We start from the raw sequence: 144,179 nt of genomic DNA on the forward strand, positions 1-144,179 counted from the left end.
ACATTTAATCTTCCTACAGATGAGTTTTGTTTAGTGTTATTTTATATAAGAGAATCATAGGAAGGAGAGGAATTTTTTTTGTTTTGTCAAGACTTTTAAAAGGCACTACAAAAAGTAACCAAAACACTATAAAAATGCGTTACCTACACAGAATTTCATGTGTACCGTTTTAATTAAAGTGTATTATTTCATTCATAACTTATCTTTGACGTATTATAGCTAGATGAGAAAAGAAAAATGTAATTTTAAATATTGAGTTGCACAACTTTTTCTAACTCTCCATATGTCTGAAACTTTATCATTATCAGTATGTAAACTACCTCACAAACAACAGTCAAAGCCTGCCTGACATGTAAACAGTTAACTATACATTATCACATAGATAATATCATGTTAGGATATGCAGGTTTGAGTGTTGTTCAAGGCGTAACATGGTCCCATTCTACAAGGTTTCTCTCAAAAATGAGAATGTACAGTGATACTAAAGTTATCTAAAGACTGAAGTCTCATGCAAGAGACTTTTGTTCTTTTGTTAGTTGTCACAAGAAAAATAAAGCCAAAAAAACCCCACTATCTTTCTGGTATCCCCTCTTTGTATTAGACACTAGAAGAAAAAAAAAAAAAAAGGTAGAACATCCAAATATTTCAATAAACACACTTCCGTCTTACAGAAGGCAACTGTGCACCTGCCTACGGGAACTACATGTGAAGTTTCCAGTCCTTATTGTTGAAGAACTGTGAAGATAGTTAATAGCAGTATTTTAATTAAATGATAAAAATGTAACAAATTCTTCATTTTTATTATTTACACTTGGTTTTGGCATAATATTAGCTAGAACACTGAAAGTGGCTTGTGCTGTTCCACTCAGCTTTTGCTTTGGTGATAAGAACAATGTCTAGGTTCATGACTCTACATACAATATGACATTTAAACTCTTAAGATTTTTTTTTAATCATATAGAAACTTTTTATGGGAATTATGTTTGGATAAATTGTAAATTGCTCCGAATTTTGAGTCTAGGCAAGTTGACAAGTTGTATTTTTTTCAGTCATTACTTTTCATATCGTTAAGTATATGTAGTGTAAATGTTTTTACAGACAAGAGAAAAATGATCTCAATTTCAATGTTATGTGGAAATTTTTAAAATGCACACTGGAGGACATGAAACAAAAACGCAAACTCATAAATGCAGCTAATTTGCATATATCATAGAGTAATCCTCTTGCTCTCAAACAGACTCACATGAGTAATTAACTTTTATGACAAAGCAGTGTAATAAAACTACTGAATGACACCAACATGTCTGAATTTCACTTTGTGTTTTTCAATACATGTGTTGTTACAGTTCGAAATAAAGAAAAATAGAGAATTTCAGTGCAAGGAGGAATTATTTTAGCATGTATCTTCATGCCTTTAGCATGTAATTGTCTGTTATAGGAGAGGTAACTTCTTTTATGTTCTGCTGGGTCTAAGGCAGAGCATAATACTTGATCATTTTGCCAAGTAAGTACAAACCAGAGAACACACACGATCAAACATCCATAAGATACAAGCCTGTTTCCACAAAAAACACACAAGTATTTCCAAAACAGTTGAGTCTCACTTTCTGTCAGAAAATCTCACATTGATGGAGTCTCCAGGTGTCAAAAGTCCATGGGTTTTGGCATGAACTGGTTCAGTTTTGGGAGAAATGTTGATTTCAAAATTCTGAAGCAACTATAAAGACAAATAAGACAAGTATTAGAAAACCTGAAAAAATACAGATGAAGATTAGATGAAGAATTCAGAAAAGAAAATACAAGAAACCGTCACAAACAAAATTTCTGTTACCAATTTATGTCTTCTGTTCCACTGAGTGCTGTGATTCCCACACAGAGAGAGAAAAAAAAAAAAAAAAGTTGAGCTATCAGTCTGAACTATCAAAGAAATGAAGGCCTATTTCAAACCTTGTGAGCTTTCAAACCTCTACGTGCTTTTTATTTTAAATCAATACGTACAATTATAAAACAAATAAGTAAGCCCCAATTTCATTGCATGCATTTATCGTCCTGGGCAGATGCAAAAACAAACATGAAACAGGACTATCCAGTGCACCAAGTGAAATGTTCATAATAAGGCAAGGAAACAGATACAAGATCCCTTCCTGAATAGAACCACTCTAATTTGTGGTTCAGTTGCAAACATAAATCATAGAAATGGTGGGCTAAAACAAACCTCAAGAGGTTCTAGCCCACCACTGTTTGAAGCTGAAGACAGAATACTTCAGGTACCTTTTTTTTTTTTTTTTTTAAACAGCTCTGCATGCATTTTATAGGTACTTTCATCTGGAACAAGTTTTATTAATTGTTAGAATAGGACATGTGAAAAATACTTCCTGAAGTCAGAAGACATGATTCCTTCTATATCCGTGACATTAGATAAGTAATCAAGTCAAAGAAAGAAATGAGACTGGTCTGACAACTTCTCGTCAATCAGCTCCATGCTTTGTGTACTACTATTTTTAAAATGCTTAAATATCTTGGTGCTTGTAAATGAGCTGTATAGTATTTTGTTTCAATTTCTTCCCAGAAAACAAAAGCAGGATCTCTATTACTTCCTTCATCCTCCTCTTCAAAAGGAGGCAACTATGTTTGCTTTATTCAGTCCCCTGAGAGCTATCTCACTCTGAGTTCTGAAAGACAGTTGCTAATTGTTTAAAGATTGCTTTAGGTGCTTACTTAAGGAAATTTAAAGGCAAATTTAATCAAGTTTTGCTTTAAATAGATAAAATGTGGATAAATACAGTTATAGTTAAGTAACTATATATAGTTTCCAAATCCTTGAGTTTTGACAGCACAATCCCATTTCAGTATTTGAGTTAAAGGGAGCCTTGTAAATGACAAAAACTGGAGCAGCTGTTGGGAAACTTTAGGTCATGGAACAACGGAAAACAATATACATTAATATGTACTATTTACTTATGGAAATATATGTGTAGCTATATATAAAATGATAATAAAGTAAAATTAGAAGAAGGAAAAAGAAGGGACAGAATAACCACAGAAAATAGAAAAAAAAACACAAGAATTTAATCTCACTATTTATCATAACACAATGGTCAGAACAAGGATATAAAAAACATTTCACCTCTTCTTATGTATTGAGTTCTTTGTAAATAAAATACTGTAACTGAGCAGGTAACCATCCTAATATACGTTAAAGAAGGCTTATAAAAACCTTCTGTACTAAATCCATACATTTCCTTAATAATATTACCTTTAGTTTTACTTCATTTGGATTATGAAGATTTTTTCTTCTGCCATGTAGTTTAACTAGTATGCTACTCTTTAAGCATGATTATTTTCAATTTTAAGCCTTTGCAGAACAAGCATGCTAGACAACACTACAAAACAATGTTTTTGTGCACAATAAGATATCCAGAAACGGTATACATAGAAAAAAATCATACCAAAACATTTTTCTTCTTCTAATGCTCTCATACATTTCTAACCTGAATCAGTGCAAGATGAATTTCCAGTTCTGCAATTCTTTTTCCAATACAACTTCGAATGCCATAACCAAAGGGGATGGAACCAAAATTGTCTACTCTGTCCAAATTATCTTTCCTCAGCCAGCGCTCAGGTCGAAACTCATTTGCCATTGGGAAATTCTCTTCACTGTATGAAGTCGCATAATGACAGAGTGCCAGCTGTGTCTAAAGAAATAAATGTTATTTATACTTATCTAACTCCAATACACACACACACAAAACAGTGCTTTTATCACTTTAAGGTTATAAAAATTAAGTATCTTTGAGTAATTCCAGGAAAACAAACAAACAAACAAACAAACAAAAACAATTAGAGAAGATCAATGAGGAAGGAGATCGGAGCAAAAGTCCCGGGAGCTGGGAATTGTCTCAAAAAGGTATTATGAGAGAAAGGGAAAAGAGACAGGATAATGGAAAGAGAAATAATGGAAGAGCAATAAAAAAACATCTCAGGGGAAAAAAAAAGAAGCTATAATAAATGTGATGATTCCAAATAAGTTCTAAGGGAAAAAAAAAAAAAGGGATATTTAATTATATTAAGAATCCTGAATGTTTCGAAGCAGTGTTGCTCCAACACAGAAGTAAAAAGGGACTGTGTAGTCAGCTGGAAGAGTTACACAGTTTTACCTGGTTCTGTGTGTAATATTTGAACAATAGAAGGAAATATCCATAATTTTAAAAGGAAATCAAGGTTTCTAAAAAGGGAATTAATAGGCAAAGAACTAGAAAAACTGGCAAAAATAATGAAATTCATACTTTTTTTTTTTTTAAATAAAATTCTAACATTGCACAGAGATGTTTTCAACAGATTCCACCCTCAAGAATATCAAGAACAAGCCACAAGGTTAAACTTGATTAGCAGGTGAGGAACCAAACCTATTAAAACAACAACAACAAACAAACAGCAACAAGTCAATTATAAAATCAATTTTTGTCATATACGTGGGTATTGTTATAACATTTTTGTCCTAATGCTCTAGGTCAGTGAAATCTTTTGAAATCAGTGAAGTGTAAATATGCTGCAACAGATTACATCTCAGATACAAAAAATAAACCCTGTTCTCTCCAGAAAACTGCAACAGAACCTACCCCTTTAGGTATCAAGTATCCTCCAACAATCAAATCTTTCTGGGTCACTCTTCCATTTCCTGGCAACACTGGGTATAACCTAGAGACAAATATTTAAGAGAATTTCAAGAGTAATAACTAATACAACGTAAAAAGTTTAGTTTCCAATCTAACATGCATTCAGAGCGCAAAGGTTCTTTGAAAGTACAGATCAGTTGGGAGATAAAAAGACCTTGAAGCATCTGTGAGAATATCACTAACACCTGAGAGAAGTATATGAACTAGTAATTGGAGGTTGAGCTATTTGATCTATACGTTTATTTGCTTTATACATGTACAAACGTGCAATCAGTTGGTCAAGCTGGAGATTTTTTTTTACTTTTTTTTTTTTTTTACACTACAACGAGATGAAAAACACTTGTTGATGCCTTCTTTAACACCCTCTTACTCCTCTCACCTCACTATGAACATTTGGTATAAACATAAAAAAAAAAAGCACGTCACATGCCTTCAATTTAAGAAGCTTAAAATGAAGAAGCAAAGTACCACTTTGTAGTGTGGGGGGTGGAGGAGAGTAGGTTATTACAGTCCTTTCTACAGACTAATACTTAAAAGGCCAAAATCAAACTTTCAATTACCCGCCTTAACAGACATGTCCTAAATATGTGATACTAATTTTACCATACTTAAAAAGCATTAAACATTATATAAACTATCATATTTCATTCCCTGGATATCCTTGGACGCAATACTGCTACAGTAAGTAAAAGCAGAAGGAGCAAATAATAAATATCAAATACAAACATTAGCATTGACTCAAAATTCATTACAACCAAATGGAATTATTTTTTTTAATTAACAATTACAAAAACCCTTACCTCAGGGTTTCTTTCAGCACAGCTCTAATCAAGGGCAATTTGGGAACATCAAGAGCAACAGGAACTTGGTCTTTCCCCAGGTTATTGAGTATTTCTTCATAAACACGTTGTTGAACCTCAGGGTGCTTTGCCAACAAGTATGTTGCCCAGGACAAAGTAAAAGAAGTCTGAGGAAGAAACCACTACCATCATCATTAAGTCCAACAAGAGTAGATTAAAAACAATTTCAAGCCAAGAAAAGCAAAGTTTTCCCCTATGTGTTTTATGTTTATGGTTATAAAACTGACTGGTAATGATTAACATCTGGATTCAATGGGATGTTGTCAGACTCCACTATCTCCTCCTTCACCCCTTTTCTGCCCAAATATCCTCCATATATCAAAACAATCCATGCTGATACTTTCTCAGTGAAATATTAAAAAGTAACAGAAAAAGCAAATGCAAACAAAACTACATAAACAATACTGAAACCTAAACACATTAAACAGCAACCTGTGCTGTTCTTAGCATCTTACAGCATTTAAGACAGATTGTTAACTCTACCTTAATTTTCTTGAATAATTTTAAAATGTGTTTTTCTACTTGCATAATGAAGACAGACAACCAGTTTCACTTTCTTAGCAGTAAACAGTTTCATTTTTAGCTTCTCACTCATTGGTACAGCAAAGCTGAATATCACATTGTATGGGTATGGGTTTAAAAAAAAATAAAGCTGGAAATGTCTAAATTGCTCTTAAATGCAAGCCCCAAATAAGAATGCAAATTCATCATGATGGTGACCTTTTATATCATGTTCAAACTGGGGTATAGTGCTAGAAGTAATTCTCAGAAGCTTTATTTTCTTCTTCTTGTAATATTGAGTGGTTGTCCCCTGCTAAATACAACCCTGCCCTATTCCTCTCAGAGCTCAGAGGAGCTGGCAGTTGTGCCAACTGCATACAAAACTTCCTGTGATGTAAACACTGTTTCTTCCCTGGTTCCCAGCTCCTTCATAACCTCTTAAAAATTAGCACTTTTCCAGGGACAGGCAAAACGCTTTGTAGCCAAAAGCTGCCTTACAATTTTGTTGAAAGCTTTTATAACCCTCTAAACCTCCTTCATTTTCTGGGATAAAATGAGATCTGAAATGACAGCAGAAGGGGATAAAAAAGGTTCCCTCAAGTTCTGTCTTGTGCTGGGAAATGAGGAAATCACAAGTGCCATACTCTCACAAAATTGTTGCCAGCTGAGAAAGCTGCGTCAAATGGAAAGAGAAACTCATTGGCATGAACTTGAACACTGTCCTTATAACTTACTGAAAACTTTGTCACACTAAAAATGGAAAATTAAAGGTCTGAAAGATCAGAAAATGAATAGGAAGAATAACTGTGCTTTACTTAAGAGCCAAATATCAAAAAGCTCTCTAAACTCATAAGCCCGTGGAATATTTAACCAACAGAATGATCTTCAGCACATAAGCTTTACATATGCTCCTTACTTTGGAACTCAAAAGTATTATCATTTTGTTTTGTTTTGTTTTCCTTAGAAACCTTACAGACTTTTCTTAAATTAAAAAAAAAAAAATCTGTATTCGATTATCGAGGTTTTTTTTAAAAAAAACTTTAAAGATACTTTTTACTTAATCTTTTTTTACTTTAAGATTATGAAACACAGTCCTACATAGCGCTCTATTACATAGTAAAGCTTTTTTTAAAAAGTTTACATTCATTTATAGTAACACTGTTCACTGATACTCTAAATCCATATATATAGCATATACAATACAGTAATTCTTATTTTCTTATTCTTCTGATTGCCTTGCTGCAGTCAATGCTAAGCTACACTGATTCCATGTAACAGGACTGAGAAGAAGGGAAGATATATACATGGCTTTTACATTTGGCTGGATGACAAATGCATCATTTGGTCTAGCTTGGCACACTTGAAATGTTTCCCTAGGGGTAACATACCTCGTCCTCCAGTTTAATTAACGCTGAGCGCCAGCACCATGACTCTGCCTCAGACTGGCTGACTGTTGCCATCCCAAGTAGAGGTAGAGTGAACTCATGCCTGACCTATGTCAGTGCTGGGCTAACATCCCCCTTCTGTGCCTGTGGCCCCCATCCTAACTGCAGCAGAAACCAGGCACCTGATCCAAAATACGTGTCCCAGTTGATTTACTACTGACTTCATTCCAGTAGGGAGATTAGACAGAATAGCAAGTTATTTTCTATCGTGTAAAACATATCATGACTTAAATGTGTCAGAAATTATGTCCTTAAAAACAACACACACATCCCTCCTGTACTCCCAAAGGTAGCTGTGGATGGTACTGTGAATTGATTTACAAAACAACTGTGCTCAATAAAAATGATAACAAGCTTACTGTGTCCACTCCTGCCAGCAGCATTTCAGTCATATTGGCATAAATCTCCTCCAAAGTAAGCTCCTTACTCACTAGGAGGTATGTAAGTAGCCCACCATTCACTTCTTCTCCTTGGTCCAGTTGAGACTGAATAGCCTTCAGTTTGTTGTCAACATGGATTTGACCTTTGGGATTCAAAAAAATTGTTAGGCCTCCGTTTCTATTTTTCAGCTGGTTCCATTCAGTAACTTCAGTTCCGCTACTCCCTTATGCTATACTACATAGCCATAAACAGATAAAATATTTTAAATCTATTTTCTCAGGGAAAAGATTAAAGCATGGTGGTGTAGGTCCTTGGGTACTCGTGATAAGGAAAGACTGAGCTGATAGGAACCTTGGTGACTCTCAGCTCGAGAATGCTGAGCATGAGGAGAGGACACAAGAGGCTGTAGATTCTGACTAGAAGCGAAGGAAGCTCAAGGTCAAGTTTTACGCCCACCTGGCTTGTTTTCTGATGACTCTGCAAGAAGTGGTGACCTGTGCAGAGCGTGCTGCAAGTCAGCACACAGCGGCTGTTACAAGATGTTAGCGGCAACCAGGAGGTCAAAGCCACAGAACTGAATCACACTGAAGACAAAGATGAGGAGCATCAAGTAATAACAAAAATGGAAAAACTTCAGTGAATGATATTTCCTTTTGAATGATTTTACCCACAGTCCCATTTATACCTTTGTGACTACAAACATTTTCAGTGAAACAAGTGCTTCAAAGGTGAAAACTCCTCTGAAAGTGAATGTCTCACAGAATGAGCTTACAAAAAGAACTAGAATCGACATATTCCTTTTTGAATCCTTCACAAATACACACGTCGCAGTGATATTCACCATTTAATTCCTTTTTCCATGATGGAATTAAAGAAAGAAGTAGCATAACAAGTTTCAAATGGAACAAATTCCTCAAGAACAGTTTTTCACCTACTTTTAGCTGAAGTCTGCTCTTGTTTTTAACCCACAAAAGGGAAAGAGAGAACTTTTCCACTGGAAATAATTTAAAAGTGGCAGTGTAAAAAAGTACAATGTGTTTTTCAGAAAACACAACCATACCAGCATTAAACAGATTCCCTAATGCTTACTGTAAGTACAGATCAATACATATAGGCAGGTTAAAAAAATAAGAAACTTAAGAATCTGCTCTGAAAAAGACCTACACAGACCTACCTAGACAAATAGTGTTAATAAAATAAATACACAGATGCATGCAGTTTCCTAAAATTAGACAAGGAAAGAAGGTTCAGACCTCTGAAATACTCCAGAATATTAAATATATACATATATATATATCAAAGATAACTCCTCCTTTTTACTCAGATGACTGAAAGCTGAATCATAAAGTAGTATAAAATGCTTTATTTAAAAAAAGATACTGCAGTACAGTGCTATATTTCTACATCAACTTCTGTGTTTGTATGTGTATATTTAAACTTCACAATGAGTTTAGTTAAATTATTGCTCTGATCATTAGTTAGTATTTCAGGTGGGGTTTTGTTTCATTATCACAGCATCTCTTCCGCCGCAATGCCTCCTAATAATTTTAGGTGAGAAATACAATAAGTCCTGTTCAAACACACAAAGAACCTGCAGGAAAACAGCAGAACTTTTCTACTACTAAATCTTACTAAATTTGAAGAGTCCGTCCCAGGATCTGCAGAACTCTTTCCAGGGTTTTGGAATAAGAGGACGAAGCCATTTGGGAATAGCACCTGCATACATAGTGGTCTTAAACATACTAAACATCAATTCCAGAGCCTCAATATATTCAACAGTCTGCTGTGGGATGTTGTTTTCCAGGCAGCCCAACCGGCATTCATACAGAATAGTTGCCACACCTGCACATACGAGATCAAAGAATTTGGTATACACTTCCATATACAGATATTAATAAGGTGAGGAATTAAAATTCTAACATAATTATAATCTTAATTATTCTAATTTCCAAAAGCTTTGTTACTATCACTGCAGCTGTGAGTAGATAAAAATTTAAAACAGTAAAAAAAGTAAAAATCCTAGCTAAACATCCCAGAAAGACCGTGGCTACCATGTCAGTAATGTTCAGCATGAGAGGACAGTCAGGAATTCCAAGAGAAGCAGAACAGCCCTTCATTTTCATGCGTCTTTTATTTCTCTTGCACATCTTTCAGCAGCTGCCAGTTCTTATGCGTTCTTTTATTGTTTAGATAGACTTTTCAAAAAATCTAACACACTGGTTCTCTGAACAGTTGACAGTGAGTTGATCAAAAATGCAGTTGATATAGGAAATAAATGAGTGCCAGGCACAAGTTATAAATAAAAAGCTAAAAGAATGTGAAGAATTTAACTTGCCAGTTAGAGTGAATCTGTAAGCTCAGAGTTTAAAATTCCATAAAATTTGTAACTTAGTTGAATGTGATTTTTAGACATTAATAATGTAGAACAGACTCAGATTAGTTTGCCAAACAGACAGCCATTTGATGCAGCATCTTCATAGGTGAGCAATTTTGAAGTTCTTGCAAAACTGAAGTTATTTGGATGTCTGTCAGCAAAGAGTGCCTGTGTTTTTAAAAGGTACTATATATAACAGGATCAGGCTGTACGAAGCCAGTCAAAGGAATGTGTGAATGCATATCACCATTAGATCTCTATAAGAACACAGGAAATCCTACACTAGTGGAGGCCGGAGTTCCATCTAGCACAACATTCCTTCGTTAATAGTAGCCAGTGCCAGGTGATTTTAAGGCAAGCATAATCTCACACTTGGTATGTTGTAGGCAGGGAAAAGCACTATCTTTTCCCACAACATACTATGAACAGAATTTAAATAGTGATTGCTGATCTGGAAATTGGCCAGTAGACTGTTAAATTAACATGTCTTAGAAAGCAAATCATTAGAAGGTTAACACTCTTATTCTTGAGAAATTTATATAGAAACATGGAATATTGAAACTGGTCAGGGCCCTGTCTGCACATTTTGCCTATGTGTCAGCATTTCCACAGTAACTGTCCCTTATTACAAAGTATCATCTGCTTGGAATCGACAAAGGAATTCCACCAATAGCCACTGCCTTCAGTAGGAAGGTATCTGAATGCAAACTGTAAAGCTTCCCATTTCAGATTAATCACGATGGGGTAAAAGTCATTTATGACAAAAATACCTAAACATAAGCACATCATTTTACATCAATTTTCGCCACAGATGTTATACAGCTCAGACCTACCTTCCATTGAATACTTGAAGAAAAGGTTGTTAACATTGGTCACTGTTTCCCCATCATCCTCTTGACTTCTGAGGGTGTGGATCCTTTTAATCAAATCCGTGATAACTTCATTGACTCCTCCAGAGTAAACAGCCACATCTTGGGGTTTCAGAATTTTTTGCCTCAGTACACTTCGCATTTTTAGCCATTGTTCCCCCTCCCTAGAAGAAATTATTAATGTCTACACACAACTGTTCTTAACAATCACTAGCTCAGGGAGAGCTCTGAAATGACAACTGTTTATATTATTAAGATGAAAAATTAAGTAGTGAAATGAAAATAACGGAGTTATGATAACATATACTCGTTATTATGCTCCTACATTTTCATTTCATACTTATTGCATGTTCACATTAGAATTCAGTGTTGCAAAATGTCTATATATCTGAAGGCAATCTTTGGGTGACAGAACTTGTCAACTCAGTGTTCTGAACTTGACAAGTGCCTCCAAATTAGTTTTAGTAGTACTTAACATAAGAAATTTAGATTTGCACAATTTTCTTACTAAAATTACTTTGAATAATTATTTGAATGGATAGTTTGCAAACTTGCTTTTGGTTAGAAATGGTACTTAATTGTCAAAGGTAGGTATCACATCCAGATCTGACAAATCAAAAATTTAAGCTAGTACTGTATATCCCATTATTGATAAATCACTTTCAGTTATGTTAATTCTAAATCTACAAAGAAATAGGACAACAGACTGAGCTTTGAGAAACTATTTACAGATAAAGCCTCCTTTAGGTATATTTTGAAATCTTTTTGTTGAAGACTAGAATTCTGAATTGTAGCATCTGCCTGCTTGATACAAGCAGAATGGTTGGGAACTGTGGCTCCAGGGATAACTTTCAATTCCTCATGAAGACAGGCAACTGTCTTTAATGAATTTATTCTGAATTGCAATGTATTTCCCATGATTTTTTTTTTCAACTGGAATAATGCTGCTGTAAGGTACAGAAACTTACTGGCCAGCAGCAAAATTTAATCTCTTTAACAGACACTTTCTGAGTCTCTCTTGATTTAAGTTCTCCTCACACAAAATATCAAGGAACTGTTAGATTGACTCTGCAGCGCAGCGTAAGATTTGAGGCTGTAGTGCCACCATTAAAGAAATAAACTGGCCATGACTCAGGAAATCAGTTTCCCTCAAAATAAACAACCTATGTCAGCGCTGACTGTGAGCAGTTCCTGGTGGCAAACAACCACACCCACACATGTACTGTCCGTTTATGCAAGCTTTAAAGCTAGATGACTTTTCTACAATCAGCCATGTACAAAAAGATACATCTGCATGGGGATGCACTACAGTATAAATTTATGATACAGTGACTTCTCTGCATTAATCTAGTGAGAGGACACTTTGATGACCAATAAAGTTAAGGTGAACCCAAGTCAGCAAGTCCACACAACACACTGCCAACTTGTTGCAGTCATCTGGATCTGAAGCAGATCAAAAAATCTTATTTGTGCAGTGTTATGCCAAGGCTAGTAAGCCCTGCTCTTATATACTGCTTCCAGAAAATCAGTCCCTAAGAATGTTTTAGTGTGAGGTAGCTCATTCCACATTCAAACTATGCATTGTTACCAATCCTTTGAAAATTTACAGCAGAATAGACAATTCACTATAAATTGATACCCTCCTCCTCCCCCTGCTAAACATACAAATATTTTCATGCAGAAGAGAATGAATTCCCAGATGACCAGTACAGTCCTTCAGAAAAATCACTACAGTTTTACAATAAAACTTAGAAAATGAAGGGATAACACCACTTACGCAGAAATAAGTCCCGTTGCTCTTCCTCGCAAGTCTCTGTATTCCTGCCATGATTCCATGTTAGCTCTTTGTGGTGCTCTACCTTCTGCTCGGAGGACTTGAGCAACCATATCTCGATCTGCAATGGATACAACAAACTGGGGACCAAAGTGAGACTTGAAGATCTTTCCGTATTCCTGAGTGTGTTTTTGCTACAATATCACCAACAAAGAGAAACAGAAGTAAAGTATTACTAAGGAAAATCAACAGAAAAGGAAACTGACAATTTGTCACACAGTGACAATTAACGCATTGCATCTAGAGCTCGATTCCCAGTTTTCCCATCAAGGAATGGTTTGAAATGTCACGGGAATGCATTGAAGTATTACTGTGAAGTATTCAGCAGGAAAACAGAGGGGTCACACTGTTCAGGACCCCTGACTGAAAATACCCAAAGCTCTAAGGCGCACAAGTGCTAGTGAAACCAAATACCCAGAAAATCAAAGGACTTGGGGCACTTAAAAGCACACGTATCTTCAGATCAAGTAAGAAAGAATGTCTGAAAAAAAATGGAAAACAAGGAGGTAAGTAGGGTGAATTTGAAAGTATAATACAGAGGTATAATAACTTACTTGCAATGTCTTCTGTAAACAGACTTACTCTACCAGTTCATTCTTTACAAAAAAAAAAAGTGTATAGTTTCTTACATCTAAGCTAGGATGATGATAGCATAACAGCCTAGTGAAAAAAGTATATTTTAGGACACGTTCATCAATGGCAAACTTTGGAGAAAGCCACACATTAATTCTGAAAAAGGAAGGAAAAGTTGAAGTGTTATTCCTGCAGTGAGGTTTGGTTGTTGGGCGATTGATCCACAAGTTGTATGATTCAAGCTGGAGGCAAGCAACAGGCAATTAAACAGTAAGCGATGTGTCACTGTCTGAGGAAATCTTACTGATTATTTTAAACAAATTTAATTACAATATTGTTGTGAAACGAAACAACTCCCAGGAATTCACTTGGAGTAGAGGTTCATCATCATGTTCGGAAAAAGAGTCTGCAAAGGAGTTGTCAAAATTTATCATTAGGACTTTAGATTTAAGACAGTTCAAGGTCTTAAAGGTTTTATTTCTCTTTAGAGTAGCAAAGTAAGTTAAATTGACCAAATTTGACATGTTACTTGCATCTAACCTAAAGGCATCTGCTTGCAGTTATGTTTGTTATAAATCAGACAAGTCTGATACAACTAAGCTAGTGAAAATCTAGTGTTGACCCACGATTAATTTATGAGATATGTTTTAATCAGTACTGGTTACAGAGATGAAACTTTTAATTGCCAACAGTAAATTTAAGACATATGAATTGCTCTTTACCATACGGTACCAAGTGCTTATTAAAACATATTTATTTTTGCGTACTTTCCAAATAAAACATGAGTTGTGCAATTGTGGTCTCTGACAGTCTCCACTTGACCACTTTCGGAACACATTGGCCAATTTCAGCCAAGTTTAAACACAGTTAAAGGTCTCCTACAACTACATTCTTCCCATTTCCAACAACCAGCATCTGGATTCAAATGATACATAAACATCTGCCACCCTGACAAGGGATATGCAGCAGTGGGAACTCAACCATTAACCATTTCTGTTTGTCTCCTGCTAACCAAACATCACATGCAGACCAATTGGTGATGAAAAAACATTCCCAAAGCAGCTCTTGCCCCAGAGGTATTTTAAGGAACACTGAAGAAATTTAGAGACCAAGAGGCTTTAAGGCAAGCTTGTGGTGGGAGATGAGTGCTGTAAGGAAAATGCATTGGGGCAAGGGGGATACAGATCACCAATCCCACAAAAAGAGGTTCAACAGATTTGATATTTATGGAACTGACTGTTTTTATCCACTCATGGTAAGGGATTTATCATGTAGGGATGATAAACTTTACCAGAAAGTAAACTGTCAATCGAGTCAATCCAACATATATCAGTTTTAAAACAGAAATGGATGAGGACTTCTTGTGTTTTCAGCAGAATGGTGATCACTGTATCAACTTGATGTTTAAAGAAATGCCTGGAATTTCTTTTCCATATTTTCTGTCACAACATAGGTTTTCTTTCCCTTATTCCAGACGTTAAAAATATTACACTTGAATGTCTCATACCATTCTCACACCATTTCACACATCATAAATCCAAACTGTCAGCATCCAAACCCCTTCCCCTCACCTTTATTTTCTTTATACTCGTACAGTACCGAAGAGACATGAGATCTGACCCCCATCAAATTAAAAATACTTTTCCTTCATCATAATTGCTGTGGGCATTACTGCTTTGGCCAGGACTAACTGGAATCATGTTACCGAGAACAGAATCTCCTTTGTGAAAAACGCCCGGCTTCCCCACCCCTTCTGCATATAGCGTACGAGTGCTTGTGAGCGCCAAAGGACATCGTTTAAGTAGCTGTGCTGGTTACCAAAGGGTTTCAGATTAATTCATTCCTGATGTGCACTGCATTGTTAAATTTAACAGACTGTTATTAAGCCGGCTAATGCCTGCCTGCATCCAGCATGTTTGCAAACAGGCCAGCCGTGATTTGCAAAGTGATTTTTGAGACTCTAAATAGAATAAAAACTGGTGTTGAGTTACAACTCCTCCATGTCCTTTCTCCCGCTTTCCTTTCTATGAATAATGTTCACTTAAGAAGAAAATTTCTTATTCAGCTAGCAGTAGTGAAAAGCATACACTCTTTATCTCTTCTTACATTCTTTCTAATAGATTGAATAATTTTCGTTGTGTTGACTTGCGTACTTATCTCAAGGTAGCCTTGAATTCGGTGTACAAGGTAGGATTTTAGTGTTACAATACTATGGTGAGTGCCTCACAAATTCTGTGTGCCACCAGAGCAGTAGTGAAATACAGTAATATAAGAAATATAGCGTAAGAACACACTTTAGCAATTATAAAGAGAAGTTTATCTGCATGTACCTGTTAGGAAGTAATTAAGTCAAATAATTCAGCAGCAGCAGCAATATAGAGCTTGGCCGCCATCACACATGGCTCACCAAACACTGAGGAGCCTGACACTTTTTAGATTAAAAAAAAAAATATCTAATCTAATTTACCTCAATGATAACTACAACAAAGCCAGCCAAACCCGAGGAATTTATTAGCTCCCCCAGCGCCTAATTTCCTGCCTTTTCCTGCCATTTTTCCCCCTCCACACACCCCGCTTCCTCAGCCCACCCTCAGCAGGGCCAAGGGAAGGCGGCTGAGGCCGTCTCCGCTCCCCCGAGGCCCCGGGGGTCGCTGCCCGCCCGCCGCGGTCCCTCAGGGAGCCCCCGGCCGCCATCACATCGCGCCCCGTTTCCCGCCTCCCCGCCCGCGCCCACGGGGCCGCCGAGCCGCGACCGTTGGCCCCCCCCCGGCTCCAGGGAGGTTTCAAACCGCCCGCCTCCTGCTGAGGGGAGGGAAGGAGGACCCGGCCAGGCGGCTCTGCGGGGTGTATTTATACAAGGGGAGGCCAGGGGAAAGGCGGGGGCTGGGAGACAAAATGGTCTCTGGCTACGGCGGGGGACCGCCGTCAGGGAGCTCGCCCCCGCTGCCTGAGGGAGCTGAGGCGCCTCAGCGCGACCGGGGTTGCCCCTGCCTCAGGGGGGTGCTATGGTGTGAGAGCCGAGGAAAGCCCGCAAATAGGTAATTTGCAAGTCTGTGAAGCAGCCCAGTTCCAAAAAATCCCTTTTTTTTTTTTCTTTTTTTCTCCCCCGAAGAGTCTAAGGCAGCCACGTACACGCATAAAGATGAAAAGAAAGAGGGAGCTCCAGGAGCGGGGCTACGCGCACAAGGGGAAGGGGGGAGCTCCTCAGAGGATGCCCGCCCGGCTGAAAGCCCCGTGCTTGACCGAGACAAAACCGCTAAACCTCCATCCGAAGGGACGCGGAGATTGAATGGGGCTCCTCCTGACCCTGGCTCTTTCATAACAGGAGCGCGGTGCTGCTAGCTCGGGGGTTGAGCAACGTTTTGTGAGGGAAAAGCCGAAGTAACCCCGGCGGGACTAAAATCTACGAAATCTCCAACTCGGCTGTACCTGGATCTCATGAATGCGGCCGAAGCCGTCCTTCCAGAAGAACTCGTAAAGATTGTAGAGGGTGTTGGGTCCCGGCATTTCCTGCAGGCTCTTCACCCTGCCGAGCCGCTGCCGGGGGGGCTCCAGCAGCCCCCCTGCGTCCCCCGAGCCCGCCGCCGGCCCCGGGGCTTTGTTGGCTGCCGCCCCCGGCGACTTGTCCGGCACCTCCAGCGACGGGCTGCTGGAAAGCTTGGGCAGCTGGTGAAACCCGCAGGCAAAAAGCTCCTGGTAGAAGTAAGTCCTCTCCCATTCAAGTGGCTGCTTGCATGCCGTTGTCAAAACTCTCGTGAGGAAAGACATGGCTTAATTTCAGGAAGGTCCACTTTGTTCCCACAGCGGCTTGTTATGCGGTTGCTTTCCTCGCTGCCTGCTTTAACTTGTACAAGCAGCACTTCTCCAAACTCTTACTGCATGAGCATCAGTTTACACAGACCATTATTTAACGCTCCCTCCCCTAGGGCTGGAAAAGGGGGGTGGGTCTGGGATGAGACTTGAATAGAACGAACCTATTATTTTGTATAATTCAAATCAGATAAATTTGCCCATTAAACATGCAGCCAAAGTGTAGTTTTTCCCTCTTTCCCTAGTTGACAAAATCTCACACGTGGATTATCTCAACTTTCTCCTTCATCGAGAAGGTAGGTTTAGATTTATATGAAAACATTTCTACATCTGCATACAAGTAGCAATGGTTTTCCACAGTAACATTACAAACATTTCCTGTAAATTACAATACCCAGGGATGTTATTTGTATTACAGATTAGTCTATCTTTTGGATATGGTAAACCTCATAAGCAGCTTGTGTCAGCTTTTGTAGAAAATAACCTTTTAACTGCATACAGACTTCCTTACCACAGCTTTTCTCAATTCAGTTGCATCAGTTTATAATAATACACAGAGAACCTGAGCTCCAACCTGTTCTGCACAATTTCGAAAGCCTTTGTGCTATCTTCATACCCATTTCTGTATGCTTCTGAAAGTATTAGTGATAATCTGTAAAAATTTGATTATCTCCAGGAACGATGTGGGAGATCACCTCAGTTAAAAGTGAATCAGAAGCTCAGGTTAACACTTGAGCACAGAGGAACATCTCAAGCAAGATTCACATTTACGGAACTTACTTTTCCAGCAGTTTAGTCACAACTAAGTTTAATGAGCTCTGTTTTCCTTGTATTCTCTATATTTTTCTACATTTGTATTTTGGGAGGCACAATCTAATTTGTATATATGCTTCATTTTATCACTGAGGACAACTCCACTGAAATAAATCTCTCTCTTGAGTCAGACGTGCATCATGCTCTTGGTAGATAGAGCATTAAATATTGCAGGAATAAAAGGCACATGATAAACAGTCTTAATATCTATAAAGTACATACTGGTTTAAGCTAAACTAATGTCTTTAAAATAGACTTCATTATATTTAAAAAGGTCCAGAGAAAAGCAACAAAAAAATTAGAGGCTTTTAAACAATGATATATAGAAGAGGTTGAGAGAGTTATTTCATCTGCTAAAGATGACTGCCAGGGGCATAACAACTGACTACAGATGTATACATCTTTTGTTAAAAAGAGACGTATATCCGAGGAAAGGAAAAAATAATCGTCTGAGTTTGCGGCAACGAATTTCTTGGTTAGATTTTCAGGTAGCCTTGCTATCTCAGATATTTCTGGGGTCTCCTAGATATTTCAGATAGCCAAGCTACCCCAGGAAGTTATGTAACTGCTATCACTGAACTTTGTAAGAACAGATATGATAAACATCTGTCAGGCACAGTCTGGGCGTATCACAGTCTAGATTACCTCTGGGGTTTCCTTTTACCATCTACAATTCTGCATGGTGTAGCTACATTATTTCTTTAACATTTCTCTAAATGTTGGTTTTGGAAACACCATTACTTATAAAATAAATACTTCTGGGAAAAAAAAGAAAAAACAGCTGGTAAATGTGGAATTCAGAAAAAGTTTATAATTGTAGGAGAAAGGCTAATTCCATGCCTTGCTTAGGGACAGGGGAGGAGAAGAACAACCGTGAGTATCTCTCAGAGCAAACAGTAGATGCACTAAGAGATGCCTATAGTGGATTTAAAAACAACATTTATTTATTATATAAGAAAGATGGACAGAAGTCCTAAAACATGCAGTGAACAATCCAAACTAAATTATCTAAATTATATTTCCCATATTCTAATATCAATATCCATAAAAAATTAAAGCTACCAAACAGCAAATGATGCCCCTGGATTCTAAGTCAACATATAAAATGAAGAGAATATGAGTTCACTTTGCAACCAACACTGATACAATCCTTTAGCTATACACGTTAAGAGTTATATATGAGTTTTAAAAATATATTCTTAATATCAGTGATAATAATTTGCAATTGATTTTTTTTGAAGTTTATGCAGTTCTCCAGTTTTAAAAAATGGTTTTTCATGTTCTAATTTCTAGATTGATGGAGGGAATACATGCACTCTTCCTAAAAATTGCTTTTTAGCATCTATCAGTATGGTAAGTATTTTATATCAGTCAAACACCGTTAATATCACGCAAAGCATCTGCATCTCCTTCTATTAGTATACTAGTGAGAAACTCAAGATATATTATACTGTAAGACTACAATTTTGCAGCTGGCACTAGCTTTCTCTGGTCATACATTTTTGCAGTTAATTCCATATTTGGACATTCAGTTCCCTCCCCCCTCCCCCTTGCTTCACAATGAATTACCCCTTTTTCATGACATTAATTGTAAGAGAGAGTTTTTCTAGCCAACCCACTTGAAAAAGAGTTTCAGAAGTTTTGTAAGTACGTCACCAGAACAATACCTGTTTTTCCTCTGAGGAGTTTCTGGAGGTGGCAGCAGTCCCAGTATAGGAACTGTGTTGTAAATCCTCACTTTCATATTTCTAGGCAGTTTAGTTCACATTAGATTTTGTTTGTTTGCACCAAAATGGTCTGAAACAAAGATTCTATTTAAAATAGACAGGTAAACACTTAGAGAAAATGAAATTTCGTAAGAAGTGAGCTAAAGACAATGCTAATCACATTCCATTCACTTCAGGGGAGACTAAACCATAGAACTCTCATTCAATGTACAAGGGGAAAACACAACAGTGCTTTATTATGATATTAATAATTTTAAGTACAGCTGTCTTAATTACAGCCGAGGCAGCTCTACTTCTTCACATCTGTAGTCTCTCTGGAGGATTTTTCGTTATATAATTTCTACCTTGCCAAGCTGTTCTTGAATAGTTATGTTGATCAGTAATGCATCCTCCAATGTAATGGCTGCCTGTATACATTTATATATATTCTCTGTTTACTGTTCTCTAACTTACTTGGTATGGTATGCAAAACAGCTGCAGACCTTCAGATCTCATTATTGACAATCCTCAGCAAATCTTTAACATTATTCAAACATTCTATGATTGCCAGCTATCAAGTTTATCACAATAAAGCCAGTTTCAGGAAAAATAAAACAAAACACCTAGATATGGATTGTCTTAAGCATAGTGAGGAATTCACCTCTCTCTCTGCTGTCTGGATAGACTTTTTAATTATTTATTTAGAGATTGTGCTCAACATTAGAAAGTCTAAGAGAGTTTCTCCCACTATTCACATGCAAAGATTTATTACTGTCAAAAGAGGAAAAAAAATAGGAGAAAGTTAACACCTGTAATTAATTTGGAATAACATTTTGTACTTACTGGATATCTGCTTTTAAAGAAAAGGCAGAATCTATGTGCCATTTGAGAAAAGAGACCTAACCAAGGAGCTCCTATGAGACACCTCCACAAGTACTTACTGTCTTCTATTTTTATTGCTTAGAAAGCGCCATCAGTGTCTTACCCCTCTCCCCCCACCAAATAAAGAATATCGAAGAATTTGCAAAGTTGCTTAGAATCAACTGTTGAGTATAATAAAAATAAATAAATGAAGAAAGGACAAAGTAGCAACGCACTGATGATGAAAATTGTCAACTTTCCCATATATAACAGAAGAGGGATTTAAAGGAGAATAACACTGCAGTTCTGCCTATCTGTGAATTTGTAAATTTTGTGCAATTTCTTGCACAAAAGGAGATATGAGTGGATCAACATCCACAGAAACATAATTTTTACTTGGTGGTCATGGTAGACCAGTAGTTCTAAGGACCAGTGTCAGCAAAAACTTAGTACCAGTAGGACTAAGAGGCCTACGTACCATAGTTTGCCGTGAGTAGCAGACGACAGAAGGGTCACAAAATAGTTTATCAAAAAACCCTGACATAATACTATGATCCAAACGTATTTATAAAATAATAGATATTTCTATAAGGTTTGTTAGATGGAGTAGAAATGCGCTATAGAAGTTCAGATACACTTTTACAATAATGTTATTATACAATCATACTACACAGCAATTATCAATAATACTATAGTAATCCATCAATGCAGATAGAACTGTGTTTTTCTAGGTAACCTGCAGAAAAATAGTACCTCAAATGACAGTAGCCAAATTGTATGGCGGTTAAATAGCCCAAGCCAGGAAGGGAATGCATATGAATGTGAATCTAAACATGTGGCCTACCACAGCATTGAATATGGAATTAAACTATTTTCTTCTCTTTGCTGTGCCAGATCATAATCTTGTGGTTCTGTTTGACTTGTCTGACTTTCAAATAAGAGTTATTAATGTATGCAGCACTAAGTTTGCTGCTATACTGCCACACTTCACATCCTTACTACTGCAGAATCCAAGACGGAGGTCAAAATTGCCAACTACAGCATGTTAAGTAATCAACACGATCAATAAAATCCAGAGTTTATGCTACAAGAGACAGACAAAGCTGAAATAACAGTTTATTAGAGGAGACTAGAAAAGGAGAAAAGAAGAATGAAGGAATGAAACCTACCTACGTTTGAGAGAACAGCAGCAGGTTTCACATAGTTTAGGGTGTAACCTAAGCTGGTGGAGGGATCAGCATTGTATGGTCCCCTTTTCCTCCCAGATACGATCACAGATTTGTTTCAGGTAACAGAAATCCAGTAGTGCCAGAGAGCCATGTAATTCCCAGGAATAATGGTGAACGTAGCAGCTCTAATATAAAACCTCTTCCTTCCAATCCATGTAAGCCCACTGAACCATGAAGACGGGAGAAGTTATGCCACCAGCACCACCCAAACAAAACACAATTATGTGACTTGGAAGATAAACATTTTCTCCCACTTACACAATCTTCCAGCACATGTATTCATCAGACTTAACAGCAACTTGAAAACACAATTCTTTACATTTAAACAATGACATTTGTCCTAGCCTGCCAGTCTGCTGATTTTGAAAAATTTTTATGTAACTAGTCAGTTTGGACTTTGTTATTTCAAACAAGTTGGAGCACGTGCCTCTTCACAGTGGAAATGCTTCAATTTTAGGTAACTTTTGGTATGTAACAGAATCACAATATAAACTAGACTATCGACAATTTAAGAGAGTGTATTATTTTTGGATGAGAGCTCATCTCCAAGTCCACAATCAAAATGTTCTCTCAGTCTAGACCCCCGAGCGGGGTCATATTAATTGTGCTTTATTACCTTCACTGAGTTATTTCTAAATCCAATTTAAACTTGCCCGCCTCCTCACATGAACTCTGACAAAGTTCAGTTGAAGCTTTCTTTGTGTAGTAATAACATTGCTGTTCAGTCAGTGGTTACATTACCATCTTAGCAGGAATTCTGTTTTCTCAGAATTATTTTCACTTTTCAATAGCCTTGACTGTATCTGCCTTGTAATTAATTGAAGAGTATCATAAATATCGTACTGCAGATAAAAACATCGGTGTTCAAATAGCTAATGCACCTAAAAGTATTTATGGAAATAAAAGAGATTTGATGGGAGATATTTAACTTTGCCCAAATGACACCTTCAGCTAACACGTTAAAAGATAGTCTTTTCAGAACTTTTGAAAGGAAGAAAAGCTGAAAAAGCATTGATAAGCCAGAAATTCCAGCAAAAAATTTCAGTGTAGTTTGAAACATCTCTTCACTGAAAAAGCCACGCTGTTAGTCATATTTTTTGCTTTTTATGACTGCCCTTAAACACATCTTCTGAAAGATCTTTTCAAGTTGTAAAGTCACTTCTTCGGAATTTTAAATGCTTTCCAAATTCCCATTCTTTTTCCTGAAAAAGGAACAAATTTGAACTTAACAGACTATGAGGTGAGAACGGAGCTTTTAGGTCATTTACTGCTAAAGCAGCTTTATTTTAAAAGAAAAATGAAAAATCTTCTCAATATTTGGTTTCATCTACCATATGATGACAACTGAAATATCGATCAAATATTGTACCAAAAGAAGACTCATATCTGAGCAGGTTAGCCAGTCCCAGGTGCTGACAGCACTGTACATGATTTACGGTTTAATGCTTTAACAGAAAAATATGAATCAACTGCAACATATAACGAATTCAACTCTAGAAATCTGTCGATTTCTTGAAGCAAATATAGGTCCTTATTCTGTCTGTATACCTGAGAAGTAGTTGCCTGTCAGCCCCATGTTTTTAAACACACTGTAAAGAAGTAAGGCACTACTAAAAACTGTGACCATCAGGAGGGCATAGGAAACTGCAGAAAAATAACAACTGCATGTATTTTAGTGCTTTGCAGAGCTGCAACACTGCTTGAAATTGCAACCCCAATGTCACTGTGCCCTTTTAATCTTGAAAGTCATTTTAAGGAATAATCACAATATTCTTCAAGCATTAATCCCTTCACAGGCACTTCTTGGTTTGACAAGAGAATGAAGAGCACAAGCACAAGTTTCAGTATTACAGTCTGTCAAAAATGCAAAGAACTGTATACATATATATATATATATATATATATATGAAGCCAATTCCTCAAGGACGCCAATAAGAATAAGTTTCCTCAGCATGGAATTCAGCCTAGCAAGGGAGGTGGTCAAGAAGCCAAGTATAAGCTTTTATCTCATTAAGGAAATCTGAATTATGTCCAAGGAAATTGCACCTCTATTCACAGACTTCCAAGAAATAATGTACATAACCCAAAGTTCACCTGCCTCTATCATCACTCACAGTCTGAAAAGGTTTTGCCACACAAATTTTTGTTATTTTGCCGCCGGCTCTTGAGAGCTCTAAAGCAAATATTTTCTGGATAATCATCGAGCTATCGCTGCTAATTTGCAGGTCATCTGGATCCACGAACTGCATTGCCCTTTGTTGGCTGTTGCTAGACAACGCAGCGTTGCACCAAATACTCCCGCAGGGCTGAAGGCAGCATCTCAGAAAGGTACACATACAGCAGCGTAGTGGCAGAAAAGCAAAATTTTCGCCACATGCTCCCACTTTCAAGGCAAACACGGAGCTCTCGGCTACCTTGTTTCTACAGTTCACTTATCAGGGGATCTCACAATCCATTTGCACAAGAGAAGCACTGGCCAGCAAGTGTCTGGTAAAGCGTGTGAGGGCCTGACTGTACTCTTAAGAGCTGGGGCCCAGAATCTTTGGATTCAGGCCACGGGGCAGTTCGATCCCCCCATGCATACTGTGTGGTCACTGTGAAGCATTATGTTTACAGCCTACCATCCTGCTTTAAATAAAGACACCTGCGTGACAAAATTCAGTGCTGTTTTGTAGTTGAACAAAACAGTTCGGTCTCCTGCAGGGCTGGGATTACAGATTAATTCTGGAGGAGTCTGTTGTGCCCATGGGGTTGAGTTGTACCTTAGAGCACTGCTGGACCATAAGCGGAGTGAGGGGCAAGCACAACAAAAGCAGCAGGAACAAGCGGTGTTTCTCAGCGACCGACTCCTGTCTGGAAGGCAGAATTGAGTGGCTGTATTCCAGTAAAGATTAGTATCCAGTAATGGCATACCAGTCTGCCACTCAGATACAGTTATCTGTATGGTGTAACAGCAGGCAGCAATTACTACAGTAATTGTATCAATGTAATTAAATCTAAACTGTGAACACCAATACTATTGCTGAAACATGGAGTGATTCTTACCTCTTAAAATTATTAAGCTTTACTTGATGCTGGAAGTACTGCACCCCACATAGACCCATTACCAAGAGTAAGGTCATTAGACATCATAGCCAAGATTTACTGTGTAAGAACTACAGCATCGTTCTAATTCCAGCTGCTACTAATGCTGTAATTACTAAAACTAACATTGCTACTAAGCCATTTGCAAGTTTAGCGTTTTTTTGTTCCCCCCCCCCCCCCCCCCCCCCCCCAGTTTTATGTAGAACGGAGATCAGTTCCAAAGCACTTAATAAAGTGTGGTACAGAGAACTATGCTGAGGGCCACGGGCTTACTTTCTCAGCTACCCCGTTGCCACAGACCCCTCCCATTATGCTAAATTAACTTTCGATTAACTGTTGCTACAAGAGCTAGTCAAGATCAATGTTATTTCAGAGTTTGTTCCTAAAACACTATACTCTCAGAAAAAAAATAAAACAAATCCACAGTGCTATACTAAGTAGTATAACTGTCACAATATTAAACGGAAGTCTTTTTAAAAATGGTCTGTCTGCCACAAACTGATCCCACCTCTCCTCACATTTTCTAGAAAATTACTGCATTGTCTTCGTTAAGTAAAAAGCCTCAAACCCAGGATTCTCTTCTTCTACCTCTGCTTCCAAGTCACTGTGTGGCTAGTCAAAACACTGTTTCAACGATAACTTCTGTAATGGCATTGCACTGTTTAGCAGTTATGATGTTTTTATCGCATGATTAATAAATAGAAATGACAAAAGAAAGTTTTTATTTCAGCAACTTCTCAACAATAGCAAGAAAAATGAGGAAAATGGAGTGCAGAGTGTATTTGTATTTGCTAATGCTTTCCTCTGGTTTACTTTGGAGACAGAATCCTTCTTTGTTCTTGTCTTAGCAATTCAAAATGCTTCAAACACTTTGTTAGAATTTTAAGACGAGTTAAGTCATGAGTATAAACTAGCTCCCAGTTTAAAAACATTCTGTCAAGTACTCCTATCAGGACTTGTTCAGTTCAATGAATGATTTTTAAGCATTTTAAACATCAATACTTTGTTAAGCAGACACAGTAATCAGATAAATAATATTTCTAACATCAGTACAAACTTCATATACAAAACCTTTTCAGAATTCTTCCGAAAAAGGGTCTTCAGCTGATAAAAATAAACTCTATTAGTTACCCTGGCAATCAGACAGGTGTAACCAGCATCCAGTCACCAGATAATGTCTCTGCTGTGATGGGATTTAGTTCCTTTTCTCCTTTCACATTCATCCATAAGAGCACATACATTGCCAAGCAAGTATGTGGCCATATAGATGCATATAAAAAAGTCTTTTAGAGGACCTGCCAGAAATTCCAAATCCATAGTTTTAGTTATGGAAACAGGTACATGGATCCACAGTTTTAACAAGATGCACACATGAAGACCATCATTTCCGGAATCGTTTAAATAGTGGATGGATGTGTTTATTTGAAGACGCCTTACTCCGAGATGTGTGGTATTCCATATAAACCGTGTCATCTGCTCCTGACATAGAGCTCATTGTGCCTGTACGACGTGACATCTATAGGAAAGGGGAGAAACATGTGCTTAATATGTGATTATATTGATCAGCTCAAACCTACTGACCCCCTAGTTATGGGGCAGCGCTATTTGTTTACTGACCTCAACACCAAAAGCCTTCGACATTTTTTTCTTAAAGAATTTCTACAAAGAAAGTCACTGCCCGCCACTCACTCTAAGTTTACAGCCTTAAAAAAGTGCCCCCTGGGCATAGAGAAATTGCGGCATGATTCAAGGATCACAATGCCACCACAAAAGAGTATGTATGTGCTCTGACATATGACTATTTTAAAAGTGTTTTAAAATATTCCTTGATTGTGACTGAACTTCACTGAGCTTGTGACTGAGCTTGTGATGAACTTCAAAATCTGTAACAATAGATGGGTCATCATCTTTAAATACGATGAGGCAGGACAAGAATTCTGTTTGTCTAACTTGCTTCTAGTGCCCAACAAATGAATTAATAGCCAAGTACTAATACAGCTTAAAAATATTTTCCAATGTTTCACAAAGATACCAAGGCATCAATGATGTCACCACATTCAGAATTAAAATGGGATGGTTCAGTTCTGCTGCATACATGGTTATCATTTTCAGAGCATTTTTCATTACCTGAGCTGACTTTGAACCATACTCTCCAGCAACTACCTCCTCCTCAGCATCTAGGTCAGATGCTTGCAGGACTTTCTGGAGAAGCTGCTGCTGTTCTTCTTTGGATGAAAATGACAGTTCTTCTTCTTCCATGCCTGCAAGTTTTGTTATTACCTAAGGAGTAGAGCAAAGTACAAGGTAGGGCTTCTCATTCCTTGAGTGTTGGTGTTCAAAACCAAGAGAAGGACTCCTGATTCCACATCCTGTTGGAAATGCCTTGAACTGTTATTACCTGTGGTGGGAGTGCGAGTGTAACCCCCACCCTACAATCCCTGTTATATTCTGGCTGGAAATGCAAAATACAAACCTCCCTCCTTCTTAAAAAAAGCAGCTCTGGACAGAGAATGTCAGCCAAACAACTTCCATACCAGCTTGATCAGGAACCTTACTGAAAGTTAACTTCATGCTGCAGGCTGTAGGTTTGTCTAGTTATGAACCAGTAAATTCTTTACTATGTAAACACAGTAAATTCTTCACTCATAGGGTGGTGAGGCACTGGAACAGGTTGCCCAGAGAAGCTGTGGATGCCCATGCCTGGATGTGTTCAAGGCCACATTGGATGGGGCTTTGGGCAGCCTGGTCTAGTGGGAGGAGTCCCTGCCCATGGTAGGGGGGTTAGAATTAGATGATCTTTAACATCCCTTCCAGCCCCAACTGTTACATGAACAAGTACTTAATATTTCATAAAAATAATCCATTAGCTTTCCAGACACTGAGAATTTTAGCATAAATATTTATGAATATGGGCAAAAAATCTAAGATTCACGATCAGTTGTTGAGAGACAAAACAGCAATCTGCAATGAAACAGCAGCAGCATAGCAAAAGGACTCTTTCAATTTTGTGTCTAAGCACACAAAAATAATGTGGGTGTTATGTTAGTTCTTTTCGAAATTCCTAGTAACTCATTTGATAACTATGGATGCAGGGCACATGCCATCTACTGGCAATATAGTGCCATATATTTCATTAATTGAAAATTCTCCTTTTCTGAAGAATTGTAAAGCTCTCAAGTTTCTGTTATGAAGCATAACAATAGGCAGCTTGCTTTCTTAAGCAAGTTATTTTGAGCACTTCACAAGAATTTTTCCTGCAGTTATATGTGTTCTGGTAAGCATACATTTATACATGAGAATCCCACTTTTCCCACCATGTTTCCATCCTGAAGACATTTTGAGACATTCAAATTCAGCCATTTCCCTCAATTATCTAGCATTTTTCCTCCTCATTCTCCTTTTCCAGTTCATCTGGAGTCAGCAGAATTAGAAACTAATTACATCAGTAATCTGGGCTGCATCTGATCTCAAAGACTGATAAAACAATAGAAATACAGCTTAAGGCAAAACAAATCCACATTAGACACAAAGCAGTGTTTTTGAAAAACAGAGTGGAAATACTAGTACGACCAATCTATGTTGTGGGCTGCTGTCAACGGCAATTTTTAAATCAAAAATGGATGTCTGAAAAAGTCTAGTTTTAAGAATCCAATTCTATTTTGTCCTATTACATGGACAAATTAACACTGTTGTCCCTCTTGTTGTTTAAGAAGCACATGTGCTATAATCATCTCAAAACTAAAATGGAGTCACGAGAAGCAATTTTAAATTGCATTAGCCTGTTTCCAGTTGTTGCAAAACAGTGCTAACATGATTCATAGAATGGAAAGAATTCCCACTGCATCATATTTTTTTTAAGCTGTTCATCAGATGCCAAGTTTTAAGTGATCCCCAGTTCTTTGATATAGTAAATTCTTCTGGTATTGGTTTAAAATTCAATATATCCCACATTCAACCTCAAAACCACAACACAGTAAAAAAAGTAAACTTTGGTTAGCTAACGAAAATCTTTTAAATAATTAAGACTCCAAGTAGCAAATTGTGATGACAAGGCTGTATTTAAGAAGCAAAGACAAAATGAGTGACTTAGCAAACAAATATTAATCTAGTCCTTTTTTTTGCTGAAAGGCAGAGAAAGGAGCTATTGAAAGATTAAAAGAAGAAAGTAAGTCCTAGAAGAAAAGCGCAAACTGTTACCTTCTTAAGGCAGTACTGAATTTTTAGTAAGGTTAGGCATTAGGAACAAAAATTCTAAAGGAGAAGATATCAGCACTGAAATAATTACCTAAAGATGAGGTAGAGTCATGATGGCAAACATCTGCCGGGAATGACATATACACAGCTGATCCTGGCTTGTAATGAAGAAACACAATAGATGGTTTCTTCAAGTTTCTTCCAGTCCTGCTATTGTTTGATGCCAGCTATGACTAAGGCTTAAACTTTGGCAAACAGAAGAAAAATAGATATTCTAGCATTTTGTTACTCAACTGCAAATAAAGAACACTCCAGGACTGGTCAGCTAAAATGTTGCTTCGGACACTCACAGCTGCCACTTGTAATACTTTTACTCCCATACTAACTCAAAGCTCCCAGAAGTAGGTCTTCCTTGCAAAATATAAACCCTCTATTTTAACCCCTTACTTAGTTCTATCATCCAAAGCATTCAAATATAAGCAAAGGGATTTCTCTGGTCATTTTGGCTATAACTACGTAGATACAGTTTTAAGTAGCTGCAGCTAACTGATCTGTGATTTTGACAAAGTATATTCACTCCAAAGCAAAACAAGACTTTTACCTCTAAAGACTGTGACACATCTGTTTCAGTGTGAGGACCTCCTTAAAGCTCTCCTTAATGGGGGCACTGATTACAGAGCAGTTTACTTTGGGGTGGCTACAGTTCAGAGTTTTTACCCACAGAGATATCCCATAGTGCACACATGCCTCACAAGAAAAGACCTTCAACAGCTAGGGTCAAGTGCAATCCAGCAGAGGCTGCTTGCTCTCTCACCTGGTGCAATTCTTGCAGGATTCTTCAACATCATAAGCTAGAGCTTGGTTTTCTAAAGGCAGTTATGGGAACCCTATCTTTTACTTCTCAGCCATGTTTCTTGGAAGAAGCGTTTTTGGGAATGCATCTAATAAGAGCAGTAAAACTCCAGTTGTAAAGGAATAAATATACTTGAAAGCAAGGGCTATCGTGAGACACTAATGCTTCTAACAACCAAATAGCTGAGCATATAGGACAGCCTGCGGATTAAAAGAAAAAGAAATTATGGGCCTTGGACTCTATAAAATACAGGAACTTTGGTGGAATGAGATTTTATGTCTGGAGGAAGATGACATATCTATGTACATAATACACTGAAGTACAAAGGGTGAACAAATTTCATGGTTTCCTTGGAAGACAGGGCTAGTGCCTACTGGCTGCAGCAGCTAGTTTTGAGAGGACAGACAATGCTTTAACTGTATCTAACTTTGTCTGATGTCTCACTATCACTGTATCCAAGAGAGGACACACCTTGGAGCTTGTTGACTATCCTAGCCAATGAAACAACAATCAAGAGAACAATCTTGAAAGTCAGATGGTTTGAAGAGCATCCTTACAGGTCATCACACATCTAAAAATATAAAAATAAGAAGAGAGGAAACAACACATGACTGGAGAAATGAGATGGTGTTAAGTCCTTAATGAAAGGACTCGAGGAGAAACTTCTGACTTACAATCATGGCTCTGTTATGTAGTCAACACTGAAAATCTTCTCTATTTTGAGGACTACATTTTAGTTGTAGGTAGGAAGATTTCTATTCCGCAGTAAGTTTTTTTCCAAAGTAAGTTCTGTCATTTCTTAACCAATCAACATTCAACATAGTCATTTTGGATTTGGGTGATATACTTCAGAACGAAGTGCAGAGAACATTACAAGAGCAAGATCAAACTGTTAGCGGAAGCTAAATAAGCACAGTCTGAAGACTTCCATTAGCTACAACGGTTTCTGCTAACACAGAGCCGCCATACCAACACGGCTGTTGGTATGGCCTGCCCACTGTATGATCTCTTCAGCCACAAGTAAAAATATTTTGTCTCCATAGTGAAATGTTAGCTTGGAAGTGGAGTTATTTGGAATTTATTTGTGATGATTTGGAAATTTTCTCAATAGCTGCTGGCCACCAAAACATGACCAACCACCAACAATATTTAATGTACAACTAGGACGATAGTAAACTAATAAGAGGCCTGCATGGATGGACAACTGAAGAGGATGAGCATAAACCAACCACACAAGTGAAGTTCTGCCTTATTCCCCTGCACCTGCTTGGTCTGAAGTTAGAATACTTACCTTCCTAGAAGCTGTATTAAACAACTTGTACCTACCCTCACAGTAAGATGAAAAAACAACACTGGAACAGTTTTTGCCTGCAAGCAAAACCTTCATTAATACATTCCACAACAGAAATTCTCAAGTATTTGACCTAGTAATAAAATGAAAGGATATGAATATATGAATATGAAAGCAGGGAACCTGCTTTGGCAGGGGGGTTGGACCCGATGATCTCTTGAGGTCCCTTCCAACCCCTACAACTCTGTGATTCTGTGAATGTCATATTCATAGGCCACAAGTATAATAAACAGAAGGGATGAGTTACCTTGAAGCTATAGCCTTGATCTACAAGAAACCGTTGTCGCTTGGTTGAATATGCCATTTCCTGAGTGTCTTGGGACACAAGAGAATAAAAAAAGGCATTGTATTCCTCTGCAACCATGCCTAGGAGACAAAGACATCAAACTATTAATTCAATTTGGAACACTGTAACCAAGAACAAAAAAGGACTAAACAGTAAAATCAGGTGTTTAAATAAGCTCTCCCTCCACAAAATCAATTTGCAAAGTTTATTTTAAAGACAAGCTGCACCAAACTTTACATAAATAGATCGACAAAGCATGCCACATGGAAATTCCCACTCTTGTTCTTAGTAACTTGAGCAAGGGTTAAAGGGAAAAAAATGGAAAAAGAACTTTAGACTATCACAGTTATGCTGGTACTCCAAGAAGAACCTGCTTCTTTACTATGCTAGACAAAGTAAAAGATAAAATTCTTTACATAAGAGACTTGCAAATAAGTAGTAAAAAGTCAAGAACAAGGATTTTAATACATGTCAAAAAGCTGAACATAAAATACAAAGAAAAACTTTTATCAATGTAAACCAGAGTTAGCAATGTTAGGATAAACCAGCCTATGCACCTTTTAACAACCATTTTTTTTTAAAGCAAACAAAAACAACCTTGAAGTTGTTATATCTCTTACCTAAACAGCACTGGGTTCTCTTTTAAAAAACAAGGTCTCACCGAGACTTTGTTAATTCACTAACACAGGTTTTGTATGCATTTTCAAACAAAGCCTCAGTTGTAAGTACAAACTGCACATAAAATAACTGTGTATGTAGATTTCAAGTGCAAGTAGAAATTGTTTTAAGAATCATTTTTATTTATAAAAAGCTCTTTATGTTTTGCAAAGCCACAACTATTTGTAAAACAAATCCCATTTTAAAAAGAAAATAGTCAGCATACATTCAAAATGTGCTTTCCAGACATTTTCTTTTTAGAGTAACACAATTTTTCTAAAACAATTTCATGCTAAAGGAATTATCAAGGAATGAAAAACTGAAAGAAGAACTAAAGAGAAAAAAGTTAATTTTCCTTCAGCTTTTTTAGGAAGTGTTTCTAACTCGAAGTATTACTCTCCCAAAAAATGTTTAATATTCCTTCACTGATGTACAGACATGTTCTTTGAAAAAAAAAACAAAAAAACAAAAACAAAAAACATAAATCCAAGGTCAATATAAAGAAGTACCATGAATATGCAGTTTCTGTGCAATTCACCCATTTCTTCTCTGTAATCCAGAAAAGAACGAACAAAATCAGCAAGGTTTAAAAAAGGATATAAGAAGGCTGGACCAAATTAAGGGCTTTCTGAGAAAAGCAGCAGCAGTAATTTATCTTAAGTGAATCTACTTTAAATGGTTTTGGCTCCAGCTCAACAGCTCTGTAACACTGGCACACTGGTAAGCAGAAAAAAAGCATTAAGGTCCATAATAAGACCTCATTCTTTCCTGAAAATGACTTATGGCTTTACTGTTTAAAACGAGTACCCATGACTTCTGCCTGAAGATTTAATGTGAACCAGGCATGTCCCAGGTCCCTGGGTCTGTCGTGTTTCTGGCGTTTAGCTCCATTCAACAAAAAGGGCCTTTGCTGAACTGCACCAAGACAACACTGCAGAGAGTGCTTTGGTAGGAAGAAAATTAAAGGTATAAGCAAGTCTGTATAAGGGCAAGAAAGTCAGATTTCCTAAATGACACAAAAACAGAGGTAAAAAAAACAAAACAAAACCCCAACCCTGCTTACAAGAGTCATTTTCCAGATAGACAAACACAGAACTGAAGCACTATGAATAATTTCACTCTCCAGCTGACAGTTATAGCCTCCACTAAATTATGACTGCTTCCCTAGTGAATACTCACTCTTTCTAAAATAAGTGCCAACAGGCTGTGACATAAACCAACTTTCAAGCTTATTACCACCCTGTACAAGAGAACTCTTGAAGCAGAACCACTTTTGCCTGGAGCTACTTTTTAATTTGTCTTGGGAAGATATAAACTGAAATACAGCAGATTAAGCATTCCCTGTTTAACAGCTAACGGAACAGACTTAAGTCAGTGTCTGTTAGGAAACATTCAGTTCATCAAGTCAACCAGAAATTCATGTCTAAGAAACAGTTCTCCTTAGTTCCAGACAAGCTGAAATACTAAAAAAAAAAAAAAAAAAAAAAAAGTGACAGAAGCACCCCACTCCACCTTCCCAGTAACTTTCCTCAAACTAAAAATGGATGGGAGTCATCAGTCAGATTTCCAGTAACCAAAGATGCGATTCCTAAAACCATGCCCACAAAAAAGTTTAAATCCTACCAACTGTCTGCTTATCCATCACAAAAATGAAAATGTCAATACAATCAGTTTTCTAGGTGATCTCTACTCACTGACTCTAGAAGCCACCATAAAAAGAATTAATTTCACAGACTCGTCACAACAAAAACCACGATTCAACAGAAGCGGACAATATCTATCCTTTTTTCAGACAAGGTTTTTCCTGCATGGTGGCTTTGTGTTTATTTGTTCTCAACGAGAGCAACTGCTTGACAAGTTGCACTTAACCTAAACCACACCAAACCAGTAGGCTGGTTATAACTGGTTTATACAAACCTGCTAGTGACTAACAACTGTGCTAAAATGCTGGACAGGAAGCCCGCCCTCACTTCTACTGAAAAAGCTGCCTACTACATCTTTTAAGCGATCGTATCACTGTCAGTCAGGCTGCTTGAGCCACCCACTGCAAGCACTGGAGCTAATGCCAGCCAGAAATCCTCCTGTCTGTCATGTCAGCAGAGCTCACTGGCACTGCAGCTACGGGGGAACAACTCCACAGATATCCCAGACAAATAGCTTTGCAGTTTACAATTTACTTATCGCCTAAAAATACACTGGGGGAAGGGGAGGCAGCAAAAACCCAATGAACTATTCAACCTGACAATAAAAAATAAACATGATTTTGTCAGTCTTTGGGAAGAAAGTAAATGTTATAGGACTTCATTTAAGAATACTTTGTTATGGATGGGCAGGATCACTATGCCTGTTTGTACCGTACAAGATGCTGCCTCTACCAGAAGCACTTACAAATTGACTAACAGAAGACTGAAACAATCATTACAGGACAGAATCAAAGAATAGAAACAATACTTCCTTTATGGTCACACAATATATTCAAATCCACAAATTTTGGAAAAAAAATTAAAAATCACTGTGAGTTCTGGCTCCAGAAACATTGAATGCTTCTACTGATATTATGCATATTTGACAAAGCTAATTTTAAGTTGTTAAAAGTGAAACAAAAAGTGGGAAAAAAACAACAACTCAGAGTTGTTCTGGAACAGTGAAACAACATTATAATGGAAGGGCAAAAAAGATGTGAGAAAATATTTAAGAAAATACATTTCTGGCTGAAAAAATGGAAAAGGAAAGAAAATATGATGCAAGTGAAAGACAGGGTGGCATCTATATTATTATTAAAAAAACCCTCTCCCATGTGATCTCAACCTAACAGCGTATTTAAGACGACACAGTTTATTTTGTCTACGTTTCAGTATTCCATTTAAACTGAATAATTACTTAAATGCTAAACAGAGCCTAAGAACTATCTCATTTACCTTTTTTGGCTCTCAGCACTCGCCCCAGTCTTTGAGCCTCCTGTCTTCGAGACCCACCATGGGACGAAATCTGAATCAGAACATTGGCTTCTGGTAGATCGAAGGACGTATCCCCTACCTACAACACAGAAGCAGTCTCTGAGCAGCATCTTATTTCCATGTTTCATAAACAAAGACTGAGTACAAAGCACACCTTTGTTAGCTGCGATACAAGGATGGCCAATGCACAACGTGCATATATAACTTGCTCTTAAATAAAGTTCACTCTGAATATGGATACAATAACACACTAAGTCTTCAATTACCTTGGAAATGAAAATAGTGTTGATTTTTGGATTGTGCTTGAAGTTTTGTAGGATTTGCATTCTTTCTCCTTGTGCAGTAGGACCATATATATAGGGTCTGAAAAAAACAAAAACAACCACAGAACAAATGCAAATTAAACCAAATCAAGGTTTCTCAGTCATTTCTTCACAAAGATACCGCGACAGGAAGCACAGAACACATTTGAACTGATAAAAGAACGGACCACATTTCGATACAGCTTACAGTTTGCTTTTAGCTTGTTTGGATGTTTATGGCAGCTATCCAGCTTGTGGAACCCTTTACAACAACCCAACCTACCAGAAATAAATTCTGGCAGTTACAAATGTTTTGCAATTATGTGCACCAGTGAAGCTGTAGATGAGACTGAATACATTTACTAGGCCTACATGAAAGACTAGAGGCAGCTGTTAAAATAAAAGACGTTTTCCTCAAATCTACTGAGCTAGCACATTAACAGCTGCAACCTTTGCTTCCTATTTAAACACTTGAAAATCCAGGCTTCTCTAACAATTCACTTCCTTCAAACATTTCATCGCTTCACTGGGATCCCACAGCTGTTCGGGGGTGAAGTCCCAGAGCATCGGAGGCACCTGCCCATGCACCCGCCTATCCACTCCTCAGGGCATATCCCCGAGCAATGATCTTAAATAGTTGTTTAACCTTAGGAAAAGTCAAAAACATTCCTGAGACACGCCTATAGGAATATTTTGGTTACCAAAGGATGTGTAAGATACTGAGGAGTTATTGTAACAAGGCACAAAACATCTAGCACACAGGAAAAAAAGGGGAAGGTGTCATTCTTTGTTTCATCCACAAATTGGCTTTGGGAGGAAAAAAAGGAAAAAAAATGTTAATTGTTAATTGTCTCTACAAGATGGATCCTGAAGTACAGGGACGCCAGCAATGCAGGGCCCAAATACCAGGTTAGGTTCAAGGCCAATGCTTTTGTCATAGGTCTCACAAGCAAAACAAAACTAAAGTGCTACACATCACAGCAAACTGAAAAAGCCAAGAACAGTCTTTAACGAGTTCTCATATTTGGTACTCAGCAAAAAAGGAAGCATGGCATGGACTAAATAAAACAATGTTGACAACGAGTAAGCAAATATTGCAACCAGAAACCATAAAACTGATATTGTAATTTTAAGTTTCCTCCAATGCACTCTGGTTGAACCTGTTATCTCATCTGTGCCCCAAACTGGGTGCCAAAAATGAGTGTTGTGGTTTAACACCACACCACCACCCACTCACTCTCCCCACAGTGGGATGGGGGAGAGAATCAGAGGGCAGAAGTGAGAAAACTCATAGGTTTCATACAGGTTTTAAGGAAAACAAAACAAACGAACACACGAAGAGAAACAAACCCAAGAAGAACAAGTGATGTAAAATTCAATGGCTCACCACCAGCCAACCGATACCCAGCCAGCCCCCAAGCAACTGCAACCCTGGCACACTTCTCCCCCCGAGCTTTTACCGCTGAGCAGGACATCCATCCTGTGGTCCAGCACACCTCTGTGGTCAGCCTGGGCCAGCTGCCCTGGCTGCACCCCCCCAACCTCCTCGCTTGGTGGGGCAGCGTGAGAAACAGAACAGACCTCGATTCCGTGAAAGCACTGCTCTGCAACAACTAAAACATCATCACTGTATTATCAACACTATTTTCATCAGAAATACAAACATAGCACCATAGAAGCTACTAGGAAGAAAATTTAAATTAAGCACAGAATAACCTAGAGCGCCTGGCTATCTGTCCTCCATTTTAAGCCTCACCATCCCTGCACCCTGCTTGACCATAATTCATTAAGACGCATCTAAGTACTTTCCAGAACATAGAACATGCAGTGCTAGATTGATTTTTTTTAAAATGAAACCTTTTCCTTCCTACAAAAAGGTGTTCGAGGGTTCTGTAAAGATGCCTCTCCCATATTTTGACATATTGTCAAAATTACACAGATACAGTCCTTCAAAACCAGCCATTTAAATACATTAACAGCACCAGTAGAAAATAAACAGCCCAAGTTATACAACCCTGGATGAAACACTCATGACAGTAAAAGCTGGCCAAGTAAATTTGAATTCCGTGGCCCCAGAAGTTATAGACAAACTAATTCCCGTCATGTGCACAGCCTTTCCCTGCCAGTACCAAAGGAACACGTGGGGGTCGAGGAGGAGCTGGCACAGGGGCATGAAAACACTCTCGCACTCACCTAGCACTGCAACCGTCCTTTCCTTTTAACATGTCTCTATAAACTGGAACTCCATACATGATGTGTGGAAAGGAGAACTGAGTCAAGATCATGAAAAGCAAGCACCTAATATTTCTTCAACTAATTCTGCTGCCATACTTCTACAGCATCTACCCCATTTAAAAACTGTTGTGCTATTTAGCAAGCACCCCCTCCCTGTACGTGTCCTTGTTAAAGGCTCTTCTTCCGTGGTGCACTGAACGCTGCTAGCGACATTCCAGAGGCATCATTATAGCTAATCTCTGTCCAGACAGATTTAAGAAATGATGAAAGAGACCACGGGTGTTGGAATTCATCCAGCACTATTAGCTCTGCTCTTTGATGTCACAGCAAGCCAGCACAACATGGCTGTTAAACTATCATCAGTCAAAACTGATCAGAAATTTTGGGAAGTGTAAGGAGAGTTGTTTGTGGTTTTGCTAAGTGCTACTGAAATTCCTAGACATGAAATCATATGGTCGACATGCACCACAGCTTCCAGCAAAATTTTATTTGGGCTCATCACAGAAAGGATGAGGCCACCTTCTGTACTTATTTTCACCAAAGAATTGGTCTATGCCTGATCCTTGCAAACGCTCCCTGATCATCCTTTCCCAAACCATACAAACACACCAATGCTAACCCCTCAGTAAACTCTATTTGCAATGCCTTCCAAAAGTACATTAATTTTAGCGTCGTTTAGGGTAGCCAAGGAGCTCACAGGATCAATGTGCTTTCATTTGTTAAATGATTACAGTAGTTCGAGGCAATGCACCAGTATACTACAAAAAAAATAAGGTTCTCTCTTTTGCTTAAAAAAAAAAAAAAGTTTAAGACCTTTTGAGAACCTGAACAGGAAGGACCTGGGCTCCAAAAGATCTTGAAAGATCCAGAGTGTTCATTTGAAACTGTTCCTCCCAGACCATAGCTTCCCCTGTCTCTATTACAGAAAGAGTTCTGGTAACATTTTTAAAAGCTCCCTGATTTTGCCCACCAGCTAATAATAATGGAAAATGGAGAAATACTAAGTCATTCACAGTGAACTTGCATGAAAACTCCTCTGAGCCAAATGCTAAACAAAGATTCTTTTCAAACTGTTCTACATTGGAATAACATTGCAATGCCAGAGAATAGCCTCCTGAATTCCTTTTTATATAGGAGGATTGGACTTAAATCAAAAAATTACAATAAACGTCTAAAGGTAACTGACATCTGTGAGATTACAAGATAACTTTCCAGAAAGGAGAAAAACAACAGTGCCGTCACTGGTCATGAACACTTACTTCCCAAGCCTAATTGCATACTCCTTCAGTGCAAACACATTGTCAGCAAAAACGATGATTTTGTCATTCCGTCGCTCATGAAACTTAATCAGGAACTGGCAGGCTCGGAACTTATTTGGGTTCATGGTGTAGAGCAGTATCCGTTTCTTTGTTTTGATGGCTACATATTCTCGATAAAATTCAGGTGACATTGGGCACCAAACCTAGAATTAGAAAACATACACAGAGTAACCCCCAGTTATTTTTTGTATCCCAGAGGGAATTTAAAAGATATTGGGGAGTGATAATATATTAAAGCTTTCTGTACAGTGCAGATCACAAATCTTAATACAGTTAACTTCTGTACTAAAATGAAAGGCACTGGCTGTGGCAGTGTGACCACAACAGGAACAGGCAGGGGACTGACTGGAACAGGACTGGAAAAAAGTTGTTTAACACCTGGTAGTTTCACTGAATGCTACCACATATTAGAAAGAAAGTATTAAGGGAACGAACTGTGTATATTCTCCCTGCCACTGCAGTCAAAGCCTTTTCCCTAAAAATTCATTTTCATCCATGTTCTGAAACCCTAAAGACACATTTAGTCTTCATTACAGAACAAAACTGTATGAACAAGTTAACAATTACTTTGTTAACAGACTGCAGCTGTTTATGTAACTGCTGCTCTCTCTTCTGGCACCCTGAAAGAGTAATACCTGCAATGGCCATGCCCTGCCTAATCAGACAGCAGCACTGCCCTCTCTTGCCACCTGGAAAGAACTGCACTTAAAGAGTAGACATCTTCCATGGCTATGGAGAATAGTTGATAAGAGATGCTACTTCTCAATAGCATGCCAAGGAGATCCAAACAAATATGCAATGCAGCTGTGCACGTATTATACTGAATATTTTCCAGCCATCAAAATTTTTTTGTTGTTTTCTTTGCTTTAGCAACATCTCAGAGTATTATTTCAAAACATTGGCCTTAAGAATATCAATTTACACGTCATTCCGGAGAAAGGCAGCTCAGACTTTACTTTCCAATGTCTCAAGGGCAGTTCAGGAACTGAGAGAAATCACGTTGGCAGTAGAATTAACCAAAGTACCTTAACGCTGTCAGATCTGAATTTGCAGACCAATTACTCTCCTTTCCACCTAGATACTTTCTAGATACTCTTTGCTTGCATTCTATTACTTTTAAAAAGTACATAAGCTCCACTACCCCTGGTTTGCGCAAAGTCCAAAAGGAAAACAACGGACTCACATGAGAAAGCAGCAGATACTGCTGCTACAAGTCAGTTTGGTTTATTTTTCCTTTACTTTAATTGACTCATCATATTAATAACCTTGGATATTATCTGTAATAAATACTTAAAAATATAACCAATTGCTTTCATAAATTATCTGTAATGTACTGTAGCTCCAGTACATTTATCACAGCTAGCAATCTTCGTAATAATCTCTGCACTTTAATAGGCAAGAGACTGGAAATCCAATCCACTTGTGGATTTTATTTTTTAAGAAGTGCTATCTCATGTGGAAGACCCCCCTGATTCTACACTATAAGGACAAAAAAGAAACAATTATGAAGATTGTTTCCTACCAATTGATAATAGTATTCCAATTATAAGCTTCTGATGATAATCAAGAGTGACCAGGAAAGGATAAACAGGAATAAATTCTGCATCTTTTCTCCCACTCGCTATGGGAGTTAGGAAGAATTAAATGAAACTAGCCAAGACAGGTTTGAAATAAAATAAAATAAAATAAAATAAAATAAAATACACATCAAACCAGGTAAAAATCAAGAGAGAGTTAAGCTATGAAACTCTATCATAGCAAGTTGTGGCTGCTAAAACTCTCCTTCTATTCAGTGGGAGACCAGAAGAGATCATGAAAGAGAAACCCACTGAGGGTTACGCAGATATCAATTATAGCTCATAAATGATCGAAAGCTTGGAGAGGCATCAAAAGTAACAGATATGCCTGCCCTGTTCTTATACTTTTCTCTAAGTATCTTTACAATTAGCAGAGACAATATATTAAGCTAGACCTTTAGTCTGACCCAGAAAGGCTACTTTAACGTTCTGCCTGTATGAAAGGTTTCCACTTACCTGATACCAGATTTTTATCTCATCCATTTGCTGGAAAGACTAGATGTCACACGCTATTATATTGGAAAGAAATAGCAAGACCAAGTTTCATGTTTTCCATTTTCATCTTCATGCCTTAAGGCTTGAAATAAGCAGGTGTTTTCTTATTTGTAAGCTTTCTACTATCCTTCTTTGTTAAAATAATTTTCCTCAATAGACTACAGACTACCAGTTGAAGTCTCTATTAAAAGCAGCTCCAAGCATACCACCTGACCAACACCATACTGAACTGAGCTTAACATACGAAATCGAATCAGACAGCGTGACTGCCGGCTGCAAAGTGGGTCTACAATTCTGCAGCTGCTGTTCGCATTCCTGAATACTGAACAGGGGACAGCCGATCAAGCACGACAATGCCTGAAGAGAAACAGCGCTGAAGTCACGCTACTGGATTTGCAACGTGTTCATATTGACCAGTGACAGCCTTGCCTGAGCTACAGAACAAGTGAAATAAATACTTATTTCTATAGTTGTTCCCCCAAAAAAGGAAAAAAAAAAGTTATAAACATATTAAATATATACTGGTAGTACTGAAAAGCAGAGCATCACCTCAGCACACTGGACTTTAGCAATGTAGCCACTGTTCTGCAGCTCCATCCAGTTGGCTTCATAGAGCTTTGGTCCGATCAGGAAGTTCAGGTCAACAATTTTATCATCTTCTCTGACCAGGGTAGCAGTCAGTCCCAGTTTACAATGGGCTTGTACAATAGTGAGCACGCGTCTGAACATTTTTGCTAAGAAACGTAAGACAAATTTTCTGTTTACTTTCCTAAACAGATTTAGAATATAAATACTGCAATTAAAAAAAATAAAAGTAAAAAAATTGAGCTCCACTCCTCAACACAAAGCAAGTACAATGTTAGGAAATATCACCCCATTTCACATACACTTCTAACAGTGTTCTGTGCTACAGCAAAACTTTGCAACTTCAGTTCACACCCTCAACGGACTCTGAAAATCGCAGTAAACCTTCTGGCATTTGTATTATTTCCTGTTTCCCAAAAAGAAACATAATATACTGAGAGGTCAGACGACTTATCTAACGTCATGTAGTATTTCACAGAAAGATCTTTGACACAAGGACTCTTGGCTGACTTTGCCAAATTCAGTACTAATATATGGCAGAATTACTTATCTTCAGCATTGCCACAAATCCTGTGATTGCAGAGTCTGTAGACACAGGAGGTTCTGTATCTTAATTTTTTTTTTATGAAACGAAGAAAGAACAAGAGTGAAAGAACTGGAGCAGCAATATGCTACTTTGTTAAAATGGCAGGTAATCAGCAAGTCTACTCCTGAACTCCATCATTTCAGCAGATACCAAATTATTAAAATTATACCATGACAGCAAGGTGGAGCAGTTATCAGAATCCTGTGTGGTACTTTTAGCCAGGATTATTCCAGACACTTTAATACCACATTCTCGCTCTCCAATAACATAGATCCGAATTACACAGTAACTTCAAATACAACAGCTATTTCTGGACATTAATAGTTACCCATATTTTATGAAATAGAAATAGGTATTAAAAGCTAAGCCTACAGTGCAACGACATCTCAAAAGCAAAGAAAGCAGAAGAACTTCTGTCCTATTCCTGAGGAGAGTACCACCATCTACATAACAAATTTGTCTACAACAAAATTCTACAAATTTAATTTAAGTATCTTAGTTATCAGTTTGTCAACCTATGCAAAAGGAGAAGGCATGTGTGTACTGTACTACCATTATAGAGAACGAAGTGGCTAGTTTGAAGGATTTAAAAAAATAATAAAAAATCAATGGTCAGCTAAACTCTGTAGCATCAGACAAAAAGCAAATTAGAACAACGCAGTTTATTTGTTTAAGTTTCAAAACCCTATGACGCAAGTCTACATACTATCATGAGAAACACAGCAAAAAAAATCCCATAATCTTCCATATGAGCAAAGCAACATTAACAGTATATATAGCACGAGGGGTTTGCACACCATTTCCTTACCAGGGATAGTATGCACTTCATCAAGTATCATAAGGCCCCACTCTTGACTTTTAAGCCACTCCATTACTCTCTCTGCTTCCCAGGATCTCTTAGTCGTGTGTCCCAACATGGAGTATGTGCTGATAGCAACAGAACAGCCAATGGGTTTGTCTTTGGCATCAGAGGTGAACCGACATATCTGGCTGTCATCGATGGTGGACCACATCTTGAATTGTGCTTTCCACTGCTCTACAGACACCGCAGAATTGCCAAGGACCAGACACCGCTTGCGGACAGTACAGGCAGCTGTCACACCAACTAGGGACTTGCCAGCACCTGCAGGGGAGGAGGAGGGACACTCATCATTCACCTCCCTGACAGCACTGGAAGAAAAAGAGGGAAGGGAAATAGGAAAACTGAGAGGATATGAAATCATATAAAGGCAAAGTTTTCACCGTTTCTGTACTATACCAGTCTTAAAGAAATGAACTCTCCAGTAAGAACAGCTGGATTGCCCCATACCCGCTGCTTTCTCAAGAAAATCACTGTGATTTTTGCTTTTGCCATAGAAGCAATCATAATGCTTTCTTCCTTTCAAAAGCAGGTTAAATTCCAGGTGGCCACAGAAAGCTTCTGGTAGATGTCATCTCCCCCACTGCCCCTGTCAGCTATGCCCATCCCACCATAGAGCAAGCCCTCCCATCTCTTCACTCCTCATCCCTTCCAACATCCCTTACGCACTCTTTCAGGCCCTCGCCTTATCTCCTGTGCCTGCCCTCTGCCTCCAATGCCGAGGGCACTGCCAAGCAGCCTCCTGTTTTCTACCTCTTCTATAGCTTCCCGTGGGCTGTCCCAACCTGCACATTCCTCCTTTCTTTCCCAAACTGCCCTGGTCCAGAACCTGCCTGTGCAGGCTCTCTTCTTGCTTGCAGCCCTCTTCATGTCACTGCTTGTATTCCCACTTCCCCCCCAGGCTCCTTATTCCTACCCACAGAACAAATTATTCCAGTGCCAGCAGTTTTATATTTCACTGGAAGACCAGCAGAGCTGACTGAGAGGGCACAGTGAAAGCATTAACGGTAATCTAACTTATCATAACTACAAAACAGTTCTTTGGTCACAACGGGGAAAACTGAGCGCACATCTGAGAGCTCTACTTACTGGGCTCTCCCTCACCACCGTCCCATCGCCCGCTGGCTGAAAACCAACGGGATTCTGCATACTGGTACTCAGAACAGTCCCCACTACTGTTTGAAATCTAAGCAGTCATCATCAGATTTAGAAGTTACTTTATTACAGGCAAAGAGCAAAACCCCCAAGGAACAAAACCCCTGAATAACTCAGTAATTTACCACATGGCAAGACAATAACACCAGATCTGGCTCGCCCATTTCCAAACATCTTCCTTAGGCTTTTCTCTTGATAGGGTCTGAGGACAGCTGTAGGTTTCAGATCTATGTTAATATCAGGATTCACAGAATCATTTCTGAAATCATATTCTGCCAGCAAAGGGTACTCCAAATGGATACAACGCTTCTGAAGTTCTTCAATCATCTCCTGAGGAGGAGACAAAGCCTCAGATGGTAAATTCTCCACATCTGAATTATTATGTTTCTTTTTTTTTTTTAAACAACCACTGATTGCATAGTACCAGGTGAAGTTACATTTATCTTTTATGCTCACAAAGTCTGCAAGAGTCAAAGTTCATTTCAAGAACTTCATTCATGACCACCCCCGTACCCCTCAAACATTTTAAGTAACAGTCCATACCAGAGAGAACATCTATTTAGACAGATGGAAGTACATGACGCATTAATCTCAGATGTGTTGTTTATCTGGCAGTGACTCAACTACACCCTGAAGTCCTGCACAAAGAGCTCAGTAACAGACACAAAAGCTTCTGTGTGTTACAGGGCAGGACCTACCAAAGCTGCACAGCTGTCAAAAGGAAAATCTTCATACCCTGGCAATGCAGTTACTGCACCACAATGACAAGTTGATTCAATCACCAAGAGTTGTGTTGTGTTTTTTTTTTCTTAGTAAATATTTTGGTTATTAAAAAGTTCTCTTTTTATTATTTCTGTTTTGCCCAGTAAGACATCATTAGTATCACCAAGTCCAGGAAGCAACTAGAAGAAAGTTACAAAAGCTCTCTGAAGGTCAAGCCAGGACCGTGCTCTACTCTCCAGCCGCCCCTCTCAAGCTATGAGAGCAGAACCACCAAGAGTTCCTTCTGTAAATACGAATCATGAAGAAAAAAAGTTCTGAAACCAACAACGGATTCAGCAGATCTGCTCCCCACTGAGTTCTCCCTTATCTCGCACAAAGCAGCATCGAGCTGCATGCAGTGGGAACCTCCCTCAGCTCCTGGAACCTTCGCTAGCTTGTGAGCACTGCCCTTCTGGGCAGGGAAGGAACAACGTGCAGTCTGCCTCCCTCTATACTGAAAAGGAAGATCCTAACATTTTGGAAGGCGAAAGGAAAGAAATGTTATCAACTTCCGGTGATCTCTGCCATCAAACAAGGAGGCACTGTACTTTATATGAAGGGTTATTCACACGCTTATTCGTGAGTCCCAGGCACATCCCTCAAAGCTACAGATGCTACCAGACAGAAGTGCTCGTACCTGCTTGACTTCAAAGGATACTGTCTGTGTTTCCTCCTCCTCCTCCTCGTCTTTATCCATCTGCTCATAGAACTCAAATAAGTCAGCTGGAACATCTGGCTTGTTTTGAGCATCCATTCCTTGTGATGTTGATGGACCACAGCCACCTTCACTGGATTTGGAAATCTGAAATAGAAAGGAATTCTCACCTAAGGGATCTTCAGGAGATGTTCCCCCCCCCCACACTGAAGCGGAGCTGATGAACGAGGCACAGAGCATTGCTGACAGAACTGAAAGTGACTGCTGACACCACAAGCACACAATAATCACTCCAAGCTACTTAACAATTTAACCAGTGTTAGTTCAATTGCTTGAAAACATGCCAAGCATACCGCTGATTTACTGGTGAATGTCTCTGTAATGAGCTCTGTTTCTTCACCTTCAGCATTTCTCAGGCGACAGTCCTTAATAACATGGTCTTGCAGAAGCTGCTGAATGACATCAGGATGGGTACTTTCCACAAAATATCTGGAAGGAAAGAACAAAGAAAAACATCTGGATGAACTAATCAACAGAATAATACATAGGAAGAGGGGCACAGATGCTCAAATCTAGAGCTCTCCCAGATGCATTCTCAAGTACCCCATGTTAGGGGCGGTAATTTAAAAAAAAAAAAAAAAAGAAATTATGACAATCTGAAGTTTTAGAAGACGCCTCACACCAAAAGCATCACGTACTCACATGTTATCTATCCTGGTCAGACAATCTCTCTCAATAATGGCACGAGTGGGGAAAAATGAAGAACTGCCAAGAGGTATCTCTCACATTTCAGTCTTACTTGAGACATGTGACAGGAGGCAGCTTTTTTTCTGAGACTGAATTGAGATGAGTCTGTAAAAATGCTGGTGTGGTGTTTTAAAGTCCTACCCACAGGACCAAAAAAGCCCCGAAGAAAAAGATCACAGTTAAAACATGAGCCAAGAGAAAGGTAAGACTGAACAGGCATGGGAGAAATCTTTTTCTTAGCGACACCCAGGAAGAAGACAAAAGCCTGCTAATAATACTAGCACTACTTTTACCCACGACGGTAGGTTCAAAACAGCAGCAGCACAAGCAGAGCATCAGATTTTAGTCCCAGGTCTTAACTGTGGCTGTCAGAAAAAGAAGAACGTTGCAAAAGACATAAGACCAGAAAGAGAAAGCATGGGCAAGGTACAGCCGCAGGTTTTACTTTTCTGCTGTCTCCTCCCCTTCCCTGCCACAGAATTTTTGGTTTAGATAATATCAGCCAGGTCTAAACTAGCTGACCTCCGAAGGGAATCCCTTCTTGACGTTATCTTCTGTGTTTAAAACACATCAGAGTCAACCTAGGAACAAGCAGATCTCACAGAAGCACACAGCTCTTCGCAATGGGTTTACTTATCCCTCCTGAATAATGTAATACAAGTCAGGACACATGAAACTGAAGGGCAGCTGTAGAAAAGGTTTTATAGATATACTCTTGGAAATTAGGAAGAAATTAATGAAACAATTATCTGAAAACCTTAAGGATATTGTAGAATATTGTAGGTCCAAGCAAAAAAAGAAACAGGCCAGAATAGAAAATTTGTATCCTACATTTAAAAATGCAATGACAGCCACTAGTAGCTGGACCAACTGAAATCATTAACTAACGTATTAAACTTTCAACAACGAAAAATACGATCGTGTACGAACACACGTACACACACAGCTGAGAGCTGTAAAAATCCGCGTGCACTAAGACCACAGTCATTTACGGACAGCTGTGCAACTGGAAGACTTCTTCCACACTACCAATGGAAAGAGCCACTTACCTGTTGTGTTTCAGCACCAGCTTCACCTTCCCATAGCTGACAGTGCACAGCTGCAAACAGACGAGAGCAGTCATTAGGAACATGCCAAACAGCGACTCTAGGTTTGGGACCCAACGCTGCAGAGCAGCTTAGTTCGTTGTGAGGAAGTAGGGTGTCTTTGGGCAGAACAAACGCATCAAAAAATATCCGGGAAACAGAGGCAGCAAGGAAAGGACGTTGCTGGTAGCAAGAGATGTATTCCTTGTACCAGTACAATAGCCTTACCTTGATAAACTGAATTATTCCATCCGGGACACCAGTCTTGCTCAGCTTCTGTAAGTACTCGGTGATGTCGCTGGTCTGCAAGCCGACGCTGACAGCAGCATACAGGGAGTACGCGGTCAGCTTGTACTCGTGAATGTGGGTTGGTCTGCACACGGGCTCGGCAATGGCAACCAAGAAATCCTGCGCGTATTTGTAAACCGGAGAAAAGGCTTCCAGAAAAATATGGCCATCGGGAGCCTACGGAAACAAAAGGACATGCTGAGGGTGCGCCAGCGGTACTTGAGGAAAACAAGGTCTCTCCTCTAGAGCAGCCATTATGATACAGAGAGACTGCGCTATTCAGGTGGTAATGTATTATAATAATGTTTCCCAAAAATGTATTTACCCTAAGAATTTACCCTTCTATAGCAGGGAAAACAAACCATCCAGACTGACAAAGCTTTCCCAGATTAACAGCTTGGGTGCTTTTCCCTCATAGTAACTAGTAAAGATTTGGCTTCCTGCTCTGAGCCAAGGCAAGCTTCCAGCCCCGTTCCCCCAGCACATAATCATAGAATGTATCCTGAGTTACAAGGGACCCATAAGGATCATCGAGTCCTACTCCTGGCACCGCACAGGTCTACCCAAAATTTTAGACCATGTGACTAAGTGCACAGTCCAATCTCTTCTTAAATTCGGACAGGCTTGGTGCAGTGACTACATCCCTGGGAAGCCTGTTCCAGCGTGTGACCACCCTCTCGGTGAAGAACCTCTTCCTGATGTCTAGCTTAAACCTCCCTTGCCTCAGCTTGACACCATTCCCGCGGGTCCTATCACTGGTGACTAAAGAGAATAGATCAGTGCCTTCCCGTCCACTCCCCCTCGTGAGGAAGCTGTAGACCGCGGTGAGGTCTCCCCTCAGCCTCCTTTTTTCCAGGCTGAACAGGCCCAGTGACCTCAGCCGCTCCTCGTACGTCTTCCCCTCTAGGCCCTTCACCATCTTAGTAGCCCTCTAGGCACTCTCCAACAGTTTTACATCCTTTTTGTGCTGTGGTGCCCAGAACTGCACACAGTACTCGAGGTGAGGCCGCACCAGCGCAGAGTAGAGCGGGACAATCACCTCCCTCGACCGACTAGCGATGCCGTGCTTGATGCACCCCAGGATACGGTTGGCCCTCCTGGCTGCCAGGGCACACTGCTGGCTCATATCCAACTTGCGGTCAACCACAACCCCCAGATCCCTCTCTGCGGGGCTGCTCTCCAGCGTCTCGCCGCCCAGTCTGTACGTATAGCCAGGGTTGCCCCGTCCCAGGTGCAGGACCCGGCACTTGCTTTTGTTAAACCTCATGCGGTTGGCGATCGCCCAGCTCTCCAATCTGTCCAGATCTCTCTGCAAGGCCCCGCCACCCTCCGAGTCACCTCGTCCCAAAACAACGGCCCCGGCTCGCCCAGCCCTGCCCAGCGGGAGCAGAGGGGGAGCCCGCCCGCCCCGCACCTACCACCCAGAGCGGCCGCGAGGCGTGGTCGGCCTTGAGCGGCATCTGCAGCCGGTAGTCCTTGGCGCCGTACTCGTCCAGCTTGCTGCCGCCGTCCTCCACCTGCTTCCCGGCGGCGGACGGCACGGCCTCCTGCGGCTCCCGGCCCGCGGCCTCGTCCTCATCGTCCTCGTCCTCCTCCGCGTGCCGCCGCTTCGACTTCTTCTTCTCTGCGGGGCGGCCGGGGCTCAGCGGGGCGGGGGAGCGGAACCTTCCCTTCCCTTCCCTTCCCTTCCCTTCCCGTCCCGTCCCGTCCCCGCCCCGCTCACCCCGCTCCTTCCTGCCCATGGCCGCCGCTCAGCGCCCCCCGCGCCGGCACCCCGGTCCCGGCCGCCGCCAGGCCCTGCGTCACTTCCGCCGCGCGGCGCCCCGCCGTGACGCCGCACGTGCGTAGCCCGGTGGGAGGGGGGGAGCGCGGGCGGGGGAGGGGCGAGGCGAGGCCAACGGAGAGGCGGGAAACGGCCTGAGGGGAGGGGCGGCGACAGCGCCGCCATGGCTGAGGTAACTGGGGCTGGGGGGAGAAGTTGATTTATTTTTTCTTTTTTTTTAATATTAATACAAAACTCTTAGGCAGACGGCTGTCCCTACAGTGTTTTAATATATTTCTAAGTACAATTCGTGTCTGATTCTGGAAATACAAATACATTTTGAATGGTTAAAAACAAAAAATTAAAAAAATATTCTGAACATCAGCCAGCTGAAAATATATTCATCTAGTAAATTATCTCTCAAAGCTTTTATATATTTAATTATTCTAACTAAACATAGTACCCTTAAAAAACAAGTTCATAAAAATGTAGAAATGAAATTGTGGAATAAGATTACTGGGATATATACACACACAGTCACCGCAGACACAGAGGGAACTGGTAAGCGACGCTCAGCTCCTGAGTTCCTCGACCAAGATAACCATAGGCTAGTTTTTTAATTTTTTTTCCTTTTTTTATACACAAGATATTCCATGTAAAGCAGCAACAGCAGTGCAGTTACTGATAGCAACATCTCAAAAGTAATAAAAAACCATACATCCAGACAGTAGTACATTGCACACACACGTGATTCTCATACACCCATCAACAATTGGTCAGAGTATTAAATCAGTGTACAAATTAAATATTTCCAAAAATGTGCAAAAAAGTCAACGTTGATAGAAAAAAACACCTTTGTGTACATACATTACAAACTGTGCCCAGCATTCAACTGAGAGTAAAAACATTTACAGTGAGAAACTGATAGATTAAATAGAGAATTTAATGGCTACATAAAAATGTACATTAGATCAAGAGAAAATTTACAAATTTGTATTCATAGCTTCATGAAAACTAAAAGTCTACGTTCCGATTTACCTAAGTCTCCTCCACGTATATACACTGATATTCCTTTATACGACTCCTGTGAGGTCTGAGATGACAGACGCTAAGCTTTGATAAACCGTTAAGATTTGGGGGTGACGCCACCTTTACACTGCTATTAATGAGAAACAAACACTAGCGAACTGGCAATCCAATGCTTATTCAAAAAAAAGAAAACAACCTTTGTTTTTAAACCCACGTTAAATAACCACTGGGGAAAAGGATCAGCTATTATTGGGGTAAGAGACACGAACAACCTCTGAAATATTTCCTGGGAATATCCACTTTGGAGTTAAAGTGTCCTTTTCCTTGTATCTCCTGACAGAAGACCCTGACCTCCAATCCTCATCAGTGGACTCAAAATAAGGCCTGAACCCCAAGATAAAAATTTAATGTATTTTAATCCAGTTCCTCTCCCTTTAAAGTAAATTTATGAAAACCTAAGACCTAACCAAAGCGAGACTGCTCGCATTGTTTCTTTGAAGGATGACAAATTTTACTTTCTCCATCCATCCTACCCCTCAAGTACAGGTATGTATCTGTATCTATTGCTAGAAAAGCCAGGCAGTTGCTGTGCATGGTGCAGACAGGGCCATGCCCCCTGCAGGGGGCAGGGGGTCCCGCAGAGCCACCCGAGCTGCTGCACCCCACTTCACAGCACGGGGCTGGGCACTAAAGCTGCACCTCGTCAGCTCCGGCCCTAACGGGGAGCTCTCAGTGGCCACCACCTAACCAGTATTTAAGTTATGCCAATTACAAAAATAAACTGAGGGGTTGGAAATGAAAAGAGTTCCTTTGTATTCTGATGAAGAGTAGTGATTTAGCAACCAGGCTGGTAGCTCTTCTGCCCCCTCTGGCGTGGGTTTGTGGCTCCTCCTGAAGGCAGCGTACACCCAGGTAGCTGTGGGTGACATCTGTCTCTGGTGTAAAGCGGACTCCTTCCCAGCAGCTTTGAAAAGTTCTTACTATGGTGCACAGAGCAATTCAGGTCACAAATCTACTTATCTTTATGGCGTTCCTCAAATGTCCCAAAGCTCAAGCCTGGCTACAAAAAGTCACCAGGTTTAGTCACCAAGCTTATGCCTTATTTTTAGAATAACAAAAATAAGATTAAGTTAAAAAGAGTTAAAAAACCAAACCTTTCCTTTAAATGCTGTCATGAATTTTGTGCATCAAAACAGCAAATATAAACACCCAAATATTTTAAATATGGGAGGTGTCTATCTACTAGTACCTGCTTTATTCAGTTAGCAATAAGCTTACTGGTGGATATATAAGTATGTGTATCTATAAGTAACAGTACTAATCCATGAAACATCGCTTTTGGCTATACGTATATGGGAATAGAAAAGCTTTGGTAATTCTATGTGGTTTTACACTGCAGGCTTGTCATTAGCACAAGACAGCAAGTTACCAGCAAGAAATGATACCGGCAGTAACACTTTTGCTTTTCCAGAAACACCATACAGACTTACATTCAAGCACACAAATTATGCTTTTCTATATGCGTGACAGATTTTCAAGATCAAAAAGAAATTAACTATAAATAACTGTAGATCTGACCAATTTGCTCAAGTCTCTGAAGCTGCAGTTACAGTTTGCTCTATGTTGTCTGAAAGAATGGCTTGCTATACTGCGCTGTACCTACAGGTGCTGCAAGAAGGCTTTCAGTCAAGACAACGGCAGGATTAGGATTTTCCAAAAAGAAACAGGAAAGAATTTAATGGGAACAATGTCAGCTTCACTGAGAAGTCTGCTGATTTGCTTAGATAATATTCCTGTGTACTACTGAAAGTAAACAACTTCTATTACAGTACCACGTTTACTAACGTACCAACTAGGATTTCACATCTGCGAAGAACTCTACAGGAAACCCAGAGTCTCGTACCCAGAGCTAGGAAGCTAAATCTCAGCTGTAATTGTATTTCTGTGAATGGCAACAAGTCTTTTCTGTGGTATGCATAACAGTATACAGTCTCCAAAATGCAAGTATGAAACCTGTGCGAGCATAGGAAGCGCTCAGGAAGTGCTCCAAAAATCACTTTTTAAAATTCTCAATTTAAAAGTCTGCAGCAGATTATAGCTAAAGCACACTTTTTAATGCAGTTATGTGAATTCTGGTTTGGGCACTTCAAAATATACTCTAATCCCGATTTGGTGACATGGAATTGTATGACAGCCGTAGCATTTCAATATGGTGTTCAAGGGGAACAAAATTAAGGCATACAGATAAAAAGGCACTACCTAAGGAAAAAAAAAACTACACAAATGAATAACTTTTCATTTTGCTATAAAGGACTGTTAGGCTGCAACTGGAATCGCAAATTTGGTTAAAAATTTAAGACTAAATTTAAACTGTCAAGAAGTCGATGTAAATTGAACTAAGTTATTAGATCCATGATTTAAGTTCTTGCATGGATATTTCTACCACCTAAATTAAAAATAAAACTTGCTCTAACATGACTGTTAGTTTAACAGGACAGAGTCCCACCATTAAAAGCACATTACAGAAATAGCTTAACTTTTGTTACTTAATGTGTTAAAACAGACAACATAAAATTAATTAGCAGATAACTAAGTCCTTTGTAAATACACATACAGTGAACCTTGATTCTTACTTTTGGGGAGCATAGCTCCATCGTGGCATTTACAGAAAAGCAAAACACATCCTTGCAAGAGCACTATTTTCATGGGCATTTTCTGGTAATTGGATTCAACAATTAAGAACAACTGTTGATTCTAAAATGTTGGTGTCTGCTAATAAGATACCAGCAGTTGTGAGCTGAGAAGGGACCTCGTCTCGGCAAACCTCCTCCAGTGGAGTTTCAAGCATCCAATTCCATGCACCCTCTGGAATTTTAGAGCTAGGGTTTGTCCATTACCATGCCAGTGGTCAACAAAGTGTTGTGCAGACACTGTACACAGAGGCATTACATTATTTAATACAAATTGTTTTACTGCATTACCCCAACACAACGACGTTGAAGTGCAACATGCAAGGGGATAAGTATTAGCTAACCTTTTGGTAAAAGGTCTGAATTAGCTTCATCATTACTTCTAGCTCAAAGCATTTATGTTGATAATCATCTAAATTTACTCTAAGTTGCTTAGGTCAGTAGACAAATTCTCCATTGAGTAAAAAGAAAAAAACCACCACAGCTAAGGCCTAATCCTGGTCAAGGTAATAAGGTTTTACTAGCATTGCTGGAGCTGACAAAAAAGTTGTCCTTATTTAAGAAGCGCTGTCTTTACTTCAGCAGCTTTCTGATATGTCAAAGAAAATAAGGAAAACACATTCTACAAATTATTTTTTTCTGGTTCCAAAATGCTTACCCTTGTCATGACTGAATGCCGTTTTTAGAAAAGGCACAAAAGCAGCAAACTCAATTATTCAGTAATTAAATTCACAATGAGAAAGTGGTATTGCAATATACATCAGCCAGCACTGTCTCACAAAAAGGACACAGTATTAGAAAACTAGATTCTGAAAATTTTCAAGCTTCAGAGAGTGCAGTTTCTTTTTAGAATAGTATCTTTAAATGTTATGAATGCTACAGATAAACCTGGTTACATTTTCCCTTTAATGTTCTTTTTTGGTAATACAAAATTTCCTTTTCAGGTATCACTGTCCACTACTGATTTTTATATACATTTTCACCTTGGTTTTGGTACCTTCTTGATCTGCTTGAAATCAATCATTTCGATTATATGATCTTTAAATTAGCTACATAAACTATTAGGCTCTACATTAACCCTCCCGCCCCTGCTGTCACTACATTTTGCTTATAAAGCAAAGGTCCTTTACAGCAGAGCACACACATATTCTTCTTAAAGTCTGCTTTCATAGCTTTTATCTAGTGACAGAGAGCCCCCCACCCACCCCCCACCCCCAAAAAAAAGTCAGTACAAGCAGACTGTCCTTTCAGCCTTTTAAGTTTTCCCTGGTCAGGATTGTCCTTCCCATGCTCAGAAAACCTTGCACAGTTGTGTACCCTGACTGAGAAAATGATAAACTGGGTACAATGCTCACAAACTGGAGGCCACCACTCTCAGTGTCAGGAGAGGTGGCCCAAAATTCATTCTTACTCCACTACAGGTAAAGTGATTAGGATAGATCCATACTCCTGCTTATGCCCTTGTACAAAATTTGGAAGTTAACAGGATAAATTCAGAAATCTCATGAGTTAATTAGCATGAGAATAGGTAAATTTATTACTCTGTCTCCATGTATTTCATAATTCTGGTAGTCCTCTAAAGATGCAAAACAGAGTGGAGCCTGGGGACAACAATGTAGAGTCTTGTTAGAGTGAACAAGGTTCACAGCATCAGCCTGCTCTGTTTTTATAAAACAACAAAAGCAAGCAATGAATCATCCAAACAGTATACATTAATTCAGTTCCGTAGTCCAATAATTTATTTCCAAATTCCTTTTTAGAATTATTTATGTTGTGTTCTTCTACACAAATATGAGAGCTTGACTTTTCTGGTGTGAAATTTGGTTGTTAACTATACCTGATCAGTACCTGGCCTTCTCTATTGAGAAGGACTATTTCAGAGTTTTGCCTCTGTTCTTTTATTATTCTCTTTGAGAAACAGAAAAAGTGGATTAATGTCCATTTTATGGCAGTTGGAAATCTGAAAAAACACCGATCAAGTGGGTTATCGGGCTGCAGTAATCCCGCTCGTGTTATTCAGTTGCTGGCGCTCTGCACTTTTGGCCTATCCTTCATACAGTCTTTTGTGCTGTGCCTCCTTGTTCATTGTTGCCTCATGAGAAGTATAACTGGAGTCTTATCTTTCTCAGTGACTTACTCCTAGTGTTAAAAGAAGTCTAATTTTATTTTAAGAATTGTCAATACATCCTAGATGACTGAACTGTGTTACTAAAGCAATGCTTATAGTGCATAATGGGAATAATTTTATATTATTCAGGCACTTGATGTTGACACACATTCCATCCTAGCGCCCCTCGACAGCTTTGAAGACATTATTTCCTACAGGTCATTCCGAATCGTGTAACATACATACACTGCAGAAGGATTCGTCACTCCTCTCCCCCTCAAACATTCGTGGGATTGTGGAGGAGAACTCTCTCTTGACACCACTTATTTCTTACCTAAGGTAATTATCTCCCTCCAAGCTTATGCAACAGAGGATTCTCTTTGGCAGATACAGCAGGAGACATTCTCCCAATTATTTACATCCAACAGCTACCTCTTTTCTACTGCAGAAATTTTCCCCTTACAGTATGGTAGTTCCTAGGAGTCTGGGTCCATAATCTGTTTACCTGTAATTCTTTTCCTATAAGGATAGGATAGTTCTACACCAAAATCTCTAGTACATCAGTGTTGAATTCTTTTTTATTATTATTATTATTTTCTTTTGGTCACATAGAAGTACCAGTCAGACATGCTTTTGTACAAAGAGTTCCAAGTTCTTCCAGCTTTATAATTAACTCTCAGAACCACGTGATCCAGCTTAAATTACAAAATGCTAGAACCGATTAAAATGTTAAAATATAAGAACTTTGAACTCTCTGTTGCAAGTACCTATAACATAAAGAACAATCACAGAGAGGTAACCTTCTTGTCCTCTAGCTGCATGTCTATTTTTCCCTGCACCCTGAGTCTGTCAGCGGTGTCAGAAAAAGTCACACAGTTCCTGACTATCCAATCATTTGTCTTTTTTTTTCCCCATTTAAATAAGGAACAAGTATGTACTAAAGTGCTTTATCTACACGAACCACATCAGTACATTACAGAAACAAGAAGTTCTAGTCCTGGTGGGAGCAGGGAAGGGAAGATTCTTATTTTAGATACAAAATTCAGATTGTTTACAATCTAAGTGAAACAAAGATTCAAGAGAATGTGTTCTCTCTCTTGTCTTTTTTTCTCCTTTTTTTTTGTAAAAGATAAAAAATAAAAGTGCAGTCAAATAGAAAATAAATGCAGTAGATGCAAGCTGAGTTGAGGCAGGCTGTTAGTGATAGTGTGCAAACGTGTGTCTTAGCAGTTCATCTGCAAATGGTCGCAACTTGGCCTCGATAAAAATCCTTTTCAAGAAATCCCGAGCATGGTCTGAGACATGAGGTGGTAACTGGGGATTGGTTGGCTGAGTGGCAATCTTAAAGATGGCAGCCATAGCTTCGAATTCTGCCCACGGGGGCTTCTCAGTGAGCATTTCTACCACTGTACAACCTACGCTCCTGAAACAGAGGCAAAATGAGACAGCAGGTTACAACAGAATTGTGCTCTCCTGGGAATGCAAGAAACATCAGGTCGCTGCTAAACACCATGGGCACGCAGGGTCCTCTTAACTCCACACAGCAACAGAAAACAGCCATCCGCTGCCTCAGGGTAACCCAAATCTACCCGCGGCTTCACGTCCTTACTTCACCAGGCCCAGAGCCGCTGCCTCAGAGAAGAGTTACCCAGGTATTTCTCTGGACAACACTGCCTGGGCTGCGACCCTGCCGCCCTGCAGGTTCACGTCTCAGCGCTCAGCAGGCTGACGCAGGCCAAGAGCGCCACGCAAGCCTGGCGCTCCAGCTCTTCAGACACCTGCAGGATTTGAACGCACTTGAAAGCTTTCTTGCTCATTAAGTCCTAATGGAAATGCAGAGCAACAGGAATGCTTGAAAGGCAGAGTACACTGTGCATTTTGCTAGCTCGTTAGAAATGCACAACTTGTCCCCAGTTAGTGGGACAGAAACATAACATGGAAGATAAAAAGTTTAAAACCATCCTTCAGTAGCATCTTCCTCTTTTAGCTAAGGATACTAAAATAGACTGTGAAACAAAGTTTTAAGATCTTAAACTATCTTTGTATACAAAGCTGATGTTTAAATGATTTATGAAGGCAGAAGGGCATGCAAATGTCCAGGAAAAGTCTGTTCCGTAAGCCCTGCAATATCAGCCTCTTCCAGTAGGATGATACTGCCAAATGGAGAGGTTGGGCGAATTTCTCAATTTCCAAGAAGTTATTTGGTTAGACAGAGGCTCACTTCTTTACACAATAACGATTTACTGAATGACAGAAGTCTCACTTCAGTATTTCTTCTTAGTTTTAACCATAATTTTCCCCGTCAGAAAACAAGCATTGACCTTGGTACAAATACTTCAGCAACGAACAAGTCAAATGCCAGTCGTTCTATCATTCAAGCACAGCAGAATAATTAAGAAGTGGTCTGAAGGAGGCTAAGTGAATTTTCCTGACACTAAAAATATTGCTGTTGGTTGGATAGAAAGTGGTTTCTTTTAAAACACAAAGTGTTACTGCTGCCCCTGCACATCTACTGCTGCCCCTGCACATCTGCTGCTGCCTACCCATTCCTCCATGTTCAGAGCACACACAGTGTAAGGAGTGTAACGGCCAAAAGGATCTGTCCATTGGGCCTGCGCTAAGCTACGCTATGCGATGTGTTACACTATCTCAAATGTTCGTTTTGGAAATTTATCTTTCCCTTTTTAATTCTTAAAAATGTAATAACTTACAAAGACCTCCCCTCTCCCCCCGCACCCAATCTCCCATTTAAATCTGGCTAATTTATTCCTATGTGCTCATGTTTTAAGGGAGCAGCATTTCATGTTAATGCTTTGCATTGGAGGTATTTCAGTGATAAAGTTCAATTAAGCAAAGTATTAATTTACGGGACACTGACTTTACTGATGCTTCAGAGCTTTACATGTTGCTTTCACCCAGTACCTCTGCAGGATTTACAAACAGTCTGTTAATCCTAACTTCATGCAAGGTTGGTTCACAGGATTCTCTTATGATCCCTAAATCAACAGGCTCAGGAACTGCCAAACCAACAATTCCCAGATGTCAGCGTTACACGCTCCAAACGCGACTGCCAGTGCTCACGCTTGTCCCCTTCTTCAGCTTAAACCCCAGAACAAAACACTCCAACTCTGGATGATAAAGAGCCCGTTCTGAAATCATGCACTTTGGTAGAGAAGTTTGTAACATACCAGATGTCTGCTTTTCTGCCGTACCCTTCTCCACTGATAACTTCTGGACTCATCCAGTACGGAGTTCCTGTGACAGACTTCATTCCTGTACCAGACAGACAGATAGTCTGGAGTCGTTTGCTGGCACCAAAGTCACCCAGCTTCACATTGCCTGCTGAATCTCGCAGAATATTTGCTCCTGGAAGGAAAAGAACACTTCGGTGTTTTTTTTGTTTGTTTGTTTGTTTGTTTTTTAAAGGAAGCAACTTGGATTCAGTGATGCAGTGCAAGATAGCTCTAGGGGTCTAGAGCTTCCAGAGAATTTCTCTGTTCATTCCTATTACTTTACTCAAAGGTTCAGTAAGATGGATTGCTCCCGTTGTTTTGCACCCTAGGCCTTTTCCAGGAAATCTCAGTCACTCTGTAAAGCCTTCCTGACAAAATGAAATAGGAAATTTTCACACTGCTACAAATCTCTTGACACTGCATTAAAGCAAAATCTTAAACGATGTCACTGAGTAGCTCAAAACACTTATCTGCATAAGCATGCAAAAAATGTCATTGACATTCAAATATTTTTTGGAAAATACTATTGATACAAAGCAACAGGAAAACCATAAGTGTTTAAGGAAGACACGGGTGTTGTTCCACACGAGTATTTGGCACTTCACCATCTTCTCACATATTCATAAAAGCTTTTGCAGCACTTCCAAGTTACCTATCTCTATCTGAAAAAGTAAAGGTATCAGTTTCCTGGCAGGAAAGTGGAAGAAGTCTGAGTCATTTGGGTCAGGCAAGTCACCTCGGCCAGTCACTTCTTGTAACAGTGAAGTGCTGGGTAATTTCTGTGTAACTGATAGAAACAAAACTGTAAAAATAAATATTTTCAAATCATGCTGCTTTCTTCTGCATACTCTATTTGTAATTACATGATCTTTTGATATATTCAAACTACTTACACTAAAATAAAATCAGAACAAAATTTATCATGAATGCATTGCAGATGGAGACAAGGGAAACATTTTCAGAAGTCTGCTAGAACAGACTCATTTTACAACAGTGGCAAGAATAAACACTGGAAAGCAATCACATTGATACCAAGTCAGTATTTTGGTATCTCAAATTTAATTAAATTTTAGTGAAAAGGCAAGAAAATAGTTCATAGTGAAGAGCACTGAGCTGTACACAGAACTATCCTCCTTCTTACCTTTAATATCTCGATGGACAATCATATTACTGTGCAAATAGTGAACTCCTTCCAAAATCTGTCGTGTATATTTACGAGTCACATTCTCTGTGAGTGCTCCGTATGATTTTAATTGGTCTTTGATGGAACCCTATGGCAAAGAAGTATGAAACACTGTAACATTTCCAGGATCACAAGTGGCCTAACACTACTGCTGTTAAACTTCAATGAAGATTATGCCTGAAATGCAGACATTTCAGGACTTTCTAGATCATCTTAAAGCACAAACATAGTTTTGTCTCCACTGAGAAAAATAAATACTTTTACTCAGAAGAGGCTGAACAGAGAAGTCACGTATTGAAATATGAAGCTATTAACTTTACGACTATGAAGTAGCTGAATAGTGCCAGCATGTTGTACAGAAGAAGAGAACAGCACTATTTGCAGTCAAACACCACTCTCAGTTCTTTTGATGGTTAAATGATGATACTCAAGTCAGACGAAACAGATGGTGTTCACACGGGCTAGTTTATACTTGGGGGAAAAAAAAAGTTGTCAAGAAAAACATCACAAGTTGGAAGACAGTGCTTAAAGTGTTGGCTTAAAATAACGTTAAGTTAAAACCTCATGGTTTTGTCGCTATCTTTGTATAACCTAGCTCTGCTAATCACAGATTACTTCTGTGGTACTGTCTTTCAAATGTCAGAAGAACTGAAGAATCCCCCCAAAACAAAGCCCAGAACTCACCTGAAGGAAAAAAACACATTTTTCTTCTGTGGAGTCTTACAATGAAGTACAATGCTGTTACTATTCAGAAATGTAGATCCTATGTTTTTATAAGAGCACATTTTATTTAGCTCTGTCTCCACTTGGTGAGAAAATTAAAATCTACAGTTTTCTAGCCTGAATGTGTTTTTACCAAAACAGTGAAAGTAGAACAGTTCAGCATGTTCATGCATTCAAGTGCCATGCAAGAAACAAAAAAAACACAACCAAGATTATTTTCCGTCTGTACCTACTCCCACACCTATCTTAGCTACCTTTCCTTTTTTCAGAATAATTGAGAATAGTTGAGATGATGACTACTCAACAGCACAAGGTGAAGCACAGTAAAAAGAAATATTACAATTCAAGGAAATCCAAGAGTTTAAGAATAACGCTATTTTTTTCAAAGACAACGCTAGGCACTTCTCATACCAAAATCAAATGCATGGTACAAACCACACCAATTCTGAAAACACAGAGAAGACAGAGTGAGACTGCTGTAAGCATCTTTTGGTACCCATCTTTGGCTATCGTTTAACTTGAACATATCTTTACTATCTATGTGCACTTCTGCAAAAGCCGTGCTTATCACATCACGTAGAAACGATGGTTGAACTGGACTGGTTCTCTTGCTTACCCCAGGCATATATTCCATGAATATAGAGAGGGTCCTTTCTGGTGGGTCTCTCAAGAAGCCGTAATACTGAACAATTCTTTCATGCAGCAGATTTTTCAGCAGCTGAATCTCACATTCAAGTGCATTTACTTCCTACAAGGAAAAAAGCAAACAAGATTTACCATGGTCATTCAGTAATGTTAAGATAATGTTCTGGCTTTTTATTTTATTTTTTTAAGCAGAACAGTATGTACTGCTGTTCTGAAAGGATATGTAAACTAAGTAGCAAAATGCTCTTGGAGGTTACGTAAAGTTTACACATTTTGTAATCAGAAAATAACACCATTAGTTTGAGGGAAATAAAGAAAAAAAGATGCGTTTTCTATAAATTGTTTGCCGTTATCTCATTGTATTTCTAATTTTGTTTGAAGTTATATCTGTTCCAGAGCACAAATATCAAGATGCGTATCAACTCACCGATCCTTATGCAACATATCACAAAACTTCCATTTAATTTTTTTATTTTAATTTTTTTTTAAAGTTCAGTCTTTCTACTGAAATAATTAGCCTTATTTCTCAACTTTTCCAGAATGTCAACTGACAGACCATACTTTAAAAATGCCTCTGAGGACTATTTTGATATTGCAGTCATGAAAAACAATATGCAAATACATTAACACATATGGTACTTTCTCCAGAACTAACCTAATTACCAAAAATTTTGCAAACAGAAGATATTTTGAAAGACTCTACAGTAAGATGTTAAAAACGTTACTAACCCACAAAGTCAAACTTCATTCTATTCCAGATTTCACCCAGAAGCCTTTCATTAAAACTGACTTATCCATCACAGAGTATTGCTGATACCCTCATACTTCTGAAGTTAGAAGGAAAACGTTTTTTGACATTGAAAGGTACACTTTACAAAATAATATGGCAAGCAAGGTCGCAGAACTGTTGCCACTGGAGAGACTACAATATTTTATCTGTAACACTTCCAAAGCAAAGTCAGTTGTGCTGTGTATTTCTAGAGTAGTTGGTGTTGCTACTTGATTAAAAACGTAACAACAGAAATGATTCTCGGCTCTTCTCCTTGATCCTACATCACAAATAGCAGCAAGCATCACTGGTAGCCACTCAATTCTGCAGCAATGCTTACAACCTCTGCTTGCTGGCCTTGCTCACCACTGTATAAAACACAGTCCTAATCCAGGCAAAATAGTAATAATTCTTCCGTCCTGCTAAAAGCAGGAAACATGACTTGGAAAAAAAGAAATGGAAGATTGGTGCTATTTTAAAGTAGTTACTCTTAAGTGTCCAATACTTTTAGAAGGACAAGTTCAATTTTAGAGAGAATAAACTGTCAATGAAAGTTTAGCTCTTCAGAGAAAAACATGGCCAAAAGCAGTAGACAATCCTGATGTGCGAAGCTTAGCAGATCCACCCCCAACTCAAGCCGAAGATTTAATAATTTAAATTAAAAACTGAAAAGATTTTTAAAAAGAAAAAAAAAAGGAAAGAAAAATCTCATACCATCTTCAGAGCTAAACAAAAAAACCCTTAGAATTTAATTTCAGGAACACTTAAATTAGTGCAGATTTTCTGTTTGTATGTGGAATGTGTTTTAATTCCTATACTAGTACAAATATACAGTGCTCTGAAGTAGGTGATTATTTATAAAGAATTGCTTAATTTTAGAGACCAAGACTGCACCAAATTAAATTATGTGTTCACTGAATGAGGATATATATGTCTGAAAATTTTAAAGTGTGACGTAACATTAAAATCAGGTAACCAAATTCTTTGATGTATTAACAAAACAGGATTCCTAACAAAGACATGAAAACACAGTGTTTTAAAACATCATCCCATTCAAGGAAAGGAACAGTTTAGCACAGAACACAGCACTTCAGTAGAAGCAAACTCTCTTCTGTATCACTTACCTTGCTGGTTTCTGGACTATCAGGATCAAACTGGACTTGCTTAACAGCCAGTTCTCTTCCGGTATCAGCATCGTAACACAGATACACTCTGCCAAATGCACCTTGACCCAGCAGTTTACCAAGTCTCCAGTTAGTTGGAGCTCGTGGTGCTGAAAAAAATAAGTATAGTTCTGGTTTTCAAGTGAGTTTGTTATTCGGCTGATTTAAAGAAAAACACAACTCAAATACACAGTCTTTAAAAAAAAGTTTTCTATATTTTTCAACAACAGTGTGTCCTGAACTTCCCCATACAAATTACAAAGATAATAACGCTTTCTATAAGATGGAACACGAGGTACTCTAAATTTATTCAAAAAATAATAATTTCTTCTAGAAATATATATACTTAAAGTAGTTAGTAACATTGAATCTGAAAAACAAAGCATATTATACTAACTTAGTAACTATTTTTTTTAAAATCAAGGCGTAATTAAAATCCATCAACTACTGAAGTCATCACAAAGTATATTTGTTCCACCACAAATATAAAACAGTACCAATTAAGACCAACAATATATCAGAAAAGTTGACCAACATCAGCAAAAATAAATAGTAATTGTAATCTATGTGACCCTTCTCAGGTCCTCAAAAATCTAACACATCAAAAATAGTTTTACAGTGATTTGTTATCACAGTTGTATGTTCCATGCAAAAATCTACGTGAAGGTTGGCGCAGTAAGCAATGAAAAGACTGCAGAGCCTACAGACTTATTTTTTTCTATTAGAGAGAAAAACATTACTTATCACATACTTATCATTTGATGACATGCTTAGTTTTGACACAATATATTCAAAAGGTAAGAGAGTTTACAGCAGAGTTCACAAAATTCCTTAACTTACAGCGACTTGGTGGGCTGATGTCCATCACTGACAAGGTAGGATTGTCTATGTCACTTCCCCTCCTCCTCATTCTGTTATCTTCATATTCTGGCGTAAAGACGCTGCTTCCACTACTGGTGCTCAGCGAGTGATCGGTGGGACTGAAACTAACCGGTGATCGGAAGCTGTTCCCCTGAGTCCTTCTGGCTCTTGGAAAAGTTTTACGACCTTCAGAGTTATACAGAAAAAAAATTATGCTACACTGCAAAAATATACTCCTGTGTAATTTATGTATGCAAATACTTTGCGAATTCCATTTAATGTAGTTCAAGTTTTCTACGCCATATGATATATGCAATGATTATAGAATTTACTGGTCTAACTTTCAGACTAGAAGAAAACAAACATTCGTCAAAGGTGTATGTAGGGATTAGGCAGAACAGTTAATTTAAAGTGTCTGAAACTGGGAGCAGCATACAAATGACAGTTTTTAGAACTTTTTTAGAACTGTTCTGAAGTTTAACTGCCATGCTTCAGAAACCTGTGGGGCTGTGAGGGCAGGAAGGAAAATGCCCTGCCTCCATTTGTATTGCTCTGTTAAGATGCAAAGAATAAACTTCTAATAAAAAGAAGAGAAAGAGAGAGAGAGAGAGAGGAGAGAGAGAGAGAGAGAGAGAGAGAGAAAGAGAAATGTTTATGTTCCTATGACGCCCAGGCTAACATATTCACCCTTTTATGAAAATAAGAATCAAAAGTAGAGGAAGATCTACATTTGGAATCAGAGGGAAGACCACAAAATAAACATCCCAAACATCCCATGATTCATAGATAGTTACAGCATTCAAATAAAAAAAGGACATTGATATTCAAAAAGGTCAATTACAACCAGATGCTTAACACAATGTCAATATATTTAGGTAACAAACATTTTTAGGTCTGCATGGTTTGATGAAGTTTCTTCCTAGGGAACTCAATGAATCAGACACTCCTTCAGCTAAGTCTTATGCTGGAGAGGGAGTTTCCAAGGGACTGAAGGCAGATGAAACATCTTTGAAAAAGCGAACTCAGATTTATACATGAGTCAGATCAATTTCAATTCTAAGATAAATATGGGAACAAACTATTAAGCGGTTTTATAAACTACTGAGAAGATAATAAGGTGAGAAAACAGCCCAAATTGATTTTTCACCTGTATCTTATCCAATTTACCCATTTCATAAGGACATTCTCATAAGCCAATTAATGAATTGTTGCATAGACCAACTTATTGTGAAATGGATGCCCAAGACAGACTCTGAACAGTTACCAGTGATGTCTCACCCAAACGAAAATAATTTAAGTGGACACGTACAGCAGGTTACCTTCAGTTCACGTCCTTACACTATTTTTAACTGAGATATATAAATATATATGATTGAACAGAGTACACTGAAATACTGCAAGCGACATCAAGAGTGGCTTAAAAGAGAAATCAGTTTCAAAAACCACAAAGTGAAAAATAATTGGCTGACTAACAGTAATGTAAGAAAAGGATATGGGAATTGTAATAGACCATAGACCAAACATGAGTCAGTATGGTGACTGAAGGAAAAATAAAGTGCCATTCTGGAATGCATTAACAGGACTGTTGCATACAAAGTCATGGTTACACCCTGTTATACATAAAGCAGCCACTAGAAAAGCCTCAGCTAGAGTACTCTATTCAGTTTTGGCCACCACAAGACTATAGAGAAGAGACCAGAAAAAAAAATAAGGGCCTTTCAAAAATGCTTGAGGAAAGGTTTGAAAGAAGAAAGCTAAGAAGAAACAAAACAGATGGTTGTGTGACATAATTTTACATACGGGCAGTGATTTTTTCCACTGTGTTAAAATGGACTAACTAGTTACTTGTTTCATGTGCAGGAAAAATGATTTAGGAGACAGAGAAAGGTAAGTGATAAGCAGATTATATAGAGAGCTATCTAAAGCAATGCAGTATCTCTTCTCTTAAGAGTCACTTTAGAGTTTACTTGAGATTCAGCGTGACAGATGAGAGTCGATTTAATCCTGCCTCAGAACAAGGGACTGGATCAAAGTTGCCTTGTTTTCAGTTTGGTATTTCTATGATTTCCACAGCAGAATTCTGTTTATTGCTGTAGTTATGCCAGACTACAAACGAAAGCATCAGGTCTCTGGAGAAGTTTCTTCTTAGCACACTGAACTAGTGAGATACTCTGAAGTCAAAGAATCCTTCAGCTGCTCCTCTCTCCTTCCTTTTGAAATTCAAGATGTGTTGAATTTAATTGAATGTCATTACTATCCAAATGTGGGTTTTGGCCACTTCAATAAACATCAGTCTTGCATTCCAGCAATTTATTCCAACAGTTGATTTTTAATTCTCTGTCAAATTGTCTGCTCTTCAATTTTATTTTCTCTTAATTGGAGAACATGTTAACAGTAACTCCATTTAGAATGTGGTGTTTGTGGGTGGTTTTTTGAGCAAAACAAGAAATGACAAACTAACTTTGGATAGGAAAGGGTCACAAAGGCATACACTGGGTGATTTGTGAAAGATATAAAAAAAGTTCTATCTTTGGTCTGTTCATGAGTCATGAATTCTGTAATCCATAACTTTATCAGAGGTGAGACTACTCAGCAGCTCTAGAAATCATTAGAAGTTTATCAAGCAAGTTTGGGGAAAGAAGTTAAGCTCTCCATTTCTTCAATACTTTGTTTTATTAAGATTTTACTAGCTGAATTTTCTTTTTCAGTTTTTAAGAAGAGAAAAACAGGTTAAGTTGAATGCTTGCAGTATTTACACTTACCATCATTGTAATCTTGTTGATGATATGAAATATGGTATCTTCGGGGATAAGTCCCCCCCTTTCCAAACTTCTCGAATATTGGAATATCATATTCTACTAGAAAATAAAAAGATAAATTTCAAAATTAAAAATACAACAAAAGGCATATTAATCAGTTTGGTATTATAATTTTAAACTTAGAGGAACATATCAGAGGATATGTTTCAAGTTGAAGCCTCAAAGCAGAAAAGACTATCCCCAAACGACTAACAAATCACTAGAACTAAAAGGACATCCAGCCTGAAATTCCAAAGGATTTCAAGAATATAACTCAAGTTGTTTGTAATCTCTTGCTTAAAACAGTATCAGTGGACTGCAGCATGCCTAGTTATTCTGTTTATTTTTTCTAGAGAAATTCTGGGAAACTATAGTTCAGCTGGAAAAGCAGCAGAAACTACTATAAATAATAAAATTTAAAAATGCATAATACAAAAGTCTGGTAAATGAGTCAACACAGCTTGAATTACTAAAACACACTGAAAAAAACCTTTATAACCTATGAAGTATTCATACTATAAAGGCAAAGTTCCTTCACGAATAAGTAATTGGTTAAAGATAAACACATAAGATGGGAGTAAGTGGTCAACAGTACCACAAGAATCTGGGCTACAAATCACACAGTTTAATTGAGCGTGAATTCTCTGGGCAGAACAATGTGAGGTGACAAAATTATCTGAAGAAACAAAGCCAACAGAAGAATTACAGGAAGCCCTTAAGAGTAACTGGTTGGGTATTAAAATGACAGATGGAATTCAATGTAGACTAAAGGACCGTGAGAGAGATTTCCAGGAAAGCAGCAGCTAAACTCTGTCGGCTGAAAAGCAGACTAAATGCAATAAGTCATTAAGACATACTGAACAAAGTTTTGGTCTATTCCTACCACACAGAAAAAGATTTAGAAGTTCAAAGATGACCAAAGATACAAAATAGTATCCATAAGGAGTGCAGGTCTCTACGGTCTAGAAAAGCAGCAGCTTAAAGGGAGCCATGAGAGGTCTATAAAAATCACAAGGGGCATACTTCTTTATAAAACACAACAAACCACACAACTTCTTTTCTTAAAATTGTTGATGCTGAAAGAGTGTACACAAATTAAAGAGGGAATGTAGAAATTTGTGGAAGAAAAAAAACCATCAAAGTACAAAAGAGTATTTGCAGAATCTTTAAGCCATAGCTGACCGGGAATATATTCTGAGGCAGGAATACTACATACTCATCTATAGAAGCCTGATACTGCTTGTGGTAGGAGAACAGACTGGGCCAGGTGAACATTTTTTCTAACTCTATAAACTTTTTTTTTTTTTGTTATACATCAAATAACGAGAATAGATACTGAATAACAAGTTGCAGGATTAGTATGTATCTCCAGGATTCTTACAAAACACTGTCATACAGCTATGCGAATAAACCTTCGTAACTAACAAAGTGTGTTAAAATATATAACAGACCAAAAAAACACACAAAAACCCACCACCAAGCCCATATAGAAAACATCCTGGATTCACTGGAAGCTAGTTATTGTTTGATAGCAAAATTTTGTATTGAGGCATGTCCATAAATGTTACCTCAAAATACTTTCAAGGTTACCCATTGCACTTGGTATCCTGAACCACGCACAACAATTTGGATTCAAGCCAGAGTATGGTATGAAAACAACATTAGTGCTGATGATTGATTAATTTATAGGCACAGCACATGGTTCTCCTTCAATCTTGTACTTTGCAGAGCTTTCAATTACAGCAGTTAAGAACACTTAAAAGTGTTCCTCCTTTCACAGAGTAGGAAATGAATGCTCCAACATTAAATAAATTAACAAAGGTTATGCACCAATATAGAGATGGACATTACAGTACAGTTTAACTAACTGTTGTGTGCCCCTACCCACCACATCCTTTGTTCTCTTCAGAGGCAGATATGTTACAACCCTGCTGTTTCACACAATAATTAAAAGGAAATGTTTAGAAGATCTTAAATTTCATTGTATATTTTACTGTGAATATTTACATTGGATTTTGTTGCTGTTTTCCATTACCATAACAAGTTTGTGTAACATAATACCTCTTACCGTGAGCTTCCCTTTTGAGTCCTATTACTTGCAAGAGGAAGTATTTTGGAAAGCTATTATTGTCCAGCAATTTTGCCTACCTGAGAATTCCTGATGATTATCTGGATAGCTCTGTGCTCTCGGCATCCGTGATTTGGGATAGTTGTCTCTAGAAGCGTAAAAATATACAGCAGTTAAAAGTTACTGGTTTAGCACTTAATCTTACTGTGTCACAATTCTTTATGACTGATGAAAGCTTATTGCTACGCAAGTCACTGTATCTGCTTACAAAAGTGGAACAGTTAAAAAAATCAAATCAATTAGGTATCAATAATAATCCACTAACAATGGAATTAAGCTTAATGTAGTAAGGGAACAACAGACTGTGTCAATGAGTAATGATATGAGTAAAAATCTGAATTAGCACTAATAAAGCTACAAAGGAGCACTGCTGTTTTAACGTTTTTAAGGCTAAACACAAAGGTTTATAGACTGGCAAAATCCCTTATGCAGCTTACAAAAATCCTTAATGAAATTTAACCAAAGAAATGCAGAAGCTTTTAATGCCTCAAGAATGTTTTCTCTCCATGAAAGCCATAGGATTGCTGTATTAATTTTACTGAGTTACAGAATGATTAATGATTTTTTTGGTTCTTATATGATCGCATTGTTTCTTGCCTACAGTTGGTATGCAACTCCTAGTGACCAAAAGGAATGGATGGGACTGCAGATCAGGGCAACCAAATACAGTATATTTCTGAAAACATACCAAAACAATCTCCTCTTTTTTCTGTTAAGAACTTCTCTAATAGGTAACAGAAGCTGAATGGTGACACAAAACGTACACCTCTGCACGAAACATTTGAAAGTGGGGTGAAAAAATAAATAAAAAAGGAAAACAGACTAAGCAGAGATGACAAAACTAGTAAATAAAAAGCAACAAAAAAGTTTCGAAGCAGAAAGAGTCAAATTAAGATTGCCTTGTTTCCCCTTCTTCCACTTGTCCCTACCCCATAAAAAAGCTAAAAATTTGTTGAACTTCTATTCTATTTAGCTACTTTAAACTTTGTATGTATTTAGCCACATTTCATGTCTATTGTTTTGTTTGTGACACGAAGAAATATTATTTAATTCAAAAAGTTATTTGTAAGACCAAATGCATTTCTGTCCTCAAATCATTCTCAAATGAAAAGGTACCGTGGAATACTATAGCTCTAATTGACTGCCATAAGCAATGATACCCGACTTCTTACCTCTCTATTAATGAAAGCATTTAATTAGCAGTATTCCTAATGTAGTAGTTCCAAATAAACAAGGAGCCAATGTGCACAATTTAAGACCCCACTTTATTCATCTGACCAACCACAAGTCAAACAGAAATGCGTACAGTTTGGGGTACCTGGCAGCTGAGAAACTGTGGGCAGTGATCCTCTCAAAATACATGCATCTCCTGACAGGTCAATAAAAAGAGAGCTCCAGACCCACCACCACACACGCTGCTTCTCACTAACTGACAGGTTTAAACAAAGAAAAATAAGTGGAAAGTCTGCAATGGGAAGAAGTGACAGACTGGACAGTAACTGCAAGGAAAACGAGGGGATTGACTGTTTAAGTCTTAAATCAATTCTACCTCCTTTCCTGAATTGGGTACCCTCACCCTTGGAAAAAGGGGAAGTTCACATCACATAGCAGTACCTAAGAAGTGTAAATTTGATGGGGATGCTCAATGCCGAGGAATACACTTTATATATGCAAGAGTGGCAAAATGTAGTTTAAATGTTTAGTCTATTTTTGTAGTATCCAAAATCTAAATTTAGGTTTCAAATGCAAATTTAAAAAGGAAAAGAGAGCTACTTTTTTCTTCCTGTGCATTAGTAAATAATTATATTTCGATAAGCTTTTATAAGCAATGCAGTCTATTGCTGTAAATTAAGCAGCTGCCCCTCCAATTTTCATGGCCTGTTCTGCATCTTAAAGGTCTTGGATAGAGAGAAATTTCTAGAAGTTCAGTAATAGCTGTTGCTGGAGAGTTTTTATATGTTACAACTGATACATTAAGCAATCTAACAAAGATAAATAATGAATGCAAGTAATTCTTACCCATCTAAAGGGCTGTCAAGTGAGGGACAGCTTCCTGAGCCAGAATTTTCAGGACTGCTCAAAGACAGTGGATCCAGCATCTATTAAAAATACAAACAGGTGTCAGAGCAACAAGTTAAAGTTTTTGTTTTTTAAAATACTTGAAGCTTCTGGCTTTTCAACTCCTAATAAATAAGTTTATGAATGTGTATGTGTATATATATACACATATATATATATATATATATAAATAATTACCAGAGAAAAAGTTGGCTGCCATAGTTGAACCTGCAATACGTATTTTTTCCCTGAAAGGATTCCATCATTTTCCTCTCATACGAGTAGAATAAAGTTAAAAGTATTTAATCCTCAACAATGGTCCACACGCACCTAGTTGTACTGCTACACTCTTCCTGCATGCACCGTTGACTATTAATATTATAGCGATACCTGCATGAAATTGTCTCAACAGAATAAGGTCTCCAAAGAGAGAAAAAGGTTAGAGAATTTAAAAAAAAAGTGGATTTTGTTGCCATCAAGGAAAAAAAATCATATATGACACTGATTGTGATGAATGCAATTTGTACAATCTCTGAAGTGATTTAAATTTCACCAACTAGAATTCACACAAAATTGCAGAAATAAAATACTGTAAAAAGCTTCTGAACATCTACCTCTGGTTAAGACTCCAAGCAAGTTATGCAGAATTATAAATAGAACTGAACAGTAGACGGAAGGAGAAAGATGGAGGAACACAAATTATAAACCTTCTTCCTTTTCACCCAAACTAAAATACTGTTTCATATAAAATACACTTTCATCTGAAACTCGAGTTTACAAGAAAAAAACACAACGAAACAAACACCAGAAACTGATTGCTTCCTAAAGCACTTCTGACGTACTAGTAATCAGTACTCACAAGTTACATGAAATCTTCCATGCATCAGTGTGAAGAAATCATAAAACTGACTATCTAGGCCAGATCCATCACATAACGAAAATAGATATCAACACTCCCTTGTTGCTCAAATTCTAATCTAGAGAAAAGTAAAAAGGATGCTCTTGACAATCAGCTGTTTCTACCAGCTGATGTTCATTTTAGTTTCTCTCTCACGACCTCCCTTAAGTCTTCAGTGTAAGGACTGGCAAATATTACTTCCTTCTCTTTTGCAGTAAAGCAATCTGAAATTTTTACACATTTATTTTTCAAAAGATGTAGAAACAAAATCTAAATCTTGAATATAATACTAATGTCCATTTTACTAGCTTGCCTCTCAAAAACAATGAGAAGCTCACCTGTTGTCTCAGAATGAGCTCCTTCCTGAAATATAACTTTTTTGGTATGTTACACAACATCTGCAATTTTTTATGATTCAGATGACAGTCTACTGCTGTAAATTAAGCAGTTGCCCCTCTGATTTTTATGGTCTGTGCTGCGTCTTAAAGGTCTTGGGTACGTAACTTTGTAAGCACCCATCAAGGACTTACTAAAGAAATAGTGCCGAGAAAGTGAGTTTGTAGTCTACAAACTCAGACACTTAAAATGAACTCTATATTGGGAAGGATTAAATTCACCATACGTTCAACGATTATATTCCTCTTCTATCATGCTGAGCAGTGAGTGCTGAAAGGGAACTAAAACCCTACCTGCTGCCAGATCTATTACCCCTATAACTTAACACAGTGTATTCCAACTGGCAGACCATGGTCCACTTCTCTCCAACCCACCATCTTTTCCCTAGGGGAAGTGTGGGGTCTGAGCGTGAATAGCAGTGCTGAAATAGCTCATCAGAAGAGCAGGGTAGAGCCCTCCACTCCCAAATTCCCCTCCTGTCGGTGAGGCAGGCTGTGACAGACAGGCAGCCTGGTCAGCACTTGCAAAGGTGATGCAGCAACTTAGGGGTAAGGGAACAAAGAGGGGTTGTGAGGCCCCAACACCTAAATCCGGACCTGGAGGTTGCTCAGGATGAACTAACCTGGCTTCCCATGGAAGTAAAACTCTTTTACTTAAATTCTGCTGACAGCTCACACGGCAGCTCTTACGTAGCAGGTTACATGTTTAACTACTCTGGAGTGAAAGGACATCCTGGGCCTCTGAGCTCATCTACCTGGCCAGTCAATGGCCAAAACTGACTTTGTCCAGGCCAAAAGCAATGTTTTCACTGAATGAACCCAGGCTGGATGTGACCACGTGGCTGCGATAATGAATAGTACCCCAGTTAGGAGATTCAGTCTCTACTCCCGACTCAACCATGAAAATTGTGCAATTCATTGCACAATCTCTTTGCCTCTATTTTTATTCCATCATCTGTCTCTCATTTACTCAGCTCATAAACCACTGCCTCTTGCCATTTGTGAATACCATGCCAACGTCAACAGGAACTTGAAATGATTTGGGTATGAAGTATTATTTTTTCTCTCCTTAAAATAACTTTCTCCACTGCCAGTTCTGTGAACCATTACATTCCTCCATCTTTCCCTGATGTTTTTAAGAGGAATTTTGATATTCAGAGAGCAGGATTTTTATAAATACTAAGTGTGCTGGTAAGCCCACACAAACAACACAGGCGAGTAAGGAGAACAAAATATCACGTATTTGTGATCACCACACAAAAATATAACAACAAAGTATTTCAGAGCTTATTTACACCAGGCCCATCATCGTCCTCCTCCTCCTACCCCAAAACACTATCAGCTGAGTCCAAATAATTCAGACAGACCCAAACTCATCTTTAAAACCTCCTCTGATTACCTCTGGAAGTTGCAAAACTAATCTTACTTACATACCCTTCTTACTAAAGAAAAAGTTTTTGTGCTTTCCAACATGGACATCTCTTGCTGTAATTTGTATCTTTCACTACTTCATCTATCATGAAAATGAAGAATACTATCTTTCTTTTTGTAGCAGCAGATTTAAATAATTGAAGAGACTTACAGAGAAAAAAATAGGTTCTACAAGACTAAATAAGCATAAATATTTTAACCTTCACTTACAGACCATGTTTTCTAGGGCTTTTTTTTCCCTGTTCTAATAATTCCATATCCTTCTTGAAATAGCAGTATTGTAAATCAATCTCACTCACAAAACCTTTAATTTCAATAAATCACATACGTACCTGATCCATGCTTTCTGGAATGAATTCGCCCTCACTGTTGATACTGGTGAATGACCCATTTCGGGCCACCTGGTGCAGCTCATCTGGAATGTATCCTGGGGGAGGTGAACTCCTATCACGAGTATTTGAACCTTTTGAAAGAACAGGGCTGGTAAGAGTCTCTTCATTAATCCCAAATCCAGGGTCTTTATTCACATGCTTCATAAAGACTGAGCCTGCCTGGATCACTTACTGTTTTAGAAACTTTCTAAATGCCTATTCAATACAAGCATTTAAAATCCGTAGGCCAGAATTATGAAAATGTGGAAGCAGGATTGCTTCACCTATATAATTTTTTTTTTCTATTTTACGGGAACAGAAGTAAAATTCGTCCATGTAGCCATCTTCTTTTGAAACAAAACAAAAATTCAAACCCTTCTCACCACTACTTTCCCATGTCAACTAATCCTGTCCACCTCTTGACTGTTTCATTTTTTTGTAGAATATTATATCTGCAAGAACATGAATAATTATATTCTTAATAAATGCATAACAAATTAACTCATCTGAAAAAGCATTAACTTTAGTTTCATAATTAAATTTGGAAGCTAACATCACACCAACGTAAAAACATGAATAGGCAAAAAGGTTATATCAACGCCAAAAAGAAAGAAAAAAGTATCTTGAACAAATGTTCACACATTAAGATTAAAAATATAGGAGTCAAACTGAGCAAGAAAACATGTTCCCATATAAACAAAGATTTGTTCATTAACTCGTTCCTGTATCTGAAAATTAAGGCAAATATTAACATCTTTTCTGTATACCCATCAGTTAACACAAATAATTCTACATAAGTGTATATGCTTATGGATGATTTTTTTTTTTCTGGGGGGGGGGAAGCTTGTGAGGGACAATTTTCTACACTGTACATTAAAAGGTGGCTACCTCTGACTTAAAATTCAAAATTCACTCATCAGAAGACATACTCTATAGTACAGAGTCATCCATAAGTAAGAGAAACAAACAGTCTGTGTTGAGAGCAAGATTTTCATGAAGAGAATATTACAAAAGTTCTTACAATTAAAGCTATTAAAATCCATAGCTTACCTACTACAGGAAGCTGCCTTTTTCTCTCTGTGACACCAAACACCGTATTATCTAAAGCTTCCAGAGAGGGTAAGGGTTCCACATTATTTACACTAGGTGACTGAAAAAGAGTATATATTACAGACTACAATTATTACTTTATTCTCCTGACAGTCAAAAAACATCACAAACTTTTAAAGGCTTTGTCCAAAGTATTCCTTTTTTCAAGGAGTCAAAATGAAATTTGCAAATTTAGATTATTTTTGATATATTTCAGTAGCTCATTCTTAACATTTAAAATAATTTTCCATATGCACTAGTATACAGGATCCTATCAATACCATGGCTGTGATCTGTTAGATAATAGCAAAAATAACTCAATATTTAACCTGCAGCCACTGTTTCCTAAAACACTGCTACTGTTAGCTAAAACAAGCATTCAATGTATCACAAAAGCGCATCACCAGCACATCACTTAAATAATAGTTTCAAATAACTACAGTAGCTTAAAATTCTATGCACTTTTCAAATTTGTATTACATCCTCATCCTTCTAAGGAACACTTTTCAACCACTGTAATGAAGGCATACAAAAAAAGAGGTATCTAGGAAAAAGTTAAAACTGACTCAATACGAAATGCTAATACATGCCTCTTACTTGAACTGAAGAAGTAGTCCTTAATATTTTCAACTGGAAAAATGTCATCATTAAGAAAAAACAAATTATACTTCAATCTGAAAACCGAGGAAAAAGACATTTAGGATGTTAACTCATACCTGTGTATTTCCATGTATTACAAGCAATATTTTGAGACTCTTCATATGAACACTACGGTCAAGCAGTTCAACTGCTTTGTCCAGGTCATCTTGTGTGGTTAATGGTATCACAAGCTACAAAAAGGAAAAAATAATAAATAGGTGTCTTAAACAGGACATGGGAAATAGGTGTCTTAAACAGGACATGGGAAATAGGTGTCTTAAACAGGACATGGGAAATAGGTGTCTTAAACAGGACATGGGAAATAGGTGTCTTAAACAGGACATGGGAAAGAAATTAGTAAGTCGAATACAGGAGAACAGATAAATTGATGTTCTCTTTCTTTTCATTCCAAACAACTTGAAAATAAGATTCACTGACAATATCTTAAGTTACCACCAAAATGCATCAGCGAAAGTCTGAAGCCCAACTTTAACTCCCCCTTTAGAGGCCTTCAGTAGCTACAGCATGTTGGAACAAGTCTTCACCATGTGGAAACAACTATTTCACATATGCACAACATTATTTCCTACAGTTTCAGAGACATATGTGCAGTGTCGATATATTTTCCATTTCCTAAACTAATGCAAGTATGTAAGAAGAATGAGGACATCTTATTTTCTGGACTACAAGGCAGATTTTTCTCTCTCATAATACTACAGCTGTATTTGTTCGAAGTTGTTTCACTTACGTAATGCCTCCAATGAACAACAGAATTTATGACAGAACTGTATCTGGCTACATGGAACAACTGTAGTTTTCACTAGAATCCACCTGGCATACGTGTTTCTTCAGAACAGAAAATAATATGCCATTAAAACCCACTTCAAATGAGTTCCATAGTACTAAAATAGGGCATATGTTTCAGGAGCATACGTTATGACTGTTTGTAATGAAGGAGCAGCAAAATATGGATTTTTTTAAAAAAGCTATTCTACTTGTCAACAGTTTTGGTCAGTGATGCTCCAATACAACAGATAAAATAAAGTCTTTTTATACCCAAAGAAAAGGGAATGAGAAAGGAAGGTCTTGATAACAAACGAGCATACTTTTCATTTTAAGTTGCAGTTTTAATGCTAATGGCAGGTTATTACCATCACACTTCTGAAAGGTGACGTGATGGTTTGCCGACTAACACAGAAGATGACAAGCAGAAAACCTGCTCAAATATCTAAAACCCTGGCAGAGAAGGGAGCTAAAGCATTACAAACACCTGTTTTCTCTGAACTTCTGAATCAACCAACAAACAGCAACTAGTATTGTCTTCCGCAAAGATGCGGCAATTATGCTGTGCATAACCAAGCACGCAAATAATCCTCCAAGCATTTGCTGACTCAAGGCCAAAAACAGAAGTGAGTCCTAAGAACAGATCCTGCACCCAAAAACGTATCTTCCATTAATAATCCCATCTCTACTTCTAAAGGAAACCTGGAAGTAATCCTGATCAGGTGTCACTTAGACCCGTGGCCTGAGAGCATTAGCATCCAGCTACTATTCAGGAAATCTCCGTGAACCAGACACTTTAAGAGGAACAACAGTTACGCTTAGGCCTCCAAACTACACATTATTAAATGCAGCATTGGTGTAATTACCTAATGAGATTAATTCTCAAAACAAAGAAAAAAAACAAAACACCACAGAAAACAACAAAAAAGTACAGCACTGTACAATAAAGTATAGACGTTACTATAGAAGTTTACAAACACAACGAAGCTCAAAGAGGTAAAGATTTTCCTGAATTCATGCAACTGGTCTGTGGCAGAGCAGGAAGAAAACTTGCCCATTCCCAATCAAGTCTGAGATACAGTTCTCCCCATTAAACATCTCATGAACCTCTTGCCTATCTTAAGTTAGACAAGCCTTATATATCTGAGAATGCAAACATTAGAAACCTGAGGTTTTGTCACCGGAGTGGTTCTCATCGCTGTCGAGAGCAAAATTTCAGCCTTAAAATAATCTATGTACAAATCACTGAAAGTTTAGAAAACACAGAATATTACCTCATTATTGCTGTAATGTAAATCCATAGTCTGTCCAAAAGCAACTTTAGCTTTAGCTGCAAGATCTTCAAGTTTGACAGGCCTTGGTAACTGGAGGATTCTGAAACACAATTTAAGTTACAGAATTTTTATCATTTACTTATGAAAATCTGTTACCTCACTACTTAAGAATACTCTTAGAATCAAATTTATTACTAAAAAGACCAAGAGAGGTTCTGCTGTATTCCCTGTTCCCTATATTTAGGAATCATTAAAAAAAGAAAAGCAGTGAAAAAAATAAAAGGGATAATCAAGCATAAAATCAGACTCCATTATTAGTGTTTAACTTGCTTATATACGGCTTCCTTCTTAACTTAATCCTTTGCCTCCAATTCACAGGGAAATTCTTGGAAACATCTACCATTTCATTTTCTTCTTTAGAAAAAGTAGAGTAAAACATCGGACTACCACAGGCTGATGAGCGTAAACAGAAAGAAAGAAATGAGCCCTGCAGTGCCCATTTTTTGGAAATCCAGAAGTTTCTCATCTGAGGAAGGTTACTAGACGTAACCATCCTTAGAATAACAAATTACACATTCAAACTGATGAGTCCATCGTTAACTGTGCAAGTGTACTCCCAATAAGAACACTGCAGCTGTAGGTCAACTGTTCCAATTTTCATTTAATTGGATGCCTCTCCAAAACAAAAAGACCAAAATGGCTATTACTGACCCTTTGCTATAGAAAAGTATTGTATTATTTGGGACAGAACACTGTTAAACAAAAGGAATTTTTTAGAAGTGACTAAGCTAGTCAGGTACATTTAAATTTTAAAAAGAAACCACACAAACTTGATTTAGCAGAAAACTTGGCAAAGGATAACTGTCTCTTTTATCAGTGTTTTAAGTAGTACACTGGTTAGGGAACAATACTTCATACTGAAATGAGGCTACAAGCAAGGTCACTTCCAATTTAAAATTACTATAAAAAAACAACAACCAACAATAAAATCAAATAAACATATCAAGTCTCACTGTAGCTCACAATTTGTTTAGGAGGTCTGGAACTCTGCCTACCACAGCGCATGCTCCTTGGTACAGAGCACCACGTTCACTGCTGAAAGGACTCTGGAATCACTTCTCTTTCCCACTTCCCTTTTTAAAAACTAGCGAGAAAGCCATTGCACAACTTATTTTTCTTGCATCATTTCATTATTTTTTCCTTTAGATCTTCATGTTCAGGCAACAGAAGTATTAGAACTCCTGCTGAGCAATGAGCCTGGCCTGCCCCATACCCTTGGGCAAGCAAATTCAAGTTGCTTTGGACAATCCAAAACAGAGCTAGGCTTATCAGCATAAAAGCTTGGGAAGGTATCTGTCCATGCACTTACTTCATTCTTGTTTTCATAGTGAACTGTTTAACTTGGTCCACTGCAAAATGAATTAAGATAAACTACAAAAATGCACGGCCACGCAGGCTGGCAGTGAGTAAGCAGTTCTTTGTTTTAAATACACACTTCCGTTTATTTCACAAGAAATCCTAAGGTAGAGAAGTCCCCAGTTTTAAAAGGCTTTTAAAAACTTATTTCCTTCAAAGTACTTATAGCACTCAACCGTTACCAAGCCACTGTGATCTGTGATGTTCAGAAAAACAAACAGAAAAAGATATTGAAGGATGTTAACACCTAGCAAATTTACTGTTATTTCCCCTAACTTGTATAAAGGGAGATCACAAGTTGTAATCAGCATGGACACACGCTCATCTGTTGCACATCACTAAGGACTGCCAAGTAGCAGCAGAGGTTTTGTTCTGAAGCAATCTCTGCTTAAGAACTTTACCGTAAATTCTATTGACAAATAGCATAACGAGGATTTTATTTCCCTTTTCATTAAGTATTTTCAAAAACCTTATTTTCTAACTATTTCTCTGTAGGTACGATCCTTTCAGAAAGAGGCAAGACAAAATACAGTTGCCTGCAAACCACTTCTGCACGGAATTGGAGGTAGACTTCTGTGAAATCTTTTGAGCAGCCAGTAGAGCAGTGTTATATAGAGATGCTTCTATGCTTTAAGCATGCACATCATTCACCTACCTCTCATACAAAGAATGAAACTGATTTTAACTGATTATTCAAAAAATACCAGTGAAGACAGTCTAATTATAAATTCTAGTAAATTTTCCTATTACAGTTCTCAGACTGGTTCCTCCAAAACACAAGCCACTATTAAGATTAAAGATCTAGGTTTCTTACTCCAGGTTGCAGAGTAACAATACATTACCATGCATTTATTAATCAGCAAACAAAAAAAAATTTGCTGGTCTACTCATATTTAAGGTCTAAGCTAAGAAATTGCTTTAGGCTACAAACATCTACCTGAAGAGTAAAATCATGAAGGATATTACATGGGACATAGCTACAGTAAGACACTTCTGCATTTATGTATAACCTAATATTTAAACAGATTAATTCTGCATAAATTGTGCTTATATACAAATTAAATTTAAGATCAAGCCAAACATACTCATATCTGAAACACTCTGAACAGTTATTTGAAACTTTGTGACAGGAGCGCAACAAAATCTATGAATAATTAAAAGCCTGTTTCCTGTGTTCCCAGCTTACCTTTTTTCACCTCGATGTTCAAATTTGACTCTAACATCATTCTGTAACAAAAAGGATACAGAAACACCACTGTTAGTTTGTTGCTACTGGCTCTAACAAAGGCCATGAAATTCCACTCAATAATCCTAGACCTCAAGTAAATTTTTTAGAAAGTTCATATTTTTCTGTCCTTTCTGATTTACCAAGCATTTTAACAAGCTACTTCTGCTGAGGTATCAGCAGATAAAATGTGTAAGAAACACACATACAAAAAAGATCCTGAAGTCCAATGAACGATTCTGTAAGTAAACACATCATTTTAAATCAATATATTTTAATATTATAACAGTTTTGTAATTTGAAGTTCAGCATGAAACTGATTACCAAAGAATTCTCTATTGTGAACAGGACCTGCTCGATTGCTATGAGAAATAACAAAAAATAATTAAATCTAATGTTTTAAAATGATCTGGTCACTGCCAATCTTCTATGCCCTGCAATGCATGGGAATAATAAAAAAAAATCTTGCTGCACTGGGACAGAATACAACTATTCTTTCAAACTTTGATTGTAAAATTGGTGAACATTAACTGCTTAGCTGTCTATCCAGTTTGAAGCTGATCAATATCGGTGCTTTCATTCTATACAATGAAGCTTTTTTCTCTCTGTTTAAGAAACATACCTTTTTCATAAGCATTACCATTTAAAACCACATTAAGTTAGAATTCATGTAGTTTCCTAATAATAAAGATACCTGTAAATACCTGCAGTCAAAGAAACAAAATTCTTTTGCAAAATTAAAAAACTTGAGTCAAATTATATTAGCAACTATTGCAGCAAAAGATGACATTCAACCAGAGATTACGTCCAAAAAACAAAATGTTCAATCTTCCAGAAGATTGATATGTGCAGAAGATTCACAGATCTAAACAGAACGTCAAAGATACATTTCTGCCTTACCACTAACATGCTTAAACTCAGAAATGGCTCAACTATTCTTTTATTTCTAAAGATTTTATTCAAATCATTCAGGATCATATCTGTACATTACTTCAATGCCTAAAGTCACAGTTCAGAAGTGACTTACACGATACTAGCAAAACACAACTGTGTTATATACTAAACTTATAGAATGAGAAGGATATAACATAGCAAATTTTTGGATAGTTTATGAGCCAAATATACTCAAATACTTTGATCTTTAACAGGTTAAAACAAGACTGTACAAGCTAATGGTCCTTGTGATATTGGATTGTTGGTAAAGGTCCAATCACGTACAGTTAATCCAATAGGGCTATTACAACAATTTGGGTAAATATCCGTATCCATACAGTGATTCAAGCCTATCAACTCTACTCCAGCTGTGTTGGGCATCTGCAGAAAAAAATAAAGCTGAAAATAACTCACATCTCCAGCATATGAATAAACTAACAAAAAAAATCAGGCCAAAGATGGAATAAAGGAGCTCAAGTATGGTTTCTGCTGCTGTGCTGGTACCTGCGTAGTTGACACGTGTGCAATCTAATATAGGTATAAAATTCATTCTAAAGAAGCATTTTAAATAGAAGATGCACAGCTTGACATTTTAAAATACTCTATATAAATGATATGCCAATCTCTATACAGTGTCAAAACATCTCTGTGATCTTCAGTTTACCAGGATCAGAGTCATGTAAGCATACACTACGATCTGGTCTGAAATCCTACTGCTTCATTTTGCTGCTAATTTAAGAATACGAACAAAGAAAATGGCAGCACATGCGAGAGACTAATAGCTCATTCTGGTATGCTCACTGGCCTGGCAAGAAGAATAATTACAGAAGTCGCAGCAGGCCTTCCGGTTTTCATTACATTAGTAAGGATATTAAAAATTACCTGTTTTTTAGGTGAAGATGACTTTGGTTTTCCTGTTTCTTGCTGGGGCAATACAGGACGACTGGCCTTATGAAGCACAGCCAAATCCTGCATGATTGAATTCAAAGCTTGCTGCTCATCTGCTCAGAAGAAAAAGAGAAGGTTAAGTGTAAACAACAGTTAAACTTGAAGTACATTATTGTCTTATTTCCCAGTTAGGCAAGCATCATTCTAAAACCTAAAAGTCATCTGCAACACGTAATTGCCAAATTTAAAACCATTACTGCCATGCTGTAATCATATATTTTTATCTTATTATTAGCAGTGCTTAAGGAAATAAACAGCTTAATCATTAGCTATACTTAAGTGGCAGGTTTAAGAACTAGGGTCATGCACTCAGGAAGCATCATATCACCAATGCCTGAACACCTCCATTGTTTGAACACCTGCTGATGGCCCCCAGAGTAATTTTTTTCCACTTTTTGCAGGTCTGCAAGGGTAGTTTTGTGGGGGCTTACAGAAGCACAGTGAAGACCAAGATCTTATCACAAGAACCTACAGTTATGCATAAAGAAATCTGCCTAGCAACATGGTAACAAAGTTTAAAAATTGAACAAAAGTCACACTTCATTAGTATTGCAGTGATATTTTGAAGGGCAAATACGAGAAACATCTTCAAAAAAAATTAATACCAGCAGTTATTCCTTTGCAAGCCAGTCTTTTTTCACTTTTCACCTCTGACTGAACAGTGACATACCAGAGCTTCTTTCAATTTTTTTTCAGTTCCTTCTTAAGAAACTCGAATTCATAGGTAGCAGAGGACTACCACTGCAGTCCAGGGAAGTGCTCCAGAGTACACAACTTCTGTCTCGCTTTCTCCCCCTTTTCCCCACATACATACATGCCCCCATGTTTGTGGGCATTTTTTTCCACCACTTTCAAAATTAATTTAGCCACGTGACCTGTAAATGTTAAAATTTCATTGCTCTTGGAATTTCACACTTTAAAGGCATGAGGAAGATTCTTTTTAGGCTGTTCAGTCCGAATGATCCCATCAACTGCTTAATAACAGTAGTATCAGAGTCTCTCTGGAATGGATGGCATTGATAAAGTTATCAGTCCTATGTCTGGCCCACAACAAATTATCAAAGGTTCATATTTAAATGGTTCCAATGGTTCCGTGTAAGCATGTAAAGCTTCAAGGAAGATAATGTTACCCTTGACAATATGTCTTATGAAAGACTATTTATTAGAACTTCAAAGTAGAAGAAATTTCAAGACTAATAAATGGTAATTCCATTCTAGAACTTGAGAATGCCACTCTTTATTTACAGTAGTGCTATTTGCATACCCACCTAATTTACAAAGAGTTAAAAAGAACCAAAAGCGTACGAACACGTTCTCTTAAAACAAAGGAGAAAGAGGTCTTGTTCAGCAGGAAAACGCAACCTTTCACCTCATTTCACACTTAAGGAATGCCTGGTTTACTATTATTTTGGTCTAAGGACAAATTAATTGAGGTTGAACAAACTTAAATTCCACCTAAAAACATTGAATAAAAGAGGTCTATATCTTAATTTACCAACTGTAAACTTACTCTTAAACTGCTAATTTACACTGATTTTCAAATCTCCAGTCCCATGTACTCCTGGCTGCGTGTAGAGTGGGTCCAATCTAAAGCAAGACAGTCACAACGAGAAACAGAAGTACTGAACCACGGGACAATTTAGGGGCAAGAATGCTACGCAGTTTAGATTGCTAAATCCTGAGCATCTTCTGCTAGAACCGTGATGGCCTGAGGCCACAGAGTAGGATCTATTCTAGAGAAGGTTTGCACTGGACTTCTTATGACAGGAAAGCACTTAGGAACTAAAAGCCTGTCCATGCATCACTATGGGAAATTTATTTGATGCTATTATTTTGTATTAATTCCTTGCCACAACAACAATACTACACTCAGCATATATCTAGAATACTCGATAACAGAATTTTTCTACAAAAGTGCTACCCGTATGCACTCATGCTACTTCACAATTAAAAAGGTTTGTTGAAGAATTACTAGCTAGACGCTGCTATTTGTAAAGAAGAGAATTTCTCAAACGTGGACCTAAAACCAGCCAACATGCATTCTGGGTATCCAGCAGTGATGAGATAATTTATTCACACTCCATTCAAATATAACCAAATTACTTGTCAAATCAGTAAATAAACTTGTCAAATCAAGAAACTGAGGGATTTTAGAGTTCTAATTTAATAGATTCCTAACAAATGAGAAAACTGGTCTGAAAATTAGTAACTTTGATCATCAGTCATACTGCCATTATTCATTAACTCTACTAGGATATGCAAATCTATAAAAAAGCAGGTTTTACTAGAAATATTTCATGGCAGAACTGATGACATTCTTGCAGCTGACAGTTATTCCTTTCTTAAACTAACACACATTTCATAACTTGCCACAATTCTATTATTTCGCTGTGTTATAGCCAATTCTAATCCTCGGTAAGAAGAATGTTTTTAGCTGTGGGTTGGAGGAGGTAAAATTCCCAGTGTTCGTAAGGTAGCACATTTCATACAAGGGAAATTAAAGTATTGTGGCAATGCATCTAAAGCTTACTGAATGTGCAGTGTGATTCAATAGTCACCTCTCAAAAAATGTCGAAGAATATCACAAATCTAAATACTACTTTATTACTAAGCATGAGGTTAGCTCAAGCAGCATTAGAATAAAAGATAGACAAAAGCTTCTCACCCTGATTTTTATTTCTTTTATTTTGAGAATGAGCACCAGTAAGTGATGCCCCCCCCCGCCCCCATTACCATTCAGAGCACAGCAGGTATTGCTCAGTACCCTAATGCCATGAATCTCAATTACCCATCGCTGGATGTTTAAGTTAGCACATAGTGAGAGAAAAGCGCTATACTCCAATGGGGAGGAAAAACAAACAACAAAAAAAACAGCCACAGAAGTATTTTGAACACTAGCAAAGCAGCTGAGCACTGCCTTTCACGAAGGCATTCCATTAGTTTACACAGCTAAAGTGCACATTTCCTAAGAATGTATTAAAAAAAAGGCATTATGTGAATGTATTTCCTCTTAAAAAGAAATGAAAAGTCAATTTTTATATAAGCTTCACACAAAACTTACCCATAATGGCAGTGAGCCTGAAAACCTGAACTTCAGGGAAATGGCTGTCTTGTTAGCATTATTTTTTTTCCTAAAATGCAAACCACAAAATACAAAATTACTGAAGTTGTGAAGGCAATATAAGGCCGTAAGATCTTCACTTTTCGTATTTTTCATAATATTCTACACATGAAATATGCATATAAACGATACATAAACTATGTGTGTATATTCAGTACAGAAAAAATGTATTTCTGGATCTCAAAGTAATTTCGGTTAGCTAGACAGGTCTTTCATTTTGAGTTTTTGGCATCATGTCTCTTACATACTCATCTCACGAAAACAGCCTTTTAAAGCATTATTCATTTCACCAGGAAAAACAGAAAACTTCACGTACTTATGGCAGGACCTGCAAAGGTTGTATTTTTCAGAAAGAAATTTGCACGTGAGAGCCATGTAAAGTTTTCCCCTGCATACTGCCTTTTACCTACATAACGGATGACTCACGCACTACTGCCTGTTGAAATAGCTCTGTAATAACCAAGAAGAGACCAGGCTCTCAAGTACTCCCAGGTCTACAGACAGCCTCAAACCTGAAACAGCTTCCAAGTGCTATGGGAAAGAAACTCCCCCCGATGCTTTGGAAAGCATTAAAGCCTGAAAGAGGATGAGAAGCCCATCTGGCCTGGCCTGCCCTCAGTCTCAAGGCAGAAAGCCCAACTTTTACTGATAGCATCGACTCCAGCCTCCTGATGCCACCACCAGCAGGAGAGAGAAGAGTTTTAAAAGCAAACAAAAAACTTCTGTTGCTCCATAACAGAACTGGAAAACTGTGAAGATGCAGAAGAAGTGGACTTGTACTAATCTTCAGAGAGGAAAACAGGGGATGGATTTGCATTTATTAGCTATGATGACTTAGTATAAGGACAGAATCTTTGGGCCTTGCTCTCACAAGGTACCAGGAGATCTGCTTTGCTTACTGAATGGGTTGTATTTACACAGCCTGAAACAATACAACTAACTTTTCCCCCACGTCTGATTTTCATGTCTTTTACATCCCTACGAGTCAAAACAGCAAAAGAGAACGTGTATTCTACGATTTCCTTCACTATGGTTTTTGTACCAGTAGTCATCTTTGGGGATCTGCCAAATATTTATTCACTAGTTATGAGAGCGTTCGTAAAACAGTTTTCAATTCTGTATTTGATCCAACTATCTTAAAATAAGAACTAGTGTCATTTTCATAAACACCTGATTTTTATTACCCATCTAATATATTACACATAAAACTGTGGTTCATGACTTTGGTTGAAGTATTTTTGTAATATTTCCTTGCAAGCATTTCAAAGAAATACAGAAGTTCTCTGAGCATTTTAAATCTTCTGCCACACTAAGAAAAAAAAAAGAATTGGTTCTACCTCCAAGGAAAAATACCTAAGACGTTCTTCCTCAATCTAGCTAAAATAACCAAACTTGGAGGCTCAAGGTATTTGAGTTATAAGGCTTACACACAGCAAGCAAACTGAAAATGGAAAGAGATTTTATGAAACATCTTCAAGTTCCTCCAGCTATAAGAACTCATTCTTTGCTATTACTCTGGGGCCTCTCCTTAGATGCACATAAGCCAGTGAGTGAGCATCCATTTCTTTTCCCATAGGAGAAAAAACACACAAAAACGCTAGAAAAACAACTTCTATAATAATTTATTAAATTCTCACTTTATTGCTCTTAACCAAAATCCTGTTCCAACATAATGTATAATTAATCACCAACTGAATGTATTAACATTTTTGTTAGCAACTGTCACTTCAAAAATAAGCTAATAATATTGAAATCTGAATTAAACAGGTGGCCCAGATCTCAGGCAGGAATAAGACACCAAATCCTAATCCATGGGTACAGAGCAGCATTAGACAGACGGAGAAAAACACACGTGGAGCAGACGACAGGCCAGAACAAAAAGGAAGCATGAACAGGGAAAACTGGAACTCAGAGAAAGATCCCAGGGAAGCAAAAGCAGCAAAACACGAGAGCAGATGCAAAGGCAGAATAAGATTTCGTCAAGGTCTTGTAGAAAAACACCAGCAGCTTGAATTTGAATGTAATTAACGAAAGGATGGCAGAGAGTGAATTTCAAAAAGGTGATGATGTGATAAGAGAGGCAAACAAAGAAGAATATCCTAGCAACAGCATTTTGGATCTAAGGGTGGAGAGATGCCGATTCATATTCATGATTCACTTCCCATGAGCCACCGTCCACAGAGCCAGGAAGTCTTTCAGGCTCTGGGAAAGCTGCTGAAGGAGGAATATAGCCAGGTGATTCTCAGAAATTGTTTGTAGCTTCCTCGTGGTAAACGACACAAAGCCTGAGGGCAAGTACGTCCTGCAGATGATAATCCAGCTGCCAAAATACTCTGTGCCAATTGTCCATGTGCATGCACTTTTCCTACAATAACTGAACCAGGTTAAGCCACCTCTCCTGTACCGAGAGATAAAAGCACACAAACGTTGGCATATATACTACAGGATCTCTCACTATTTGTTGTTCACATTCAAAAACCTGTAGTCTAAAAAAAAAGAAAGTTTAACCCCACAGAGTGGTGGAAGATAGAAGATGCTATAAGAGATGAGTATTTATTCAGTGAGCTAGAAAGGGTGGTTTAGTTCTGGGGGATATGGAGACAGAAAACGTGCAGAAATGAAATGGTTTGTGCAGCATCCAACTTCATAACAGAAGGACGATTTTTGAAGAGGGAAATTTGCTATAGCTACTATGAGAGCCATAACCTAATCATGTGAGGACAGAAAAGGCGGTACACAAGCAGTCAAGAGAAGTCAGTATATGTGAACTCAGCTTTAGAAAAATTCAGTCCTTTAACATACCGTGATAATCTATATGAAAAGGTGTCCACCAGGAAAGTAGAAAGGGGAGATAAATCCAAATCAAAAGTCAATGACACATTAGTAAATTAAGGTTACAAACAAAGGCAAACAAAACAAGTATTGGACTCAACAGATCAAATTTGGAACATCAGAAACAAGCCTAAATAACAGTAACAAATATTCTACTATGGGATCTTTTAAAACTAAAAGATAGTGGAGGAAAATGAACAGATAAAAGACTGAGCAAAAAAAAGCTACACAGCTGTTGACTTAAGAGAGACAATCCAGACCACCCTGACAATCTAAACCAGCAACCCCACAACCAACTCCCAAGCCCAGGACAGCATTCAGGACTGATCAGCTCTCCTCGACTCAGAGAGCAGAAAACAGAAATTGTATTGCCTTCTATTTTTCCCCTCTCACTGCCTGTATTTCCAGAGACAGCAGCATTCACCAATTCTATCCTGAGCAGCTAAGCTAAAGCCTTCTACCACTGGAACGACCAGCTGAGAGTATCAAGCACAAAACACATGAAATGCTTGTCTGCAGAAAGAGAAGGGTGATTAGACATCTGGTTTATTTCCTGCAAATCTACTTGATTGTCTTTCACAATATTTTAAGTCTTGTTCTGATTCTACGTAGCTTAGTCAGTGCACTTCTAAACTTTGCCCTGAATTTCCCACTCTCTTGTTGTTAAACAAGCTTATTCAGAACCCCAAGTTATTTTAACCCATTGTACAGACCAGTTTTAAACATATATAATACCCCGAGCCAACTACCAGTATAGCACAACGAGCTTCCTGAAACAGTAACACCTAACTCAAAGTTAACAGATGTCTTCTTCAAAATAAAATCATAGCAGGTGGAAAACAAAAACAGATACATGTGTTTTACTGAATTTAGGTGGTGAGATTGCGAGTAGTGATACAAAATAGGAAGAAATAGCGTCCATTTTTGTTCTGGTTTTGAAAAAATCAAGAGGATGTATCCAAACCACAGCACAGTGTTACTGGAATAGAAATTTCGCCACCTACAGCAACTAAGGGACACGATGCACTATTTGTAGTATATTTCAGATAAAACACTTTAAATGAAAGATTCAGGCACTTACAAGAGTCTAACCAAGACCCTTTACAACATTACTGGATCAGCATTCTGGAGCACTCCTGCAAATATTTGGAAATATCTGGAAAATTGTAAATGTCGTATAAATAACCGACAGTAGTCGAGGAAAAGGCCAAAGAGTTGTAGATATTTAGCTCCACATCAATTCAGACTAAAATAATGTAATAATTAGCTTGGCATCTACACTGAATAAAAAGTAATAATGCAGTAAATGCTTTGATTTCAAGGATTGTTATTACTGCCAAGCAAAATACAGCTTCTTGAAATGATTATGGATTAGTTAACAGAACTAACTACAGCAATTAGCCCACTTAGGTTTTTCCAAAATATTTGGCTAAATATCACATGATATTTGAATTATTTGCTTAGAAGTCCAAATTAACTAACAAGAAATTCAGTTGATGGATTACAATAAATTATTTTGAGTTCCATTTTCCCATGTAGCAGAAACTACCAGTAAGTGTGATTCCCAGTGCAACCCCCTGCGGCCTGGCAATGCTCAGGTGGCCACAAACATTGAGATACGCAAGTTGTGGCCTAGGAAAATGATCTGAATCAAATGTTTAAAAACAGTCAGCCCAACAAAATGTATTTAAATACAGTTAAATATTTTATATATATGTAATAATCTGCTGGTTTTTTCATTCAATATTAGTATTTATTGTGTTTAAAATAAAATTATTCAGTAATGTTTTTGCGTTGAATACACTCTGACAAAGATGATCATTGAGGAAATCAGAAACAAAGCTGCAGCTACAAGATCGGACAGTCCACAAGAGAATTCAGAAGAATTATTAAATTATGATGTATAATTACCTAGCACAAGAGTAACACGAAGTTAAGGAGGGATAATGCAGTCCTTGTGTGTATAAAAATGCAATGCATGCAGAAGCCATCTTGCCTCTGTATGCAACCTACAGATTCAGTGTTCAGTGTGGAATATTGGGAAAACTGCAGCCAGCAAGCGTGGGATGGCTGAAGCATCAGTACCTTCGTAGCCATTACAGATGTATCAGGTATCTCTGCAGTGTGCAGACTTGCAATTTCTCTGACAGAAGACTTTTGGCAAGCCAAAGGAAAAGTTAATTTATGTCAAATTTAGCACACAAGACAACACAGACTCAGTTCATCTGTATAGCTATAGGCAAGATTTGGTATTTATTTCCTGAAGAGAATGGTTACTAGCTCTACTCCTTCTGGAGTTCAATTTTCAAAAAGAAGGAAAACCAGACTGGCATAAAATACTGCTGCTAATTATGGATGGTGCCCTCCCAGTTGCAGGGACGATAACAGTTCAAAAAGCAGCGCTGTTGGTTTTAGCACCCTAAACGCAGCTCATCTCTCAAAGCGCCTGGAGAAGCAGACTTCAGAAGGAGCTGAAAGATCCAACAAGCCCAGTGACAAAAGTACAACTTCCACCTCCTCCTCCGACTAAATGCCTGGTGCCTGCAGTTCTATAGGCTGCAATTTGACACATTCATATAACATTTATCAGCTTGACGAACAATGACACTGACTTAAAAAGTTTTAAAAGCTCGAGAAGGCTTTGAGAATGCAAGGGCACAGTTCTTAATGACTGTTCTCATAAAAATGCAAAGTAGTAGATAATTTAGCATAATTTTTCTATAAACTCATCTTCAGCTTTTGAGATCAATATCTCAACACTTACAGCAAGATTCACAAAGAGTAACTGTAGTCTAGGAAAGCTAATCTCCCCGCAGTTCCTTTACAGTTGATATGGGGAGATAAGAATATTTAGAGAGTTTCAAGGCACTCAGATGCAAGTTTCCCTGCTTTGAATGAACCTCTTCTTTCCAAACGGCATCAAGAACCTCCATTGGATACCCCTTCATAAACCCACTCCACTTCAAGTACACAAAAAAGATAAGGCTGTAATTGGCCTCGAACAGAGAAGCGCCTACTTTCCTCAACAGGATCTCTTTCTTCGCCTAATTCAAGATTTACGGAACTTCTCTCTCCAGTTCCTGCGTCTGCTCCTGCAGGTACTCAGTAGCAGCCAAAGCACTCTCTTTGACAGCTAATTTCTCGCTCTAACTGACTTTGCTGATACATCAAGCAAATCTGTCACGATGCTTTCTTAAGAGCTGTTTGCAATTTCAGGAAAAAACTATTACAAAACAAACCTATGCATTTTAATATAAAAGAAGGGTCACAACAGCTGAAACCTGTGGACAGGTGCCACAGTGACACCATGCAAAATATTTCAGTGTTGCCAATTTTGCAGCACAACACACCAGCTGCAATTAATTGACTCTGCTCATGCTCCTATTCATCGCTTGGCTCTACTTTATCTGAGACTAGATTTTCTCACATAAGTATAATAAGAAGGAATAAACACCGTTATGTAGCCCAGTGAACTGCATCACTGCCACCAAATCACTCTAGCACCTGGAAATCTATCACCACCACCGTGGTGGTGGAAAGTCTCAGAGCATCACAACGTGAAGAAGAATACATTTCTCACCACTAACGAAGCTGGAAGTGACACCGATTAATGCTATTCATGCCATAGAAAGGTTTAAGTCTTAACCAGTACATTAAGATAACACAACGACCACAAAGATGCAGAGTAAAATACTTCTGAGATGTAACTTTTTCATAATTAACTGTGTAAAATTAATTGAATTGCCCCATAAAAGGCTTCTCAAAGAAAACAGGTCTGTGAAGTTTTAACCTGTACAATCTCACATGATAAGTATTACAATGAGTGTTATAATTGGATTTAGGCACTTCTGTTTCCTCTCCGAAAACTGTCCGTGGTGCTCTTGGCTCCTAGCACCCGCTGCTGTCACTGGGAGGCCTGCTGCTGCACTTGGCACCAGTGGCACCAATGTTAGGCTTAGTTCAATCTCTGAACTGGCAAGTCAAAATATTTGCCAACAAGGGCTAAGGGTATTACAATCAGAAACGTTACCAGCTGCAATCGTAACTGCATGGCCCCTACCCAAGATCTGACAGCAGGCTAAACATTTTTTTTTTTTTTTTTTTTTAGCATCATAGAGAAATCACAGCAAATACCCTGAAAGAGCACAGGGCATCTCTCTTCCTTATGACAGAATTCAAGACTACCAGATCAGCCAAAGGGCACAGTAACACTGACACTATAAGCTTGCACCCCAGGTACACTTACCAGCGCTACTGGTACTAGCTGTTCCTGCGATCTTCACATCTCTAAGAACAGAAGACTGTGCTACAACCAGTACTACATAAATGAATTTGAAGAGTACTCATTAAGTAGAGAAGTAAGCCTATCAAACAGCAGTTCTAATCTATGAACATTATTCTTTAAGCAAAAATAAAGCACCCAAGAAGAAAAAGCTGGCTTCCAGCAGAAACTGAGTATTGTAAGCACCTCGAGCATGTCAATTAACATGACAGCAGCTACCTACAGCTCATCAGTCAGACTTCACTTGTGAGAGCACAGAGAAAAACACATCCTTAAACTCCAGTAACCAGTTCCATCCTCCTCAGATCACCTGCTCATTCTGTAACCCTGATGGGCTGAAAGACACCTACCTGGGGAAATAAACCGGGGAAACAAACTCACTCTGAATTTCTAAAGCTAGTTATAGTTTCTATCTTTAGGTGCCAAAAAGGAGAAGCTTTAGTTTTCTGCAATATAATTATCGCTTTTGACAGCACCTTCCATTCAAACAGCACCCACTGATTCCAGCTGTGAGATTTAACCATGGTGCAAATCACACCACTATCATTGCAAACCCAGTACCAAGAGAACTGACTGCAGGCTCAGCCGGCCCTTCCTTCCCTTATTGCTATCCCTAATAACGGGAACACAAAAATACAAGAGAATCCCGTAACACACTGACACGGAATATTTGAGTAAGGTGAAACATTCCTGAGCCATACGCATTTCCACCACAGTACAGAAAGAACACTGATGAACCCATCTCAAATTCAAGACTAAAAAATTCGACACAAACGACAAACAGGAGGAGTAAAGTTATCAAGGGAGCCACAGGTCCGGGTAGACTCAGACCTCTCAAACTTGGAACTGTACCAACACGGGGCCCAGTAACACCACTGGAAAGATGGACAAGTCTATACTTAACATACATTAATGGAAACGGAGAGAGGCATTTCTAACACACGTATACATACACAAAATCCACGGACTTTTTTTTAACCACACGCATAATAGGACTGTGCATCATTTTTGTAGTCAGCCTTGTTTAACTGAGCAGCTCTAAGCAGACAAACTTTGAAGTTTTTATCCATATGCAGTAGGCACTGCTTTTACACCGGATGCCCCACACAAGCCAACACATTAAGGCATTGCTAAGCTGTCAAGAGCAGAAGCCCTTCCTCATTTTACACTTGGGTAGCAATATTTAGCTTCCTGTGAACCAAAAAGCCAAAATTCAACGTAATTTCTCACACAAACATTTGAACCAAAATGAAACACGGCAAACCTAACTTTGAACACTCAAGAATCAAATACAAAGGCACGAGGACAACATACCCACGTGACATTTCCTGCCTGCATCTCCCACAGCTCACTGCTTCACGGTGGGTACCAAATCTTTAGTGACATCCACGATGCTACATAATTACACCTGTTCCTCAGCTGATAAAAATGCAGGAGGCTCATAAAGACAGTTGATAAGGTAACTTAAATACAGACTTGAAAGCTGGGAGATTTTACCAGGGAAAGGTTTACTGTGTACATGCCCATAGATAATCACAATTTTAAGTCTACAGGTACATTAAGCTTGCATTTCTATTGAAGGAGCGCTGCTACTTTCCATCTGAGATCCTGTGCCAAGCAGGAGATCCAGAGCAAACAGGTGAGCCAGCTGAAAAGATTTATTTCACATTCTTTAACTGACTGCCAGCCCACCTGACTGATCTCACACATCAACAGCAGTAACACCAGCACAAAGACAGGAGCAACAATTCCTGCTCAAAGCACCCCTTTTGGCCACTGCACAGCTTGGGCTTTAAAAGATCTTTTAAAGGATGGCATGTGTGACGCAGGGATTCCAGGAAATGACAAACACCTCAGCCTGGCCGGCACACAACGAACTCGGATGAATGGGCATACACAGTAGGATGGGGATGAGCAGGTATGGCTGCGACAAGAGGATTTCCTCACTTTCTGATCTCTTGGTGCATCCCAAACGTGGGTAATAGAAAAGCTGAACATATTCCCTAAGAGAGTCTACTTGGACTTCTAATGATGGAAAAAAATCTCAAAAGGCATTTTGCAGTCACAGTATAAGAAAGAGGAAAGACCCCAGCATGAATAGATCGGTTAAAGTACAGAAAACTTACGACAAGCAAAATTTGTGCTTCACAATGGAACGAGGGTACCAACAGGGTCCCCCAAGAGGCTGAGCTGCTCAAGGCATCCTGAATTAGCTGAAAAACAGAGCAAGGTGAAAAGCCTGCCAGCAGCACTGTGCCTGCTGTCAGTGCCCCGTGAAGTACCAGAGGTGGTCCTTGTCACACCGAGCAGGTCACGGCCAGTGCAGGTGAATGAAAGTGATGTGTGTGTAAGCACGTGTGGTGGGGGAGAACCAGTTGAATTTACACAGAACAAAACAACGGGCTCGGCAGCAAACTCTACCTGCACTCAGAAACAAAAATCAACGTTAGGAATTACTATGAAAGAAATGAGTACAAAGCGGATGGCTGTCTGTCCATCCTGAATGTCACTAGCAGCTCTGGGGCATTCAGCTTCTGAAATGGACAAAGCAAAATAGAGCAGGTTCAGAGAAGAGCAAAAAGTACAACCAAAGGCACAGAACGGGTTCTGCAGCAGGGTACAAAGAGACAAGTTAGGACTCTTCAGTTTCAGAGAGACTCAGGTGAGAGGAGGAAGTGATAAATATCTACAAAATCACCTGAGGAACAGAGACTGATCATCATATTAGAGATGGCTTGTTCACTCTCTTCCACAACAAATGCAGCACACCAAAGGAGAACAGCACAAACCAAACTGAAAACAAAAAGAAGGTGGATTTTAACATAACAAGTAGCAGTGTAGCCGCAGAACTTCTTACCCACGGGTATTTGGGTGCAGAAATTTGGATACATGCAGAAAAAGGACTGGCTGCATGAAAAAACAAAGAAGCCTAGATTTAGAACAGCCCTTCACTGAAAATACTAGGGATTGAACGAATACTCAAGCTAAATCTGATATATGCCTGCCTTGTTCTTACTCTTCTCTAAGCATCCGTTCATGCTTACTGCCGGAGGAAGAATACTGGAGTATCTTTTTTCTGCTTTCATTACGGATTAAGATTTTACCACAGACTTGTCAGCCACCGCGCCAGTGACATAAATTCTCCTTTGAAAATCTCATTTGGTATTCATGATAGTGCTAACGTCACAAACACAGAGCCTTAACAGATATTCAAAAAAGAAACTTACTGCAGCAGCTTCGAAAGTCACTCGCTACACTACCTGCCCCTGCCCCAACATACTGGGCTTACTGCACCAGCAGCAGAGGCTGTTTTCAAACTACCACTTTATGTCCATTCTGTTACCATTTAACCTTCCTGGAGAAAACAAAGTAGTGCTCTGGGGTTTTGCCATTCCAATTATTTGGGCTTGCTTTGTTTGTTTTGTTGTTTTAAATCAAAAGCTTCACGCTGGAGTTACAATAATCACGGCACTTCTAAAAACGCACGTAGTCAGCACAGCAAACCAGCACCTAAATATAGGTGGAGCTTTACCGATCATTTTTCAGCAGTTAGATGGTATTGGCCAAAAATGTTCGTGGTGACAGTTCTCACAGTCTGCAATAGAACGTCTTCTGTTCTAAAGATTTTCTTTAGGGATTTAATTACTGCTTAACAGCATTTTCTTTTTTTTTTTTTAAATCTAAACAAGGGACTCATCCAGGTGTTTCAATTTTCAAATCGTTGTTCAAAGGTGACACTACAGTTCCCATTGTGATAGTTTTGGCAATGTAGCATTCAAAGTTGTTGGCATGTACAGGGCTCTCTTGTGTGAGCTACTTTAAAATCCTTTTGAGACCAGGTAAGAGTCAATCACCACTGACTACTGGAACATGCCTTCCTGCAATAAACCAAAGGCCTTCTCTAATGATCACGACTGGCGGCTATTTCATTCTTTTTTCAAAAGTAGCACTGCTGAAAGAATCCTGCAGTTTGTCCCGTCTGTGATCTAGCCTCAAAAGTTATGGATAAAATTATTTCCATAACAAGTGGGATAAACTGGAGTAAAGCCAGGAAGCATGTTGAACACAGCTGTTTGGTAGCCGGCTCTGCAAGTCTTCCAGAAAAGCCCACCTGTATTTCTTCTGCTTTGTCACAGGGCTGTGAAAGGGCAGCAACATCTCCAAGAGAAAGGAGGCTTGCTCAGGTACGGGTACACTGACACAGGTCATCTCACCAACAGGACTACTTCAAAGTCACAACATATGAAAAAGACTGGTTAAGACACATTTTTGCCAATGGAAGCTCCTTCAAACCCCAGAAGAACTTACTCAGTCAGGCTTCCCATTGCAGACAACACGTACACTCAAAAAACACAGGGACTGTGTGTGCTGGGAAACGGAGGAAGAGCAGAAACTGCCCGCTTTCCTGCGAACTGATCCCTGCTTGTGGGGAGTCTGGAAATAGTCCATTATCAGAAAACTAACCTGAAATACAGATTAAATTCCACACACCAAAAGGTTCTATTCTTTTTGTTCAAGGTACCCGATTCAACAAATACTAACACAAGCTCCTGTGTTAACAAACACGGGAGCCAAGAACCTGATGCTGTTGAGAAAAAAAAGACTACAGGCAAAAAAGCAACAAAATTATATGGACACACACACAGAGGAATTACATTTTAATAGGGCTGTCATACATTACTCTGTAAGTTACAGCAGAAGTAAGTTAATTATTCTGTTGTGGTCAGACTTTGGCTGGGGAGCTTTGAAAAATCTGCAGACAAATCAGACAGAGTCCAGCGGGAGTTGATGACAACAAAAACAACAACAAAACCTGAGAGAACATGACCTGTGAAGCAAAGGCCTCTTTGCATAGATTAGTAAAGAGAAGTCAGAAGTAAAAGGAGACAGAGGAACAGTCCTCACATCTACAAACGGTTGGTACAAACAGTACAGAAATCATTATCCGGCATGAGTAATAATAGCGAGACAAGAACTAACTGGCTTAATGAGCACCAAGACAGAGACAGAAGTTAAATATTAAGAAAACCCTACGAACTATAACGACAGCTATGCACTAGCTATAAATAGATCAGCAAAGGTGTGGTATTCCCCTCGTTGGAGGTTTTTAAGAACAGATTAGACAAACGTTCGTCAGACAAAACTTCAATGTATTTGCTTCTGCCTCAGAGCAGGGAGCAACCCCATGAAGTCCCTTCCTTTCTTACACATCTGTCCTTCCTTTATTTATCAAAATGCATTTATCAGCGTTACCGTACCTGAGCTTCAGAATTACAGTCTCTGCAACTTCAGCATGTGAAGCATTTGAATTCTGTAACTGCAAGCACTGCTGTTTTGAACCGTTATTATACTTAGCAGAAAATATTTCGGGAACACAGAAGCAGCATCTTTTACTACGGCAGGTGATCCACAGAAGCAGACAAATAAATGACTGAATGGACATACAGAAAGAGAAGTGAGTGATGAAAGACCAGGAAGTGAGGGAGGTGAGGAAACAGGGACTGAAAACAAAGCTACAGCAAAGAAAAAGCTTCAGCCTAAAGAAATGATTTTGCTCTCAAATGAAAAATTAAGTTACAGATGGCCAGGATAATTTCAAGAATACATAATCATATGAGACATGGAAGTAAATATACGTGAGAGACTTTGCCAACGGACAGGAAAAAGTCAGAGCTCCACCGGCCTGCCTCCATTAGCAATTCTCGACTGGCAGTTCTTAAAGCACACTGCAGACAACCCTGCTTGGGCCTTGCTCAAGGAAGACCAACTTCAAATGATCTCATTAAGCTGGGCCCCAAGCTATGCTGTACGTGCATTTGTGGGTCAAGTGTCTCTGGAGCAGTGGCTTCCACTGATGGGAAGCCGTTGAGCTATTCTAACACAGAACTCCACCTCTCCTCTCCTCACTGGTACCAGAACTGCTGCAGCTGCCCTGAAAATACAGTTAAGGTGAATATAATTCAAACATCCCAGAAAAGAAATGCAAACGTGTATGTTCAGAGTAAGAAATGAGGCTAACACACATCCACATGCTACACCTGTCGGTATTAATGTTACCAAATCAAAATCTCACACTGTGATCCAGAAGTGAGAACCACAGCTAACGCACACTGCAGGCTGAATGCTGTTCTCAGAACCCAATGATATGTTTACAACGTTATTTTGCAACACAAGTGCAACTATAACATGCATGACCTATTTTGACTATTCCTAAACACTACAAAATACCAGAATATTGAAATAGCAAATGCAATATTTGCAGTTCTGGAAAAAAAAAAAAAATGCATTTTTCTTCTCTCCCAAAGAGAAATTAGTGGGGTTAATAGAATGTCACTGAGATCTTTTTAATGCAATACTGTGTCAGCTCTACTTCTGAATCTCAAAAGCTTAACTTTCAGGACAGCAAACCTAATTGTTTGCATGTTAAATAATAAAAATATGCTTATTAACTAGCTACCTTACCTAGGTTCATCACATATATGAAACGAAGTTCTTCAAAAGTAACAAAATGTAATTAATTACATTGGTCACATTTTTATTCTTTTTTCATTTTTCTCCAAGCCCTAATTTATACCTAGGATAATGATAAGAGTAAAAATCTAAAAAGAAATTATTAAAAAAAATCTGTTCTTTACTCCATACCAAGCACATACATCTCGATAGATCAGAACACCTTTGAGCGTGTGCTTGGAGAGAGGGGGAAATCACCCTGTGATCCTCCTGATGTAGCAGTTTATAAGGAAACATAATTGTCAGTTCAGAGACTGCTCCAAAGCCACTAAACAACGCATAGCAAAAATTATCGCTATTTGTTTAACATGAACATGATGAACACGATATTTGTTATTTTTGACTCAGTTTGGTAATATAAAAAGTGAGCCTGCAGTAAAGATAATACAGATGAAAGACAAAGGCTGAAATCTAGGTTGCTAAAGTGCAAAGTTTTTTTTCCAAGAACTACTCCATAAATACTTATTAATAATGACTTTTTTTAAACCCAATTTGTAGCTAAATATTAAGACTGGACTTTAGGAAACTGTACGGAAAAAAACACAAAGTCAAAACTACATCTGTGAATTAAATCTAGAGCATGACTAATTTTCTTGCTTTCTCCAGAATAAAGCTGTATCTTTACGGTTGTAATAAACCCAAAGCCCTCCCCATCTAGCCTCTGGCAGCTGTAATTTCTATGAGTCTGTGCACTGACCAGCTTTCCCAGGAACCACAGCACAGAACCACTGATAGATCCATGACCACATTTGAAAGGTTGTTTTTGCTATAAAGTATCTAGAGTTTAATCAGCACAAAGCAAATAAATATTATATAAGATCTTCCCTACCATGATATTAAACATTACACAACAAAATAGCGCTCTTCTTACACTATGCTAAAAAAAAAAAAATTTAAATGTACCTGTCACAGGTATCTGCCTATTCACACACCCTAGGACAGCTCTCAGGATTCCCAGACACCAAGGCTACCTTAGAAAAAGTTTCCTCTGACAGTTTACAAATCCCAGCAAGCCAAGACAAGCAGTTTGGAAACAGCTGTTTTCTCCACCACAGCCTTCCCTTAGCGTCAGGTAAACCACTGACAGTTCATCAAGGCTGCCTGCCTGCTCATCACGACGAGCCGTGCACAGTTTTTTCTCCAGCAATGAGTCAGTTTGACAAATATTACTTTGCTATTCTCGTTTATCAAATGCAGCGAAACCTTGAAAAACATCAAATTAATTACATACAGCCTCGTTATCTGAATCAATAACCACACTCAGTGGCAATCACGAACGAACACAAAGTGTAGAGAAAACCAGAATTATAATAAGTTTTCACCTTTGAATATTTTTGGAGGAAAGGAGATATTAAGAAAGCCACTGTAGGCATGAAAGGAAGAATCCTCATGCAGTATTGCTGTTATTTTCAAATGACAAGGAAGGGTTTAGCCACAGGATAAGAGAAAAATAAACACAGGGGGATTCTTCTAAGGTTTTGCAACACCACGTAAATACCACCTCATCGCTGCCCACTCCCTTAAAGCCATCCATAAGGGGATGCCAGCTGGAAGCACACTTTCTCGGGCATTCTGCTAATAAGTGCTACGCCACGAGCGAGCCCAGCCGTGCAGAGGAGCCTGGAGATGCCGGCTCCTCGCCACAGCCACGGGAGCACGTTTCGAAGGCCTCTTTACCCACCGCAGCGTGCTGCATTGTTTAACGGAGGCAAATCCGTGACAGCCCAGCCGCATTTGGTGCGGGGAGCGAAGCCCCTCGCTCGGAGGCAGGTGCTGCCCTCCGCCCCCATCCCCTCAGGGGGCCCTGAGGTACAACACAACCGGGGGGGGGGGGGGAGGGGGAGGGGCTCCCGGCTCGTATCGGGCTGCCCCCCCCCCCCCCGCTCCCACAGCCAAACCCCACACCCACAGCAGAACCCCCCCGGGTACCTCAGCGCGCCCCAAAACCCAGAGGGGGAAGAAAACAACCCCACGGCCGATTTACCCCCCCGCCTAATACAACCCCCCCCGCCCCCAGCGCAGCCCCCGGCCCTCTGCAGCCCCCCCCGGCCCCCAAACCCCCCCTCAGCAGCACCGGGGCCGCCTCAGCGCTCCCCCCCCGCCCCAGCCCCAGCCCCAGCCCCAGCCCCGGCCCTCCCCGCCGCGTCCCGCCGGGCCCGACCTGTGTGACGGCGGAGGCCCCCCCTCCGCGCTGCCGCGGCTGGGGAGCGGCCGGGAGCCCCGAGGGGAGCCCCGAGGGCGGCCCTGAGGGGAGCCCGCCCCCCCCGGGCCGCGGGGGGGGGGGAAGCGGCCCCGGGGCCTGCCCGAGCGAGGGCACGGCGAGGAGCGGGGCGGGAGGCGGGGAGGCGGCGAGGAGCGACGAGGGGAGGGGGGGAAGGAGCGGGGAGAGGAGGGGGGGGTAAGGGCCGGGGGGGGGGGGTCGCTGAGGCGGGGGGGGTCCCGGCGGGCGTCAGGCGCCGGCGGCCGCCGCCGCTGCCGAGCCAAGGCCCCGCCTCCCGCCGCCGGGCCCGTGACGTCGCCCCGCCGCCGGGAGCCGGGGGGGGGAGCGTGAGGCGTCACCGCGGCGGCGGCGTCACGGCGCAGGGGGAGGAGGAGGCGCGAAGGGGGAAGCCCGCGGCGGGCGGCGCATGCGCGGGGCGGGGTTACGGTTCCCTCGTCGCAGCCACCCCTGTCGTGAGGGGAGTGCCGGGGTGGGGGCAACGGCCCCGTGTAACGGGGGGGGGGGGGGGGGGGGGGGGTGTATTTGTGAGACACCAAAACGCTGCTCTGCCCCCTCACGCAGCGCCCAACCTGCCCTCAGGCTGCAGAGAAAAAGCTTTTTCCTCGACCCGTCAGGCGCCCGGGGGGGTGTAGGGCACCCTCTGAGGGGATACATTCCACAGAAATATCCAGCAGAATGATAAAAACGAGTATCAACTTAAAAAAATATATATTAAAATTTCAAGAGGGCTGTGCTAAAGAAAGACCAACTGATGAAGCACATCCAAGAAAGGCACAAGGCTCTGAACGGCACTGATTAATAAGAACTCCAAAGCCAACATGAGGCAGACACAGTTGTCTGTCAAAACTAAGACACTTTTAGCCACAGCTGGCAAAATTGTCAGCCATATTTATGGGATGTCTGTCGTGACCCAAAGTCTTTAGCCAGAAAGTTGAAAAGGTGACCTTTTGTGCTAAGTGATAGGGAAAGAGCCAAGAGGAACGCTGAGTGTGTGTGATGCTCCTGCACCATCAAGCAAGATCAATGATCCACAGCTGCTTACACAGCTTTGAAAACACATCCAGTGTTTCCCCTGCCTTAATGTTCCAGTCCATGGCCATTTGTCACTTCTAGCATCTTGCAAAAGAAGGGGTAGTGGAAAGTAGGTTTTGAAGACTGGGTTCCTTCACCACACGACAAGCTAGCCAGGGCTGTGGACAATCATCCTTGTTTGCCCTTTTCCTCTGCCCATGTCCTCAGTATTTCTGCACAAAGCCCTCTTAGCACGGGGCACTCTCGCTGCACTATCAGTGCCACCCAAGAGCGCTTTGCTGAGGACACGTACATCCTCACTGGCATCACCGTTACTGTGGCATAATTCCTAAAATAGAGCATCTTCACTATCAGGAGCAAGATAAACAGCCAAATATCGACTTTGAGATTAAAAATATATATGTGTGTCTATCAACACTAAGGACCAGCACTTAAAACACTGACTCACACTGAGCTCAGCCCAAACCCAGGGGCATGGTTCTGAGATAATGCGTTACGCTACTGAAGCAAAACGGTGCTTATCAGAACAGTGTAACTGCTGATACGGAAAAGAGGGGCATAAAAATAGACGTCAGAAGTTGCAATAAAGCATATTAGTTATTTATGCATTCAGTACAAGCCCTACACAGGCAATGGAAGTTGGGAAGAGTGGGGGGTGAAAATTATAGGGTAAGCACATCTTAGGATAGTCTGCTCAAGTAATTGACTGCAATCAGGCAGTATGGCTCTGCCTTGATTCCAGAATCAATACCTCATTGCAGTAAGAGGTTCTCACCTTCTAGACACATTGCTTGAGTCTACAAGTACCTGTAGTAGTTAACACTAAAGCCACAGCTTTCAAACACTTCAAATGGGAATAAAGCAGCTCCTTCTAGCAGCTAGGCCATTGTCCTCTGTTCCCCCTCCGCGCCAGTCTCTCCATCTCCCCACCATTCCTTCATATAGCTGGCACTGAAACGTTGTTACCATGTTTGGAACTACATCCAGAAAATGATCTAGTTAAAGACATATTAAATTAATTGCTTATTTAACCTAAAGGTGGAATAACTGGCAAACCAACAAGCTGTTGGAAACAGAACAGGTAAGGGAAGTCAAGATGGCTTCTTCTAGGAATGGCACTAATGTGAAGTTTGTGATGCCAGAATGTTATAACATGATCCAGAGTCCTTCCTCACAGGGAGAAGAGCTGACATTCCACTTATAAATTTACATCCAGCTCACATGGACTGAGCAAAAAACATTACTAGTCCAAGCCCTTGTTGGTCCTACATGCCTGCTCTGCTACTCTGCCTTTCCATGACAGAAGGAGGAAGTGTGTGCTTGCATCTCTGTAATTCCAGTTCCTCCAAATACAAATAGGCCATCATTGTCAGGCTGACGCCAAAAGACAAAGAACAAGTACCTTAGGGGAGGACAGTCCTAAACCACTGCTGCAAGATTTATTACACCTTTCCAGCTAGAAGTCTAGACCTATAGATTCAAAGTGAAAAGCAGATTCTTCAGATTTCATAACTGCTAAGCATAGCTTTACAGCAACTCCTTTTCACTGCACCACAGGCGAAAATGTTATTCTACATGAGTATAGCAAAGAGGCCAAACTGACTTTGTTTTAAGAGAGAATACCTTGGGAAGCTTTTATTCCCAACCACTTTAATAGACTTAAGTTAAAATAAAAAGGAATGGTACAGAAAACAGCCTTGTTTGTAATTCCGATTGTTTCAGTCTCAACTCTCTGATGAGAGACTTCTTCCTCTCAACTAGCACTGCATTTCTTACCAAGACTGGAATTTCCCATCACACTTGGTATTTTTCATTTCAGGATGCATTCATGCTGCCCAAGACATGTAAGCTTATCTCCAGAACAAAACAAATAAAAAGCAGTCAGCTATTGACCTGTCCCCAGTACTTGAAACAGAACAAACTATGAGAAAAATACAGTTGTCATTCAGGTATGGAGTTGCTTTTCTAGAAAAAGCACACTATAAATGAAACTGGGCAGCAGTACTGATAGGCTTGTCTGCTCTAACCCCATCATGGAAGTTCATGAAGCAGCTCATATGCCTTCAGGACTCAGTTTATATTCAGTAATTCAGAACACAGACACTGCTGACTTTACTAATACGATTACTCCCCGTATGTCTACATTACCTGGCCATTTAGCACAAGTCAACTATTCAAGATGTCAAGAGATGTAGGAGATGCTGATTAGAGGTATACGAAATTACACGATCTGGCAAATAGCATGCTTTCTTAAACATTGTACAGGATATTCTATACAACTGTTCAGAAGACTAAGACGACAGCCATAAAAGCTTGTAACAGGCAACTCTTGCCTTGTATTTGTTCATCTACATTTTTAAGGCAGACAGCGCATGTTACTGCAGAGTGATACTGCACAGACTATATTCTGTTTAGCAAACAACAGTGACTTATTACCCTTTAGAGAATGAGGATTTTTTTTCCTTTTTTACAACTCAGACTTCATTTTACAGTAAATAAATGCCGTTAATATCAATATTCTGCTTAAGGGTGTCTGAAAACATAAGACACGTACAGTTTATAAAAATTCCCCTTCGTGGAACTACACTGGTTTCATAAATGTAAAGTTCTACAACGCATATTCAGGTGTAATACCAGACAGTGCAGCAAGGTAGAAGTTGAAAAGCATCAATTAATCGGTCAAATGAATATATGAGAAAGGGGAGGCAGCACAGGTGAAGGTTTAGCCAGAGGTAAATGTTAAAGCAACTGAGGAGATTTTAACAGAATGGTAAAAGTAACCGTCATTCTAACATTCTTTTCCCTGCTCATTTGCACTGTGCAGTATACGTTTAAGTGTCAGCATTTGGTCCATCAGTCTCCTTGATTCCTCCTGAGGTTCCTCACAGTCCTTTTGTCATATTCACTTCCCACGTAAAATCAGAAGTCTTCTCTGAACTTCAGACGCCCAAATCTTATACAGGTCAAGGATGTTTTTATTATCACATGCTTTTTTCCCTCCCTTAAAAAAAAAAAAAAAAAGAAAGAAAAAAATCCACCGCAACTGTGAATGCCCTTTGATCAAGAGCTGTTATCACAATGGCATAGGAAGAGCTTTGCTTCAGCTGATATTATCTGTATGAACAGCAGAAACCTGAAACATTCATGCTGGCAGCTGACACAACACCAGGTTTCTGTACGGTGCTGTAAAATTTTTTAAATGGCTTTAATCGGCATAAAAAGGGACAAAGGAGCCAAGGACCAAAATAAATCCTCCATTCTGAGAATTAAGCATTTACTCTTCTCACTGGTGCAAGAAGTAGGGGGAAAGAAGCTGTGACCACTGCAAAACTATTACAGCACGGCAGTTACTATTGTAATATCCAATATAACGTGATGTGTTTTAATAATGTTCACAGTAAACCTCAACACACAGAGGGCAGTAGTATTATTACTTAAAAAACAAAACAAAACAAAAAAAAACCTACACAGCAGAGAGCACTTGAGCATTCTGTTTTCCCTTCACCTTTCAAGGATGTATCTTCTGTATTCCTACATTGTACTAACCCTTAGATTATCGTGAGTATCCTTTCCTACTGCAGTAAGCCTCAGTGCATTATGGCTCCACACGTTGGCTGTTTCAGCTTCTTGTCAGGGAAGAAAAGCACGTGCAGGAATACGTCTCTTCTAAAGAACTTGCTTAGATCTCCTAAAGACATCCATGGCTTTACCTGGAGGTTGAAGAAGGCAAGGTCAAATAAAGTTCCTTGTACTCAGTGCAACCAAAAAGGTTTGTTATAGTTCTTACTTGTGGAGGAGTTTATCGCAGGCTGCACGTCTCTCACACCAGAGAACCCTATCCTTTCTAATATTCCATTTCAGAGGTAAATGATGCATTTCACCATGATTACGTGTAAACTTCCGCTCTTCATGGATATTCATACTTCAAAGTTAAAGAACAAATTTGCAAGTTTAAAATAGTTATTTCCAGTTTTGAGCTCAAATCCTGTAGAGAACATTTCTGGAATATAATAAAAGTAATCGTTTTATCAAAAGACTTCTATTTCATGTCAAATCTACAGTTCACATGTCACAGAAGCTTGCAGTCAAACATTAAATTTAGATTCTCGAAGTCTCAAGCCTGTTTAACTACAATTAATATTCTTTTACAAAAAAGACATTATTTAGTTCATTGAGAAATTATTTCTGTATTCTTAATTTCACTTAAAGGAAGTAGTTAGGCTACTAGAGTTAGCTATCTAAAAGTTATGTTTTATCCAGGAATTCTCTTCTGTGTGCCCTGAATTAATATCTGCAATCATCAAAAGATAACTTCCACATAAGGTTTGAAAAAAGCTGATTCTATCTCTGTACAAGATTCTCACAGACACAAATAATTACTCAGCTACTAAGAAAATATAATAAATCAGATGGAAATTAAGTCTAATGAATGCATTTTGGTTTTCTGCTCAAGCCCCATGTACCCCTTCCTGCCGCCCCCCCCCCAAAAAAAAATTGGAATTAAAGATGTCATGAAAAAACACTTATACCTAAATAAATTCAAATATTTTAATTAAATACAGAGAAAGTCAGGCACCTTTGAAGAGAACAAACAGCTGGCAAAGGGACTGAATTTGGGGACCAAATTCGGGGACCGTGGAACAATTCACATTATGTAGATCATACATCATACATTCATTATCATGAAATGATAGCGTGCCCTGGCAGCCGGGAGGGCCAACCGTACCCCAGGGTGCATCAAGCACGGCATCGCTAGTCGGTCGAGGGAAGTGATTGTCCCGCTCTACTCTGCGCTGGTGCGGCCTCACCTCGAGTACTGTGTGCGGTTGTGGGCACCACAGCACAAAAAGGATGTAAAACTGTTGGAGAGTGCCTAGAGGGCTACTAAGATGGTGAAGGGCCTAGAGGGGAAGACGTACGAGGAGCGGCTGAGGTCACTGGGCCTGTTCAGCCTGGAAAAAAGGAGGCTGAGGGGAGACCTCACCGCGGTCTACAGCTTCCTCACGAGGGGGAGTGGACGGGAAGGCACTGATCTATTCTCTTTAGTCACCAGTGATAGGACCCGCGGGAATGGTGTCAAGCTGAGGCAAGGGAGGTTTAAGCTAGACATCAGGAAGAGGTTCTTCACCGAGAGGGTGGTCACACACTGGAACAGGCTCTCCAGGGAAGCAGTCACTGAGCCAGTCAAGCTGAGATGACAGCTTGAGATGCCAACTGTGGCTTGGATATTCTGTGCACTATAGAACTTCTTCCCCAGTAGATGCCTTGTTTAGGAATTACAAATTCTTGTTAACTGTAAATAGTCAAACCAAAGTTCTGGGACAGAATTCTGGGACTGTAGTGGGTTTACGTGGCAAGGTTTTGGTAGCAGGGGGCCATAGGGGTGGCTTCTGTGAGAAGAATCTAGAAGCTGCCCCATGTTAGGTAAGGGCCCCACTGCTGACCAGAGCTGAGCCAATAAGTGATGTTGCTTTGCACCTCTGTGAGACCATATTTAAGACAGGGGGAAAAAAAAAACGCTGCACCACACAGAGCAGCTGGGAGAGCGAGAGGAGTGAGGAACAGCCTTGCAGGTGCCAAGGTCAGTGAAGAAGGAGGGGGAGAGGTGCTCCAGGTGGCGGAGCAGAAGTCCCCTGCAGCCTGTGGTGAGGACCATGGTGAAGCAGGCTGTCCCCCTGCAGCCCATGGAGTACCACGGTGGAGCAGGGTTCCACGCTGCAGCCTGTGGAGGAGACCATGGTGGAGCAGGTGGACCTGCGCTGATGGAGGCTGTGGCCTGTGGAAGACCCCTGCCGGAGCAGATTCCGGGCCGGACCTGTAGCCTGTGGAGAGGAGCCCACGCAGGAGCAGGTGACCTGGCAGGAGCTGCTGCCCGTGGGGGATCCAGGTTGGAGCAGTTTGCTCCTGAGGGATAGACCCTGTGGTACGGACCCATATCTGGAGCAGTTCTTGAAGAGCTGCTGTCTGTGGGCAGCCCACACTGGATCAGTTCAGCAAGGACTGCATCCCGTGGGAGGGACCCCACAGCACAGGGGATGACAGTGACCGAGAAGAAGCGCTATAGACTGACCATAACCCCCGTTTCCCTGCATTGCTCAGCGGGAGGAGGTGGAAGAGGGCAGATGGGGGGAAGGTGCTTTTGGTTTCTTTCCTTTGTTTCTTACTTCTCTAGCATGTTAGTAATAGGCAATAAATCTTACTATCTCCCTATGCTGAGTCTGTTTTGCCCGTCACGATAACTGTTGAGTGATCTCCCCGTCCTTATCTCAACTTTTGAACCCTTTGCATCGTATTTTTCTCCCCCTTTCCCTTTGAGGAGGGGGAGTGAGAGAGTGGTTGTGGTGGAGCTTGGCCACCCACCCAAGCAAAACCACCACTGGGACAGAATTCTGGGACAGAATTTGTCCTGACAAATTCCAGTTTTTACCGCAGTCATCACTAATTTGCCATATTTTGGTTAAAGTTACCAGATATGGGAACAGAGTGAATAATTAGGACAAACACAGAAGTCTTACAATATATCACTTGAAGAGGCTGGGTTTTTGTTGTTGTTTTCATTTGTTTTTTAAATGGAAGCATTTAAAATGCTCCATTGAGCACGAAAATCATGCCTGCTTTAGGGACACTGATGAACAAAAGGTGTGTTGTCATAAGAACACAGCATATCAGTAGAGAACACGGTATAGACAGAAGGTGTTTAAACTGATAAATGAAGGATTCCAAGTTTTTCTTTCAACAGTGTAGCCATATTGCAAAAAGCACTGCAATATACACCACAGCTTGTGCTTCAAGACTTTGCTGTTAAATTATTGAATCAATATTGTTTTCCATCACTGTATTTTAAAGTTTAAGTTTATTACTTGATTATTCTATTATCAAACTTCAGTGGCAGCCAGCTCATCTCTTTATGTCATTATATCTGCAAACAACTGGAAACATTCCTGAAATGCCTTATTAGTTTGAAGCTGTAAAAACAGTGTTCTGCTGTTTAACCAACCACCGTTTTATTTTAATTCCCCCCACCTCAGAGAAATAGCTACTCTAATCAATCTTTAAAATCATTGTTGAACACTCAGTGTGTGGTTGAACAGAAAGAGTAAACAGCTAACAGCTACCTCAAGGGTTAGTGGTACAGGTAGCAATAACAAAGATTTAAATCTTCTCCTCCCCGTATTTAGAGTAGAAAGATTCTACAACATGCCCTCTCTACCCCTTCACTTGAAACTAAATATTTTTTTAATCACTTCTGAGATCCTTCATAACTTAATGCCAGTGCAAATGAAGAATTTGTCTTTTACATCTTCCCTTCCCAGGGGGCAGTGAGTGTTGTCAGAGAAGATGATGTACTATGTACAGTTTCTCAAGTTTTAAACGCAAGCCAATGAAAGTCAAGGCACTCGATGTAGTTACATAGGTGCAAAAACTTCAGATTACTGACAGTTGTAAGACCAAGTCACAAAGCAGGATTACCAGGAACTGTGCAACTGGAAATAAGGTGAAATCTCATTTTACCACAGCTTTGGCTTGAACTCGCCAGAAAGAAGCTTCTTAAGCATTTCAGAATTTCTTCCTTCTGGTGGGGAAGGCCATCTGTCATGATCTGAGGAAAACAAAACAATGGACTTAGTTGATGGAGGAAGTGGGCATTTTATTTTTGTGTGCTCCCATTGCCCAACTTCAGTCACTTGAAGGGCATTATTTTTAGCCCATTTCTTACCTGGTATTTCTATGGTATTGAGATATAAACTTTGGCCACCACCTACAACCACGGTTATCCCAGTTATGTAAGAAGCAGCTGGAGACAGCAGAAAACACACTACAGGAGAGATCTAATAAAAAGAGTGACAATTTTAATCTTTCTTAAACTTCTGCCAATTGCTTGTGTCCAAGATGCTTCTGAAAACTGACACAGGCAAGACACAGCTATGTTTTCTTCCCAGTAATGAAAGCCACAACAATATTAAAACCACATTTCCAGCCACAAACATCAGGAACATAACAGTTCAACAATTGTAAGCTTTCTAGTACTTTTAAGATACACTTTTTTTCCCATATTCACCTTCATTCTTTTGGTCTTCTCTGCTAGAAGTCAACCTTTCCAGGAACCAATGCCAGATATGAAATATTTTAGCTGTAAGAGGCATCTAAATTAAATTTTGGTGTAACAGTGACTACTGAGTAAGTCTCTTGGATGACACTACTACACGCTATTACAAGCTTTTTCCTTTCTTCATACTCTACCACAGTTCAAAATTAAGTCTTTACTGTTCTCCATATAACAAAAAGTGGTGTAAAAACAGAGACACAGAAATAGGAACATCACAAATATTCTGAAATACATTACCTCCTCAGGCACAGCTGATCTCTTGGCAGGAACCTTTGGTATGCTCCTTAACCACATCACTGCACCTTGTTCTCCATAATTGGCAACAGCAGTTTCTGAAAATACTATTCCCTATATTAAAACAAAACAAAGTTAAGTTCTCTTTCATAAGTTCAAGTTGTGATTGTTGGAAAATTTTAAAGTTATTGGGATTTTCTGTGGGACTAACCATCTAAACAGCACCTGAATGCAAGTTTTTAAATTGGATGAAATAGTATAGTTTATAAATGAAAAACATAATTTAACTGATAGCCATATGTCTATTCAAGCAGAATAATTCAGATTATTCCAATTCTTCACTGTCACTCCAATAACTATGAAGAGTATAAAGACTGAAAGACTTTTGAAATAACAAGCATTTCAAATAAGCTTGCAACAGAAAACTACAAAACCCCAAGAACAAGTTCTTAACTTTTATTCATTTATTGGTAATCTGCAAGAATACTAGATTGACTTTACTGTGAATTATGGAAGCAGCCATATTTTGCAGTCACATTTCAGACTCTCTCTACTTAACTGCTACAGAAGAAGTGAAAGGAGATCTTCCTGGCTCTGATGATTACACAGTCCGGCTTAGACTCAAGAGGGAAGATGAAGGCTACAGCAATAGGAACATAAGGCTACATAGATGAGTTCTGACAGAACATCTTGGACTCAAATTTATATAAGATAACAATTTTAAGTCATTCATGAGGAATATTTCTCTTCTAAGATGTGTGAGATGTGAGCAACTGTGGTTTGGCAAAGGTAACAGAAATATATAAAGTATCACTCTAACTAGACCATAGATTTTTGTCACCAGCACAGTAACACAGTTGGAGGAAAAACAAAACAAAACACTGAAGTGTTTGCCTGTCAAAAGTCTCATTTGACACATGCTATAATTAGTATGATTCATTAGGTAATTAGCATGCCTTAAAAATAAACACACAAAATAATGGTGTCCTAATTACTTATTTCCTAAAGACTTGATAAATCAGAAAACAGACAGGAAAAACAAGCCAGTAGACCTTAATATTTAACAAGCCTCCAGATGAATTGGGCCTCACAGAGGCTACCTAAGAGCCGTTACCTGAGAGAACATTACGCGTTTCCCATTAAGCATTCTATGGTACGCCAAAAGAAACCAAACCAGGTGTTTTAGCACAGGATGTCTGTATATCCTGTTACGTTTATTCCACAGACGGTAGGAAGATCTTCCTAGAAAGATCTGACATTTAGTGTACTGTGAAATAAATTCTGAATGTAGAAGTAGTTGGACGAAGTTTACCTTCTTCCTTTTGTTTTCAAGAAAGTAAATGTGCAAAGTAAATTGTCATTAAGAGTGAAAGCTACGCAAATCACAATAGATGTCATCTCAAACTTCAAAGCTAGGGCCTCTACATAACCGCTGTATCTGCAGCACTGTGCACTACAAAAATATATCTGGTCTTTCTATAAGATTATTTAAAACAATTGCTACATGCTACCTACTGCCTTAGAAACACATCGGGCATATTTTAGATGACCTGTGTAGTGGTTTTCTGTCTGCATATACTTGATAAGAGAAAATAAATAAATATCAGAACACACATCTGATTTCTTTAAGAGAAGGTCCACTTCAAACACAGTCTTTTTATGACTAAAACTAACCTAACTTGACATGCAGAAGCCAAAGTAAAAGAAGTTTTGAGAATCTCTGAATGCATCGCATAATAACTTTGGAAATACAGGAGGAAGCCACAATCATACATGAACCTCATACAGAAAAAGTTTTGTGAACTCAGATGTAACATAATCACTACTGAAACACAAAACATTCAGTAATTTTATGTCAGGATTCTGTAAAACAGGTCACCAGCTCCTCACAGGTATCTTTTCATTAAGCTAGAGAGGCAAACAGAGTGTCAGTTCAAAGCAGAAGCAATTTTACCCCACGTCTCTGACTTGTCATCCAAACAATATAAAATGCTCTCAAAGGACCTGAGGAACGTAGATGAGAGAATTAAAAACACATAAATAAAAATCCACAAACAGTTGGAGGCTCTAGCTTTTAAAATCCCTTTCAGTCTGAAAGCTTTAACCATAAATATGCGTGGTGGCTAAGTGTAATCATATCATTTGCGGTTACTTACAGGAGCAACACTGTTGATTCTTACTGCGCTGTGGGCCCATTCTAAAGCTAACGTCTTGGTTAGGTTATTCACTGCAGCTCTTGCAGCTCCTGGGTGCCTATTGAGAAAAGAAAGCAAAAGAAGCATCTCCTCCTTCAGCTAACAGTGCCCAACGTTAATCCCACTAATGTCTCACTCAGGTCAGAGCACTGTCCTATGGCTGGACCAGCCACCGAAGATGCAGAGGGATTTTCTAGTTCATAAACTGTGAAGCTGTGGTCAAGTTTAAATGAGTTCACAGAATCACAGAATCATCTAGGTTGGAAGAGACCTCCAGTTACATAGTTATGCTATAATTTCCTTAAACACGTGTCAATTCAGCAGGAATTTAATTTGAAAGTAGCCTTGCCTATCCATCCACATGTATATACAATTTTATTTGGGAAATTCTGTTCAACTGTTATTCAGAATTAGTTATTTTATTTCTTGGTTCAACTTGCAAATATTCTAACAGTCTATTCTAACAATCACAGTGAGAATTCATCCAGATTTATCAAGAGCAGAGAAACTCTAACAACTGTAGCTTCAGCACCACCCTGTGGATCTCCACATTTATTTTGTATAAGCTAAGCAAGAACAAGCTAATGAAAAAATATCATCCCGTTCCTTGAAAATTTGAGATTTTGAAAACTTTCAACCCTGAATCAGGACAAAGAAAAATAATGTAGCACTTGTTCAAATTATGTATATATTTTTATACTTTCTTCAGTAGAAATTCAAAGTTTAAAAACATAACTTCAGAAAAGAAGCTCAGATTTTTTCTGCTTAGGAAACTCAAAGTACAGCATTTTGACAACTTCAAATTTTACTTTGAAACAACCCATTTTCTGAAAATTATTTTTCTTTCAACAAATTGGAACTTTTTGGCATAAAAGCTTCAACCAGAAGGCTCTGGCTCACATTCATTTTGAAGGTTAAAAAAAAAAAAAAAGAACAAATACGGTAAACATATACCTACAGAGTGGATGCTGTATTTTAATGCAGACAGCTGTGATAATTTTTTGTCAGTATAAAAGAACTGTAAACATTGCATTTTTTATACCTTCTCCCAGTCAAGAAAGTAGCAGAGGAAATAGAACTGCATCACTGACTTTCTCCAAGAAGGATAGCTACAAAGTGGCAGTAAAGAGGAAAACAGGAAAGGTAGGTGCTATGTGGCCTGAAGGACAAAACCAAAACTTGGTAACATGCTAGGTATGTTCCTCTTACTCCCCATCCAACTCCTGTAACTAATTATGCCATCAAAACTTGTGAACTGACAGTAGAAGAAAACAGGTGCCAAGTTCTTGCAAACCCACTAGCAATTTGGAGAGGGAACAAGCAAAGGTTATATTTTAGTGCAACTAGTCCCACCAACATCCCCTTCCCAGTGAAAGCTTTGTTAGCAACTCTTGCTTCATAGTTTCATACAAAGTAGCTGACAGAGACCAGAGATGTCCTTCACTCTTGAGGTCTCTACTGGATTAATAAAAAGACCCTTGCACGTACAGCCAGGTATCACGATTGCTCTCCCTTGACATTAACTAGTGTATTTCTACACTCAGCTGCTGCCCATTACACACCTTTCCAACATAAAGTATTTAGGAGTAATTAATAGTTCTAGGGGAAGAATATAGGAAAATGCAAAAAAAAAAAAATAATATATATATGTATGTATATTACGACATTCCAGGAAACCCAATTGTCACGGCAGCAGTAATGTTGACAATGACTCCTCCATGCTTCTGCATCCAGGCATTGTACACTGTATGAAGGAGGAAGACAACCTATAAATATCAGAGGAAATGCACACAAATGAACTTGCCAGCTGGAAGCCAGATAAGTCCAACTTCAATTATCCTACAGGCTTCCAGTGCAGGTTTAGATAACAACCTCTCCACCTGATCAGTGAGACAGCACGTGCGGTCTTGGCCAGCGTTTGGCGAGAACCTTTTGTGGAAATCAAGATCTTGTGCCTTCCATGTAAATTATTTTCATTTCCACTTTCCTAATGCTATCCGAGAATCACAGATCGTACTTAAAATTTAACTTTAAATTTACACTCCTGACGGGAGTGAAGTCTCCTCCTGTGTTACTAACTATAGTCCACCGAAGTTAAATGGTTTTCCCATATACCTGTAAGTGGTTATCCAAGCCAACTGATGCCCCAAACATGGTCTTAACCTGAAGAATGTTCCTCTACTAAGCGTGTACATGTCTAAGCATATGTTTATTTAAAGGAACAAATATAATGTACAGTTTCATGTAAAGCTCTGGATGACATTTGTGAAAACAATCACTGGATTTTACTTCACAAGCACGTCAAAAAAAAAGGTAGGGAAACTACATTTTTTGTTTGTTTTTTTTACAGCAATAACAGAAGACAAAAACATTCACAATGTTCAGTCCTCACCTGCTTTGCAGCAATAGAAAGTCCCTGTCAGATTTGTTTCTATGACAGCATTCCAGCCTTTTGCGCTGATGGCTTCAGAAGGACTCACGAATTGGCCCCCTCCGTTATTCACCAGAAGTCAATCTTCCCATGCAGACTCAGTGTAGACTTCACCAGAGCTTCTACCTAAAACAATATGTTTTTGAAGTGTGGCAAAGTGCAGATTAAGCTATATACCCAGTTTCCTTTTCATACATTTTCTCTCTCATATCCTTTCCCACACGTAAGGAGGAGGTACCAGACTCAGAAAAGCTCGAAGACTTGGTATGACAGGTTTAGTCAGGATTTAGGATTTTTTGGATTGGTCTTTATCTGTGTTTACTTAGGAAATCTTCCTGGTATACTGCAGGTGCTGCACTGAAAGAAAAAGGGATCTTTGCTGCTGAAGGTTTGTAAAACCAAACACAAAAGCCTTTTATTTAAGACCTACTGACATTTTCTCCAAGTGCAGGGGCATTCACATCAGACGTTGGAAGAATTCCATATAAGATAGCTATGGATTTTCTTTCATCTGACCCATACACCCGAGTGTTTTTGAACAGAAAATGCAAGTAAACATGTGAAACTAACTTTCTAATTCAGAAGTTTTGAATATTCACTAAAGCTCTGACTTATGAGTTAGCAACAGCCAACCAACAGAGCAAGAAACTTAGTTCATTACCAAACAGAACACGAACTCTAGGGAGTGCTGGAAGTGATGTAAGTTGTCTTCTTCAGCAAAAGAAAGGTGAATATGTGACTAAGCAGATACTTTATAAGCAGGATGAATACTTAGGATTAAGAGCACTGTCTGGCACTGTTTACCTTTGGGTACTCTGGGAAGGTATTAATAGCAAATATCAATAGACATTTTATTCACTTACTCAAGGAGCTGTCAGTGCAGAAGAGGGGTGTCTTAATTTCATATGGGAGAAAGATATTTGAGATGCTAAACCTAGCTCTAATAGTGACCTAATCTACACTACAGGCTGTAAATTCAGCCTTCTGCAATGTTTTCTGTTTTGGAAGTACAGCAGCATCCTCACACGCTCACACTAAACATAGGAGAACTCCCAGTGGGGAATGTATTCTAAAGCTTTCAAGGTTTTTGCAGATACCAAAGTAGACGTATTTACAAAATAGTGATCAGACATCTAGAACAGCCACTTAACAATTTAATATTTACCTCAAGAAATAGGACAAGGGTTTCCTGTGTTTGCAATAGCTATCACAACCAGAAACCACAGATCAGTTACTCCTACCCAAGCATATGTAAAGATTTAATCTAGTATCTGTGGTCACAGAAAACAAAGAAAAAAAAAAAACCAACCAACCAACCAAAAAACAGCAACAACAACAACAACAATAATAATAAACAATTCTGTTTTCTGAAAGACAGCAAAGGCTGGCAGGCTCTCCAGTCACTGCTCAGATGGTTCCATCTGAAGCAATCTTCACAACGTTGAAGAGAAAGTATTGCTCGCAGTGCTTCTCCCAATTACAGTAAACATGGTGACAGCAGCCACCAGCATAGTGAGAAAAAGGATCTGGTAGAACACATTTAAATCACAGTGAGAACTAAAGATGATAGCTTTCATTCCAAAGTAATCAAAACCCACACAGAAAGAACTTCATAAAAAAGATACTAGACTCTCCTTGGAAGCAGAGAGGAACTCCAGAAGGTTTAGCTAACAGTTTAGGACATACTTTTGAAAAAAAAATGAAAAGAACAAATTCAGGCACTTCAGACATAAAACACTATGTAATAGCACGCTCTCCCAGATTACTGACACCAAGGGAAAAAGGGCAAATGTCCACATACGTTCGAGGGACCTCTGAGTGGTATTAGAACTCAAGAGGTAAATTGCCTGCTATTTCTAGTCCTCAGCTAGCTCTTCAGTAGGTATTCTTGCACAGTGAAAACAGGCATTTTTGTGTTATTGCTGTGTAATTTTAAAGTAAGACAACAGGAATCTCTTATCCACAACTCCCCACCAAGCTGCACTCTTCCACTACAGGCTTCACACAGGCATTAAGTATTTATATACCAACTGAGTCCGTGCTAAGCCATAATGTTTACTGGAAAAGAAAAGCTACTAGTGAACTCAGACAGAAGGTAAAGTGCTAAATAGTACTGTATTGAGTCCTTCCCAAGGGTTCTTATTTGTCAGGTGTCCAAATGATAGGTTTTAGCCTCAGGGTCTGCTCCAGCAGCAGTTGCAGATGGAGCTTAGTGTGGAAAGGGGAAACTGTGCAGAGAATTTTGAACTGCTGTTTTCAAGAAGTGCAGTGGCCTGTCAGAACTACTAAGTTTTATCTTCCACTTACCTAGTTATGTCTTCTACTTGCCTAGACATGGGTTAAAGAAATATTTGTCCACAGCATGTAGTACAAATGCTTTCAGAAGGAAAAAAAATCCTCAAGTCTTTCTTATGCCCATTGACAAATTTGCTGTAGCTCAACATTTAAGACATGCAAACATATGCTTCCCCTTCCCAATACCCACAGAGATTAAAAAAAAAAAAAAAAAAAGCTCTTTCATAACAGAAAAAGGACAGGGTCTTTCTCCCCTGCTCTGGCCACACTGAGGCACCGGAGTTAATTCATTAGATTCTGGGTTTTTGGAAAAAGTCTTGATTTGAGACGAAACACACATACACGCAGTTGTCTGGCCTGTCTATCAGCAAGAGCTACCTGACCTGCTCTTGTAGTATTCAACACGTTATGGGTGGCAGTGCTGGAAAATATTCAAATAATTAAAATCACTACAGCTGCACAATTGCTAAGAAGAAATATTGATCACTAAATAAGCCCCAAACCACAGGATAAGGGGCAGGTGCACAATCACTGCTTCAGGATAAAGCCACCTGAAGACAGAACACAGAAACCTCACGTGCACCCAAAACTGGCATCCCAAAACTATTTACTCCTCCACATATAAAAAACAAAACAGGTTTGTTATCCTTTACAAAACAGTCAATGGAAAACTAGCCAAAAGAAGCAGCAGACTCTTTTGACTGAAATAAGTCTGGCAGGTTATACCAGTGGCTGAAAATCCTCTACCAAGCAAGATTATTTTTTGCATATTAACTGAAAAGTAAGCTTTGCTAGAAAGATGGAGGGCCTCTGAGGATGAAGATTAAGAGACTTTAAAATGCACATTCATTAAGCTATCCCCAGGATATCTGCCAGCAAGCTTCTCCAGCAATTAATTCAGTGCACCTTCTTAGGGTCCTCCCAAGCCAGAAAGAGCTCTATTGCACTACTTGATGAGAGATGAACCTTCTCATGTTTGAACTTCACAGATCCAAACTACAGCACACAAGAGGAATGAGCTGTGCTGTCTTCAAAGTTACTTTGAGGAGGCAAAAACAAACAAAAAAACAGCAAAAAATCAAAGGGGGATAGGGAGAAAGTATGATGGGACAGAAAAAGGCTCATGGGTTGACATAAGGTTAATTTAATTAAAGGGAAAAGAAAGAGAAAAAATAAAAATAAAAAAAAAAAGCAAAGGCCACATGGAAGCAGAGAGAGAGATAAAACAATTATTCTCTACTTCCCATCAACAAGCGATGTTTGGCCCTGTCCTGGGAAGCAGGGCTGCAATACGCATAGTGGCTGTTTGGGAGGACAGACATCTTCACAACAGGAGCCCCCCCCTTTCTCACCTTTTATTGCTGCATGTGACACCATATGGTATGGAATATCCCTTTGGTTGGTGTAGGTCAGCTGCCCTGGTGGTGTCCCCTGCTCACCTCTCACCCACCTCCAGCCTGCTGGCTTTTGGGGAGCTCTGGAGAGAGTCTTGCTCTCTCCAGAGAGAGCAATGCTGTGCCAGCACTGCTCAGCAACAGACAAAACAGCGGTGCGATAGCGGTGCTGTTCCAGCTATAAGTGCAGAGCACAGCCCTATAGGAGCTCCTGTGGATGTGGTTTATAAGAACTTTCACTAGCAGAAGATACCTGACAGAGGGTTCTGCGATATAGTATGAAAGAGTTCTAAGAAAGTTCTGGTGTATCTGTAAATGATTAGAGCTTAAAACTAAATGGAAGACAACTCCGTGATGAAACTTCCAGATAACAGAAGAGACACCAAGTTTCTCCAAGTGCCAGTGTGGCTAGCTGTACTAGAAGATAATGCCTAAGCATTTCACACAGCACTACAAACAAGGCTTTAACAGCACCTTCAAAATAGGCTTTGAAAACTTTTTAAGTTGCTAAGGCTGTTTTGACAAATCTGTATTTTTTAAATATGAAACAAAGAAGGAATGGCAGTTTGTTTGGTAGAGATTGCCTCATTTTACCATCCCAGTCCTCTACTTCACACAACATTGCAGTCACCACTACCTCACTTTTAAGTTGATGCAAAAATAAGATTCACCTGCAGAAAATTAAGCATGCCAGACTACTCTCTGCAAGCACAGTGACATGAAAGAACACTTTCATGAAAGAACCTCTTTTCTTTCATGTAGCTTTAATCATGTAAGTTGCCCTCTGACATCTGTCATAAACTATTAGATCATGCTGCTGATGCTGGTAAACACAAACCTAAAATCCACTAGTAGGTGAAGCGACATATTGCACAGCCTCAGGGTTCTTCTCCTTTAGGAAAAAAACTCTCAGTATATCAGTATAAATATTTTATATCGTGAGTTGTCCCATGAAGGAAGAATTTTTATTTTTATTTTGTTTATGCTTTTATATTAGGATACTTCCAGAATTTACATAGCTACTGAAGGTCATTAATATTTCTTTAAGTTTTGCTAGATTTTAACAGAGGCTTTGATAGGTTAAGAAAAAAAGTAGAAATTAATTACTGGAATGTTTTATAGCAGTCTTAAGTTATAAGTCCAGTGTCAGGTTGGACTTCAAAATGTTTACACAGAAAAAAATTAGAAGATGAATGCAGACTTAGAATAAAGAACATGGATGGAGTACTTCTGCTCTTCATCTTCCAATTTTTGTGAGAAAAATCTCAACTGTAATAGTAATAAGAATTGAGAGCAAAAGTTTTGCATAGCTCAAATTGTAACCAAAATCTGAAACATGGCTAGGAAAAAAGTGTCTGACAACGCAGGGATCATCTCAATAACTTAACTCGTGTCACCTCACAAGTATTGAGATTCCATGCTCTGACTTCCTGTTTGACGATGCAAGTCTGAAGGTCTCCATCTTCACAAGTAACCACCCCCTTACTGGTGTCGCAAAAATGTGACACAGAACCACATTATGTAGGCTCCAGCTCAGCCCTAGAACATAAAAGCTCCAAAGCCTGCTTCTCTTAGAAATATTTGAAATAAGTAGGTGCAGTCAGAAAAATATTTGCATTTACAAATGCTTTCTTGCTTACGTTACTAACAAATGGTCATTCCCTGGAAATATGCAGCTTTATCTAGATCAATTTAATAGATTTTTACTGCACCTAGAGTACTCCTGAGAGGGCCAGAGATGAATTTGGAGGTCTAAGAATTTATATACATGATATACTTTTGACATGTTAAACCCCAGAACAAGATCACTAGTCGTTACCTCCTCTTCTTTGCGGATATTGCACCGCAAGGGAGTCACTTTGGCAGGACTCACAGAAGAAAATGCATTATTCAGTTCTTCTGCAGTGGCTTTTAATCGGTCAAATTTACGAGAGGCAATAACAACACTGCAACCTGCAGAGACAAAATGAAAAATCCTTCAGCTAGCAGTCGAAACTGCAGTTACCCTGGTTAATAACATCACGGAGACATCTTGTAGGATGTGCATTTCTTTGTCACTGGCTGGAAAATACAACAAAGAAGTTCTAGCAAGAGAGAGAGAAATGACTGATGTCAGGTGCTTCTTAGCAACAAGATCCCACTGTGCCAGGAAAAGAGCAATCAAAAAAAACAACGAAAAGGTTCACTCTCCTTCCTGCAGAAAGGGAGACAGCCTGTGAGTTGCAGAGTCAGCAAAGTAGCTTTCAGACACGACTTTTGCGGCTTCTGCTCGAGGCTGCCTCATTCATCGATTACGTGATTTAAAGATGTTTTAGCTAGTCTTGATTACAAAAAAAATATTTGCTCCTAAAACCACAAAAATAATCTTACTGTAACTCTGGCTGTAATTTTGACTTGCCGTGAGCAAATGTAATACTCTGCTTTTTAACCGTACAGAGCCTGAAAGAAAGGATGATACCGTTGCAAGATTAACTCTTATCTGCAGACAGCAGGAACAGAGGCTTCCCCATGGCACTTGCACATGCTTTATAATCCTAGCTCAGAAAGGAGAGAAAAATACCAGTCAGGAGCTCAAGCCTTCTGCTTGTGTCAGCATTTGAAGGCTGAAGGACTCATTCTACAGAGAGAAGCAATGCAGGTGCCAAATTAACAGTAAGCACTTGCACTGCAGTGTCATCTCCTTCGTCACCAGAGGACTCAGGACAGCTTTAAGTCTTCGGTGATTGCTACTACACAGACTGAAAGAGATCACTGTAGATTAAACCCTAGTACAAATCCACTAGACATGCAATTTCATACTATGCATGAGCAAATTACTAGCTTGCCACTGCCAAGGAGGCAGGGAGGGAGGTCTTGCTCTCACTTCACTCCATCATAATCCTCGTATCCCAACAGAAGCCATCCTTTCCTCACACCAGCTCTGGTGCTCATCTGCTTAAACATAAATTAATTCAACACAGTAAACCAGCCAAAAAAATGTTAACGTTTTGCCAGGTGCCTTTTTTTCTTTTGTTGCTATTTTACTGAGTGGAATTTGGCCTCTCATGTGATCAAACAAACACCAGAATCAACTCAAAATAACTAGTGGGAGTAAAGAGCAGCAAGCTGTTCATTTGGCTCAGGCTCTCTTGTGAAACTATACATCAAATTAAATTAAAAGAAAAAAAAAATGAAAGAAGGTGCCAAACTTATAGTTGCAGCGCTTCCTTCTATATATCCCTAGGAATGAGGTTTCCACCTTTGATCGTTGGCCATCTTAAAATAACACAGGTAAAGATGGTAGTCTCTGAAGTCTCCTAATTTTTTAGATTAAGGACTTGGTCACTTGCACAATAACCTGACTAACCCTACAGTAGAGTTCATAAAATGACACACAATCACCAATTAACACAAAACACCGATTCTCTGTAGCACAGTGTCATTTATCAACTTAAGTGCTTATTAATTCACACACTGAAGAATAAAGTCCAGTAGGAGACTATCTTTGCTAGATATGCTAAATATGAGCAGGGAGATTCTAACTAGTGGGGAAGACCTGGCACCTACAGCACAAACTGATACTGCTTCACTGAAGTCCTTACTTTTCTTCACAAAGAATGACCAGACCGTTTCCTGACAGGGCTGAGGGGAGAAGGGGCAGACACGGTTCCAGACAAATGGTTTAAATCTCTCCAGAAGGCTTTGAAGAAGATTGGTTATAAAAATAAGCAATGTACATTGTGACCAGCATTATCTGTCATTGCTCCTACAAGCATTCTCTGTCCAACCAGCCTCCCCTCCAAAAAAACACAGCCTGAAGTACAAGGTATAAATGGATATAGTTCCCGGTCATCATCTTGTAGGAACAGCCAGCAAGTCTGCAGATGAAGGTTACATTTGAGAGATTTAAGCCACAGATCCTTCTCCATTTTCTCAACGTGCTTACTAGCGATTTGCGGCCTTGTTTTCTATTTATAATGTAATGGAGAGACATTTTTGTTATTAGCATTATTTTTTTCTCAAGCAAAATGCAGACCAAGTTAAGAACAGTTTTAATGTAACTGGGTAACACTGATGAACAGTGTGACGATGATACTTAAAAAAGCACCTTTTTAAGGCACCGGCTAAGTACACCTTAAAAAAAAATGTTTTGCTCTTCAGTAACCCAAAGGCAGCAGAACTAGCCCTTATTTCAGCTCCACAGAACAAGTGGAAAGCTGGACAACAAGGGCCAGGAGAAGAAGAGATGCCTCCCAGCATAAAGTCTTAACAAAGTTCTTTCCTATGCAGTGCTACAGCACAGTGCACATTTAAACAATGCAACGCACCCAACATGGTGGGGCACAACACTTGGCGTTATTTATCCTAATCATGTTTATCTAACATTACCCAAAACCAGTCAGATGCCAATGAACCCTGATATTTATGTTGAAAGCTGCAGAAAAGGTGGTGCAAGGTAGATTACTGAGATGTTTCTACAGAGTCTGCCTTTTCCTCCAGATTTCATCACTTATCTTTAACCGGCATTGAAAGAAACCCTACAAAGTTCATGCTGAAGTACAATACTTTAACTTCAAGACTGCTTTGTCACAAGCACTGACAAAGAGCCATTTCTCCGAGCTTAACATGGGGACAAGTTCAAAAGCCCACTCAGCTTCAGCAGCAGCAAGACATTCAGTTCAACTCAGTTCAACAGCATTAAGAAGAAAACTAACTTCGGAGGGGGCATGAGAGAAGCTATCTGGGCGTAACACATCCTCACTTCGCTGTATTTAAAACGGCACATCGCACCAAGTGTCAGCAGGGCAAAAGAGCCCCACATCGCCCCCTTCTCAGAGCACTAGTCCCGCATGCCCAGCACTGCAGTACCTGTTCCCTTGCTCCCCCTGGGTCCCCATTTCCACCCCTTAAAACCCAGCCGCCCCCTCAAACGCACACCACTCACAGAACCCCACAAACCCACTCAGCGACCGCCACGACCCCCAAAGGCCCCAAGCACCCCTGACCGGCTCCCGCTATCCCTCAAGGTCCCCGTTTCCCTTCACCACCACCACCACCCCGACCCCACTGTCCGTCCACCTCACCCCCTCCCCGCGCCCACCTAAGGACAGCAGGTCGGCGGCGATAGCCTTGCCGATGCCGGTGCCGCCGCCGGTGACGATGGCCACCCGCCCGTTGAAGAGCCCCGCCGCCAGCACGCCCCCCCCGCCGCCATTTTCCCCCCCCTCCCCTTCTCCCGGCCGCCGCCACCGCTCCGCCCCATGCCGCGCCCCGGGACCGGGGCTGAGCGGCGGGGAAGGGCGGCGGGCAGCGGCTCTCCCGGGGCCCCGAGGAGCTCCCCCTGGCCGCACGGAGCGGCAGCGGGGCCCCGCGGGCGGAGCCGGCAGGTAAGGCGGCCGCGGGTTTGCCCGCGGGGAGCTGGGGCGGGTGGCGGAGGGGACACCATTTTCCAGGGGCGCGTCCCTAACAGAGCCATCTTGAGCTGAGGGGCCTCGGAGGTGGATCCGCGCTTGGGATCGCCCTCGGTGAGCTCGGCGGGGGGTGAGGAGTGTGAGCGCCGTGAGGATCTTCCCCAGCATCTCCTCTGTCCTCTGCAATGGAGGCATCCATTCGTGAGCATCTCTCTGCGTCTGGTACTGCCGTTACTGCCTTAGGGGAGATGGCTAAGGGGAGAAGAGTGAGGGGGAAAAAGGATGCGTATCAGCCAAGTGGGAGAATCCCTGTGTCCGTTTTAGCTTTCTCCTTTGTTAGTTGGAGTTAGCTTTGTTAGCTTTCTCCTTTGTTAGTTGGAGTTATTTACTTTTCCCAACGCATGTTCTAAGTTTTAACACTTTGAATCAAAGAAGATTGTAAGATAGCATCCTCATCCTGAAGCTCAGTGTGTGTCAAAGGAAGCTCTGTTCCCTCCCTGTAGTGTGGGGAAGGGGAGGCACGGAGAAGTTCACATGTGTCCAGGCTCATTCAGCAAAGGGGGACAAGGCAGAAACAGACTTCTGTGCGGTGACTTAGACCCGTGAGGCAACCATTAGACAAAGTCGCCTTCCAGATGGATTAATGTCGGCAGAGCGCTTTGATTTTTTAAAGCACTGCGTTACTTACTGGAGGCAAGACGTGAAATGCTGTGGCTGACGCCGCAAGAAATACTTTCCCCACTTTTAATCATCATGAGACTCCACAGATCCCCATGAGTTATCTCTGGCTGCCCTACATATTTTAGGCAGGCTGCATCAGAGAGATCTTTAATTAATCCCAGGGAGAAGCACTCTGCTAGTGAACTAGATCTTCCTATTCTAACCTGCCCACCATCCCGGCTGAGCCACAGGCCGCCCAGGAAAATCGGTCTGGCCTCTCTGTTTGTGTTTTTTGCTTGTTAGATTTCCTGGAGAGCCCTATCAGATGATTTTTTTTCTTCCCTATTGAGATAAGTTTCTTGTTTTCTGCAAGCTTTTGGAATTTCTCAATAGCCATAAATAAGAGGCTTAACACATTCGGTGAGGTTGTGTGAGTGATGGGCGGGAGGATAAAGGGGAAAGGCATAAAGATCGGAGAGTAAGGAGGCAAGGAAAGGAGACATCCATTCCTTGGCCTGAATGGAGGGTAGCCCCTCCTGCTACAAAACCCATCCACAAAGAACTGAGCCGAGATAACCAATTTTCACAGATATTTTCAGCAAGGCAGTGCCTTCTAGTCAGTGTTGTGGGGTTGTCTTTGAAACAAGGATTGAGTGTATCTTTGTGTGAATCGATTTTACTCCTGTGTTTTAGATTCAGAATGATTTAAGCTGAAAAGAAGAAAATCTTATTAACTGAAATCAATTTTAATCTTCTCTTACACTTGTACTTTCTTATTCACAAAGGAATGTTCATTTTCTTTTGTTGGTAGCATTAAAACATGTTGGTCTGTCACTACATGCAACCATAGCAGTAAAGTCAGTAAGCAGAAGGCTATTCCTTTATGTTATTCTATAAATTTAATGTTTGGATATGTATTAGGAAGTAGTATCTGATTAGACAGAAAGTTCTTAATTTTATTATTATTTTTTGCCTTGCAGTATGTGTCAGCTTGCATTTGGATGAAAATAAATCTGCATTTAAAGCCTCAGTCTTCACTTTTATCTTTTTGTTGCTAAAACCTGCTTAATTTTGTTTCCTTGATGTATCTATCACCTAAAAACATTAACCATTCAAAATTCAAAATGACACATTTAGAAAAAAGAATGCATCAGTAGTCGTTTTTTTTTTTTTTTTTTTTTCCCGGTTGTCAGCCCTTCAGAGTTGTGCAATTAGCACTTCATTCTTTAGCATCTACTTTTGTATTTATAGATTGACTAGGAAAAAACTAGCTCTCTGTTTTTTTTTCAGCTCCCAGATTGTGTCTCAGCTTTGAATGAACTAGTTTGATTTGTTGAGATGAATGGGAAACTCTGCATTTTCAGAAAAGGCTACTTTTGTCAAAGACAGATTTTGTGCTTTGCCAGCCTATGGCTTAGCTATTCAGCTGATGACATCTGCCAGTCCAGCTCTCTGCCATGCTTTAGAAGTCCTGGCAGCAATATTTACTGCTTTAATATTCCTTACAGCTTGCTGTCCTTTGGGGAGGGTTGTGCATTCACCCTGTTTATGTCCCCCCATATCTTGTAATCCATGTTGGCAAGGGGGAAAGTCTCAGAGTTGTTAAATACTGAACTAAGGAGAGAGACAGATGGCTCCAAACGGGAGAGAAACCTCTGTGGGATCCAAACGCCAGGAGAGGTGTCCCTGGGACCAGCAGTCCCACAGGGAGGTGAAAGCAGAGGAGATTTAATGAAAAGCATCCTAGTGCTACAAATAAAACCTTAAGGTCAAAGATGATTTATGATGGAGGGTTTCTGCTAGTTAGCCTCGAGGAAAATCAACCTGCAGCTCTGGCTGCTGCTGCTTTCCCAGGCCCCACTCCCATGAATGCTCCAGGTTTATAGCTTTCTTCTCCTGGAATACCAAATTGCACAAAGTATAACAACAATCCCTTTTAATCCCTATGATTATTACTAGAAATATGAGGGTGGAGCCATAACTTAACGAAAAATGGCATGAGCTTCTGTTCCCATACCTCTCTGGACTCTCCCATGGGATTACACCAAAGGCCTCCTCTGCCCTGCCACTTTCACCTCCTGTCTGTGCATTCTCTGCTGTGGCTGGTTTTCCTTTCATCACCTCTGACTGGTACATGAGAGCCTTTCTATTTCATGACTTCTGCCTTCCTGGTCAGCCCCATCTGATGGTCAGGTTCCCTGGCCAATTCATCTCTTCAGGGACTTCCCCACTGGGCAGATCCTTTGCTCGCAGGGATATCTCGAGGTACGTCAGTCTAAGTAGGAGATAATCAGGATTTCACTAGCTTTCATCCTTATCTGTAGGAATTTCATTCCAGTGACTAAAAAAAAAGAGGAGATACTGAAGACAGGCACCATACTCAAAGTAGAGTCTGTAGTTAGAGAAGATGTAGGGTATCGGTATGAGTTTGACACCGGTACACAGGTACATGTTCTAAATAATCACGCACCCCACTGACACTGTATTAATGAGACTGGAGCATTTCCTTGTCTGCAATTGAAAGTGCTGCGTCCTTAATACCCTGGCATCACGGATCTGTATCTGCAGTTTTATCCAATTGAGAGTCCCCTGAGCCAACTAATTCCTGCTGCAAGAGATACTGTCTAAGTATCTTAGATTATATTTACTGTGCAATGCATTAAGCAATCCTGAATCACTCCCGGGGGACCTTCCAGTTCTTGCTCTGTACAGTTTGGCTCTTCAGCAACTCCTGGGCTGCAGCCAGGTGTTAGAGAAAGCTCTGATCTGAAGCCCCTGAATATCTTACCCAAATAAGAACTCCAAGATGTAGTTTTGTGTCAGGATCTTTCAGATACCTTCTTCCCATACTGGATTTAGAATTGACTGCGTTTTCCATTGCGCTGCGTGGCTGCAACTCCTTGCTCTCTAATTGCAGGTTTTGCTCTTTGGGGTCTCCTTGTTTTCTCTGAATGAGGCACTGGCATGCTTGATCTTCTTGCAGCAGAGAGCAGGGCCAGGAGGGAGAGGGGACCAAGACACAGTCAGGGATCTTCTGAGTGGGAAGGGATGGAAAAAGAGCCTGAGGTGCTAACGCAGGATCCTAGTTTTTAGTTATTGTAAAGGTCAGGCGGGAGTCCAACACACATTAAAACATCCTGGCAAGAGTGCTGCATGAGTTCCTAAAGCAGGGAAATGGAGATCTTGTGATTCTTTTACTGAAATAACATTTACTCTTTTACTGAAATAACGTTTACTCTTTTACTGAAATAAAAACAGATGCGATGCCAGGTCCCAGGCTGAGGGCGTTGCTGTGGAGGCAGGATGCTGCGCTCACGTTGGTGTGACCGACTGGGTTCTGCAGCTCCTACGGCACCGTGTAATCCAGCAGGGTCCTGGTAGATGGGCAGGAATTGCAATAGGCACCTGCTGGTTCAAGGTGCGGGATGACCCACTTTGGGCAAATGCAGAAGTGAGGGGTGGAATAGGGGAAAAGAGAGAGAACACATCTTTGCTTTATCATCAGGATTTTTTTCCTAAAAATTTAAGCATTTCTGTTAAGTTTATTCAAGCCTGCTTTGGAATCCACTTGAATTGCTTTGAGGATTTCAAACCATCCTTCAAGTCGTGCTTTGTCTTCATTTCTCATTCTCTTAGCAGTCTGGACAAAGAATGTGGAGACAAGGCAGAGACGGCACTTCAGGCTTTAGCTCTAAATAAAAGGTAGACCAGCAGTGTTTGGGAATTGTGAATAAATTAGTATGCAAAAAATTGATTGAGTAATTTGTTTAGTATAAAATAAAAATGCACAGCTGTTCTTGTGTGCCATTTCTCAGACTTCAGTAATACTGATCTACACAGCACTTATCATTCCCTGACATTTGGAAAAGTTACGGAACAGCAGAGGAAAAAAAAAGATCTGATTCATAAAACAGACATTCTGTGAAATGCCCTTGACTTTTAAAAAAAGTCTTTGAAAATGTCATCGAGAACCAATTTAGTGATACGTTGGAAAGCTCCTCTTCACTACTTTTATTTTTATTTTGGCTGTATCTGTTGAATACCATCAGCAGGCGTTTGGGTGCCTCACACGGAGGACGAAGGACTGCAGGGAGAGCAGTGCTCCTGAGCCACGCAGCTTGGCAGTGGAGCTGGCGAGCCCTCAATCCGAGCCCAAGGCATTCTCTCCGTGCTGAACTGCAGCTTCAGTGCAGGCCGTCCCGTGCTGGCCAGGCTCTTGTCACCACCTGCGTTGGTCCAGAAGCTTCTCGGTAGCCTCAGCGTCGGGCAGCACTAGCACTGCGTGCCGACAGCCCTAAATAAATGACTGCATTTGCCAGTTATAAATCGGGACTGGGCAAAATTGGGTCTGGCTGTGCCTGCCTGCAGACACTGTGTTCTTCCCTTTGCTTTTAGCTTCAGCTTTTGGCATCCCCACATCCTGATGGTCAGGCAAGGGGTGGGGAGCTCCGTTAGCAAACCCATGAAGTTTTTGGTAGAAGGGGTCACCTTCCTGTGGCGCCCTCTCTGCTCTGGTACTCGGTGCTTTTGGCAATCCCGCTTGGGGTCTGCTCCTGCTTGGATGCATACTCAGAGCATGGCCTTTTTTCTTGTCTCTCTCTCTTTCCTCAAGAAATAAAAGTGCTTTGAAGCTTGTGGATTGAACAGGGAGGGAAAGACAGGTGTGATCTATGAGCTTTGTTGCTCGCTTTCTCGTATTTTGCTGGCAGGCCACAGGCAGGTGTTTTTCTTTGTGCTTCTGCTATCATTGCACAGACACTTAAAGCAGCTTGCTATTATGGGCTGCTGCTGTGAGGGGTTTTTTCCCTCCCCTTCCTTGAACATTTCTTCCTCTAGGGGTGGCTGCATGGTGAACTTGATGAGGGAATTAATCTGGCTGAAAGTAACATTTTATTTTCTTTTAAAATGCAAAAGGCTTATTTTCAGTGAGATAAATCCCCCTGTCAAGTTCACCGCAGGCTGCACAGACACTAGCACTGGTAGGGAGGAGCTGTTCCCACCTTGCCTTCTAACAGATCATTCATCACAGCCTGGGTATTTGCTAGATTCACGGAACTGTAATCTAATTTGAGCTGTTTCACTGTGAAATGGAGACAGGTGTTGTTCCCTCTTTCAGCAGGGTGCGGTGAGGATGCATATGTGAAAGATCATGTCAAATCATTGAGGTAAGTCCTACTGTTCGGCCCTCTCCCAGCATAAGGTCTGAATTAAACGTGCTTTCTTATATAGGTCTTGCCACCTATTGTTGTAGGGTCTGGGGCTGTACATCCTGCATTGGACCAATGCATTTCGTCATCACATTGATTGGTGACAGACAGATCTGTCCCAACAGCTGGATGCCTCCGATACCATCTATTTTTCATACGTACAATCTGACAGCAGATAAGCCCTTTAAAAATACTAGGGATTGGAACTAATCCTTTGGCTAACATGCACCTAAGCAACACAGATGCATGCACAAAATCAGAGGCGAGGTTGGGGATTGGGACTGGGGAGGCTGTGGAGTGAATGACGCAGGAGAAGGAGGACCTGTGGCTGGGGAGCTCTCTCTCAAGCTGGATGTCTGGGGTAAATTTTCCCTGATCTCTTCCCCATCCTGTGGTAACTCACCGTTCTTCTAAAGTACCGGTTGTTTTTTGTTCCTGCAGCTAACCCCCGCGTGATGGGAGTGAAGACACAGTGCCAGTTCTTGTTGCTTGCTGTACATGTTATGTGACTATAAAAATAAAAGTTGATGCTCCTCACTGCTTACAGTCTACATTTTTTCCTCTCATGTCTCCTCAGAGCAGTCGTAAAAAGGTTATTTGTGCAGTAGCAGGGATTTGAGATCAAGGATTTTATTAGCTTGCGGGGAGGCACTTCCTTCCTGTCTGCGTTCAAACCGGATAATTTCTCCTCTGTTAGCAGCAGCAGCAGCAATCCCTGAAAGCTGATGGAAAAACTTCCTTTGACCTACATGGTGCAAGACCAAGCTCTTAGGCTCCTGTTTTGTGTGTCAAAGACTAACGCTGTCATGGGAAGCGTAAGCAGCAGTAGCTTTCCTGCATAGTAACAGAAGACTGTGCTTCTAAAAATTCTTCTACAGAGTGTTTTTGCAGAGCTGCCTCCCCAGGGCTTTCCATCTGTGTTCACACAGAGATTAATATCCAATTGTTTGGCTAATAAACTGCTCCCTGCTATCTCTAAAATTTCACCATTTCTTTTCCTTTTCTCACACGGACAGTGATGAGATTCCTATCTCCCTCTGCGCTCCCACGTGGAGACGGTCATCACTCACATCAGCTGCACGGCAATTGTCATGCTTCAGCCCCACAGCAAGGCTTTTAAGGGGTCGAGATCTCAGCGTACGGCTGAAAGAGTTGGTGCTGTGGGTGGCTGTGGTGTGCTGCGGGCCGGCCTCGTACTTACTGGACGTAAAGAAAGGCCAGAGAAAGAACATGCTTTGTGTCCACTACTGTGATTTCTGCAAGAGACTACCAGTTTTTGTTCAAAACTACAGAAAATGTTCTCAACAAAAATGGGCTGGGGTTTGAACCTGTTTGATTCAGCAGCAGCCCTGAGGGATGTGGGGCTGATGGTGGTGTTTCAAGGTGCTGCCTTCAGAGGGTCAGGACCAGGAGAAAAGAGAAAACATCTACTGTGAAAGCTTAAGATCAGGAAGGATCTTTGTGATCTTTTAATACAAGTTAAAGGACTTCCCTACATTAACACCTCTTCTGGTCAAGTACCAGTAACCAAGATACCCAGTCCAGATTTGGAAGTTGCCAGTGACGGTACAATTCTCCGCAGCCCCCAGAGATGTACGTCGAGGGACACCTACACTTTGTTAAAACACCTACCTAACGTCTGCTCTGTATTTTTATGTCCGCTTTTTATCTTGCTCCATCCTCCTCTGCTGGATTAGAGGGATCTTCTTCACCATGTTTTGTTTCTGATGTAGGGATCATACAGATCTGATCAGTATGCAGCATCTTGCCTGACTGGTGAGCACAAGAACTGCACACAGATTTCCAGTAGCAATCATATCTATGCCAAATTGAAAAATAGCATCACGTTGCTCCTCATTGCCTGGCCAAAACTGACGTAGTCCTTTAGGCTTTGACATTACACCAAGAACTGACATTAGGTTATCATCTGCTGTGAGTTAATGAAGGTCACAGCTAGATAAACTTCTAAAAAAAAAAAGAAAGAAAACCCAACCACAAATCTTTGCTTTTAGCTTTGGGTTATTTTTAAATATTACTGGCAAGTTGTCCCCTTTTCAAGGCAGTATGGGCTGAGCCTACAACTACAGCCAGGAATTTTGGAAATCTAATCCCAAATTAACTTCCATGTGTCCAGACTTTTAGTAGGTCATCCCAACAGTGATGCTTTCAGCTTCTCAGTGACTCCGAGTCTTCTTTTTTTACCCCATTTGCAGCAGGGGAATCTTGCTGCTGTCTCAGGGGCTCGCTAGGCTTAATCAGGTGATTTTAGGATTTCGTGGAGTTTTATGGCTGATGCAGTGAAGGGACAGTATTTGCAGTAAATTTAGTATTTTACAGAGCTGTTTTCCAGCATGTCTTTAAATCTAGGCATACGTTTTTTGCATGGCAGGTGTGAGCTCAGATGGCAGTCCAAACAGTCTGTCTCCAGCCATGTTGCAGAGCTGGCCAAAAGATTCCTGTGCCCAGTGATTTAGCAGCAGTCTGACTTCTGGGATGTGCTGAATGATTTTTGAATTCCTTTTCATGTGTCTTCTGCTCACCAGGGAAGATTTATTTTCTGTAATGCAAAAAATAATCTGGATTGTGTTTTTTAAAACCACACAAAGCCAACTGGCCATAGTCTTAAGATTAAAGTGATACAGTTAGCAGTTGTGTGTGTCCGTGCGTGTGTGCGAGGCATAAACAGTTGAACTAAAGTTCTGCAAGAAATTTCAAAACAAAGCAGCAAAACCTTATAACTGTGGGAAGACGGGGACCGTACTACCAAATCTAAAAATGCTCAACATTTTTCACTGTTCAAGTAAAACAATTTCCCCAGCGTTTATTGGGCTATGCGTTATGATAACTACGTTTCTTAGTTTCCTCTTAAGGACATGACTCAGATAATAGGTAGAAATTTAATCATTGGTCACGTGCATTCTTTTACATACGTAAACATTCAACATGCTCTTCAGAGTTGTTAAAATGTTATTTCTTGTACTCAGATGTGTACCTAAATACTTCATGAATATTTGGCAGTTGGGTTTGTAAGTGTTACGAAATCTGAGAACCATTAATCCCGTGTCTTGCAGGTTCAAGGAGCAGGACTTGGCTGCCTTGATGCGTGTTTAATCACGTGGTGTGTACTTAGGCAGCATTCCCATAGATAACTCTGTCACTTGGTATTAGTGGTAGTTTTGCTTGAATGAGCAGAAACCGAGCCCTTATATCTGTTAAAAATATTTATGAAAATTTGTTGTTTTTTCCCTGCACAGTAAGAAGGCTTTGCTGTGGTTTCAAAATCCCTCCCCAGTGAAGTCATCTTAATAGCAATTTTCCTTTAAATCTTCTGTATACGTTATATTTTAAGGTCTGACAGAAGTGCACAGTGCTAAATTGGTAGGGTTTGAAATATCATTCCTTTTGACATCATTTGATTACTCTTGGTAATATCCTTGCAATGGGCAGTAAATCAGAAGACACTCAAAGCTCGAGAGGCTGGCACCAACAGAGCTATCATAACGTACGATGTGTCTGCTGCAGCTGTCTCTAAGCTAGGCCAGTCCTTTAAATTATTCAACCTGATTTTTGTCTGTGATTTCAGTATTTCTTTTTCATGTCAGGCAAAACCATTGTCTTCTGCTTGCTTCCAGCATTGCAGAGGAATGTTAAAGTCACGCAATAAGCTGTGCTTGTTTAATCTCTTCTTACAAACGTTATAAACGCTTTCCTCTTCAAATAGCTTTTTATTTTTTTAATATTTAAAATTGGAACCTAAGAATCAGGATTAGGCGATATTAGAAAACATGCACCCATGTAATAAAATTGATGTTCAAGACAGTAATGAGGATCAGATCTTCAGATGACATTTAAACAAGTTGGAAGTAACCCTTTAAAGAAAAGTTGTGTCATTTTTTTCTGCTTGGTATGAAGCAGACTTTTTCTGCCTTCCCTCTCATTTCAGGCTGGGAATGGAGCGCACACTTTGGATGTCAGCAGTGGGACATTTTACCAGAACAAAGCATCCCTGGGACCACTGTCTAATCAATGGCTTCTAAGTGCAGGAGCTGTTAGCCTGGAAACAAGCCCTACAAGATGCCAAGTGAGGTGCTCGAGAGCAGCAGTGGGATGGAGGAGACGGTGCAGAAAGAGAGCAAGTCCGGGACCCACAGCCCTCGCCACAGCTCTGCAAGGAAGGCGGTGGCAACCACGGTCACCTTTGATGGGGAGGCCACTATGGACCGGAGGAAAAAGAAGAAGAAAGAGTCCCGTCCCGAGTCAGTAATAGTGTATCGGTCGGAGAATGAGAATAAGGTGGAAGAGGAGCAGGCAGATGAAGAAGGAGGGGAGAGGAACTCTGAGGAAGGCTCAAAGTTTCTGGGTCAGTCCACGACAGATGGTATGTATCCCTGGGAACATCCACTTTCCATAAACCTTGGTGTCACTGACAGCCACGACAGATTCAGGAAAGAGGTTGGGGCTCTTGCTGCCATTTTAGAAATGCAGATTAGGAATACCTGCATTTGGGGAAATTCGTGCTTTTTACGCCTCTGCTTGGATTCACAAGATTTATTGAGGTAGGTTACAGAGGCTGATGGTGGGAGCCACAGGCACAGAAACACAGGGTCCCCTTCCTCGCTCTGTGGGTCCCGTGCGGTGCAGACCCCAAGCAGGAATGCAGGGCCAGGGAGAGGGGAGGCAATGGCAGGGCCACCCTTCTTGATGTCAGTGTGGGTTGAGCTCAGCTGGAAGTGGCTGTGGGACCAGTCATGGCCAGGACCGCAGGCAAGGAGAGTTTGAGTTCGTAAATGAAAATGCACTGAAACAAAAAGCACTACAGCCTGATTTGGGGTGTCTCCTGCAGTTCTTTGCAGATGTTAGTCGTTGCCCTGCTCTTGGTTTTGAATGTATGCCCTGGTTAGGGACGATCCAAAGTGCTGAGCATACTTTACGCCAGTGATGCTGTGGTCAAGCCCCCATCTGTGCCTAAAACAACTGCCTGTTAAGTGAAAGGATGGCAGCAGATGGATTTAGGGGCTCTACCTGTGCTAGGGAGCTTTACTCATTATCTAGGATTTGCTGTTTGCCTTCTGCTTGCATAATCTCAGCACAGCTTCCTCTTTAAGACTGATTATTTGGCAAGGTCATCGTAGGGCATCTCAGAGCCACTTTCACTTCTGATGTTTGTCCTGGCTGCCCTCGTAGGGAAGAAGTGTGTGAGGCTGGTCCCATGGCTAATCCTCCCATGAGTCGGCGCTGTGGGCTCTGAAGGGTTTAATGCGAATGCCCACTCCTGGTCCTTCAGCCACCCTGGATTCCCCGTGATCCCAACCCCAACCCTCACGCTTCTCTGCTGCCTTCCTGTTTGTGTGGACCACTTCAAACTGCTCCCTTTAAGAGCATGACAGATTCCTTGGAGTTCCTTCATGAGTTGGAATTAAGTCCAGAAGGAAGCATATTTTTGCCCCACAGACGAGTTTATGCCCAGTGCCACTGCAGGGACCATCCTAAACCAATGTCACCTGGAAGCCAAAGTGTTTGTGATTTGAACACACATCCCAACACTTTCCTGTTGGGTGCCTTTCTTGATCCCTTAAAATGCAAATGTAATTACATGAGACTTAGTGAATATGAGACTTTGTGATTTTCTAAAGATTTAAAAATTAAATTGGATTGAGATACAGTGTAAATATAAAGTGGAGTAACAACTATTCAAGTATACCTCCATGGGTGCATGTGCTTATTCCAGTACTAGAGCCTTACTCATATTTAGCACATTTATGCCGAGTGTCCATGCTGTTCAGGAATAAATCTCTGAGGGTAGCAGGGAAAATAAGCTTACTGTTTTTTAGTCAGTTGCTCTGTCTTGTCTCTTTCCCATATGTTCCTGCAGCACTTTTCCTTCATATATTGTCCCCAGTGCAGATGTTGGAGTCTTCTCCCTTGTGATTTCTGTCATCTCATTGGCTTATCTTTCATTTTCTTCTGCAATAATTGTCTTTATACTGCATTGCTTCTTGCATTCCATCTTCTTTTTATTTAACTGTTACTCCATCTGCACTAATTCATTTCAGGGTCTTTGGGGATTTACATAAAATACTCCACAAAGAAAAAGAAATCTAATGTGGATGAGTTTATCTGTGTTCGTAGGTGTCTGGAACATGCCTTTAGACAGCCGATACGTCACCTTGACTGGAACAATCACCAGAGGAAAGAAGAAGGGTCAGATGGTGGACATCCATGTCACACTAACAGACAAAGAGCTGCAGGAACTGACGAAGTCAAAGGAACCTCCTAAAGAAGACGTACTTGAGAAGAAAAAGAAATGTGATGTTGGGCTCGACAGGGGACCCCACATCGTCCTCTGGACCATCATCTGCCTCCCCGTTATTTTTGTGGTGTCCTTTGTGGTTTCATTCTACTATGGAACCATTACATGGTACAACATTTTCTTGGTATACAACGAAGAGAGGACCTTCTGGCACAAAATCACCTTCTGCCCCTTTTTGATCATCTTCTACCCAATTATAATCATGGTTGTGTCTTTTTCCCTAGGCCTGTACTCGGCTGTGACCCAGGTATCATGGTCCTTTGGGGACTGGTGGCATGCTGTCAGGGATATGGAGAAGGGCTTCTGTGGCTGGCTCTGCAGCAAGCTGGGTTTGGAAGATTGTTCTCCGTACAGCATTGTTGAGCTGCTAGATTCTGATAATATCTCAGGTAGTCTCTCTGGCAAGAGCTCTGCGCAGGGTGTTGAGACTTCAGCAGTCTGAGCCTTTGTCCTGACTGACTATTTTGGTCATACGTGAGTGGTTTTCACCTAGAAAATAAGACACTGATTTTATATATATATATATATATATATAAACACAAATAAAATGTCAGGCTGGGAGTACTCTTTAAATGTCACAGAATGCAAGTGCGCTAGCTTCACGTGGTGTTTGTGGGGAGGTGCATGGCTCTCCAGTGATTTGTCATCTGTTTTAGCTAGTTACAACTTTGGGGAATAGTGAGAAAACCCAGGTCTGTGGGGCTCAGGCTGTTTTGCAGGTGACAGAGGTATATGCTGAAAAGACTACTTCTGTAAAGTTAGACTTCACTTTTTGGGAATAGGACATAACAGAGACCTGTCAACCCAGCGAAAAAAAGTCTATGTGCAGGGGATGAACTTCAGGAGGTCGGAAACTCATTCATAAGGGAAGGATAAATTGCAAGATTTGTGATGTTCCTGCAGTTGTCCTAGAAAGGATCCTTTTTCAGTTCTTCCAAAAAAAATGCAAAAAACCTTTCAGGTGTGCTAACTGCCGAGAAACTGTCAGTTTGAAAAACGAGTGCACCCCAGTAGTTGTGCCCGGCCTTCCAGTGGAAGAGGACAGCACAGCCTCTGACAAAGGCAGATCTGTGCTGACCTGAGACGCATCCCACACGTGACTTGCTCAGCAAAGCCGCGCGTAGGCGCTGCACATCACCAGGTGACTGTAGGTGCACGCACGTCCTTGAGACCTTCGATCTCTTGCTGGCTGCACTCCTACGAGGGAATGGGCTACAGGAGTCTTACGCAAGAGAACGGCTGGGAGTGCGAAGCGCAAACAGTTGCAGTGCTGGGAAGAAACACCTGCTGTGAGGCAGGGCGATCATTTCGGGTGTCACCGCAATGTATGTGTGGTCTGGTGGCACCTCAGTTTAGGAAGGTGGCGTTGAAGATGCTTGAGATGGGAAAGTCTCACTGAAGTGGTCATTCCAGCTTTCAAGTTGCTGTTACGGAGGAGATGCTGAACCATCCCATGCAGAATGGGGCGTCCTTGAGCCTGAACCTCTTAGCACCAGTGCAAAGTGCATCAGTGCCTCCGCTCCAGAAATCTGCTCCACCACCCCCTGCCTCCTGCAGGAGGAGCAGGAAGAGCATGGAAGAGCGACAGATTGTGCATCCCCTTCCCATCATATCTTATTTTCGTAACTGACTTCCCTCCTTTTGGGGCTTTGCATGGCATCTTAGTGGACTCCCAGGCCAGGCTGAGGTGGCCACCATAGGCCAGAGAAATTTTAATTGTCTTTTTAGAAAAATCACAAGCAGAAAAGTTTTTTGTCGGGATTGGAACGTGGTTGTTGAGGTCTCGGCCTAAGGAGAGCACAAAGAAAGTGAAGGAGAGGTTTAAAGGGCTGTAATGGGGACTGAGTTACAAACGTCTGCAACATCACTAATTTCCTGAGTGCTCTGGTTCAGCTGGTGCTGCTAGAAAGTCTGGCTCAGCCCCAGCCCAGAAGGGCCCACCATTTGCATGCGTGTAGGTAGCTAGTTCATAGTATGCCCTAATGTCTGTATTGGGGTTTCACTCCCCTGCCTCCCTGACAGAAGGGGAGCTGCTCTGGTTTTAGGGTCTCAAAGAGAAGCATTTAGAAACTGGATTTCACAGGAGCTAATGCTTCATATTGCGTTTCAAGGACGATCTCAAGGCTACACTAAATGGCCATCCCGATTAGGACATTTGGGAGCCTGCGATGGATGAAGAAGTCCATTGGATGCTCTGAGCCTGACACTGAGAATAAGTGAAGTTCCTGCTGCATCCTTGGTCCATCCCCTTCTGAGATGTCCAGCCAAAGAAGCCTCTTAGCACTGGCTTGAGAATTACCAGTGTGAGCAGTGTGTGAGCCAAATAGAAAGAGCTGGCTTGGCCCCACAGTTTACCGACAAAGCACAGGTGTCCCTGTGCTCAGGTACAGCCAGGCTGCATTTGCTGCTTCCTTATGCACAACTATCAGTTTTTACTGACGGGGTCTCTAAAGGCAATGGCCAACTTCCAGCAAAAAGAAAAAAAAAAAAAAAAGGTCCCCAGCCCGTGAGGCAACAGGAAGTAATTCAGTGGGGTTCAAAGATGACCTGTGCCACTGGGACCAGTTCACTGGGAGAAAGTTCAGAGGGTGAGAGTTCAGCTGTCACTGCCAAACAGCAGCTGTTCAAGGCTAAACGAAAGGCTGGGGTCAGTAGCACAAAGAGCCTTCAGCTTACAGAGGGTTTGAATGATAAGTACTAGCTAGTTACAGAGCGCAGCTATGTGAAATGTCTGCTGAGCTGCAGGATTGCTTTCAGGCTTGCAAACAGCCTGCCAGAACCGAGACAAAACCAAACCTGTGCCTCTTGCTGCTACGTGAACACAAAAGAGCATCAGAGGAGGTGTATTGCCCCCCCTCTGCCATGGCAGCTGTGCTTCTGGGTATAGCGAAAGCACTTGGAGTCCACCTTTTGGGGGATAAGCTGGAACAATCCATCGTGTGTTTTCTGCTTTATTACACATTCAACCAAGCTTGCCTGTTCGTGATGAAATCAGGGTGTTCTGCCACTGATTTTGATGGGGGCTACTTTAAGCTTGGGGTTAGTTCTGGTGCTATTTTTAAAAGTTTTATTCAGACTTTTCTCAAAACAACTCTGGATAGCTTTCTCTCTTGCCTGTTATCTCTTGGAGCTCTTTGCCTGCTGCAAAATATATAATCATAATCACTTGTTGTAATAGAAGAAAGCACAAGCTTTTGTCTTGTTCTACCTTTGCTTTCAGAAACTCAAATAATTTCTGCTTACATGCCACTGCCAAACTGCAGGGAATACCAGTTACTTGATTGTTGAGTGTGTTTCTGGCTGCTGCAGTCTGAATGTTTTTTTTAAGTACAGATAGTGTGTGTTTGCTGATTGTTATTTTTAATTGCATTTTTTCCCCATCCTTGCTGGCCTGGGTGGAGAATAAAGACGTACGTGGCTTAGAAGAGTGCACTCATGCTTCTGCTTGACTTCGTGAGAAAAACAGTGCTATGGGGTAGGCACTGTCGTTCTATGCTGATAATTGATTTCAAGTCATCATCTTTGGAGACGCAGCTTAAAGTGTATCTGAAATGGTTCTGTTTTACCTCTTATTAACCTGTGCCTATCCAGAACGGTCTTATCTCTGGGCTCTGTTTTGTTTTTACTTCATAGCACACAAAAATGATTAGTTTTTGATTTAATTTCACTTACTGGGTATCTGACTTTAGCCCCAAAGACCTGTAGCCAAAGACATGCTTCCACACCAAAATAGGAAGTACATTTAACTTTACGTTAAATATCTTTTAATATCTGGATATCTTTTTGAAGCTGCAACCAGTAGTTAAAAAAAGCCACCCCAAACTGCTCTTGCACACCAAAGCATGCAACTACAGTAGCACTAAAGAGAGGAAATGAGGATGCACAGTGCCCTGTGACGGGCACAATTTCACTCAAAATTTATGTAAGCCTTTTCTGTTCCAGGCAGTGAATTGCCTGTAGGACCAGTGCCCTTCCTGCTTCTTTCTAAAGATGTGTCAATGTACAGACGGTTAGTTTAATGCAGGTTCATCTCTGAAGTTGATTAGTCCATCCAAATTTATTCCCTGTATTGAAATGAAAACTCACAAAAAAGTGAGAGGTTGAAACAAATTCAGACCTTTTCCAAATAAATGCCTTTACCCAAAAAAGGGATACAATTCACTTGAAAGGCAACCTTCCAATTAATTTGGTGAACTAGAAGGGGCGTCACGTAGATGAAGGCTTGCTTGTCTTTAGCAGTAAAACGTGCTCGCTCTTCCAATAGGCAGCCACTTAATGATGAGGGAGAACTTGTGGTTGTGTGTTTGGTAACAGAGTAATTTGCCATACGGTTCAAAAAGCCCCCAAACCACCCTTTCATGTAAATGGGTCAAGTGTAAGTGCATTTACACAGGCAGCCCAGAGAGACGAGGCTTGAGGGTCTCTCATGGATCCCCCTTGGTCATTAAACCCCCAGTTCCAGTAACTTTTAGCCTCCCTAATTTCTTGTCATCACCTGGTGGCTGAAGTCTGTCAGAATGCATTAAAATAAAGAGAACATCTGAGTCAGGCCAACAACGTGTTTGTCCTTGTGTTAAAAAATGCCCTTGCTTTTAGTGAGCTAAGACATAAAACCTTCCCCCCAAAACAGAGCACCTGCTGTGGTTTGCATCCATTGGAATTAGGTATGCCAGGGATGAATTTGACCTGGAGCCTTGTAAGATAAAAAGTTTCTGCCCTAAATTGATCTCCCTGTCTTAGGGATCCTTCTTCCAACCATCTCTTTCAGCCAGAAATTTACCTTTCAAGATTAAAAAAAAAAAAAAAAAAAAAAGACAAATACTGAAGTTGATAACACTTTCTCTTCAACAAATAGGAAAAAAACCCACCTCCTAGGCAACATGTTCCCTCAGGGCTTGGTTTATTACAAGTTCCTCCATCAGTAAGGTATATTAAAACCAATATATTTAAAGGTGCCTTTGACTGTCTTCATATATACGCCAAAATCTTTCTGCTACTACAGCGATAAGGTAAGTGACTCATTTATTTCTACTATAAAATAACAGCAAATCTGCTCCTTGTGACAGAACACAAATGTGCCTTAATTTATTCCAGCCTGGTTATTTGAATCACCTGCAGTAGTGATCCTAACAACCGCAAATACTGTACGTAAACTGAATGGCTTTTATAGTGTCATTGCTGGGCATGAATCCAACAACTCCCGGGTCAGCTGGCCGAGGGAGAACATGGCATTTATTCAGTCTTTCTAAAATGTAAGACTTGTCCTGAACCATGGAAGCGTCAGCTTCTACTGTCTGTCACTATGATGCATTTAACTGTATTTGTAGTGACCTGCCCCTGTAATTACAGGCAATTACTGGAATATCCTTCCATCATAATGGAGATTTTCCTTAATGTTTTAACCATACAAGAGTTGCACACAGAATTAATAAACACAAGTCATTTTAACCTTCATTAATTTATTCATATGAGCTCCCCTGTGACTTAAGAAGTGAGCAGAAAAGAAAGTGAAATAGAGTAAGCAGCATCATCCCAGGGCACGTGTAGGGCCATTACTAAATGCCATCTCTGCTCTCACCAAGAATGTGTCAGCAGAGCTAAGGTTAGAGACTGAAAGCAAATAATAAGGCTGACTCCTCTGCAATGCGATTACTGAAAACGAATATTGAAACAGTCTCCAATACAAGAGTTCATTTGGTGGTTGCGACTTTGCACAGCCTTGTGATTACAGCAGGATTGTTCCGAGGCTCCATTTCCACTTTAAAATCAAGCCTCTTCTGATGGTTAGATTTGCCACTTATTTCAATAGGAAATTATTAAAAAAATTGAACATCTGTTTTGTCTAGTACAAAACAAACAAACAAACAAACAAAAAAAACAGCAGCCAAACCAGACAACAACAACAACGAATTCAACAGTTGTCATCCTGGCAACTTATCTCCCTCCAAGGAATTCCTGCAAAAAACAACTGGCAGGGAAAACGTGAAATGACTCTTTCCCTGCCTGTCCATCTGACACTGTCACATATCTGCTAGTGTCCTGGGCTAGCATCAATTCATGTACATAAAAAAAATAAGTCTTTCTTCCTTCCTATCAGGCAGCAGCTCCCTTCTTCACGCTGCTGCTCCGCCCCTCCAGAAAAGCACAAACTTGAAACTCACAAGAATTAAAAGCTTTGAAACGTGACATCATGTCCTCCATGACCACAATGCTCCATTTTTAAAAGTTATTATTTCTTTAAAGCTCCAGACTTCTATCCTTTCAGTCTGACTTCAATCTGCTTCCAGGTGCAGATAAACAAATGGGGATTTAAAAAGGAATCCTCTCTCTCCAAGCTTGGAAAGAGCCTTGTGTAGCAGCTGAATGCTCCCTGTCCCCTCACACAAGCCGGCTGAATGGATAGGGAACAAATCCCTGTGCTACGAGGATTAAATTACAGTTAGCTAGAGCATGTGTGTGTGCATACATGCGTGTTGCTGGTGGGGGGGCTTCTGGGGAACAGGGAGGGTACTAAAGGCTTACGCTTCTCCATCCACAGAGCAAATCTGTCACACAGTGAGTTACCTTAGCTATTTTGTCCGGAACAATGTCCCTGCAGGAAAGTGCTTTCCAGAAACACCAAAAACCCCGCTGGATTGGTGATGACAACAAACAAAAACTTATAGCACGAGAGAGGTGAGAAAGACTGTGAAACCAAGAGCATGGGGAGAACAAGATGAGATTTGGCTTCTGAGATAGCCCAGTAGTAGCCAATACAAGATTCCTGGGCAAAACATTGTTTTGCTACACCCTATACAGCAGCCAGTGTTTTCTCCTGCTTTCTAAGTTGCCATTTCTTTTTATTGGCATCCACCCTGTACTTATTACCTTTTCCTAAAAGGCTGACTTTAGGCTGACTTTGTGATTTTTTTTTCCAAACACTCCCTCTTATACTTTTTTTTTTTTTCTTTTCCCAACACAAGAGTATCTGACATGAAATTTCAGGTCCTCTCCAGGAACCCAGGTGCTCTGGGCTCCAAACTATTTCTCTTCTGTATTTCTAACCAAACTGTTTCTATTCCTTTTAAAGAAAATCAGCCCTACATTTCTGATAGTCTTCCAAAATGTAACAAAGAAATCACATGCTGCAACAACTAATCCAGAAAAGTCTGCCGGAGTTATTTCAAGGGTAGAAACATGTGTCAGGTTTTCAGTTACTTAGCAGTGGGAAATATTTCACCTCTTGTGATACCAGGCTGAGGGGGCCTTGCATAGTGTCCTTTAGAAATACTTCGGCTAATCCAGCGATTTAGAACTCATGAAAACATCCTAAACCTAAGATTAACAGATTTAGGTGTAGAAAGAAATTTTTAAATTGAGTTTCCCCAAAAAAAGTGAAATGTAGATATATAAACATTTAAATATATATATATGTTTATCGTCTGGTTTTTGTCATACCTTTAT

The 144,179-nt window shown here is 39.9% G+C and overlaps 5 protein-coding genes and 1 long non-coding RNA gene across 9 annotated transcripts; 2 read left to right on the plus strand and 4 right to left on the minus strand.

The window, feature by feature from the left end:
• Positions 1-861: 861 nt before the first annotated feature.
• On the minus strand, positions 862-17,281 carry LOC118259868 (cytochrome P450 27C1). The gene is made up of 9 exons (XM_035569724.2): positions 16,943-17,281; positions 12,884-13,074; positions 11,071-11,270; positions 9,496-9,705; positions 7,842-8,005; positions 5,477-5,643; positions 4,620-4,698; positions 3,492-3,695; positions 862-1,717 (listed from the first exon to the last, which is right to left on the minus strand). Exons 1-9 carry the CDS (start codon positions 17,279-17,281, stop codon positions 1,601-1,603), a joined length of 1,671 nt encoding a protein of 556 aa, XP_035425617.2. The 3' UTR covers positions 862-1,600.
• Positions 17,282-25,721: 8,440 nt separating this feature from the next.
• ERCC3 (ERCC excision repair 3, TFIIH core complex helicase subunit) lies at positions 25,722-49,798 on the minus strand. Its single transcript, XM_035569737.2, has 15 exons — positions 49,688-49,798; positions 49,383-49,588; positions 47,905-48,141; positions 47,641-47,690; positions 46,198-46,333; positions 45,827-45,991; positions 44,553-44,757; positions 43,222-43,536; positions 41,792-41,976; positions 39,111-39,313; positions 35,581-35,677; positions 35,276-35,393; positions 31,662-31,780; positions 27,144-27,296; positions 25,722-26,532 (listed from the first exon to the last, which is right to left on the minus strand). Exons 1-15 carry the CDS (start codon positions 49,704-49,706, stop codon positions 26,398-26,400), a joined length of 2,343 nt encoding a protein of 780 aa, XP_035425630.1. The 5' UTR covers positions 49,707-49,798; the 3' UTR covers positions 25,722-26,397.
• A 199-nt stretch (positions 49,799-49,997) lies between these two features.
• MAP3K2 (mitogen-activated protein kinase kinase kinase 2) lies at positions 49,998-101,506 on the minus strand. 3 transcript variants are annotated; one of them, XM_035569878.1, is made up of 18 exons: positions 101,422-101,506; positions 85,577-85,646; positions 84,026-84,102; positions 82,450-82,568; positions 80,596-80,636; positions 77,994-78,093; positions 76,014-76,127; positions 75,259-75,358; positions 74,170-74,300; positions 71,075-71,154; positions 69,076-69,143; positions 66,892-66,987; positions 64,109-64,315; positions 63,230-63,378; positions 61,308-61,439; positions 59,927-60,056; positions 58,741-58,918; positions 49,998-56,975 (listed from the first exon to the last, which is right to left on the minus strand). In XM_035569878.1, exons 4-18 carry the CDS (start codon positions 82,540-82,542, stop codon positions 56,750-56,752), a joined length of 1,845 nt encoding a protein of 614 aa, XP_035425771.1. In that variant the 5' UTR covers positions 82,543-82,568; positions 84,026-84,102; positions 85,577-85,646; positions 101,422-101,506; the 3' UTR covers positions 49,998-56,749. The 3 variants fall into 3 exon arrangements, with proteins under 3 accessions (XP_035425771.1, XP_035425763.1, XP_035425756.1); XM_035569870.1 differs by lacking the exon at positions 84,026-84,102 and having other exon boundaries at positions 66,892-66,984; XM_035569863.1 differs by lacking the exon at positions 84,026-84,102.
• LOC118259988 (uncharacterized) lies at positions 51,210-58,707 on the plus strand. Its single transcript, XR_004782145.2, has 3 exons — positions 51,210-51,301; positions 55,703-55,891; positions 58,561-58,707. It is a non-coding gene; the product is annotated as an uncharacterized LOC118259988 (long non-coding RNA).
• Positions 101,507-104,990: 3,484 nt separating the features above from the next.
• PECR (peroxisomal trans-2-enoyl-CoA reductase) lies at positions 104,991-124,754 on the minus strand. The gene is given in 11 exon segments (XM_035569120.2): positions 104,991-106,223; positions 106,301-106,435; positions 110,026-110,113; positions 110,231-110,342; positions 110,858-110,968; positions 113,011-113,107; positions 114,712-114,793; positions 115,442-115,558; positions 115,561-115,606; positions 120,989-121,122; positions 124,250-124,754. Coding segments are annotated over 11 exon segments (1,431 nt in total). The 3' UTR covers positions 104,991-106,219.
• TMEM169 (transmembrane protein 169) lies at positions 124,417-139,126 on the plus strand. 2 transcript variants are annotated; one of them, XM_035572646.2, is made up of 4 exons: positions 124,417-124,535; positions 130,336-130,384; positions 134,370-134,804; positions 136,556-139,126. In XM_035572646.2, exons 3-4 carry the CDS (start codon positions 134,501-134,503, stop codon positions 137,176-137,178), a joined length of 927 nt encoding a protein of 308 aa, XP_035428539.1. In that variant the 5' UTR covers positions 124,417-124,535; positions 130,336-130,384; positions 134,370-134,500; the 3' UTR covers positions 137,179-139,126. The 2 variants fall into 2 exon arrangements, with proteins under 2 accessions (XP_035428539.1, XP_050567662.1); XM_050711705.1 differs by lacking the exon at positions 130,336-130,384 and having other exon boundaries at positions 124,477-124,535.
• Positions 139,127-144,179: the final 5,053 nt, after the last annotated feature.

This window comes from Cygnus atratus, chromosome 6 (assembly GCF_013377495.2).
Source record: "Cygnus atratus isolate AKBS03 ecotype Queensland, Australia chromosome 6, CAtr_DNAZoo_HiC_assembly, whole genome shotgun sequence".
Classification (NCBI taxonomy): domain Eukaryota; kingdom Metazoa; phylum Chordata; class Aves; order Anseriformes; family Anatidae; genus Cygnus; species Cygnus atratus.

Bases quoted from the DNA above. Each gene is read 5' to 3' on its own strand.
- MAP3K2 (XM_035569863.1), bottom strand. The intron at 74,301-75,258 runs GTAAGCTATGGA...TTCTTTCAAAAG, and splicing joins AAGGCAGCTTCCTGTAGTAG to GTTCAAATACTCGTGATAGG. The intron at 58,919-59,926 runs GTAAGAAGGAGG...TTTTCCTTCCAG, and splicing joins TGTCCATCGAGATATTAAAG to GAGCAAATATTCTGCGAGAT.
- LOC118259868 (XM_035569724.2), bottom strand. From the start codon at position 17,281: ATGTCTTTCCTCACGAGAGTTTTGACAACGGCATGCAAGCAGCCACTT. The intron at 3,696-4,619 runs GTAGGTTCTGTT...TTATTTCTTTAG, and splicing joins GATACTTGATACCTAAAGGG to ACACAGCTGGCACTCTGTCA. The intron at 1,718-3,491 runs GTTAGAAATGTA...TTGTCTTTATAG, and splicing joins TTCATCTTGCACTGATTCAG to TTGCTTCAGAATTTTGAAAT.
- ERCC3 (XM_035569737.2), bottom strand. The intron at 44,758-45,826 runs GTACGAGCACTT...TCTCCTCCTCAG, and splicing joins TATCCTTTGAAGTCAAGCAG to GAGATGATTGAAGAACTTCA. The intron at 26,533-27,143 runs GTAATGAAAAAT...CCTTTCCTATAG, and splicing joins ATGGTTCAAAGTCAGCTCAG to ATGTCACGTCGTACAGGCAC.
- TMEM169 (XM_035572646.2), top strand. From the start codon at position 134,501: ATGCCAAGTGAGGTGCTCGAGAGCAGCAGTGGGATGGAGGAGACGGTG. The intron at 134,805-136,555 runs GTATGTATCCCT...CTGTGTTCGTAG, and splicing joins GGGTCAGTCCACGACAGATG to GTGTCTGGAACATGCCTTTA.